Here is a 135,607-nt window from a genome sequence, read left to right as displayed (position 1 = left end):
CTCGGTCCTCTCTGCAGGGCCGCCCCTCGGCCCTGACCCCTCCTGCGGCCCTCCCCCACCCCTAACCTAGGTATGGGTTAAATAAAAAGATTGTTTTTTCCGACTTAATCCAGAGAGTGTGTGCGGGCCCCGCACTGGGTAGGAATGTAGGGCTGGAGGTCAGGGCGAGGTTAAAATGGCCTCGGGATCCCGGGGAGGGGCCAGGAGGGCTGGAGTGGGCTGGGGCCCCCTTGAGATGCTGCCCGGTCCTACCTACCCTGGCAGGCCAGTCTCCAGTGGGGAGGGGGCTGTGGGCACGTGGAACCCGAGGTCGGGGCCCTCACTGCACTCCAGCTTCTCCAGGTCTCCTGACCCTGCCCCCGGGACTTCCCACCAGGCAGACCAGCCATGGTGGGTGAGCCCGGCCGGGCGGGGAGAAGGAGGAGGGAGGGTCCAGGGAAATGGCGACGGCCGGGCTCAGCGGAGGCGGTGGGGGGAGGTATGATCGGTCTCCAGCGCTCACCGCCTGCCGCCCAGGGAAGCGTCTGAGGCTCTTGGCTGGGTTGGGTCAGGGAAAGAGGTGCGGGGCGGAGGGGGCAGGAGAGCTAACGCACGCCCAGGGAAGGCGCTCCTTTCGTCGCCAAGGTGACTGGGTGGGGGGCAGCTGGAGCTGGGGGTCTGAGATCTTCGACCTTGGCTGAGGCCCGGGTCCCTGCAGTTTCAGGAGGACTTTATCAAAATCGCCCCAGGAGCATTTTCCAAATAGTACCTGAGGGCCCCACCCCGGGCCGGTGGATCAGACCCAGTGGGGACAGGGCGGGGCCGGAGGTGCTCACAGCCGGTGGGAAGGAGGAAGTGGCCCGAGGGGCTGGCCAGCATAACAATGCAGGCTCCGGCTGAATGCGGGGCAGCTTCTCGGCGACTAGGGGCTCATTCAGAGACTTAAGTGATCGCTCTGGGCCACAAAGGTAAAAGAGGGAAGGGTGTCCCCACGGGCCCTACGGTCCTTGCCCTCTGGCATCAGCCCCTCCCCCAGCCCTTTCCTGGAGCCGTCTTCCAGGAGACCCCAGTAGGGCCCTCTGCCTGCAGGGACCCCGGGCAGACCAAGGCTGCGCCTATCCTTCAGCCGCGCACTGATGGCAGGGCCTGGGGGCTCCGCGTGAAAATCCCAGATCTTCATTTAAGACACACTGGCCTCTGCTCCACGAGGCTGTTTGTGCCCTGGTCCCTGTGAGTCCGGAAGCCACCAAAAACCTGGGGTGGGCTGATTCGAGCTTGTAAACACCCCTCCCCACCCCCACACGCCCCCGGAAGGCAAGAGCCACGGGCTGGCGGGGTCTGAGCCTTGGGACACATCCCAGCAAATACGCCAATCCCCCAGGGGTGGGGACGACGTCAGCCGACCCTCTGCTCTGGAGAAAGGCTGTTCGGGGGCTTGAAATCCGTGTAAGTCTCCGAGTCTGAGATATTTGGGGGCACCAAGGAGAACCCATCTGCCTTACTGCCCACGTTGCCTGGGGCCCCGGACGCCACATCCCATGGCTTTCTCCTTGGGGCTCTATGTTGCAGTAGTGACTCTGAACACCCCTACCCCGGGCATCGCTAACGTCTTCCGGCCTGGTGAGGGGAGAGAGCGTGTCTCACCCCAACTCCTTGGCTAGCGGCTTTAGTTTTAAACTTCAGCCATTCCTGATGCGTGGAAATTCTCAAATCCCTTCTTCTGGCCCTGCCGTGACTCCCTTTGGCTGTGGCTCTCTCGTGGGCCTGTGGGGCGAGGTGTGTCCCTGTCCTGCTCTGTGACACGTGTGTCTTAAGCCGAGCATCCTGGGTTTGGCTCTGCACCTGTGCGGTGGACACACCCCCGTGGGATGGTGTCCCGGCCGTGAGAACATCTTTCCTTGTGCCAGACCCCAAGTGCAGGGCAGCGACCCAGCAGGGTCTCCTAGGACCAGTCCTCAGGTTAGTGCCCATCTCGTCTCATCAGTGGCCCCTTGGCCAGCAGATTCACCCTTTTTATTTTATTGTGGTAGAATACACATAACATTAAGTTTACCATCTTACCCATTTCAAAAGTGCAGCTCAATGGCATTAGGTACATTCACATCTTTTGTGCAGCTGTCACCACCGTCAGCTCCAGAACTTCATCTTCCCAAACTGAATCATTAAACACTAACTCTGCAGCCCCCTCTCCCAGCTCCTGGCACCCAGCACCTACTTTCTGTCTCTGTGGATTAAACTGCTGTAGGGACCTCATGTAAGTGGGATCAGACGTTATTTGTCTCTCTGTGTCTGGCTTATTTCACCTAGAATAATGTCCACCAGGTTCCTTCCAGTCACAGCATATTGCAGAATTTCCTTCCTTTTTAAGACTGAATGATCTTCCATTGTCTGGATGGACCACAGTTTGCTTCTCCATTGATCTGTTGGTGGACACTTAGGTTGCTTCCATGTTTTAGCTATTGTGAATAATGCTGCCATGAATAGGGGTGTGCAAATATCTCTTCAAGACCCTGCTTTCAGTTCTTTTGGGTTTATATCCAGAAGTGGAGTTAATGGATCACATGGTAGTTCCATCTTCAGTTTTGAGGGGAAACCTCCATGCTGTTTTCCAGCCGCTGCCCCATTGTACATTCCCACCAACAGTGCACAAGTGTTCCAATTTCTCCACATCCTCGTCCACACTTATGTTCTGTTTTGATTTTGTTTTTTATCTCGGCCATCCTAGCGACTGTCACAGCATGTGGAATCATAGCAGTGCTGCAGGTGACCAGCTGATGCTCGCCTGGCCAGCTGCTTGGTGGACCCATCTAGCTGGTATTTCCACCGGCTGTTCCCTGTGTTCGTACCACGTGAATTCAACTGCACGCCCGTTCTGTCCTGCAGTGCACTGAGCCCCGTGAACAGGGTACCTGTGCCCCCACTAGCTCGGATGACCTCCAGCAGTGACCGTGGGTCCTCCGCTCCCTGCCATGGGGCCCTGCCCCCCACAGCTTCAGGGCCCTGGGGCTGGCTTTGCTTTTTCCCTTTACCTCACGTCCTCTTAGTGCTGCCCTGTTGTGTGTGCAGGACCAGCCTTGGGCCCTCATCCTGTCGGCCCCCATAACTCAGGGTGGTAGCCAAGGCTCGTTCCTGGGGCCGGTTTTGTTTCCGTGTGGGCAGCCAGTAGGCTGGAATCCAGCTCCCGCCTCATTCAGCGCCCTCGTCCTTCCACCCAAATTCCATTTCCTCCCAGGCTGGGGCCAGAGAGAATTCGTTTTCACAGCATGTTCATCCGTCAAGGATCAGTGCTGTAGGGACCTAGAAAAGCAGCTATTTCCAATGAGCGATACACTGGTTATAAGGGAACACGTAATGTTAGATGTATTTTCCCCAAAGAGGCATTTAACCCTGTCAGCTTGGGGGCTTCTTTACCCCCGGATAGGGCTACACTCTTTATCTCTAATTAGTTCTGCTACCTGTGCTCCCTCCCACGTCCAGACTGTCCCTAAATTTTTTTTTTTAATACTTGCAGAATGAACTTTATTTATGTATTTACTTATTTACTTACTTATTTATTTATGGCTGTGTTGGGTCTTCGTTTCTGTGCGAGGGCTTTCTCTAGCTGTGGCAAGCGGGGGCCACTCTTCATCGCGGTGCGCGGGCCTCTCACTATAGCGGCCTCTCCTGTTGCGGAGCACAGGCTGCAGACGCGCAGGCTCAGTAATTGTGGCTCACGGGCCCAGTTGCTCCACGTTATGTGGGATCTTCCCAGACCAGGGCTCGAACCCGTGTCCCCTTGGCAGGCAGATTCTCAACCACTGCGCCACCAGGGAAGCCCTGTCCCTAAAAATTTAACTGAAGTAAGTTTCCTGTACAACCTCATGTTTCAGAATTGCCCGGCTTCTTGATTCTTGTTGTTCGTCTTCCAAATTAGTCTCTTCTGTACCTGTTCCTCTAATCACACCATCTATACAACGCTCCACTGTCAGAGAGCTCAGTATTCGGAACAGTCTCAAACCGGGGAGTCTGTGGGGTGCTTGGACTCAGGGGCAGGCTCTGAATCCGCATCATTTTTCAAGTCAGTGCAGATGGGGCCTGAGGATATCGATCTACTGTTTTTGCAAAGAAGAAATCCCTAAGATTTGGTAAATGTACGTTTCTGTGATTTATAGTGAGACAAGCATGGCTCCCTCTAGTATTTCCTCCATGGTTTTTTTTTTTTTTTCTTTTTTTTGCGGTATGCAGGCCTCACTATTGTGGCCTCTCCCGTTGTGGAGCACAGGCTCCAGACGCGCAGGCTCAGCGGCCATGGCTCACGGGCCCAGCCGCTCCACGGCATGTGGGATCTTCCCGGACCGGGGCACGAACCCGTGTCCCCTGCATCGGCAGGCGGACTCTCAACCACTGTGCCACCAGGGAAGCCCTCCTCCATGCTTTTGGTCTGCCTAATTACCCCCTTCTCTTACAGGACATCAACCCTGTCTGTGATTTCTTCCCCACTTTTGTGCCCCCTGGGCAACTGTGCCAACAGGCACAATAGCAATGTTTCCCTCTCATCCTGGTTCTGCTGCTAAACTTATTTGTCTGCCAAAAACCACACTGCTCTGTGTTATGGACTGAATGTGTCCCCAAATTCCTATGTTGAAATCAACCCCCAGTGTGGAGGTGTTGGTGGGGTGGGGGGCGCGGTGGGGGTGTTGGGAGGTGATTATGTCATGAGGGTGGGGCCTCATAGTTGGAATTAGTGCCTTTGTAAGAAATGAAATGAGAGAGCTTGCTTTCGGTCCTGCTCCCTGCCGGGCGAGGCCACAGCAAGCAAGCAGCCAGCATTTGCTGCTGAAGCCCCCAGGCTGTGGTGCTCTGTCACAGCAGCAAGAGCAGACGGGACACCACTGCCAGTCTACACACGTGCATTCCGGGTTCAGTGCTGCGTCTGTTCCAACATGCTGCAATCTGCCCAGCCCTCCTGCCCACGTGCTGGTTGGCCTCTCCCAGAACTGTCCTCACTTACAATCTGCAGTTTTTAAACAGACAACGACTACTCCAGGTGGGGCTTTCCTCCCCCTCACCTGGCCCAGATGCAGGCCCTGCGGCGTCCCCGGCATGGACCCTGTGTGTGACCCGTCCTGGTCCTCTTCCCGGGCCTCACAGTGGGATGCAGCCCCTGCGCAGCCTCCATCAGCGGTCAGTGGGGAGTCTCTGGGGCCCATCTCTGTTGGCCATTTCTCCATGTGAGAGCCACTGTCCTTTCTGGTCCAGTTTCTCTGCCCATCGTGGGTCTAACCCAGTTCCTTTCCCTTCACGACCCCCGTGGGCATCCCCTTCCTGCCTTCATTTTCTGAGTGCTTGGCTCTGATCCGTTCCTTCAAGGGCCCTCCTGGCCTCCGAGAAAGGTCAGATTCCTGGCTGCTGGGTGGCGAGTCTTCCTCTTCACTGCGCCAACTGGGCCATGATTAACCCGCTGCATTTTATGGCTCTGTCTTCCACCAGATGGTTCCCTAACGTTTGTCACCACACCCCAGCGTGGCCCAGCGCCTCCTGCCAGAGGCCTTCCCGGGACCAGAGGATGGCGGAGCCCCCACCTGCCAAGGGAGGCATGATGGGAATCAGCCGGTGCTGGGATCGCTTCTGAGGCAGCTGATCAGGGCAGGGAAGGTGAGGCCTGGCGAGGGGTGGGGGCGGTGAGCAGAGGGGGCTGCAGAGGGGAGGGTGTGAGCAGCGGGGGCTGCAGCCCCCATGCTCTCTACAGCACCAGCCTCAGGGCGGTGGTTTTGAGGACGGGAGGTGAGGGCTGGGGGGTGGGAGGTGCACCCTGCCTCTGCCTGTCCACTCGGCCTGCCCTGCTGCAGCCTCTGAGGGCAGGACGGAGGGGGGCAGGGGGAGGCAAGGTCCAGGGCTGAGGTTCCTTGGGCAGCAGCAGGAAGCTCTCCTACCTGGCCCCCTAGGAAGGAAGGGGCATAGGGGAGGCGCCCACCCGCCCGACAGGGAGACCCAGACAGATGTGATGGGGTCCCATGAGCAGCCCCTTCCCAAACTAGGGGAGGGCGTGTGGAGCTCTACCTCATCACACCTGCAACCTGGGGATCGGATACCACCCACCCACCGGGTGCTCTCCCAGACTACCGTCCAGCTGGGGTAGGGTCATGCCCACCACGTCCCCACACTCACACCTCTGTTCTCGCCACCGGAAGCACAAACTCGCCCTCTGGGCTTCAACGAGGGAGGTTAGGGGAGGGGCGTGGCGACAGGGGAGGGGCCGACCTGCGAGGGAGGGGGAGGGGGGACAGCCGAGGCCCTGGCTCTCTGAGATCCTCGCGAGACCACGGGGCGTTGGAGAGAGGTGGGACAGAGGAGCAGTGATGCGGTCACACAGGACCAGCCTCACCTCTTGGTGGGGGTGGGCGTGGACAAGGGGTCTTGGGAGGGGCGGGGCCTCCCTCGGCGTGGTCGTCCCCGCTGTCGGTGGTGGTGGCCTGGACTAGTCGAGGCCGTGATGGCGAGAACTCGGCGGGTCTAAGGATTTAGGCAACTGAACCCCCAGGACCAGGTGCCAGGACGCAGGGCTAGGGCTGCTGGAAGAGCCCGTTTGCAAGGGGGGAGTTGACTTTGGTCGCGGGTTGGGTCGGGCCGCAGGGCCTCCGCGTGTAGACGGGACTCGAGAACGTTGGGCCGCCGCTCACCGCTCGCCTCCACCGGCCCGCACTACCTGGCGCAGCAGGGACGCGACTCTCCGTGGCGCGCATGCGCGGGATTCGGCGTGAGGCCGGCTGCCTGGAGCCAAGGCCACGCCTCCGCCTAATCACCGGGTCTCCGAAGAAGGCAGCAGCGGGGTTGCAGAGGGGCAGCAAACCCGGGAGGTGGGTCCCAGAGCCAGGAGAGGGGCAGGGCCTAGCACCCCCGGACGCTGCTCCCAAGCCAAGGGAGGAAGCTGAGGCCAGACGTGGGTGACACAGCTGTCACTGGAGCAGCCAGGGTTAGAGGGAGGGGAGACCCCAGGGGACACGAGGCAGCCAGGTCGGGAGAGAGCGGGCCTGTGCCCGCGGCAGTGCTGAAGGAAGAGAGGGCCCACCCCAGGCAGTAGCCGGGAGCTGGCGGGGGACTCGGGGCGGGGGGCCGTCTGACCTGCGGAGGTGAGGTCACCTTAGGACTCAGGAAGGGGAGCTTCAGGTAGGGGCTGGGAAAGTCGAGGTGGCAGGGCCATTAGAGGAGGGTCCCGGATTAGGGAGGGTGTCGCCCAGCAGAACTGGGTGGTGGGCGCGGAGGATGGTGCTCGTGTGGGGACAAAAGACCGAGGGGCCGGCCCTGAAAGATTAGAAAGGAAGAGATGCTAAAACTGGGGTTTAAAAGGCGTGGTACCTGTTAATGCCTGACTTTTCATAAATCACCGCTTTTGAGCACAAAATGCAGTAATTCCCAACAAGTGTTCCCTGTTACCTAGAGGGCGCCTGTCCCGCGCGTTCTGTGCAGCTGCAGCAGTCGTGGGGCGGGGGTTTACTTCTCTTTGCCGCGCTGGGGAGGCACCGCCCCGCCTCCACCCGGAGGGGCTCCGCGTACCCGCCCCCCAGCCCCCCCAGCTTGGCCGCTGTCGCTGGTAGCGGAGCAGACACTGTCGCGGCGGCACTTAGAAGCCTGCCCCCGGGCGTCCTTGGAGCAGCCCTGGGGACGCGCGATTTCCAGGACACCGTGCAGTAATCTCACAAGACACCCCGCGCGACACACGGCGAGTGAGTTAAATCCCCAGCCTCACCCCTCAGGGTCCGGTGACCGAACTGGGCTGGCCCGGGGGCGGGAGGAAGACGCGGGGTCCGCGACCCCGGCTCCTCCCCGGTGTGCCCGGCTCACACCTCACCGACCCCTCCCCAGACGGAGGGGCTCGAGGGCGGGGTTGGGGTGTTAATCCCAAGGCGAAGCCCGTGGGGCCTTTGATGTCCGCGGGGCGGGCTCGGGGGCGGCCTCGATGCCCCACCCAAACTGGCGCCGGCGCCCCCTGGGAGTCCAGGCTGCGGGCTCGACCCGACCGCTCTGAAGCCCTGCGGCGGGCTGGGGGCCGAGTTCGGCCGCCGGGGGCGCCGCGCCGACTCAGAGCCCGCGCTCCGGGGGGCGCAGCTCCCGCCGGCGGGTCCCCGCAGCAGCGCCCTGCGGTCGTCTACAGCGCGCCACGTGTTCGTCTGCCTGGTGACGTGAAGGAGACAGACGCGGTCCGGCCAAGGTTAGAGGAGAGGTCCCGCTGACCCCGCCGCCACCCCACGGAGCACGGGCGCCCCAGAACTCGCCGCCCCCTTCCCCGAGGCCAGCTTGGGGCCAGGGGCACGGACGGGGCCAGTGAGTAGTGAGGCGCTGGCGGCACAGGGGACTCGGACAGGGTGACTGTCCCTAGGCTAGCCCGTGCGGCCTGGGCTTCTCAGTCCGCAGGAACCCTGCGCCCTCCTGGCCACCACGGGGTGGAGCCAGGCAGCAGCACAGCGGAGCCCGAAGCGGTCGGGGACCCACAGCGGAGCACGGTGGCTCGCCTGTCCTTCCTGCTCGGTTCCTCGTGGGAGCCAGACGTGGAGTCGTCCACGTCCTGAGCCAGCAGACCCCCTTTCTTCCTGTCACCCGAATCTGGAGACAGCTCCTGTGGCACCAGAGTGAAACCCAGCAGAGGGTCTGGGCAGGGGCTGGGGGGTGGAGAGAGAGAAGGGCCAGCGGAGCCCGAGGGACCCTCTCTGACCAGCCCCTCCCCACCCTGTCTGGCTAGTTGCCCGCTCACATTCCTACCAAGCAGGACAGCAGGCTGCAGCAGACACCCTGTCCAAGCCCACCCTGTTGCTGGGAGTAGTGATGTGGACCCCTGACCCCCTCGGTGTGCACACCTGTCACCTCTGGCACTGCAGACCCTTGGGGGCAAGTTGGACAGAGGAGATAGCTCGGCACTCCACAGGACAGGCTCCCAGCCGGGGTGCTGGGTGGGAAGGGGCCGTCCTCGCCTTCCGGCAGCCCAGGCCAGCCGGGTGGGGTGGGGGGGAGATGAAAGGCTGTAACAGGTCCTCAGTTACCACCTCTCCCTTCACCGGGGACACAGACCCGCCCCTCCCCCAGACATCTTGAAGCCGGGGGAGGTGTGAATGGCCTCCTTTGTGCCTCTGAATTGAAGGCAATTAGGTGCTACTTATCTGTGGGGGGCATTTGGGTCCTCTTTGCAAACCCACCTCCCACCCACCCCGCTTCTCCTGAGCTTATAAGTGCAGCCCAGCCCTGCCAAGACTGAGGCGGACCCTGTGCTCCTCCTGGCCCTCCTGCGCGGCCGGGGCACCCCGGTCCCAGCCCCCACCATCTGTCCAGAGGCGGATCCTGAGTGTGGCCGCACCACCCAACAAAGCCTCCCTCCTCCGCCTTTCCTGGTGCCTGCGAGCCAGCCTCCAGCTTTGGCTCAGGGGACCGGGTCTCCCAGAGAAGCTGTGCAGGGCCAGCGCACACCGCCAGGCCCGCCAAAGTCTCCCAGGGGAGCCTGTCTGTCCCAGCCCAGGTGTGCAGCAGAGGGGACCACCCCCAGACCGTGGGCAAGGAGGAGGTGAAGTCCTCAGGAGTGTGCGCCAGGGACGCCCACACCTGGTAGGTGTGGGGATTGGGGGGCCTCCCTTCCCAGGCTGGGAAGGGAGCCGGGGAGGTTTCTGGAGCAGGGTCACACATCTGTGTACTCCGGCCACAGGTGGGGCATTCTTTGCAGGGCTGGGGCTTGCGGGTTGTGCCGGACCCCTCCAGCCGGTGAACCCTTCTCGGAAGCAGAAACCACAGTGGCGGTCTTCCCTGCTCAGACCCCTTGGAACTTCTCTTCCCCGCCCCCCCCCCCGCCCTGGAGGGGCTGCCCCCACCCTCTCTGAGCCAGGATGCCCACCTTACACTCGGTACACATGGCCTTCAAGCTCTAAGTCCCTGGGGCCCACTTCTGCAAGAGGGTCACAGGTGAGTGCGTCTCGCAGGTCACGAAACTGCTCATTTCGGAGGGCCCACCATGGCTCCTCCTGCGAAGCCGGGTGCCTTCGTTCGGCATCCGGACTGCGGCCTGTTCGCCGGCCACCTGGAGTCCTGCAGGGCTGCTTAGGGACAGCACGGCCCGGAGCCCACCGTGCTTCTGTCCTTGTGAGCTTCCTGTGGTTTCCAGACTTGACGGAACGCTTTGTCGTTGGCGGAGGGGGCTTTCTTCGTCTGTCTTTTAGTCTTTGTGACTTAATCACTGCTCTTAGGTGTCAAGTCCTACGTGGCCAAAAGTGGGGCTGGTATTATCTGTAAGTTTGCATTTTTTAAAAAGTTTTAATAATGACCATGGACACATCTTCACCTCATGGGGGTTCTTAGTGCTGCCCTATCTCATAATTAGAAATCAGAGAACAGACGTGCAGGAGACAGAGCCTGGGTACACGGGGAGTCCACGGGAGGGCTTCCCCAGACCGCAGGCCTTTGCCGAGGGTGGGCTCCGCCAGCCGCCACTGCACCCCCCGCCCCGTGAGTCAGAGTTCCTTGTCTGCGGGTGAAAGAAACTGGTTTCTGGAAGGGAGCATTGGGCAGCGGTGAGGGGCCGGTGTCAGGATTGCTGTCCACTCTATCGTCCTCTTCGACATCCACGCCTCTGGACCCCCTCCACACTCGAGCTGAAGGCGAGGAGGGGTGTCGCCTTGGCCCAGCGGGAGGCTGGAGGGCGGGCTGCTCTCCTGAGGTCCCGCCGCCGGCACCGTCTGCGGTCACAGCTGGTGGCACCTCCCGGGGTGGGGGGCCCTGTCCCCCCCAGGCAGCACTTTCAGCCACACGGACTGGGTGCCCTCCCGTCCTCCCTCAGGGCTGAGCCAGGAGGCAGAGGGCGCTTGGACTCCCCGTGTGCGCACAGCCTCCACAGCGGAGCAGGTCAGCGCCCTGGTGTGCTCCTTCCGGCACCGCCGCTACCGGGGCCCACTGCTGGCCCGGGAGATGCAGCTCTCCGAAGTGCAGGTGAGGGGGGTGGCCCGTCGTTGCCCTGCTCACCCGGTTTTAGAATCGCCGCGTGAAACACAAACGCCATCTGCAGGACTCGCAGCTGAGCGCGCCCTTCCCCACAGCACTCCGTGCGCACCTGGCGCTCTGACCCCCCCCACCCTCTGCCCTGGGCTGTGTGCGGCCTGCAACTGCTGTGCCCATGGGCATCCTTGCCTGGGCCCCCAGCTCTGGCCCAGCCTCTGGGCTCCTTCTGGGGTCCCTGCCGAGCGGAACCAGCCTCCCTGGCTTCCGCCTGGGCCTCGTGTGGCAGGCAGCCCCCCAGACGCCGGGAGCCCGGTGCACACGCTGAGCCCAGCTTTGCCCTGGGGAGCCTGGCACGTGTGCGCCCTGCCGGAGACCCGGGATGTCTTTTAAGGATGTGTGCTGCCCAGAAGCCCGCAGCTGAGGCCCGTCAGACACTGGGCCTCCGTGCAGAGCTGTGTCTGGCATCTACCTGCAGAGACGCGGTGATCCCCTGTGTGGGCCTGAGACCGGTGGCACCTGGAACCTTCCGGCCTTAGGACTGTGGAGGGTTTACAGTCGAAGGCGTTTCAGAGCCACTTCATACCTGAAAGTTGCCAAAGGGTTGGTCTAGGAAGTGATGGGTCAGCAAACAGTCAAAGGCCAAAGTGGACTGTGTTGCGCCGGGCTCTTACGCCCTCACACACGGGGGTAACGTTACCCTTCGTTGAGGGTAACTTATTCAATAGAAGGTTTCCAGTTAGGGTAAATGAAGTCGAATTCTTATGCTATGTGCTTCCAGACTTTGTGCATGAAAATGGAAACCGGCAGGATTGGGAGGAAGTGAACGTGATTCTCACCTTTTGGCGTTTGAATTCCACGTTAACCACGACCCCAAAGCTGGAAACAGGAAAGGAACTGACGGTGAGCGCATGTGAGCCAGGGGCTGCCCCCTGCGCTGCCCTGCGCCTCCCTTTGCTGAGGAAGGACCCACGCAGCGTCTGGCCTGCGCCCCCCGAGCTGTCCTCTGTCCTCGCCTGCAGGGCTGTGCCCCGCAGCAGGAGAGAGAGGGCCCCTCCCTGCCCGAGGCGCGCCTGGAAGCCGCCTCACCACTGGAGGAAAGAGCCGGGGGTGCAAACTTTCCGGAGGGTTCTGACACGGCACTCAAAGGGTGTCTGCGCCGCATGGGTGACAGTGGGCGAGCCGGGGCGTGGGGGTGATGCCCGGATACCGCAGTGAAGGGCCAGTTCAGAGAGGGCCTGGGTATTCAGTACAGGATCACTTCGTATTCATTACAGGAGTGCTTTGGGGGAGAGTAGGAGGGATTGAGGAAGAGGTAGGTGATCGGGGAAGGGCAGCGGGGCACAGCTGGGTGGGTGAAGGTGCGCCCTGGGGCCTGCCAGGCAGGAAGGCAACGAGGGGCAGATACCCTGAGACCTCCTGCTCGCTGTGGAGGGTGGGTTCCGAGCAGAAAGCCGCCGTGCGAGAAGCAGAAGCCTGGGTGTCGGAGGATAGAGCCGGGCCAGTGTGGGGGCGGCTGCCGAAGGCCGCTTGGAGCCTTTGGGATTTGGCCGAGTTCCGCAGTAGCGCGGTGTGGGCCCTGGTACCGCACTGCGGTTGTGGCTTTCTTTCCAGAGGTGGGCCTTTTACAGCTGTGTGGAGCCGCTTGTTCAGGGTTTCCTGTGGGTCGGGATTCGCTTAAACAGGTACAGGTCCGTGTGGTTTCAGCTGTTCTAACCTTTGGTTCAGAAGAGCCTAAGCCTCTGCCTGGATTCTCTCTCGACCCTAAAATCTTAGCCAGAGTCTAGCTTGTCTCGTTCCTTCCAAGCTACCCAGTGGTTCAGGGGAAGCTGAGCGATCCTCAACGTCTGTGTCCCGTGATGTGTGTGTGTGCGCCTCTGTGTGTGTGTCCCGTGATGTGTGTGTGTCTCTGTGTCTGCGTATGTCCCTGTGTCTGTGTGTCTTTTGCCTGAGTGCTGTCGCCCCCGCTCCCAGGGCTTTGGGTGTCACTTGTCTGCAACCTCCACCCACTTCTGGGCAGCGGTGCCCCCTTACCTGGTGCTCTCTAACCCACGGTTGTCATGACCAGCAGTGACTGGTGGGACCAGGCTTCCCAAGCCCTGCTTCCGTCCTGCTGCTCAGACAGGCGCGTTAGAGCCTCACCCGCTGGCAGGGACTGGGCAGAACAGTCTAAATCCCAGTTTAGGGAAACGGGGACTTTGCAGTGGACACTGGCGGGGGCAGCCGGCCTTGAGCAGGAACCGGGTGGAAACGGGAGAGCCCACGGCTCTGCCAGGTCCACCTCCTCTGGTTTGGGAGCCAGACCTGGTGACAGTCTGCAGGGCCTCATGCCTGAAACTTACATACAGAAGGTGCCAAACCCACACGATAAGGTACATAGAGCGGAACCAGCTGGCGGGGTCCACGGGCTGTCTGTCTTGCTCTAAACTTTTCTGTCTGCGGTTGTCATAGGAGGTGCTGGGCGGGGCTGCTTGGGTGTCGGCCCCTCCCCTTCCTAGGGCCAGGCACATCCCTCCGCCCTCCCCCACCCAGTTCTGAGCCACCCAGTTCTTGACGCCCAGGCAGTGACGCCTGGTTGTGGATCAAGAATGGGTCCTCTCAGCCAGGCCACCCGCACAGGCCCCATAGCAGAGGGGCTTGCAGAACAGACGCGGCACTGCCAAGCCCCCTTAAGGGTGTGGGAGCATCTCCCCCCCATGACCGCACAGATTCTCGGTCCTCCTCCCGCTTCAGTGGCCCCTGGTGGCAGAGGACCTGCCACATCCGAGACCATTGCTGTCCAGGGTTCAGGACCACCCGGGCCGCATGGCGGGGCGGCAGGACCAGCTAGGCCTCTGCAGCTGGAGGGCTCCGTGTTGCCCCCTTCCCAGGCCGGTAAGATCCTCATTCCCAGCTGTGGTGGTGATTGCAAGAGACAAGGGGACAGGTGGAGGCAAACCCCTCCCCAGGGAAGCCATGCTGAGCTTTGTGGGGTAGGATCATTCACCCAGTGCCTCTGTGAGCCCCACCCCACCATTTACGGGGCAGGGGCCCCTGCGACTGGCGGCCTGTAGGGGCGTCACCTGGCTTTTCCGAGGGCTGCCTGGCCCCAGGCTGTTCTCTGTGCTCCCCAGCTGAACCAGAGCTGATACAGGACACACTGGCCTGCTCTGCTCGACCTCCTGGTGGGGACTCCTGGCCCATCTCCCTGCCGAGGGAGCCGCCCACAAGGGACCCCACCCTGCGGCTGGGGCAAGTCAGGGCCCAAGGGGAGGGTATGCGCGGCCAGCTGCAGTGACTCTGAAGGGTTTCCCTCCCTGGGCCCAGGAGCCATACCCTGCAGCTGCTGACAGGAGGATAATGGTAGAGAGCAAGGCAGAGCCACTGGCTGCCTGGATCCAGCCGTGCCTGCAACCCACCTCTCTCCCCATCACAGGAAACAGGTGTCTGGATCCGGCCACTGTTCCTCGTGCACTCAGGGTATTGTATATACCTGCTTCCCTTCGATACTCTCAGTGGTCCAGGGGGAGCCTCACCAGCAGAGCCAGCCCCCAGCCCCCTGGTGACGATGGGCCAGATGGAGAGTGGCACTGTGGGGGCAGGGAGCTCCGTTCGCTGGGCTGATCAGCCGATAAGATAAGCCTGAGCGTCACTGTTGAAGCTCTCAGTTCACTGGGCTCCCTCTGTCCCTTTTCCTGCCGCAGGATGTTAAGGCCAACAGGCTCCAGAGCCAGGGAGTTCCCACCTGGACCAGCGAGCCGGCGCCCCAGGCAGTGCTGGGGGGCAGGCTGTGCACACTCCATCCCTGGGAGCCCTGGCCCGCCCACCTGGTGCCTCCAGGCCCGGGGAGTATCCTGCCCCCGTGACCCTGGTTATCAGAAAGCCCCCCACCCCACTGCCCCCGCCCCAGCTGACGTGTCTGGGAGTCGTTTCATTCCCTCATGTTGACGTATTTTTTTATCAGGTTCCCTCAAGACCACTCATTCTTACTGATGTGCCCCCCTGCCCCCACCAGCATGGACGAGAAGAAACACGACGGAGGGAGCTTTGCTTTCAGCGCTTCAACGGTCAACGCTTTTCCACACTGAACTTTACAGGAAGTCACCTTTATTGACATTTCCGAAGGGAAAATACACTCACACTCGTTACAAGTGTGATGAAGGTGGAGACAGCATCCCTGCGGCAGCCCCTGCTGACGCCCTCCCCCCGCCCCTCTTCTCTGCACATCCGAGCCCCCTGGTCCCAGACCCAGACCCCGCAGTGGTCCCAAACGGGCTGCCCCCGCTCCTGTTCCGGCACCTTCTATAACTTTTCAGGGCAGCCCCAGTGACAGTCACCGTGGAGCAGGGGGCTGCTCAGCCCCTCTCCCACGCGCCTGCAGGGGCAGGGCCTGGACCACGCCGTCCGCAGCTCTAGGGCACGCACAGAAGCGAAGATTACCCGATCTTCTTGTCCTAGGACGGGCGACCCCTCCCTCTCCCTGCCCCCACCGCCCCCCATACATCGTCCTGATGGAGGAGGGCAAGGACCCCCTGGCCCCGTCATCCGGAGCCATCCCCGATCCAGCGTGCAGGACGCGGAAGCAGGTCCAGAGGCAGGTGCGTGGCGGGGAATGGGCTCTGCAGCGCGGCAGGACCTCGGCGCCCCATTTTCCCATGCCCTACACCTCTTTAGGCCAGACCCTCAAAGAAGTATATGCATAGGAAAAAGGAACAGCGAGCAGCGTGGCCGGCACGGACGCGGGTCCAGGAGGGTCCGACCTGGGTCAGGTGAGGCGCGGGGACGAGCTGCGGGCTCGGCTGGGCGGCTGCAGGCGTCCTGTGGGTGCGAGTGAGCGGGATGGGCTGGTGGGCTGAGGCGGAGGCAGGGAGGCCGGCTGGGCCTTACCTGGTCAGCCTCGGGTCCGCCGTCTCTGCGGGCGAGCGGGGCCGGGAGCGAGGAGGAGAGCCGCTTGCTGATTGCGGGCTCTGCCACTGCGGCCGCCGGGCGCCCCTTTATGCGAGGCGGAGACCTTGGCGGGCAGCACCCGGAGCAGCGGCCATCACGTGCGGTCACGGGCTGCTCTGTGCCAAGGACCCCGCCCGCCCCCGCACCTGCGAGATTGGGGCACAAAGACCCGCTCTGAGCAGAGCGCCCAGCCTCGGCATGCGGGCGGTGAGGCCCACGGAGCCGGGGGCTGCTGGCCAGGACCTGGGACCGGGCCAGCCCTGGCCGGCAGCCTCCTCCAGACCTTATCTCCCCACGAGCCTCTGCTTGCGTCACGGCCCAGAACACACAGGGGAGAGAGAGCCTCCAGGGAGGTGGCACCTCTCCCCTCCCCTCCCGGCCTCCCAGCCTCCTGCCCTGGCCACGGAGCCCCAGGACCCCTGCCTCAGGAGGCCGCCTGGGACTGGGGCTGCCCGGAGTCCAGAGGATCTGGTGGGGGAGCTCTGCCTGGCCGCACACCTGCCCGCCGTGTGCTCAGCTCTGCCCCAGGGCCCCAGGCTGTCTGGAAAAGGGCAGGGGCTCTGCAGTCTTGGGGGGACACTGTAGGGACAGGCGAGGGAGCGGCACCCAGGGGACAGCTGATTGAAGATCCAGGGCTTCTCACCCAGAGACACACACGGGTGCGCCACCCCTTTCCCAGGCCCAGGGGCCCCAGGAGGGCAGCTCAGCCTCCCACTGTGTGTGGGCGCGGGCGCAGTCAGTACCTGCGGCGGGGGGCAGCTGGCTCCACACGGGCAAGCGTCCCCACTCTGCTCACGAACATTCCTGACCTGCGGGGAACAGCAGAAGTGGTGGCCTGAGTCTGAAACTGATTGGCCATCACGTCCCCCACCTGTCCCCTGGGTCCCAGGGGCCCCTCCTTTGCAGCACCCAGCCTCTACTCCCCCTCCGCCCCTGGGGTGGTCCGCGCCTCCAGGACCAGGGACAGTCCCCCTCCCTGCCTAAGGGTCCAGACAGGACCCCCCCTGCCCTCACTTTGCCCCAGACCAGCTCTGGTGTGTCTGTGTCTGCATGCATGTGTGGTGTGTGTGTGTCTGCATGCATGTGTGGTGTGTGTGCAGCAGCCCCTCGGGCTCTCAGCCGACCAGTGGAGCCTCGGGACTGTTGCACCAGACCCCAGCTGAGGGGCTCCTGGGTGGCACAGGCAGGCGGAGGGCACAGGTGGGCGTGTGAGGGGAGCCAGGTGGGAGAGCAGCCACCCACGCCCGTGGACGTGCCAGTCCCTCCTGACACATGCCCACCGTGGCCTGGACCCGTCCTGGCCGAGCAGTGTGGCTGAGAATCTGCAGACCCTGGGCTGCGTGGAAGCGGCGGGTACCGCTGCTGGGAGACTGTCCGCAGTCCAGGGCCTCTGGGGGCCATGCAGCCTGCCAGTGGGCGCAGGGTCAGAAGACGCCAGTGAGCAGTTGCTCACGGCTCTCCTGGGCGGGCGGGAGGGGCCGGGCCGACCTCTGGGCTGTATGGGGCCACAAAGTGGGTGTCAGACCCCGACCTCTGCTGGGCAGGGGAGGGGCCCTTGGTAGAGGAAGACCCCCCTCCCCCCCCCCCCCGGCTCCAGGAGCTCAGAGGCCCGATGGGGGCCGTCTGCTGAGTCTCAGGCTGATGGGTGAAGCCCCACCTCGAGTGGTGGCTCTGGGACCATCTGCTCAGGCCCCTGTTCTCTGCAGAACCACTTGGGGTCCTGCTCCCCGACCCCGGGGCCTCCTCCGTCCGGAGCCTCCATCGCCCTTGACCCTCCCCCCTCGAAGCTGCCTCCCTCGGCTCTTGGGAAACACTTGCACCCTTGACCTTGGGCTCCTCAGGTGGGTGGGCGATGGGCCTGCAGGAGAGGAAGTGAGAGGCAGATTGATAGAGACAGAGACAGGGAGTTGGAGGAGGGTTGGGTGCGGGAGGCCCTGCTGCTCTGAAGCACCTCGGAGGCCTTCCCTTGTCTTAATCTTAGGGTCCTGATTATAAAATCAGTGCCTGCTAATTACAAACCATTGTTTGCATCCACAAAGGCAAAGAGAAGCGGGGCGGGGACAGCAGCCTGAGTCTTGTGGCCCCTGCCCAGCGTCTCCGGTGTGTGGACCCCGAGCCGTCTGCCGCTGTGCCGCTGGCCCTGCTCCCGTCACCCCCTTAGGCCCCTACTTCCACTTTCTCTCCGGCAGTGGGGGTAGCTGCCCCTCTACCAGCGGGAGCCTGGGGGGCTCGGGTGGGAGGCCAGCTGGGGTGAGGGGGCTGGACCCACTGTCTGTGTTTCCCCAAGGGTGGCAGGGAGTAGACTGTGTGTCCAGGAGCCCCCCTCAGGCTGCCACGTAGAGCTAGGCACAGGGAGGGGGCGGCTGAGGGGCTGGGCCTGCCTTCCACGGCAGGTTTCAGTCCCATCCAGCCCACCTGGACCCCTGGAGGGCCCAGACCCTTGGGGTCTCAGCCCCTGGAGGGCTTGCTCTGTGGCTTCTGAAGGTGAAGGAGGGGACTCAGGGCCAGCTTCCTGCACGGCCGAGGGCAGGAAGGCCCCAGCCAGAGGGCGCTGAGGCCGGCTCGCTGCCCAGCGGGTGCATCCCAAGTGCTCGCCCTGCCTCAAGGCGCTGTGCGGCCCCTCAGGGCTTTCAGTGGGACCCGAGCCCAGAGCAGGAACCCAGGCCACCGGGCTGCCCCTTCCTGCGCTCTGGCCGCAGACCCGTCCAGGGACCACCCCCCGCCCACGTCAGATTTTTGTAGGAGCCGAGTGGAGCAATGCCTGCCAGGTCCAGCCCCCTCCCTAAGTGGTGAGGACGGTCCCCCCTGGGCAGACACAGCAGCTGGATTCCAGGGCGGCTGGACAAGGGACACAGGGTCCTGCCCCTCACTTCTGCAGCTGCTGGCCCGACCCCACTGCGGGAAGCCTTCCTGTTTGCCCGCTCTGGCGTCCACACAACCCCGGGCGCTGCGTCGTGGTCCCTGTCACCTGGGGCAGGGCCCCCTGCTGGGTCCAGCCAAACCCTGGGTGCAGAGGCACCACAAGCGGCCCCTGGAACACAAAACATGCTGGGCCCGGCCCGCCGTTTGCCCACAAGACAGAAAGTATCCTTGCCGGCCCTGGAGGACGTGCTTGGCATGGAATTGACTGGTGATAAGGGGTGTCCTTCAGGACTGCTCACTCCCTCCCGTTACTCCATTCCTGGGGGGGGGTCCCCACAGCTGTCCGCTAGCTCAAGCCAAAGTTTCCAGCCACCAGGAGGTAGCCTACATTAACCCTTGGTGGGTTCCCAGAGAGGGTGGCCTGTGGAACAGAGAGACCTCGGCCTCTGCCCTGTACCCCAAGCTGTCCTGCACCCCAATCCTGCCCTGTGCCCCAACCTGACCTGCATTCCCTGGGTTATTATCCACTGGCGCTCCCCACCCCAAGGGGCAGGCAAGGCAAGGTCAGCAGCCCCTCCCCAGGGCGCGGCTGAGGCCTGGTGGCAGCTCACACGTGCTGTGCAGGCCGCCTCTCCTGGCCTCAGTTTCCCCACCCATCAAAGGAGGCTCTGAAAATGGCCAACCCGTCCGGAGACAGCAGGTTGAAGCGGTGTCCGCCCTGTGACGTGGCAGTTCCACTCCCCGGTGTCTGTCCACCCAAGAGGGACTGCCCCAGACGGACTGGAACGGCAGTGTCCTCAGACTGGAAACCTCTCCAAGGCCCCTCGAAGAGCAGGGGGTGCAAATCCCGGCGGCCTGAGGTCCTCGTGGTGGAGAACATGTGGTAACATGGGGAGCGTGGCCACAGGGAGAATTACGCGTTGTTGGTCTGAAACTGGACTTTAACTGGGTGCCCTGGATTTTTATTTGCTCAATCTGGTGTCCCTACACCCTGTTTGTGGAGAGGACGTGGGCCTGGAGAGGTGGGGGGACGGGAAACCAGGTCCGGGCCGAGACTCCTGTGGCTTCTGGGGCCTCCTGGGCTCGGGGCTTCTGGCGCCGAGAGCCTGAGCCCGGCCCGGTTGGGAGGGCCGTGCAGCCAGCATGACCGCGGTCAGAGGCCCCAGTGGCCCTGGGCACCTGTGGGAAGCCCCTGTGGGCGCTGGGTCCCCAGGCGGGACCCATGCGTGGGCCAGGCTGGGCCTGGAGGCTCTGAGGAAGGGCCGGGACGGAAGACAAGGAGTTAAGCCTGGACCCGGGCCCCCCCCAGCCTCCTGTCGGGGTTTCAAGGTTGTGTCTGAGCAGCTCCCTTGCTGGGGAGATAATCTCGGCTTCTGGTTATTTTCTCTCCCCTCTCCGGGGCGGATCCGGAACACTTGCCCGGCCATGGGAACTGCCCTCCGCCCTTCAAGGCCGCGGCATAGACGGCCCTTCCCAGGGCACCCTTGGCCTTCCCAGGACCCCCAACCCGAGGGAGGACTGGGGCCGCCTTTTCCAGACTGCTGACCTGACAGCCCCACCCCCGGCCACCGGCCCAGAGCCTGGGCCGCTGGGCTTGTCACACAGGCTCGCACGCACACTCAGCCCTGCCCACCGGCCCTGGGCCTGGACCCCAGGCTTGGCCCAGGTCCCCAGCCCCCGGCCCCCGCACGGTCACTGCTGTCCATGACCCAGGGGCCGAGGGTCTCTTTCTCACGGGGCTGGGCTCCAGGTTTGGGGAGGGACCTGTCACCTTCAGTGGCGGCTGCTGCCCGTGGCAGTCTCCTGGGCCCCCAGCTGGCTGACCCACAGGCAGACAGCGCTCCTCAGGCCAGCTCAGCGTCCCTGACCCAAGGCCCCTCTGGGTCCCCGCAGGTACCGAGGGCCCCTTAGTAGAGGCCTGGGGGTCAGTGAGGGGTGGGGAGCGCTGCGGGTGAGGGCACAGCCTGAGACTGGGCACCTCCTGCTTCCCTCAGCGCTGGCCCCCGCGGCTGAGGAGGAAACCGAGGCCCAGACCAGCGGGGGAGCCTCGCTTCCCAAGGACAAGGGCAGCCTAAGCTGGAACCAACATCCTCTCGGCTCCAGGCGCCTCCCAGGGGCCCCTTCCCACAATCCTGGATGGAGAAGCTGCTGGGCTGGGCCGGGCGGGTGGGAGCCCCCAGCTGAACCGCCCCCGTGGACTCGCTGCCCCTGACCTGGGAGGGGGCTGGGCTGGGGCTGACCTATCCTAGCTGCCAGGCTAAGGGCCACACTTGGGGGGGCGTCCCGAGACCCCCTGCTTCAGGCAGCCGTGGGTCACAGAGGAGCGCCCAGCCCGGAAAGTCAGAGCCAGGGCCACAGGCGGTGGGAATAGAGGGGGAGCCCCGGGGGCTGAGTGTGCACGCACATATGTGTGAGCATGTGTGTGAGGGCCTGTGGGTTTGGGGCTGTGACCTCGCAGTGGTGAAGGGGCTGCGGGGGCCGGCGAGGAATGCTTGGTCTCTCCCGGGGCCTGGCCTGTGAGGCTGGGCTTTCCTCTGGGAGCCCAGAGAGGGCTCAACACCCACCGGCCAGCTGCCCGTGTGTGGCTGCACCCAGCGAGCAGGGTGGGCGGCATGCTGTCATCCGGGGCCAGGGGTCTGGGGGGGGGCGGTGGCAGCCCAGGTGACTGGCAGTAAAGGTGTCCAGACATGCCACACCCCCACCCAGCCCTGCACGGCCCCTGCCCACCCTCCTTGCCCTGTGGGCATGCCCTCTGCCTGGATGGCCGCTCAGCTGACTTGACGGGTGGAGTGGGGGTCACAGAGGGCAGGTACCATTTCATCGCACCATGTGGCCTGTTACACTGCGGGAACAAAGACACCCCCCCCCAGAACACCTGGGGGGCGGCGGTGGGATCAGAGCCCGGGGTCCTCACGCCTCCCCTGGGGTGAGGCCAGGGCTGCTCTGGCCCCTGGACTCCCAACAACCCTCTCCTGGACGGTCCCATTTTCGCTGGTGGGTGAGGCCCAGCAGGGCTGAAGGCCAAGAGACGGACCAGGCCCTCGGCCACCCCGCTGGCTGGTTCTGAGGGAGCTTCTCTCTCTTAACAAGTGTGTCCTTTTCAGGGTTTATGAGGGGATGGATGTCAAGCGTACGTGGGGCGCAGCAGCAGGCCTGTCTCTCTCAGGCGAGCTTGTTAGAGCCATTATTCTCATTTTTTTCCCATTACAGAACAACATGTTGCTATGACTGTCGACAATACAGAAGCGACCATTCTGCCCCCCGGGGGCCATCGCTGTGAATCGTGCGGGTTTCCGCCAGCCTGTTCTCTGGGCATCTTTTTATCACTTTCTACGCGTGAGCCACGTCCCTTCCAGGGCAGCTTCCCCCACCTCCCCCCGCAATCCCGTGGCAGCGGCGGGGCCGCCAGAGGGGCCTGGAGCCCCAGGCCCGTGGGTGCTGAGGGCCTGGTGGCCCTCGGGGCAGCAGCCATTGTCCCAACATGCTCACGCGTCCTTTCCTGCGTCTTCTCCGTGCCTTCATTTCTAATCTCAGTCGATTGCACTCCGCTCTGCTTAATTTACTCCCTGAATTCAATCACAACCTTGAGCTAAACAAACCGTGTTCTGGCTGAACCTCTAAGTCAGTTTTCTGGAAACTCCCCGTCACCGGTTCACTTCTCGTACGTTTTGCGTGTCTAGGGTGTTTTTCCCTGAAAGGTGTTTTCTAGGCGTCACAGCATGTTTAATGCACGCGCAACGTCAGGCCGGCTGCCCTACCTCACAGCTCGGAAACAGCCTGGCGAGCTCGCTCAGCCTTGATGCCCCGGGGGAGCCGAGAGCCCGGGGTTCGGCCCCCACCAACCCCGCGTGATGGCTCCGGGGCCCTTTGGTTGAGCACCCGCCCTCCCGTCTTCTGGAACTCTCTAAACGTGCCGCGTTAGTGATGCCTGCGACGTCGGGCCCACCAGCTCTGCCTCCCAGGCTCCCCCCGGAACCTGACTTCTCAGGGCTTTGCCCCCCAGGGCTGTCAGGTGCCTCCTGCTGCCCGGTTGCCACGGTGGCCCTGCCTGAACAGCGCCAGCCTCCGCCTCTCAGCCTCAGGCCCTCTGCCCTCCCCGCCCCGCAGCCCCAGCACGGAGCCCTGCTCGAGATGCCCTTGTACTGGCTGCTCCTCTGCCTGAGCCGCCAGCCCCTCATTTTCTTCACGCCTTTACTCGGGAGTCAGCTGTGGTGGGCTTCCGTGGCCCCCGCTCCCACACGTCAGGCTCTGTTTTCATCTCCCCACCCGGCTCTATTTCTGGGGGGCGCACCCCGCCCCCACCCCAGGCCTCACATTTCCCTGCTCCATCCCGCTCTCTGGCTCTCGGCCGCTAGCGCGCACAGGAGTCCTTGCAGGACTCGGCGTGTTACCGCTTTTGAAGGAGGGTCGGGAAGGCGCAATTTCTGTCCCGGCCACGCGGAGTCGCCCTCGGGCCAGCCCGGCGCTGCTCCTGGGCAGTGTGGGCGCGGCTGCCCCGGGCACCTCCGCTTTCCCATTTCACAAAGGTTGGGGAAGGCCGGGCTGCCCACTGACCTCGACCCACCCTGGGCGGATAGTGTCACTGCTGGGCCCTCAGGACCTCATTTACACCTCTGTGCCTCCTAAGGTTTTCCCCTTAAAAATGCTTTTTAAATTATGAAGTACTTAACACGTGCAGAAAGCTCTGTCAGACGACGCACCAAGTGCCCAAGCGTCCACCTTGCGCCACGGAGACACTTACCAGGGCTTGGGGTCTGCTTCCTGGGCTGGGGGAGGGCAGCCTGGCCTTGCCTCCCTGCTAACTGCCCGGCAGTCTCTGCGCCGCACAGTTCACAGCCGGAGAAAGCTGGAGTGACCGAACCAGAGAGCTGCCTTGAGTCCACAGCCAGCAACGGTGAGAGCACAACGGCGGCGCCCAAGGGATAGACCAGCGGGCGGCCTTCTCGTGTTCTTCCAGAGAGAGCCCCGCCTCTGCTTCTCCCCCGGGACCCAGGCCTGAGCCAGCTCTGCCTGTGACCCAGCAGGACTCAGATCCACTGCCCGTCACACATCCCCCAGGCCCACCAGCCAGGTCAGGGGCCTCCCTCCAGGGCCCCCGAATCAGGCCCTGCCGATGCGCCCCGAGCCCGACCCTACTTGGGCTGCTCCTCTGCATTCCTGCCCCTGCTGGTGGCCCAGCCCCTTCTGAGCTCTCCCCGCCTCGTGCCCCACGGTGAGTCCCCTGCCTGCTCCCAGCCCCAGCCCTGGGCTTAAGGCTCCTCGAAGCTGGAGTAGGGCGGGGGCTCTGGCTGGGACCCCTGCAGGGGCCACCTGTGGGCTCGTCTGCAGGCCAGCGATCCGGGGCCCACCTCTGGCCCCTGCAGCTCAGCACCTGCTCCCAGGGTCCCTGTCAGGGCAGCCCTGTGCCCTGGGCTATGTTTCCCAAGCTCCACCCTCTGTCTCCAAAGCCCAGCCTCCGGGCCAGCCCCATGGCCACCTCCGCTGGTGAGCGAGCACATGGGCACTCCCTGACACAGGCACATGTGCGATGCCCACTGCAGGCTCCTGCTTCAACAAAGGGCCAGCCAGCCTCCTGCGTGTGCGCGTCTGGGTGTCTGGCCCTGGAACACAGTGGCAGCCCCTTGCTGTACCCTGAGGTGGAGGGAGGCTGCGGGAGCCCGCACCACACCCAGACTCCTGCCCAGCTGGCAAGACACTGTGAGCTCCGGGCTGCGGGAGCTCATCTCCGTCGGCCTGCCAGCTCCTGACACTAGGAATCAGTAGGGGCTGCTTGTGGCCCGGAACCCCGCGGCTGGCAGTCTGGAAGACCCAGCACACGGATCCTGCGGTCCTGGCTCCACAGGCAGGGCTGCTACCCCCACCGCAACGTGCTGCCCCCTGAGGCTGTGTCCAGGGCAGCCCTCAGAGATGGCCCCGTCCAGGCTCTCCCGGAGGCAGGGCCCCTCCCGGAGGGAGCAGGTCCTCGGCCTCAGCTGTGCTTCTAGGGAGCTCAAGCCCTGATTCTCCCCGCAAGGGCCTCGGAGCCCGCCCTCGGAGCGCCACGGCCCTGACCTGGGCCATGGGGCCGCGGCCGCGCAGTCTGACTCAGGGAGGATGCAGGCTGACTCAGAGCTGGAAGCAGCCCTGAAACCCTGACAGAGGTTTTCAGCTCTGACGCCACTTCCTGAAGCCCTGCAGGGGCCTAGGATGTGAGTCAGTGGGCGGGAAGCAGAAGCAAGGCCCTGGGGTGCCCCCCAGCCCCCAGCCTGGATGCCAGGACATGGAAGCCAGCAGGATGCAGCCCCTGTCCCCACCCCCAGCCCCCCCCAGCCACACCCACCCACCGCCCTGAAGTCCCCGTCCAGGGCCAGGGGCCCCACGTGGCCTGGGTGAGGCCCGTCGCACAGGTCCTGGCTCCGCTCTGACCCCCCGGCCTCCAGAGCAGACGTGGCGATTACCACGAGGCTCTGCCGGTCCCCACAGGCTCTCTTCAGGGCACACGACCTCCCAGCGAGCTTTTTCTCCGGGGTCCTCGGGGACTTCAGGTGAGCTGACAAGCAACGCTGCCACCCCCGGGCCCCCACGGCACACAGCACACCGCAGACCCTCCACATTCACAGACACAGTGATGACGGGACAGCTTAGGGCCTCCGGGGAATCGGACCCAAGTCTTCACGTCCAAACCAGTCTCGGGCGCAGGGGAGCCACACCGGCCGGGAGCCCTGAGACGCGCAGCCGGGACGGGTCCAGGCCTCATGCTTGTGGACACACTCGCTCGGGCCCCCGCGGCGCTCTGAGCCTGCTGGACGGTGTGCGGCCACACCCGGAAGCACCTGGTCTGGGGGGATTCCGTGTGGGTTCAAAGTCCGAGTCTGGTGGACGGGGAGCGTGGCCCCTCTGGCCCTGGGAGTCCCTCTGTCACCGGGGCTGGTCTCTTGCACGAGCTCCAATTCGCTGGTCCTTCAGCTTCAGCAGGTGCTCCAGTCTGGCCGCCTTCCTCTGCAGGACCTGCAGGAAAACACACGTCCCTGAGGGACACGTGTCCACCCTCTGGAGCTGGGCAGTTTCAGCCCTGGGCTACAAGGCCACACAGCCAGTGGTCAGACCAAAGGCCCTCGAGTGGGGCACCCTGGACGGAGACGATGTGGGTCCCCGAAATGAGCCTGAGGGACCCAGGGTGATGGAGGGCAGGACACGAGAGGGACGGGCTGGCTTCCCTCCCCCATCCCGTCCAGCCTACTCCTGGGTCCTGCCAGCCACAGGCTGAGACTGGGAGCCTCCCGGCCTATCCGCTCTGCAGCCCCTGCCCGGCCCCGGGCAGGTCCTTGGAGCACGCCTGCTGATGGTGCAGCGCCATGTGCAGGGCTCACTTCTGAAGGGAAACAGCCAAGAAGACGCTCCCGTGAAGACCGACGGTCGCCCCTACTCAGCGCCCCTGCTCAGCGGTCCTGCCTCCAGTGCAGCCGCTGGCCCTGCTGAGCCTCCTTCCAAGGGAGGCCACGGCGCAAGCCTCCCTTGCTGGGAACACAGAGCCCGCCTCTCTCAAGCAGGTGAAAAAGAGAATGTTTCGAAAAGCTCATCTGCCCCCTAGATGCTGTGTCCAAGGACAGATGGCTCCAGCTGGCCGAGGCAGGGCGTCGGCCTCTTAGCAGACAGACCCCTCCGAGGACCCTGGACAGGGTGCACCAGCAGGCCCAGCGTGCCCCCGCCCCATGCGGCCTGGCCACACCTCTCCCCAGTGACAAGCTGTGAAGGCCAGGGGCGTCCCGAGGCAGCATGCCGATTGAGCGTGTCCAGTTCTAATTTCAGTCCACGCGGGAGGCTCCGGCCTGGCACATCCAGGCCCCTCCACGGCCCTCCCCCCACCTGCTTTGTCTTACATCAGTGACAGTCACGGGAAGGGCACTTAACTGTGTCACTATCTTAAGTGGCAGGTGAACTGTTTTCCTCTCTGGGTTTCATAAAATAAAACACAGTTGGCAGCTGAACAACGCGGCGAGGAGTGGCAGCGGGATGTTAGAGGTGCCAAACAGCACCCCCCCGCACAGCCAATAACCCGCCTACAGCTTTACGTTCAGTCCCGCACCCTGGGTCTGCAGCACACACAGCGCAGCGCCGTGGTGCATATCTACTGAAAAACACACACGCCATTCAAACCCATGTTATTCAAGGGCCCACGGAGGCCAGGGCCCCCTGTGTTAGCCCAGGGGCCAGAGCCACGGCCATGGGCGCGAGAGAGCAGCTTCGTCCCTACCATGGCTTCCTCTCTGCTCTCCAACACACGCAAACCACGCGATGACACCACTTTCCTGCTTCCTTAAGAAAACTGAGTGGAGATCCGCGCAGCCCTCGGGAACCGTGCTGTCATCACAATTCCTGACAACCCCTCGGACCCTGAGGCCCGACATGTTCAGCCTGCACAGCCACCCCACCCCCCACTGTCTTGGGCCCAAAGATGCAGCCTGTGCTCCCAGGGTGCTGGGGGAGCACGCAGTGGTCGCTGTGCGGCAGTGAAGGGACCTGAGCACCTCCTGAACCCAGGAATGCTGGAGACCCTTGGTGAGAGAGAGGGGAAGAGGCTGCGCCCCCAGAGCCAGGCTGCGTCCCAGAACCAGGTGTGCACCTTAGGGATGTGCCTCTGCTCCCTGACCTGGCCCCATGGCCCCTGGGCTGCTGTCCAGCACATCCGGTGGCATCGCCTGTGAGTCTGCAGCCCCTGGCTCGTGGGCCCCAGGCTTTGATAACTGGTGAAGCTGGGTGGTCAGTCCGTGGGGATGGGGGCTTCTAGGTATCTTCGGAACGTCCTGTATTTAAATAACCCACCTAAACGTGGGTCCCAGTCAGGGGCCCCGCCTGCCCCCCGCCACCTCGCCGCACACCAGTCCGGGCTGCTTGGGGGCGCCCAGGCCTGTACCTTGACTGCCTCCTGCAGCACGCCCAGCACCTGCTGCTCCTCCTCCAGCAGCTGCTGCAGCCCAGGGTCCAGGAGCTGCCAGGGCTCGCCAGCTGGGCCCCGACTGAAAGGCAAACCCGGGGCCTTCGGCCCGCGGGCCAGCGGAGGTGGGGCTGGGGGCACAGAGGGCTCGAGATGGGGCCCACCCTCTGTGTGCCCAGCAGCCCATCTCCTCTGGAGCCCTCTGACTCCCAAGGGTCTCCGCCCCGGAGGGCGCTGAGGGGCTCGGCAGGCCTGCGAGATAAGCCGACCGCCAGCTCAGGGCCTCCGGCTGGGAGAGGGGCACACAGGGGCGTGGTGGGGTGGTGGGCTCAGCCCACACAGCGCCACGGGGGCACAGTCAGGCCTAACGTGGTGCCCAGGCGCAGCCCTCGGTGCCTCTGAATGGCTTCCCCGTTTGGAGAGGTGACCATTGAACGACGGCCACCCCGCACGGCCAGTGGACAGGGCCCGGGGGTGCCCACTTGTTGGGGGGGGGGCGGTTGGCCATTACCAGCGTGTGCAGAGGCGGTGAGCCCCACCCGTGGTCTGTCACTGTCGCCACTGGAGGCTCCTGGGTCCAAGGGTTTGAACCCTGGCAGAGGGTTCAAACGTTGTGCAGGGAGACCGGCAGGAGGGGCTGACTCTGCTCCTGTCGCCGACAAGAGGCCTGCCTGGGTCTCCCAGTCACAGACAGGGAGCAGGGAGGGGCTCACTGGGGGACGCTGGGCCTGAGCGCTTCTGAAAAGGGAAGCAGACAGGTCAGGCTGGAAGGGGCCGTGGGGACCCAGACTTCACTGCAGCCTGGGCCCCGGGGCCGTGGGGACCCGCGGCTTCATCCCCACCTATTTCCTGGTTTTACTCTCAGCCAGTTCCAAGGCTGTACGACGGCACCCACACGTCCAGCCCTGCCGGGCGGGTCCTCACCCGCCTCCACCTTACCCCTCACTGCACACAAGACTGGCTCGATGGCCCCAGGCGTGGTGGCCACCACCTTGCGGGTCTCCTCCTCCAAGACACAGAAACCCAGCTTGTGGAGGACTTTCCCACAGAGGAAGCAGGGTACAGCCCTCAGAGCAGACCGCCCTGCAGAGCCGGGCGGCAGGGCTGGCTCGCCTCCGTGCAGAGGGCCCGGGACCCACAGAGACCCGTGGCCGTCTCGTTCCCGGCCACCCCATCAGGGGTCACAGGACACATGGTGCCCTGTGCCTTCAGGCCAGGTGAGTCCCAGCCTGGGCCACCACCTCCCCGATAAGTGTCCCAGAGACTCTGCGGAGGACGCATCCTCTTGCCTGAGTCTCCTCTGTTCTGGGCGGAAGTCCTCCTAGCTCACCTCCAAAGTGCTCAGAGCCTGGCCTCTCCCCACGTCCGCCTGCAGCTGCCGTCCTCTCGCCTCTGGGGGTGGGGGCAGCCCACCCCTCCTCCCCCTCCCGCAAAGTCCCCTCTCTCCTCAGAATAAGTCCCCCCCCACAGGCAGTGTGCTCCGAGGACCCTTGGTGACATCCCCTCCCCACTGCAGCCCCACTCTGTTCACTGTCACTGCCTCATGGGTTCTGCCTTGTTGTCCCTCATGTGACTTGTCACAGCTGACACTGGTCCCATCTCTTCATTTATCTGTCTTCCCCACAGACGTACAGCCCCACGAAGGCAGGGGCCCACGTACTGCTGTGTCTGCTGGGCCTGAGCAGAGCCTGTCACCCAGAACTGTTGGCGGGTGGGCGGCTGAGCGAGAGCTGTGGTCACGCAGTCAGAGGGCAAGGCTGGTGCCCCTTAAGCGGGTGTCGAGCTGACCAGTGCTGTCCTCTTGGCGGGGGGCCCCCAGGAGCCCCCGGTTGGACTGGACAGTGTCAGGGAGACCCACAGCAGGGACACAGCCTGAAAAGTTGTCCCAGGGGCTGGGAGGGGCTGTGGGGAGGCTGCCGTCCAGGACGGCCTTGGAGAGTGAGGAGTGGGGCCCCAGCAGAAAAGGCGGGGGCGGAAATCCTGCCGCGAAGCCCCGCCTGTTGAGAATGCTCCAGCTGCCGAGCTTCTGGTTCGCGTTGCAGGTGGGGATATAGTTGTGCAGGTCCACAAGCCGGGGGTGGAAGAGCTTCACAATCTCGGCCAGCATCACTGGGGTGGAGCGGGCAGGGGCGCGAGGTGAGCTAAGAGCCCTTGGATTCCTTAAATCATCAGTCATCCAGGGCCTCCGAGGTGGATGAGGACGGAGAGAAGTTCCGGGGAGCACCCGCACGGTGTGGGCGCCCCAGGGGAGGGGGCTGTGAGAGCCCGTGGTGTCAGAGGAGCTGCTAGGAGGACCCCAGTCTGCTGCATCCTCCCCCAGGGAACGCGGGGTCCGGGGACAGGAAGAATTCCCGTGGCCAGGTTGAACACAGAACTGGCCGCTCGCTTTGCCGCATTCCTCCTCCTTCTGGGGCCATCGAGGCAGCGCCCCTCCCACGTCCTGCCCACTCCTTCCAGAGGTCCCTCACGCCCTGCCCCTGGGGTCGTCTGCATTTTGCAGGGAGTCCGGAGAGCGGGGACCCTTCCGGGGCCGTGGCCCTTGCCTGGCCGTCCCGACTAGCGGCACATCTCCTTCGGGGCTCCTGCTGGCCGGGAGGGATGACCGCTGCGCTCTTCCCCTGAGCAGAGAGCGCCAGGAACCGCCTGACGGGCGGCGGCCCTGCGGCCTGGACAACCGGCGGTCACCCCGGCCCCCGGCCCCGTCGTGGCCGCCGCCCCGCCCTCACCGCCGTCGCTGAAGTCCCGGGTCAGGTGGCGCTTTGCGGCGGCTGAGCGGCAGTGCGTCCAGCCAGGCGTCTCTGAGGCCACGGAGGGCGCCGGGCAGCAGCGGCGGCCGGGGTGGCTCGGCCTGGCGGCGCCCAGCGTGCCGGTGCCCACCGTGGAGCCGGGAGACGGCGGCGGAAGGGCGGGGCCGCTGCCGGGAGACCGGAGCGGGGTCGGAAGGGGAGGGGCGCCGGCCACCTTGGGTGCTGGCGGCCCGCTCCGCGCGGGCGGACCGAGCTGCTTAGTTTAAGCAGAGGAGGGCTTACGATAAAGTCTCAGAAGAAAAGAAGGGGAAAGTTTTATTTTAACAAGCATTGGACTCTTAAATCTTATAAATTCCACATTGTTTCGCATGCAACATTTTCCACCCATCTCCCGTCATTTAGAATTTGATCAATAATTTAATCGTAGAACACAAAAACTTCATTAAAGTTTTCAGCCCTACTGAATGTGCATCTGAGGTTTCCAGAGACCCAGACAAGACACCAGGGGCAGTAGGGAGACACACGTGGGTGAGGAGGCACTGGCCTGGCCCCCGTTCCTGAGGTCAGGACAGCAGCCGAGGGCCCGACCACGGAGTCCTGGGCGGAGAGGGCCTGGGCTGTGACCGTGGGGTGCTGAAGAGTGACCTTAGCCATGAGGAGTTGGCTCTTCCGCTAGGACTTTTCACAGTGGACCCAGCCCTCAGGGAGGGGGACGGAGGGCCTGGGGCCAGGCAGCTGGTCTGTCGGTGCTGGTGGCGAGGTCACATGATCACAGGTAACTGTCCAGACAGGTGCACAGATGCCCCCCAGGGTGCTTTGAGCTCGGGCCCCATCACCTCCTCTGGACGGGGGGTTTCAGAGCAACCTTTGGGGCAACAACTCCCTTGGAAAAGGAAGAAAGAACTGACATTAAAAACCATCTGCTACGAAGAGCACAACTGAATCTAATTTCCATTTACTTTTCTTAAAATTTGGATCCTCAGTTCATCCAACGATATGACTGTGCTCAGAGCTCAGAGCCGAGTGGAGACAGCCTGGGTATTAACAGCTGATGCTTTATCAAGAATAGACTTCTGTACTTAACACTAGTGGAGAAAAAGACACAGTAACAGCTGGAAGAAGCGGCAAGCACTGAAAAGTCCTCTGACAGAGTAGAGGGCGGATGTTACACCCTCTCAGGGCTGTGCCCCAGGCAGCCAGCTGGGCACTGCCCTGTGTGTGAGGGCCTCACCTTAGTGGGTCCAGGCTGGGCCCCTCCGGCCCTGGGCTTGATGGGTGGCATCGGTGGAGTGCAGGTTGGCTTGACGACCTGGAAGGAGGCAGACACAGCTGATAGCCAGCTGGGCCAGGGCGCCAGCTTCCCAGCTCCTTCTAGAAAGTTCCCTGGGTGCTCTGCTCTGCTCCAGACCGGCCTGCATGTTTCTCTTCGCTGAGCTCTCTACAGAAAAGTGTCCCCAACCCCCTCCCCACCCACAGCTGCCACTGCCCCGAATGAAACCCAGATGTGGCAGGCCCCCATTCCTGGGCCCATCGGCTTATCTCACTGCCCTGCCCTCTTCCCTCAACTCCCCCCTCCCCCCTCCCCCAACATGACCCAGGAAAAGCTCTTAAATTGCCAGAGTGGGGGTCTTCGGAAGCTCTAAAGCAAAGGATCCACTACTAGAATTTGCATTTGTTTGCATCTCAGCTTTCCCGGGGCCAGGGCTGGAGTGGAGACGGAAGGCCTCCAGCAGAGGCCCTGCTCAGCCCAGGCAGCTCATTCCAGCGCCAGAGGGACAGGGTGGGCCCAGCACACCGAGAAGGTCCCTGCTGAGCAGAGGGGCAGAAGTCGCCTGCACTTTTCTCCCCCAGCACAATTCCCTGGCTGCCACCAGTTCCGTGGCCAGAAATCTCTCTGCCCACCCCCTTCCCTGTCTGGCCTGTCAAAACCCCTCCTAAGACTTTTTTACGGACTATTTTTGTAACTTCGTTGTAACTCTAAAATTAATTCAAAATAAAAAGCAAAAAGTAGAGGATCTCCGTTAAGCAAATGCCACAGTAATGGCTGTGGTAGGTGAGATCCACCCGCAGAGGCACCGCGGGTCAGTTTAGGAAGTAACCAGCCGGGCGTTGCTCCAAGCACCCCCACGACATTAACCGCTAAGGGAAGACGGGCCCTACTGAGATTCAGAGCCCTGCGGACACCATGCAACCCAGTGATGACTCCACACCGGCGGCGGACAGGCTGCCTCGGGCCCCCCAGGCTCCTGGTGGGCGGACAGAGGAGCCTGGGTCTCCCTGCCTCACAATTCGCCAGAGCAGGTGACCTCCCCGCCTGCCGGGCGGTGCGTGTGCCTGTCCAGAGGTGCGCAGGACCCTCGGCAGTACCCACGGGGCTCCCAGCAAAGAACGGGACCCACCAGGGCCAGACCTCAGGACAGGCGGGAGGGCCTCCCGAGTGAGCCCAAAGGCAGGGGGCTTGCTGGGGCGGCAGTGACTCACATTTGGGAGAGACCCTTCCCAAACCCCTGAAGCCTCAAACCAAAGGGAGCACAACGATGGAGCCCACAGCCCCACACACCCCTGTGCCCCTCCCCCGGGGTCCTCTCACCTGCTTGGCCTTCAGCCCCGGGAGGGGCTTGGTGGGAGGAGCAGGTCTGAGCTGCTGGGAGGGGAGGAGAGGTCAGGACCCCAGTTCCCCTGGGTTCAGTTCATGTCGGCCCCTGAGGGTGCAGTGGCCACCACCCGAGGGTCCCTGGCCCACCAAAGCCAGCCCCAGACCCTCCACCTCCCAGGATCTGCTCTATGCCACCTCGACGGCCCCTCTGCCAGCCCCCCACTCACCTGGCCTGGGACCTGCTGGGTATACACAGGAACTGGGGACGGTGGGCTGGACATAGCGGCTGGAGGCTGCAGGAAGCCGGCCGTGAGCCTGGGTCTCAGGGCAGCCACCTCCAGGGAGCCCTGGCTTCGGAGCTGCCCCCACCCAGATGAGGACCCAAGGTTCCGGCCCCTCCCAGAGTGGGAAGAACACAGGCCCGTGTGTGCACAGGGGGCGCCATCCTGCCCCACCACTGGGCAGGGCCCTGAGTTATGCTCCCTTCCCACAGCCCTGGGGACGCACAGAGGTGCTGCATGGCAGCAAGGGCGTCTGGGCCTCAAAACCGCCCCGAGGTGGACTTTGCAGAGGCCTCGAGCCTCAGATTCAATTCTGTCACCAGCTCCTGCGGGTCCTCAGACCACTCGTCCTAAAGCCTCGTTCTGCCTCTAAATGGCGGGCGTGGTGGCCACTCTAAGCCACTGGGTACTGCATCCTGGCCTGAGCTTTGGGGGTGGCCTGGGGAACCCGTTGGGGATGCCTAGTGCTTACAGCAGGAGGTGGCCACTTAGGGGTCACCGCGGAAGCCGTGGGTTTGGGTGGCTGGCTGGGGTGGGAGGAAGGGCCCGGCTCTGGGGGCCCCCTGGTGGGAGCCGAGGCCCTGCCCTTCACCGGTGTCCTGTGCCCCTCGTGGAACAGGGGGTTGGAGAGCCCCATGGCCGTCTTGGGCGCCACATTCCTGGGGAGAAATAAGATGGGTCAGTGCTTCCTGGCCTCAGGATTCAACCCAGGGACTTGGGGCTCCTGGGCGTGGGAACCCTGGCCTGGCCAGAGGCCCACTCAGCTGCAGCTGCCCGTCGGGGTGCGCCAGTGACAGCTGCGCGCAGAGGGAGAGGCAGCCTCACGTGTCCCCATTGACTCTGGGGTCCAGGTGGGCCCGCAGGAGGTACTTGGAGGCCACTGGGCAAGTGTGTCCTGCTGCGGCCAGCGTGGGGGTCGAGGTCCCCCCAGAGTGGGCACCGGGGACACCCAGAGCCCAGGGCAGACTCAGAGCGCACTGTCCACCGAGGGCGGTGGGGTGCAAGGGGGAGACGGGGTCCTCTCTGAGTTTCCATATCACCAACCTGTCACCATGACCCACACCTGCTCCCGTGTCAGCGAAGGCAGGGGGCCCAGAGCGCGTTCTCCCCCTCCAGCAGTGCGAGCAGGCGACTCGCTCTGTGCACACACGCTGACGCCCTGCAAGCCCAGAGCTCGCTCACCTCCTTCGGACGGGGCGCCAGGCTTTGCGGTAGATGACCACGCCTGCCAGGGTCAGCGCCACAGGCACCAGGAGCGCCACAGGCACCAGCACGCCCACCAGGCGTCTCCGGGACGCTGTGGGGACACAGGAGGCCAGGTGCCACCAGGGCCAGATGTGCCTCGAGGCAGCAGGGGCTGGGAGGGCCCGCGGGCAGCTTAGCGCATGTCCAGGCCAGCCTGGGGCCAAGGAGGGGCCTGAGGAAGGCGCCCCCTCCTTGGCCACGGCAACAGCCCTGAGCCCTGGGCCCCCTGCGAAGGCCAGGGCCACCTGAGGATCCTTGGCCCTGAGAACCGGTACATGACGCCAGCACTCTGGGCTCTCAGGGGACCAGCTGGAGGGCTTGGTGGTGGGCAGCCCCAGGCCCTCAGTGATGTGGGTGCGGCCAGGCCAGGCCCTGTAGGCCTGACCGCTGGGGAGGAAGACACTTGTGGGGGTGGGAGGCCCCGAGGTTCCCGGGCCCAGGACGGGGCTGAGCACCCAGCAAGGAGCTGGTGCTGTCCCTCGTTGCCCCTGCAGCCCTCCCTCTGGGACGGGCCCCCCTTCTCCTGTAGGGCTGAGGTGGGGACTCGGGATCCTGGGGTCCAGATGCCGGGGGCTGCAAGGCCACATCTTCAACATGCCCCTCACGGTTTAGGGGCACACAGCCTCCTTCTCGGCCCCTCCCAGGTGGCCTGAGAAAAGGCAGGACCCGCAGCCAGATCCCCTGGGCTTGCGAAGGTGTGTGAAGGTGCAGGGCGGGGCGGGCCCTGCCTACCTGTGCGCACGGTGGACAGCAGCTCTGCGCAGTAGGGCGGGGCCCAGCCCGGGTGGCAGTGGCACTGGTCCTTGTGGTTGCACACCTGGGGGACGACCAAGGCATCAGGGTCTCCAGACCCCCACCTGCCGCACCGCCCAGTGCCCACTGAGGCGCCGTCTGCTCTGCCCCTACTGACAGAGGACAAGCTAGGGGTCCGGGACTGCCACCACCCAGGTTTCGTCAGTTGTGCTGACGGCAGCAGCCCCTCCCCGGGTGAGGGAGGATGGCTCTGACGGGACGCTGCGGACTTTCTGAGCAAAGCAGGCATCGCCGCAGGACGGGCCGGACAACTTTGGGGCAGGCTGTCCTCCTGAGACGGGGACACGGGAGGGCACTGCCCCAGGCCCCCCGGTTTCAAGCCCTCAGAGCTCTGACCTCCCCAGCGTCATAGCACAGGTTACTAAGAGCTCAGAATAGGACACTTCACATCAGACCGGCCTGGCCCACGTGTCCAGCAGCACTGTGACTAACCTGGGCTTCCGTGTCTACACGGGACGCCCAGATCCCTGTCAGTTCCAGCCTCAGGAGGCCTCAGCAGGCTCCTGGCACAGCCCCAGGGCACCAGCCTCTGCCCTCTGTTTGTCTGGGCTAACCTCAGCACAGCCTGAGCGTCTTTCAAGCCCAAAGGGCTGGTGGCAGGCCATCCCCTGGACCCACGTACCCCATGGTTGCTACACCGGGCAGAGCAGTTTCTGGATCTGTAGACATGGAGGTCCTGGCAGAAGCCTTTCCAGCAAACCTGGAGGGCAGTGGGGGTCTCCGTAGGCAGCCAGTCTAGACCCCTGCTTGAAGCACCCCAGCTCTCCACCATCAACCAGAGCGGACCCAAAACCTGTGTCTGGGCTTTGGAGAGGCAGGCCACAGCCTTCACACCCCCGGTGGCCTCGCCCGCAGCCCATCTACTGGCCGGCCTTGGCCACGGGGAGAGGCACTGCCCGGCCAGCCTTCTGCTGCCACCAGGGCCACAGAGGACTGGTCCCGCCCATCCCCAGAGGGCTTGCAGGACAAATAGTCTTCAAACCCATTAACTGAGAAGGGTCTTCTCCCGCACCCCCCATGCGCCTTCCGAGTTTCTCCCCAGAACAGAGCCCTCCTCCAGCCGCCACCGCCCTGCTCTGGGCCCCAGCAGGTCGCCCTGGGGTCCAGCAGCCCAACCGAGGCGCGTCCGGCCCACCTGCTCCTCGCCACACTTGGTGCCTTCCGGCACTGGCTCGTACGCGCTGCTGCTGTCCTGGACGAGAGCCTGGCAAGCACCCGAGGAGGAGGTGAGGGTGCAGGAACTCCGCTCCGGGGGCTTCTGCCCCCCCTCACAGAACAGAGTGCCACACCTGTTGACCCTGAGGACAGAGGGACGTGCGTGGAGCCAGCTCCGCGGGGACCCCTGCGCGGTGCTCACAACCGTGCTCAGCGCACCAGGAGCTGTGGGTGAGGCCCTGGGTCCACCCGCAGGGGTCCACGGCCCAGCCACAGTGACCCACTCTCCCAAAGGGCAGCATGCTCTGGCCTGGGGGTCCTGCAGGGCCAGGTAGGCCCCCGGAGAGGCTCCTGACTCAGCTCCCGGACTCCTTTGTGCAGAGGACTCTCTTGGTGGAAACATTCCGTGCCCTGGACCCAGGGAAGTCGGGCCACGGGAGGACGCTCACCTGCCAAAGTCCAGGGGGATACTGCCCTTGCAGCCTATGGAGATGCTGTAGCTGTAGCACGTCTCCGTGGCAACCCGAGCGCCTGCGGGGCAGGAGCAGGTCAGCGCTCCGACTCAGGACCAGCAGCCACCCTGGCAGTCCTGAGGGGCCCATGACCAGGGCCCATGCCCGCCTCACCTGGCCCCCACAAGTCCCGGCACCTCTGGGCCACCGTGGGGCAGGCCCCGTTGTAGCAGTAGCCCCCCGGGCAGGGCGTGCCGTTCTCCCAGAAGGCGTCCTCGGGACACATGGGCTGCCGGCCGTCGCAGTACTCCCCGAGGTCACACTGGTCCTTTGCAGGGCGGCACAGCTCTCCGGCCGGCTTCACCTGGTTCAGCAGAGCCGAGCTCACCCAGGGAACAGGAGGCGCCCGAACACCCACGCCTGCTGCTGTGCCCCAGAACCCCAGGCTCACCCTGCACTCGTGGCAGCAGCTGCCGTGGGCACACTCAGCCCCCTTGGCCAGCAGGCAGGTGCTGGCATTGCAGCAGCGGTTCTGACAGTCCTGGGGGCGGGGGCAACAGCGAAGGTCTGAGCGGGCTGCACGCTGGGCTGGCCCCAGGCCCTTCCCTCGGGTGGTCTGGTCACTCCCCGCCACGAGCCCTGCCAGTCGTTTTGGTACCAGAGGACAGGAGGTGTCGCTGTGCGTGCGCAGGGCGCCCGGGGGTCAGGAACGGTCGCCCCAGCCTGTGGATGGGGACCGGCCCCCCATGTGGGCAGCCGGCAGAAAGCAGAGGGTGGTGGCGGGGCCGGCCCTGTACCTGGGGGGCGCCGCAGTCGCACTGCTCCCCACGCTCCAGGAACCGGTTCCCACACACGGGGCCGCCCACCAGCCGGTCGGGGTCCGGGGCGTCTACCAGGCAGGCCGTCTGGGGCTTCTCCACGAACGTCTCCAGGTCAGCCCGGCTGCAGTGGCTGAACTTTCTGGGGAAGGTGGAGCTGCGGGGAGGGGAGTCCCTGTCATCAGAAGGGGGGGGGCAGCCGCCCGTGCCCTGGGACACCCCTGCTGGGCGGGAGGCCCTCGGGTGGGCTGGCTGGGGCCAAGCCTCACCCGATGCTGGCCGCCATCACGCAGCCGCCGCCGTTCCGTGGCACTGCGCAGTAGCAGTCCTGGATGTTCTCGTCGTGGTCCATGCCCAGGTTGTGGCCCATCTCATGGGCCATGGTGCTCGCCACGCCGACGGGGTTCGGGCTGTGGTCCTACAGGAGGGGCCATGCTGGCTGGGGTCACTCTGGTGGCCAGTCCCCCGCCCGCCCCCAGCAGGCTGAGGGGCTCGGCGGTGCCTCCTGCCAGCATCACTTCTTCAAACCTAAAGCGTCAGTGCATCCTTCGGAAGAGGCAGCTGCTCAGGTGTCCGGGGCAGCGTAGGGACCAGCAGGTGGACCTGAGTCCTGAGGCCCCCCCTCGCAGGCCCCAGCTCAAGCTCTGATCCCCACTCCCTTCCCCCCCACCCCCAGTGGCCAGCTCCAGCCTCTGTCCAGCAAACCCAGCTGGATCCCCCGCACCTGGTTCACAGCCCCCGAGCCCTGGGAGCACATGGCGGACACCCTGGCCAGTCCCACGGTGGTCCCTGCGAAGTCGACCCCGCTGGGAAAGAGAGCAGTGTCTGCACGTGGACACTCGGAACCCGCCTCCCCTGGGGGCTCCCTCGTCCTGGCGACAGGTGGCCCTCCGCCCACTCACGTGATGAGCTGCGCGTTGTCGTGCAGGTGCCGCCCCGCCAGGTCTCGCACCCGCCAGGACAGGAAGTTGTTCAGTGTGGTGTCGGCCTGGGTGCTGACGTGAATCTTGTCCCCACCGTTCCACATCTCCAGGCCCACGAGCACCACGCGGAAATTGAGCTCCTGATAAAGCTGCCAGAGGGCAGGGAGCCCCGAGGGTCAGGTTCCAACGGTGAGGCCAGCCAAGGGCCAGAGGTCCCCCCAGCGTTCGCTGCGATGGGACAGGTCACGAGGGCAGAGTCCTAGCCCCCCCATCACCTGGCAGATGGTTCTACTGGCAGCCGGGCGCCCCCCATGGCCAGCCCTCTCCTCCTCTCCAGGTGCCCCAACAGGCCTCTACAACCAGGGTTTCTGTTGGGCTGGGTGTGTGCTGCCGCGGGGTCCCAGCAGCCCCTGCTGAGAGGAAGCCCCCAGAGCAAAGCGGCCCCCACCTTGTCCACGTGGTTGACCACCTCCAGCATCCGCTGGCGCACAGCCTCTCTGCTCCCCAACCGCTGGAACTGGAGGACAGTAGACCCTCAGCTGCAGCCTGTCGGCCCACCTGCACCCACCCCAACCCCCGCCCCCGCCCCCAGCACCTCTGTGCTGTCCGTGACCACGAACAGCTCCACGTAGCGGGTCTCTCGGGGCACTGGCCAGTTCTGAGGAGTAGGGACAAGAAGCCGGTCAACCACCCAGCCACAGCCCGCCTGTCCTCAGCCCGTCTGCACACACGGAGCATCTCCAGGCCCCGGAGCTGGCCCCACAGCGCTGGGGGAGCCTTGGTGGGAGCTGGGGGGGGCTCTGGCGCAGACTAAGGAGCTGGCTCTGCGGCCAGCGCGCAGCCAGGCCCAGGCCCACCCCAGCCACGGGGGCGGCAGGCAGCACCCCCGCTTCGCAGGGCATTCAGGAGTCTGGGGATGCATGGGGCCAAGCGGACGCGGAAGCAGCGGGCAGGGCCTCCCCTCACCCGGGGCCTGAGGGCCGCCGAGACCCGCGGCCCCAGGATGGTCTCCAGGCTGCTGTCGTTGACCCCGCAGGTGCCGGCCTTCTGCTGCAGGTGCTGTGCCTGGTACAGTGCGTGTTGCCCCTCTTCCCCGCCCCCATCCAGGGGCTCGATCAGGTGGATGGTGGAGCCGGCCTGGAAGAAGCCCCTGAGGCAGAGGGAAGCCCATGGCTCTGAGTTAGCGAGGGACCCCAGGGCAGCAGGTGCCCCCGGCCCATCCCTCCCTTCTTGGCCTCAGTTCACTTCGCTGGAGAGTGAGACAGTGCTGGGCCCTGATGTCCTGATGCACCCCGCCTGGTCGGCAGCACCCACCTGAGGCCGGCACAGGTGCTGAGGCTGGCAGCGGATCCCTGGTGCCCCTCCACGTTGCCCTGGTAGAAGCAGTGGTCCTGTGGGAGGAGGGTGTGAGGGCTCCGCCGCCAGTGCCCACGCTCCCCACACCGCCACGGCCAGCCTTGGGGGGGGGTCACTCGGGGGCCACACCTGCCTCAGTAGCCGCTCTGTCACCTGGGAGCCATCGGCGGCCGTGTAGGTCTCCACGTAGCCCGAGCCCACCAGGTCCCTGGAAAAGAGCCCCCGTGATGCTCTGGGCCCCGCCTGCCTGCCCCAGAAGCCACCTTTGGTGTGGAGGAGAGGCTGGGCCAGGGAGCTGTATGCCCAGGACACAGGTGTGTCGGGGGCAGGGATGGGAGCAGGCTGCAGGCTTAGGCCCCTGCTCACCTGTTCTTCCGAAGGTGCAGGGTGAAGGTGTGCCCTCGGGCCCCCAGGACGTAGCTCACACTCTCCGGGTACAGGCCCTGAGCCGGGAGAAAAGGGAGGGGTCCAGAGAGAGGGGCCCTGCCCCAGCCACGCCCACCTCAAACCTGGGGGTGGGTAGCACAGGGCCAGTAGGGGGAGGTGGGGCCTCGGGTCGAACCGGAGGCAGTGGGCAGGTGGGGAGCTCCACCCAGAACCGCCTCGGGTGCCTCAGGCCTTGGTGGTTTCCTCACAAGTCCACACGGGGAGAGGAAGAATGCCCCTTACCGGGAAACAAGGGGAGGGGGGGACACAGCCCCTGACAGGCAGCCTTAGAACCCAGGCAGCAGAGGTGACCCGCCCCTGCGAGGCCCCGCCCCTTCCAGCCCAGGGCCCGACTGGCGGGGCGCCCCCAGCCGCAGCTGACCCCTAGGACACCGTGCGCTGTGCCCGCACCCTGAGGTCAGGACGGGGCTGTCCTCAACACACACTTGGGCACCTGCAGGCGCACACGCTTCAGGTCTCAGGAGTGCCCCCAGGCGCCCCGGGGAGTCCCAGCCCAGCCCCAAATGCCCGAGAGGCGTAAGCTAGTGCCCTGCTGAGCCATCCCCTCCAGTCTTGGAGGAGTCTGACTAATCGCTGGAGTGAAACTGGGGAGTGGCCGCGGCCGGCGGAGCTCCTGAAAGGAAGACAGGGCGGCCCGGCCGGCACCCCCCACCCCGAGGCGGGGCGGCTGTGGCCCTGCCCAAGGGTGGGCAGGATGGAAGAAGAAGGTGAGGCCCGGGGGGGGGGGCGGGGAGGGAGGAAGGCGGCCCCTCACAGCTCGCTGGGCACACGGGGAGCTATCACCCTGCTCACAGACAGAAACGGGCTCTGAGGGGCCAGGGAGGGACCCCCAGGCCAGCCTCCCGCCCAGGCTTACCAAGTGGAAGGGCAGGGCTCGGCGGGTGCGGGGTGCTGGCAGGCGCCGGGGCCTCACCACCTCGTACTGCTCCACGTGGGGCAGGGTGGCCCTGGGGGCAACCTCTGCAGGAGAGGGGGGTCAGCAGGCGCACAGGGCACCCTCCCGCCCTGGGGGTCCCTTCCCAGCCTGCTGTGCGCCGGCACCTCCTCTTGGGGAATCGCCCGACAGCGTGGGGACCGCAGACTCTGAGCCCTGGCTGCCCAGCCCAAGTGGGGTTCTGCGTGAAAGAGGCTGCAGGACCCCTGCCCTGGGTGGGGTCGGGCAGACTTGCGCCTGGCAGTGCACGGAGACCCCACCCAGCGCCTGCCCTTCCAGGAGCCCACCAGGCTGCCTCCCAGACCCTGGGGTGACCCGGATGCCCCCTCCCCCTCAGAACGAGGACACACACAGGCCCTGGGCGGGGGGAGGGGTGGGGGACGCGGGGGGAGGGGTGGAGGGTGCGGCGGGGGGGGCCGGTCTGCCCGTCCAGCGCTTAGAGCTGACATTTTTCATCCCAACTAATCACGTGACCACATCTAACAGGGAACTGGCAGCCCTGTTCCGCAGGGTTCACCCAGCCCAGATCTAGAAGCTGCCCCGTATCCAGCAACAGACAGCAGGGACCCAGCCCAGGCCCAGAGATGGAGACCTACTCCCCAGGTGACTCTTTTCTCCTTCTTTCAAGGTGTTAATGGTTGTGTCTCCATAATGGCTATCTGGCAAACCTCCCGGAGTGAAGGCCGTGCAGAGGGCCTGCCCCGTAAGTGCCCTCCCCCCCGAACCCCAGGAGGCTCTCAGGAGCTAGGGTGGGGGCCAAGGCCAGCAGCACAGTCAGTTCCCCCAGAGGAGAGGCAGGTCCCCATGTGGCAAAACAACCCCCTGGGGTGCCCCCAACCCCTCGGCTCCAGGCCACTGCTCCTCGGTCCTCCCCTCCCTGCCAAGCTGGGGGCTCCCCGTGGAGGTGGGCAATCCTCCCGAAGCCCCGGAATGGGGCCGAAGCAGCCAGGTCCTCCACCCTGTTCTGTCCCAGCCGGTCCCCACCTCCAACGCAGAAAACGCCCAGGTGGCCGTTTCCCCACGCACTTCCCTTTTGAAGTTTCCGTGTGTGCACCGCCCAGGGCCTCCCCACCGACTGGCCACCTGTGCGCCGCCGAATCCCAGAGACCAGCCCAGAGCCCCGCGCAGGGAGCAGGGGGCCAGGCGACCGGACCAGCCAGAGCCAGACGCCCAGCACTCACCCTGTAGCCACAGCGCAAGCAGCAGGAGCCCGAGGCCGCGCATGGTGGGCGGTGCGGGCGGGGTCCGGATCCGAACCCACGGTTCCGGGGGGCTGGGGAGAAGGTGCTCCGTGCTCAGGCTGGCTCTGGTCCTGCCCTTGCCTCTGAGGCTCTTGCCCTCGCGCCCCGCCCTGCCCCAGCGACCAGCCCCCTGCCCGCGGCCAATCAGCCCCTCGGGGCCGGGAAGGGCCGGGCCTGGGCACCTGAGGGCGCGGTCCCGCCCCCACCCCGCCTCCCCGGTCTCCTTCTGGTCCCCTGGGGCTCCTGGACAGTGTCCCGTATCCAGTGTTCAGCACACAGTTTTGTCAACGTGGACTGAATTAAGCAGGGCAGGTGGACAGACTAACCTGGGCCACTCCTGCAATTGCATCCCCCATGCAGGTGAGGAAACAGGCTGGGGCTGCCCGGGGGGCCCCGCCGGGGGTGGGGGTGGGAGCGGAGGCCCTGCTGCGTGTGAGGCGTGCGCAAGCTCCAGCAGCCCTGCTCCCAGGCTCCTGAGGCCTCACTGGGGAGACTGGGCAAGGGGAGCACACAGGTGGGGCCGCTGGCCAGGTGCCGGGCAGCCACCTGGCTCAGGGAGCAGACCCTGCTCTGTGGAGAGGGCGGATGTGGAGGCCCAGTGGACAGCCCTGGGATGCGGTCGCTATGGGCCAAAGTCTGCAGCTGCCTGCCCGCTGCTGCCCCCAGCCCCCAGTTTCTGCCCGCCCTGCCCTGCCCTGCAGGCTGGGACCACTCCACTCTGGCCTGGGGATCCAGGCTTCTTGGAGCTGAGCTGGCCGGTGGCACCCCAGCCTCACTCTGAACGTGCCCCTGGGAAGGCAGGACATCAGAGCGTGTCAAGGCCTCAGGTGAAAGGGTGTGGTGCCCTCAGTGGGTCCAGACCAGAGGTCAAAGTCCAAAGGACCATGATTTCCCCCAAAGTGAACAGCAGAAAAAGGAAAACAAGGCAGGAGGGCTTTGCACACACTTTGGGGTATCTCGGGCGTGGGTGACAGAAGCCCCCAGGGCCACAGTGAGCAAGGGGCACAGGCAGCTTGTGTCCCTGAGCCCATACGTGACCGTGTTTCACACAACGATGCGTGTGAACCACCCCAAATCCTCCTGACGATTTTACTTCTCTTTTTTGATATTGCGTGTTATCTGATAGCAGAAGTTCAAAGGCTACGTGTCCCTATTTGGGCAAAAACCCCAGCTGCTGGGACTACACGCTCTGCTGCCCAGACCTCAACACGGAACTCGGCAGCAGGGGCTCAGCACCGGCACCCCCACCCCACCTACAGGACCGACGTGGGCCCGCAGAGTCCCCTACCCCAGAGAACCCCTCCCCCACCCCACCTACAGGACCAACGTGGGCCCGCAGAGCCCCCTACCCCAGAGAACCCCTCCCCCCCACCTACAGGACCTACGTGGGCCCGCAGAGCCCCCTACCCCAGAGAACCCCTCCCCCCCACCTACAGGACCTACGTGGGCCCGCAGAGCCCCCTACCCCAGAGAACCCCTCCCCCCCACCTACAGGACCAACGTGGGCCCGCAGAGCCCCCCCGCCACAGAGAACCCCTCCCCCACCCCACCTACAGGACCAACGTGGGCCCGCAGAGCACCCCCCGCCACAGAGAACCCCTCCCCCACCCCACCTACAGGACCAACGTGGGCCCGCAGAGCCCCCCCGCCACAGAGAACCCCTCCCCCACCCCACCTACAGGACCAACGTGGGCCCGCAGAGCCCCCCCGCCACAGAGAACCCCTCCCCCACCCCACCTACAGGACCAACGTGGGCCCGCAGAGCCCCCCCGCCACAGAGAACCCCTCCCTCACCCCACCTACAGGACCAACGTGGGCCCGCTGAGCTCCCCCCCGCCACAGAGAACCCCTCCCCAACCCTACCTACAGGATCAATGTGGGCCGCAGAGCCCCCCTATCACAGAGAACCCCTCCCCAACCCCACCTACAGGACCAACGTGGGCCCGCAGAGCCCCCCCGCCACAGAGAACCCCTCCCCAAGCCCACAGGGCGCTCCCCTCCCGCTGTCAACGCCTGCAACCCGGAGGTGTCTCCTTCAGGAAAGCCCAATGCCGAGCCCAGGACAGGGACGCAGGGCTTCTGGGCCTCGGGCCAGGTGGGAGGGCCAGTGGGCGCCTCTGCTCAGAGCCTGTGCTGCAGAACCCCGGACTGTGGCATTTTGGGTGCACCCGCACGCACTGCAGCTTAGAAGAGGAAGCAGTTTGTGGCTTGAGTCCAGGCCCCCAGCTCAGGGTGCCCCCTCCGCAGGGCAACAGCGGGGTTGGGAGCTGCCCGACCCCTGCCCCTAGGGGAACCCCGTCCTTCCTCATCTGCCAGAGCGGGGTGGGGGTGGGTGGGCGGGGAACACCTGGAGCAGGCGGTCCGAACTGAATTTTGAAAACGACCCACGTGGAATTCTGCAGGGAAAGGGTAGGGTGGCTGGGAGGGGGGCAGAGCAGCACAAAGGTATTCACCGCAGGCCACACCTGGGGCTGGCCGTGCCACCCACTGCCCATCGGGAGGGGCCGGACGAGGCTGGGCCTAACAGGACAGAGGCCACAGCCTCAGCCGCCGCCCCAGGCAGCTCTTCCATCCTCAGTGGGCGTGTCGGTGACTCACCCCCCAAGCTGCTCCAGCCTCGGGACAAGGGGCTGTGCTGCCCCCTGCTGCCTGGAGCAACGCCCTGCCTGCCGTGAGGGGTTCCTGCTGACCCCAGGGAGCCCAGCCCCACTTCACAGGGACAGGTGTGGACATCAGGCCCAGACCTCGCCCCCACCTGGCACCTTGGTGACTGTCCTGATGTTGTTCAGAGGCCATGTGTTCTCACTTTGTCTGACTTGAAACCAAAAAACTCTTTAAAGGGACTCTGCTCGCTTCAGGAAAGCGCGCAGACAAGCAGACCCTCTCTGGTCTGAGTGCACGAGCCCCAAGAAACGAGAGGAGCTGAGTGCAGACAATTCAACTTTATGTTTAAACAGGACACACACAGCACAAGCGTTCTGGAAACATGTGGTGAGAAACCTCTGAACTCATCCACCTGAGGCTTCAGCTGGGGCAGGAGCGGCTGGCCTCACTGCGCAGTGACAGCGACCCTGGGCGCTGGAGCTGGGGGCCCCCGCGGGTTGGGCACTGGGGGGGCCGCCTTCTGGCTCCTCTCTGCAGACAGGCGCTCCAGCCGCTCTGTGTAGAAGCCGTTGAAGTCGAGCCTGCAAGGGAAGTGGGCAGGGTCCCTGCAGATGCCTCCGTGGCCACACTGGCGATCCCCTTACCACCCCACGGTGAAGGGCATGGGAGGCACTCAAGTCTCCAGCACACGCGCACTCGGACACACATACAGGACCCAGGCGATACTGAGAATAAAGCTTAAAGACACAGGTGAGGGCTTCCCTGGTGGCACAGTGGTTAAGAATCCGCCTGCCAATGCAGGGGACATGGGTTTGAGCCCTGGCCTGGGAAGATCCCACATGCCGTGGAGCAACTAAGCCCGTGTGCCACAACTACTGAGCCTGTGCTCTAGAGCCCGCGAGCCACAACTACTGAGCCCGTGCACCACAACTACTGAGCCTGCGGTCTAGAGCCCGCGAGCCACAACTACTGAAGCCCGTGTGCCACAACTACTGAAGCCCGCGTGCCTAGAGCCCGTGCTCCACAACAAGAGAAGCCACCGCGATGAGAAGCCCGCGCACCACGATGAAGAGTAGCCCCTGCTCGCCGCAACTAGAAAAAGCCCGCACGCAGCAACGAGGACCCAACGCAGCCACAAAAAAAAAAAAAGACACGGGTGAAGTGAGACAAACGTCTCCAGCCCCTGGACATTGGGGGTCTCCGAACCCCGGAGCCCAGGACGTTGGAATGCCTGTGGGCAGAACAGGGCAGCCCAATGTTTGGCTGAGCCGGAGGCTACCCAACAGGAGGCTTCCCAGGGCAGGGACAGCCCCCTCCTCACCTGAACCCGCCCCCAAAGGGAGCAGGCCCACCACGCCCCCTCTGAGGAGCAGGAAACCGCCAGCCCCAGGTCCGCAGGCCCCACCGACCGGCCCTTGGGCCCCGCGCGCCCGTCCTCGCCGCTGCACGGTCCTCCCCACGGCCCCCCAGATTCCGCGGACTCCTGCTCGCGTCAGCCCTGCACGCTCGCCGCTCCCGGGGTCACGGGAGGTGGACCCCAGGGGGGCACCAACGTGGCCCTCGAGGCGCGACAGGCTGGGCGAGCGCGGCCCTGACCTTCCATGCGTTCCCCGGGGTCTCCTGACCAGCCGCCAGCGGGAAGGCAGCGCCTCCTCACTGCTCACCTGGAGACAGTGCGACGGCCCGCGGCTGGGGCCAAAGGGCCCTTCCAGTGTCCTGGGTCCTGGCTTGGGGCACAGCGGCCAGTGCAGCTGACCCAGGCCTGGCCCTCGGAACACAGAGAAACGGGGAGAGGGCTGATGGGGCGGCCTGACGTATACCAGTCAACACGGGCACGCAGGTGAGCATGCACACGAACACCCGCACACGTGAACGCCCAGAGGCCACTCCTCCAGCAAGCGGCCAGCGGCGGCACACGGAGGCCAAGGGAGCCTCGGCTGAACACACGCGGCCTCAGTCACACCTGCGCCGAGTGGCGGGAGGGCGCGTGCGCCGGTGGGAGGGCATGGCGGGGCAGGGCGCCGGCGGGGGCCGGTGCACCCACCTGGAGATGACGCTGGCCATGCCATGCTCGCAGTCGCTGGTGCTGTAGATGCTCAGCCGGGCCAGGAGGTCGAGCAGGTGGGCTGAGAAATTCTTATCGAACTTACTGATGGTGGCCTCGAAGCTGGAGGCCAGCTGCGGAGCGTCCACGTGCTCGGCCAGGCACTGCAAGACATGGCTGTAGTGACTCGGCCGCCCGCCAGCAGCTCAACCCCCTTCTCTCTTCTTTTTTAAATAGAAAAATGTGTCTCGGCAATTCTTCACGTGAAGAAAGGTAAAACGTCAGGCACTGTGAAAACCCCTGAGATGGCAGGACCTAGAGACGCTCCAGGCAGCCGGCCCTGCGGCCCCACCACACGGAGCCAGGAAGGACGTGAACCTCAGGGTTTCCGCGTGTGGCTCAGATCTTCCAGCTGACACTGTTTTCTCTTGACCGCCGCTCAGCAAGTGGGGGGCCTGGGAGTGCCCGCCCGGGCTCACCCTGCCCCGCCGCACCCCACCCTACAGGACACGGAACCACCTGCCCTTCCGGTTACGGACAGACTTTAATCGCAGTGACCGCAGGCCCCTGCGGGGTATCCCCATGGCTCGGGCTTACCACACACCCCCTGAACGATGCAGCCTCACTGTGGGAAGTCGGGAAGGGAGATTCTCCGCGGCTTGTATTTGGAACAGACATTTAAGAGCCTTTTTGTCAACCAAAGGGAAGACAGGAATGGCGGGCTGTAGCAGCGCTGTGACCCTAATGCTGTGTCCAATCCCAGCGGGACAGAGGAGGGCCTCGGGGACGCCCGCTTGGCCACCCACCCACCTTGCGGGCAAGCTCCTTGCGGGCACGCTCCTCGGCCCGCTCGGCCTCCGTGGGCGGCCCCCGCATCGTGCCGTGCTCCAGTGTCAGGTGGCCCAGCTCGCTATCCAGCTTCATGCTCTGCGTGAACCTCTGGGGGTCGGGGGGAAATGCGCATCAGCCGCGAGCAGCCCCCCCCGAGGGAGCGCAGCCCCGCGGGGCTGGGGCGGTCTGCAGGGCTGGCGCCCGCCGCCCAGAGCCCCGGGGCGCACCTGCATGCAGTTGGTGAACATGACGCACACGGACATGAGCTTGGAGAAGACACGCAGCAGTTCGGGGTTGGTCAGCATGCAGTCCTTCAGGCAGCTGTCCAGGAAGCTGGTGTGGTGCGCCAGCACGTCATCGATGTTGGAGGCCTGGGCGGGAGACACTGTCAGAGCCGCTCTGCTGAGACGGCCGCACCGAGGCCCTGACTGGGCTGCTTTGTACGCTCTGTGTTGTTTCCATGTTTTAAACAATCCTGTGGTCTTTGGGGGGAAAACTTCAAAATATCGCTAAAAGGACACACTGAATGTGCCCCGAAAGGTCCAAGGTTTTCGTTTTTAAAGACAGAAAACAAGGAGGAAACACTGCCCGCTCGCACTTTCTGCTCCTGGAATTGGGTGACATGAACTTTTTGGCTGATGGCCCCCAGGGGCCCTGGGATGGGCCTGGATGGGGCGCTGACCCAGAGCAGAGGCTCCGAAGGAACTGCACACTCTTCTGGCAGCCTGAGCCTGGGCCACGCGGTCCTGCGTGCCCTGCCCTCCACTGCTAACACGGCTCTGGCGGCGTCGGGGGAGCTGTCGGGTCCGTGCCCCACCTCCGCCTCCCTGACCTCTGACCAGGCGTCGTGACCAGCCGGGCTAAACTCACAGATCTCAGGCTCTTCTCCAGGACGTGCCAGGTCGGCTCCAGCACCTCAAACATCATGTAGTACTGGATGTTCTGGACGAAGTTGAGCATCCGCTGCCGCAGGGTGAAAGCGCCTGCGAACCTGCGCCAGGCGAAGGCGTCAGATACACAGGGCGCCCGCGGGCCCCCAGCACTCGCGAAGTGCCGAGCACCCCTGGGCCTGCAGGCGCTCCCAACCCTGGAGGAGCCGGAGGTCCAGGAAGGGCTCTGGCTCAGACACGCCCCACCATCCCACAGTCTAACGGTAGCATGGAACATCAGAGACGTGGAGGCTGCACAGGCCAGCTCCTGGGTCTCCGTTTTCGGGGTGTGGAGAGGAACCACCCTGCTGCACAGGAGCCCCGGAGGACGTACCACTTGGCCGAGTGCAGGGAGTACTGCTTGGCAGTCTTGTTGCTGATCCAGACGTTGCAGAGCTGCCGTTCCACGTGCTTGCAGTAGAACATGTGTCTGAAGAGCATCTGATAGCGGGTCAGGGCTTTCCTGCGAAGAAGGAACAAAGCGGATTCCGACGGACGCCTGGGGGTTGTTGCCGGCACCAGACGTCAAAGGCGAGGCTCACGGGGTGGAGCGTGACCTGAGCAGCCAGTAACCCCCAGTGGCCTAAGCAGGCGCGAGAGCCTGATGCTTACCTGTTAATGATCAGAGACAGGGGCCACTTCACCACGTAGTCGAAGGAGAAGGCCTCCAGGCCGCTCAGCGTGAGTTCGGTGGGGTCAGCGTGGACCATCGCCTTCTCCTGCTTGGTCTCGATGGCGAGGACACGCAGAAGCTGGGTGATGAGGTCGTGAGGCATCAGGTCGATCTGGGGAAAGAGAAACAAAAAAGCATCAGGTCCCAACCCCACCCCGCCCCTACATCACGAAATGGAAAAGCGAGTCCAGGGCCGAGGAATCTCCTCCAGACATGGATTCTAAGTCTGGGAGGCTGGCTTAAAACACCAAACATCTACTGATACACCTTAATTAAAAAACAAAACTGCTTTGAGTCAAAGCAAAAAAGAAGGGTACAGAGAAATTACTTTAGAAGCATCCCTGATGGTATCAAGGAGAAACAAGGGCAAGTGAGAAACCCTGAATCCCGCGAGACTCAGCCCTTCTCCACCACCTGCACAGGCCAGGCGGAGGGAGCACGTGGTGAGGACGGCACAGCGGTTCTGGGCTGGGAATGTGGTCCACACACTGCCTCATTCACACCCTTACACGGTGCCACCTATGTGCCAGAGACGTGGGACAATTCCTGTAAACTGATAAGAAGCTGGGAGGATAGAGAATGACAGAACCACAATGAAAGACAAACAAGGAAGGATGAAGGAATGAACAGGAATCCACAGATGAGAACTCACGTCACCTGCTGCAGAAGTGGACCCTGAATGGCTGTGCTCCCTCCCACCAGGGCCGCGGCCGACTCAGCGGGCAGCCCAGGCCCGGGGACTGAGCATCAGAGATGTCAGTCCAGTGGAGCGCTGGCCGTGTGCTTTGACCCAAGAATCTGACTTCCCGGATCTTATCCTACAAGAACACTCCTATACCTCACAAGAGACCCCAAAACACATGAAGAGCGAGCTGCCAGAACTGAGAAGGGTCTACGATGACAGTGGGAGGCCTGACACCCTGCTGTCAGCAACAGAAACAACCAGGCAGGTCAGAGACTGGACGTGAGCACAGTGAGCTGACTGCCCCCCATGGGACACGGCCCCAAGCAGCTAGTGCACACAGAACACTCCCCAGGACAGACCACATGTGAGGCCACAAAGCAAGACTTAGTAAGGTTAACAACACTGATATCATGCCACGCCCTCTGATTACAACAGGATGAAGTTAGAAATCAGTAAGAGGATAAACTGAGAAAATTCACAAATAGTGAAAATAAAATATGCTCTTAAAAACAAATGGGTCAAGGAAGAATCACAAGAGAAATTCAAAAACATCTTGATACCAAGGGAAATGAAAACACTATAACCAAAACTGATGGGATGCAGTAAAAGCAGAGCTCAGAGAGAAACTCACAGCAGCAGATGCCCACGTTAAAAAAGAACAATCTAGGGCTTCCCTGGTGGCGCAGTGGTTGAGAGTCCGCCTGCCGAGGCAGGGGACACGGGTTCGTGCCCCGGTCTGAGAAGATCCCACATGCTGCGGAGCGGCTGGGCCCGTGAGCCGTGGCCGCTGAGCCTGCGCGTCCGGAGCCTGTGCTCTGCAACGGGAGAGGCCGCAGCAGTGGGAGGCCCGCGCACCGCAAAAAAAAAACAATCTCAAGTCAACAACCTAACTTTACAACTTAAGAAACTAGAAAAACAGAAAACTAAACCCGAAGTCAGCAGAAAGAGGAAGATAATGAAGATTAGAGAAAAAATAAACAAAACACAGAACAGAGAAACAACAGAGAAAACGGATGAAACCAAGTTAGCTCTCTGAAAGATCAGCAAACTTGATAAGCTTTTAGTTATGTTTAACTAAAAAAAAGAGAGAAGACTCATATTACTAAAATCAGAAATGGAAGTGGGGACATTACCGTCAACCTTACAGAAATAAACAGGATTATGAGAACTAATTCCTACACAAATTCCTAAGCACACACAAACTACCAAAACTGACTCAAGAAGAAACAGAAAATTGGAACAGACCTGTAACCGGAGAGGAGATGGAAGAAACAATGAACCTTCACAACAAAGAAAGCTTCACTGGTGAATTCTACCAAACACTCCAGGAAGAGCTGATACCAACCCTCTCGAAACTCTTCCAGAAATCCGGAAGAGGGAACCCTTCCAGATCAGTGTACGAGGCCAGAGATGCTACAGAAGACTAAAGCCAACATCCCTGCCAGAAACGGATGCAGAGTCCCCCAGAGACCCCAACCCCCCAGTTCAGCAGCCCATGGAGAGGCTCACATACCACGACCCCGAGACGTGTCCCTAACAGAGCCAAGGAAAACCCTGTGAGCATTTCAACCAAGGCAGGAAAAGCACTCCTCAAGGGCTGGCTTCTGCTGTTTCTCTCTCCAAGGTCCCTGGGGGGTGCCTGCTCACCTTGAGGTCGTCTTTGAAGGGGTCGGTGTTGGCGGTGCTCATGCGCAGGGCCAGTTCCAGCAGCGCCTCCAGACGGGTGGGCGTGATGTCGTCCACCGGCTTCTTCAGCTCCTCCTCCGTGAGGTCCATGAAGTGAACGAAAAAGTCGCCCTGGTCCATCAGGAAGTAGCGCTTGATGGACCTGCGGGCAGGAGAGGTGAGAGGCCGTGGACACGAGGATGGCCCAGACCCGCAGAGTGCTCCCTACGAGGGGTGATGGGGGGAGCTGGGCGGAGACTGGGAGGAGGTTCCCATGCCCACAGGTGCCCCGAGTCCACAGGTGCCCACGCCAAGAAATACATTTACGGGGGGAGCAGGGGTCAGCTCCAAATGTGCTGAAATGAACAGTGGGGTCACAGCACTGTGCAGGACATGCTGCCAGAAAGGCACTGGGGACCGCAGACAGGTCCCTGGGAGGGCAGGGGGCCAAGGAGGGGGCTGGCGGCCGCAAGGAGGGAGCTGCGCCACCGCAGACGAGGGGACATGGGCACACACGGCCCTCTGTCGGCCCCTGGGGGCGGGCGCACCTCAGGCGGGCCACGAGCTCCTTCTCCTCCGTGAGGAAGTCCAGCAGCACCTTGCTGGCGTAGCTGAAGGCCTTCTCGATCTGCTCCACGTACGCGCGCTCCTTCAGCGTGTAGATGACCTCTTTGGCCACAGGGCAGGTGACGTCACGGCCACACTCTCTGACCACATTCAGATATTTTCCTGGAAAGGGATGGAAACAGTCAGATTACCATGCTTGCTGTATACGTGATAACTCACAGGCCTGAATCCCAGACATCGCAGCCCCAGTGCCGGCCAGAGGCAGGCAAGAGAACCAACCAGTTGAGCACAGTCCCTACCCCCTCGCCCAGAGCAGAGCAGCACAGCTGTCGCCACAAAGGGCTGCAACCTCCTGTGACTTCATACCTGCACTTGCCTCATCAAGGGCACAGGAATAACCTCAGAGAGCCTCACGGGAACCAGACGCTACACCACCTCCCAGCCCCGATCTCAGAACCAAAGTGTGAGGCCCTGGCTGGAGCATGTCTCCAGGTAACTCATCCCACATGTGTCTCTCAGTCACGTTCCTGACCGCAAGGAGATGACTAAAAACCCTGCCAGCCCAGCGGGGCACGTGTCCTTTACTGCTTTTCCTGTGCTAGCCTGTGATACTGAGAAATAAGACACATACTTCTGGTCTTTGTTCTTGGTTCCTGGCACTGAGCTCCTACAACCCTTGGGATTTGGTGGTTCACAAGCCCCTTTCACCCACACCTGAGTTTTACTCGCAAGGTGACTCCTGGCCATCCCTACAGAGCTTCAGGATGGGGGCTGGCGGTCGGAGGAACCAACCACATGATGGGAGAGTGAAACCCTCAGCCCCGTCCTGACATCTGGGGCGGGGGGAGGGGCTGGAGGCTGAGTTAATTCCCAACAGCCCGCGAGCCGATCAGCCGTGCCCTGTCCCAGAACCTGCAGGGAAACCCTGCGGGAAGGGGTTTGGAGAGCTCTGGGCTGGTGAACGTGTCCACCTGCCAGGAGGGTGGTGCCCGGCACACCCCAGCTCCACGGGGACAGACTCTCCCGTGCTCGGGACCCTTCCACACCTGCCCCATGGACCCCCTCATCGGGCTGCTCATCTGCATCCTTTACAACATCCTCTGTAACAGACCAGCGATCTAGTTAAGTCAAGCGTTTTCCTGAGTCTGGGAGCTGTCACAGCAAACATCGAACCTGAGGAGGGGGTGGTGGGAACCCGATTCATGGCCACACTGCATGGAGTGCAGTGGCCTGGGGACCCGACACTTGTGACCGGCGCCTGGTGGGGGCAGCCTCGAGGGACGGAGCCCTGACCCTGTGGGGCCTGCACTGACCATGGCACATAGTGCCAGAACTGAGTTAAAAGGGGGGTCACCCAGCTGGTGTCCACGGGGAGCGGAGAACTGGCTGTTGTGCGGAAACCCGCACACGTGCAGTCAGAAGTGCTGGGAGCAGAAAACAGTCTTCCTTTCAGTGGCCACAGAGCTTTAAGAATCACAAAAGGACGGCAAGTCCAGCTCGGGTGGGGGACAGAGTGAGTCCACCGGGCGCCGCCGGCACTGCGGGCGCCTAACCTGGGCAGGTGGGGACACGAGACAGCCCGCCAGGCCCCGCCCCCACGGTCACCTGTGCTGAGCACCTTGCCCGCCATCTTCTGCAGGAAGGACGGGATCTGCCGCTGCACCACGGTGTAGCGCTGCTCCCAGTACCTGTCGTTGTAGTCCTCCTGGATCTTCTCCTTGCGCAGCTCTCGCTCCTCCACCATGAACTCGCTGAAAGGCATGGGCGCCGGTGACGGGCAGATCTTGCCACACAGGCCGCCGCAAACAACGGGAGTCCACGGGGGCCACGGACAGCCTCGCCGCCCTTCATTCTCAGCCGCGAGTGAAGATACACCCACTGACGCCCATGGGGCGAGGTGCTCATTACCGGGCGCAGAGGGGACTGAGGTCTGCAGAGTTGGACAGGACGCTGACTCCACTTTACTCCACCCGCCCCCCCCATGGGAACCTCGCGTGTTCTTCCATCTCGAACGCAGGCAACAAGACGACACTCCCATCGGGGCCCATGTTCCTGTCACCAGCAGAGCCAGACACCCTGACGCCACCTACGCTTACCGTGGAAGGGCTTCCTTGCCAGGCCCTCATGCTAGATTTTGTCATCTGGGTCGTTAGTAAATTATGTCTAGACAACAGACTCATTTTTTTAATGTTCCGACGTGTACAACAGATACACGTCAGCATAGAACCCTCCGTGAGCTGACGCGCTTCACGTTGTGCGCTGAGTGTGGCGCCAGCTGAGAAGGGCCCGCAGGCCCCCACCTCACCCCGCTGCCTCCGCGGCCCCTACCTGTATGGGTCGTCGATGATGCCCCTGTAGATCCACTTCTCCAGGATCTCGAAGTAGGGCACGCTGGCGGCCGTGGTGAGGTACAGACACAGCTCCTGAGCCTGGCTGTCGCCCGTGTAGCTGAAGCTGCGGTCGTGCAGGAGGCTCAGGGTCGACCCCCCGACACACTCGCCTTTGTCCACCGAGGTGGCTGCCGGGGGAGAGGACGGCGCTCAGTGCTGAGAGGGCCACTGGGCCACCACGGGCTAGAGCCCCTCCTCAGGGGACAGGCCTTCCTTTTGGGATAAACTCCAACTATAAAGCTGTGGTTTTTGGAAGCTCCCGGAGTCTTCCTCCCACAAACTAATAAAACACAAAGCTGCGCGGCTTTCGCCTCACAAAGTAAGAATCGGAGGACGAGTGCCCTGGCCCAGGGTGTCCCTCCCGCCAGGCCCGCGCACCCAGGGAAGCCAGGATGTCCACGGTACGCATGGCCGGCTGGATGTGGAACCAGAGCTTCTGCAGGGACAGGAGGCCCTGCCTCTGCAGCTGCTCCAGCTGCGTGACCAGGATCAGGTACTCTTTTACCAGTGTTCTCATGGCGGCCGCCAAGGCGTGGTTCACCTGCCCGTACTCGAAGGAGGACTTTTCCTCGACGAACCTGCAAGGAAAGCAGCCCAGAGCACCGGGCGGGTGAGAGCTGTGTCTCAGAAGGGATGGTCGGAGCCTCTTCCCCAACCCCAGAGGGCACCGTGGGCAACGCCTCCCTCCCTCTTCCAGGCCCAGGAGTGAGGCTGCAACTGTCCCCGCAAGGGGCTGAGCGCGCTTTGCTGGGTGCCTACCTGGTCACGGTGGAGTAGCTGGAGGCTGCCGGGAGGACCCTGCTCACCAGCTCCCGGATGGACAGGTCCAGGCTGGGGTCCACGAGGAAGGTGCGGCTCTGCCTCCCCGTGAGGGGCTGGGCGGTGACGTACCTGCCGTCCACACCCACCAGCACGTACAGCAGGTCCTCCACGACGGCTGCCTCCTGGGCGGCCAGGGGCAGTGTGCCTGTGGGCACAGACGCCAGCTGGCCTCGCCTCCCCCAGACCCCCCTCCGCCGCCCCTGGGTGACTCCCTCCAGCGCTGGTGGACCTGAAAGCCAAGGCGATCCCTCGGCTTAGCTGATCCCGTCGGGGCACCACAGGCTGAGATTACACAGCCCGGACGGGCCTATTGGAGCCTTAAAGCAAGTAAAACCCTCCACACGGAAATAACCCGCGTGCACTCAAAAGGATGAAGTCGGGAACGACAGAGCTTCTGACACGTGTCGCGCTCGTGACACTCACTACAGCCGGGTGAGCCTGCATCACTCAGGGAGAAAAAGGTTTCCTCTGAAGCTCTAAAACGCTGAAGATTTCTCTCTCACAGTGAGAGATGGTTCCCTTTGACCCCGATGGACTCAGGACAGTCACAGGCCACGGACCAGGGCTGCCCCCCAAATGCCTCACAGCCCCAGCGGCTCTCCACTTCTTGGTTCTCAGCCCAGATGGCCCTCGGCACCCTCCCGACACTGCTAGGCCAGAGGCAGAACCGGGAAAGAGGTGTCCAAGAGAACGCTGGCGCCCTCTGGGCGCCTGTGTCAGCCCCAGGGCACCCAGAACCGGGGCCTGGCAGCTTGGGATGGGGCGCACCACACGCCCACGCTTACAGAAGCCCCGCTGGCCTTGCACATCCGCGGGTGCACACCTGCCGGTGGAAGCAGGATGGGTCTGAGCCAGTGGCCCCCTGTCCAGGCACACGGATCACTCTGGACTCAGAGCCGCCCCTGAACTTCAGGTGGTTTTCCTCCACGGCTCTGGCAGGTCCGACTACGACCTCAGGACCCCTGAGGGAGGCAGGTCCGGCTGCCTGACCCCCAAGTGCAGGGCTGCTGACCTCTGCACTGCTTACCGCCAACCTTGGCATCTCCCTGGCCAAGGCCCGGCTGAGGCTCTCGGGCTGCAGGCCCCGGGGCAGACGCCACCCAGGCCCCAACCCCTCTCCCCGCCAGCGGGTAGAGCAGAGTGTCGCAGGCTGCATTATTGTGAGCCGGACCAAGAGACTATGTACAGGACCTTCGGGAGGCACGGCCAGCTTGAGGCCTAGCTCTGAGGGACACAGTGCAGGGGCTGGGATGGGAGGCCGCACAAGCCGCCAGGGTCTCCGCAACTCACTGGGGTGCAGGGCACAGGCCGGACACGCGAAGCCGGCTCTGGGACCACGGAGACGAGCACTGGGGCCGGGCAGGGCAGGGCTCAGGTCTGTACCCTCGTGTAGGGCCACTGGCCACCAAGGTCAAGTTAAAGAAAACCAAAAATTCAATTCTCAGCCACGCCAGCCATCCAATGCCCACCAGCTGCATGTGGCCGGTATATGCACTGGACGAGACAGAAAGTTCTGTGGGACATGCTGAGACCCCAGCTGTTGGGAATGGACAAATGCCCTCGGGCTGAAAGGGCAGGTGGAGGTGGGGCTGGGGCCAGGCTGGCGCAGCGGGAGGGACGCAAACACCACACAGTGAGCAAGAGACGCTGGGGAAGGTTGGAGCCCGTTGTAGACACGCTCAACACACAGATTCTCCCGGACTTCAGGAGAGCAGCGCCAGGGACAGAGCTGGGGTCACACTGGGGACGCCGGATTTCTTCAAACTGATGTGGTCACCCAGGAAGGGGACATTTGGCGAGACCCAGGAGCACGGCCTGAGGATGCGAGACGAGGTGGGGGGAGGGGTCCCTGGGGGCCGGGGGTCTGTGGCGCAGGACAGCACCTGTGCTGCCCAAACGTCCAGAAAAGCGACTGCGTCCGCAAGACCTGAGCCCGAGGCTCGGGGCCCCATCAGAGGCTGCTGCACGGGAGCTGCACGCGCGGTTAGAAGACGCCCGCGCTCGTGACCTTGGGGACGAGGCCCTGGGTCAGGGCAGGACCCGTGAGGGCGGGAGGTGCCACGCACACGGAGCTGCAGGCCGGCGCGAGGAGGGTCAGCCCGGCTGTGGGTGGGTGGCGGGCAAGTGGGTTGGGGGGGACCTGCCTCAACAGGGACTCAGACGGCAAGACGACTAGGGACGGCTGGTGGGGGGGACACCGCGCGGGTGGTGGGGGTGTCCCACAGGGCCGCTGCACATCACCTGAGGAGGCAGGTCCCTCCTGGGTGAGGCTCTGCCAGGGGGAGGCCAAGGCACCTGAGCATAGACGGGGCCAGGGGGCCATGGAGGCTGCATCAGGGCCTGAGGCACTGGGCCAGGGGGTGACAGAGGGCAGTAGGGTGACAAGAGGCCTGTGGGATGGGCGTCAATCCCGCCTCCGGAGCCCACGGGGTGCGGCTGCAGAAGGGACATGGGCCAGGCTGCCCATCCGTACAGAGTTCTCCCCGGGAATGGTGTCACTCAAGGCAGCCTCGGAGCCACCCCCATGCGAGGCCCGCCCGCCGTGGCTGCTGTGTGCGAGCAGCCACACAGGAAACCTACACGGGAAACCTTGCACGTCCAAACCGTAAGCGCGTCCTGCCCTGGAGAGCCAGCGCCTGGCCGCCTCCGCTCTGGCCGAGCCTCTCCCGAAGGCGCCTCATGCGGGCCTGGAGCCTCCGTGGCTTCTAACTGGTCCAAGCCTGCACGCGCAACACGGAGACGCCACGACCACGGGGAACAGACTCCAAAGTCCTCCAGATTCTGCCGCATGTGCAGCGGAGCCCAAGGCGTCTCATCTGCCTGCCCAGCCAGACCCTGGGAATGTCAGGCCCCAGGCCTGCAGCACCGGGGCCCCCGCCTGCCCTGCTTCTCGCCCTTGGACGTGGCCCCGGGGCCCAAGCTCCTCTGATGGCCACAGAGCGGGCGCGGCCACACTCCCCTCCCCAGGCGGGCTCTGCGGGTGCCTCTCTGTGAGCACCGAGTGTTCCCTGCTGCCCCTGCTTCCCGTGTGCCCCGGGAGCCAGAAGGCAAGACGGTGGTCAAACCCACGTCCCCAGATGCCCCACAGTCCATCTGAATGCGACACACATAGGCCGGTGTGGCCAAGGCCGTGTCACCCGTGTAGCAGAATCTACAGCGGCATGACTCACTGTTGGGAAGGCCGACCCGGTGATCCTGCCGTCCCAGGGCTGCCCGAGCCCCGGGACGCAGGCGCTCCTGAAAGCCGGGCAAGAGCCAGCCCAGACATTGGCACACCACCACCCACTGCTGACCGGGGATGGGAACATGAAGGACGGTGTCCGGCGGGCACTGCTCCTTGCCGCGTGGCCAAGGGCAGCAGAGGGCCCGGGTGATGGCATAACACCGGCCCGCCGTCTCCACAGGGCTCAGCCCTCCCTGCCGCGGCGAGGCCCCTGCGGTCAGAAGTCGGTGCGTCACCTACCGATGGGCACAGCCGCGTCCATGCTCGCGCCTGAGCCCGTCAGGAAGTCCCCGAGCAGCATGGGCCTCTCATACACCCACGCTGGGAAGACAGGGAGGCGCTGGCCCAAGTTTTTTTTGTTCTGCTTGTCTCGAAGCATCTTTCTCGTGAGTTCCAGAGACTGGTGGGGAGGTTTTTAGAAACAGAAAAGAAAGACACGCCTTCAGTACAAACACTTAAAACCGACACATCCGCGGTACGAAAAAGCAGATCCCTGAGCACACGTGTGAACGGAAACACACGTGTCTGAGCCCATCGCAGTGCAAGGGGCCGGGGACAAGGCAGACGGGGCCCAGCCCCTCATCAGGGTCTGGACTGCACGGGGCCCACAGGTAAAGCTGGCGCTCTCGCACGGAGCAGGCCCACTCCCGGGACCTCCGGGCACAGCTCACCGCTTTTCCCGGTGGCACGAGGTCTAGGCCCGAGCTGCCAGGTGAAAGGAAGGCCCAGTGAGAGTTGGCCGGATAAGGGGCGCCCCTACCCGAGCCCCTCGGGGCTGAGGGACAGAGGGAGATGGCCACTCTGGCTCGGGCAGGGAGCCGTGGTCCCCACGGGTGCCCAGCTTTCAGAGCACTGGCAGGGGGCGAGGGGGCGTCGAGGAGGGGGCAGTGGTGGGAGGACCACATGAGGTGGGGACACAGGACATGCCCAACCCACACCGGCCTGCAGCTCAGACCTCAGGAGGCAGCTCTGAGTGGCTCGAGAGCCAGAGGCAAGACCGTGGGAACACAGAAGGACGGCAGGAGACCAGGGCTGGACACAAAGTCAAAGGCAAGAAGAGCGGCAGGTGAGGGAGATAAAGCATCACCTCAAACCAATTGCCCGGCGTCGATGAGGGGAGCCGGGACCTGCACCGGCCAAGCCTACAGAATGGGCGGGCAGCACGAGCTGACCCCCGGTGAGTCAGAACCCCCCGCCCGGGGCCCGGAGCTCGTGTCCCAGAGCCAGGCCCCTGCCGGGCCAGAATCCACACCCAGACGCCTCTGCCACACGGTACCTGCTGCCACGTGGGGCCCGTGGCCACGCTGCCCAGCTGCTTCCTCAGCTCCTCCAGCTCCTGCACGGAGATCCTGGAGGCTGCGGCGGGGGCGCCGGCCACGAGCTCCGCTCTGTCCTTGGCGTTCTGCTGTAAATACTGCAGGGTCTGGAAGCACACGGCCCCGGCGTCACGCGGGCCTCACGCTCGGGCCCTCCGCCGGGCACTGCCGCCCCGCCCCACTGACCCCAGCTGCAGCCTCCACGCGGAGGCCGAGAGCAGGGGCCCCGCTCGTCCTGGAGCGGCAGGCTGCTCTCCCGACGCTGCCCGCCACGAGGCGCCATGCCCCCAGATCACGGCAGGTCGGGATCCCAGACCCTGTTCCCAGTGGCTCAGCCTTTTCTCCACGAGACCGGCCTCCCTTGCTGCTCGAGACCACGCCCCTTTATCTGTCCCGGCGCGGTGGCCACCACGCGCCCGGCCACATGCTTCCCTGCTGAACGGACCCTGGGCCTCGTGATGCGAAAGGAAGCGCCAACCAGCCCTGGATGCCCTGGGCCGGGGCTCCTCAGATGGCACGCACTTCCCTCAGTATCACAGGTAACACAGGCTCAGTTTAGCACAGACAAGAGCACGGCCTGGACAACGAAGGTCAAAGGCCCTCTGCCCCAGAGGCCGCTGCTAGCGCTGTGCTCATCTCCACCACGTTGCTTCCGTTCGGGGGCGCGCACTTCAGTGCTACAGGTGTGAGGCCGGGGCGGTTAACGGGGGGCCGCCAGGCGGGACAGCCGTCCATCATCCCCGCAGACGCAGAGAGGCTCTCCTCCTCACACAGCCACCCCCGAGCCCGGCACCCACCTCCCTGTCCTCTGTGAGCTTCGACAGCAGGTACACCAGGGGGTCAAGGTTCCTCGTGTTCTTAGATTTCAGCTCATCATATTTCTTCAGAAAGTCCTCAGGAGTACGAGAAAATTCTGCTATTTTAACCTCAAAACCACAGACAGAATGATTTAGAGACGATAACTAGGAACTTTAAAAAGCCTTGCAAAAACTAAACCCAAAAGAAGAGTGAAGTTAGGCAGATGGAATAGTCACGTGTCTCTAACCTAAAACGAAGAAAACTCATCAGGATGCTTTGTTAAACTCACCCATATTCTCTTCTGTGGTTTCTTCCACGTTATACTTCCTAAGCCTTAGGTCAGACCATAACCACCTATGTTTTTCCTAATAGTGTATATGCATTCTTTCCATGCACTTAACTCTTTTCCCTCTGGAATCATTATTACACACACGTTCAGGGGCTACGTTTTCTCACTGATTAAAATGCTCCCCTTAAAATAAATTGGACATAACTACGTATCCTAAACTCTCTATTCTGCTCAGTAAGTTTTCTGAATTATCCTTGTGCCATCATTAAGCTGTTAAAATAAATGAAGCCTCATAATGTGTTTTTAAAATAGACTTCTAAATTGTCTTTTACTGAAAACCTATAACTTTGAATTTTACATTATTTGAATTTTTAAAAATCCACTTTGAAGGGATTTCACTGTGGCTAACGCCAGGAGCTTCCTTTTTCACCCATAGGAGAATCTGTGTCACGATGTGAACAGAAATCAGGACCATCTGGGCCTCCCTCCTTATGGGGCACAGGGAGGGCGTGGCTGGGAGTCTGGGTTCCCAGGTCAGGCTGCCAGTCCAACACTCTCCCCGAGCCTTCATTTACTCATCTGTGCAACGGGTGATGGGGAGAAACCAACGGAAGCAGAGCGGAGCAGAGAACGTGGCCCATGAGAAGCATCTGACAGTGTTGTCTGCCAGCGTACCGGCACCGCTGTGGCTGCTCGTCAGAAGGTGAACTTTGTGCCCAGTGCAGCACCGGGGACAGGCACTCACTTTGGCGCTGTGTGCAGACACAGTGGTTGTGACATACGGGGTCCTATTCTTCTGCAGCAGGTCGATGTAGACCTCGGCCCCGTCCCCTCCGTGCACTCGCAGCAGGCTGAGCAGCTCATTGACGTCGTGGTGAATTCGAAATTCACTCATGATTTTGGCTCTGTGTTCTCCTAAAGGTAAGAGGAGAGCCATTTATAAATCAAGAGGCTATAAGTTAAAAAGTTTTAAAGCAATTGAATTGGCCAATGTCAGGTCTTTGAGAAGCCAAATTGTCACAGAGCCCATCCTGGCCTGAAGGTTCCCCATGAAGACACCACCACAGCCTGCTCCGACCAGCATGTGGGGCCCCTTCCTGGGGAGACTCGCCCTCCTCGCCCGCTGCTGGGGTCTGTCATTCTCACTGGGCGCTGTCTCAGTGGGCAGCTCCCATGGGAATCAGTGCTGAGCCCCAGCAGCTCCAGCCAGGTTCCAGGCTCACTCCTCAGCTCGGGGGGGCTGGCACGTGCACACAGAGTGGACGTGGCCCTAAGGCCCGGGCCCCCATTCCTCCTGGGTGACCCCAACCACACGTGGCCCTGGGCCAGCAGGGAGCTGCTCCCCTCAGGTGGCGGACAGCACTTTCTAGTCCCAGCTGTGCAGATACAGTGATCCCAGCCCTCCAGGGACCCCGATCTATACAGGGAGCTCTGCACAGGCCTAAGCCACCGCCCCTCGCGGCTCCCCCTGTGAGGTCCACACCTACAGCTCCAGCTGCCTCCAGCTGTGTGTTCTCTGTGCACTCTGGTAACCAGGATGCTGCCTTTTCTCGCCCAGGCTGGGCTTTGCTAAGACTGCTACACATCTCCTATGTACTTGAGCTGGGTGGGCTTCCCCTTCAGCTCAATCTGCCCTGTCCATCAGATGTTCTAGGGTCTCCCCACTGGATCTCATTTATGGTCAAAACCATAAATGAGATCCCATCAAGAAGACAGTGGTAGCCTGCAAGGGGACCTCTATGCAGATGTCCCCAAAGGGACAGTAGTGGCCTGCAGGGGGACTTCTGTTCTCCCACTGATGACTGGTCCAATTAGCCATTATTATTAAGAGTAAGACAGACAAACATGGGCAATTAGGCATAGATTCAACAAATAAACACGAGCAAACTTTACACGCTTCACATAAACGTTTCAATGCGGCTACGCAGGGTTCATAATTTGGGATCATGAACAACAAAAGACTTGGAAATTACAGGCAAAGTCATTTCTGTATGTGATTTTTCTGAGGAAAGGGTCTTTGAACAGATTCTCAAAGGCTGTGATCCTAAAAAGGTTAGAACGGCTGTGTCAACAGCTCCAGTGAAGACAAGCCATGAGTTAACAGCAGGTGGGGAAGGCTCGACACACACGCCCACAACGTGGATATTAATTTGTACCTCTACATCCAGAGACTCTAATCCTGAGTGATGGAAAACCAGTTCCCCACATACAAATATCACAGTCACCTACGTAAACGTTAAATAGCGGCCAGAGGCAGGGTGTCTCCAAACACGAAAGCAGAACAGTTAAGTGTGAGCTGGTGTGGAACTCGCCAGCATGCACACATTTTACACCAGGAGGCGCTCACGGTGACCACAGTCATGGGCACGGGGCCTGGGCTGCGGGATCCCAGGCAGCCTGAGCCCTGACTTGGTGCTTCCAGGCTGTAGGGCCCTGGACGAGGAGCCTGTCCTCTGTAAGCTTTCTCTGAAAAGGGGCGAGTACTAGACCCTGCCCACGAAGCTGTTGTGGAGATTAAATATAGCACCTAAGGGCCTGCACTGTTGTTATCAGAAAAGCAGAAACAAACTTCGCTATTGCTACACGTGGCCAACCACCTGGAAACACCCGCTGTTACCCGAGAAATGGAAAACTGGAACTGAACCACTGCCAGCATCCTCAACTATCACCTTCTAATTAGTCACAGAGCGGCTGAATGAGGCACTGTGAACTACAAACAGAAAAGACAGCACGGAGCTCTCCCACTGATGGCCTCTTCCATTCCAAGGGCAACTGCTTTTCCCCACATTCTACGAGGTTTCCAAGGACCGCGGGGTGTTCTCTAACAGCTGGACTGAGGACCACGTTGGCCACCTAGGCGGCATGGACACTGCATTTGCCATCTCTCCACCAGTCACAAGTGGGTGGACAGGGCTCTTCAGAAGGATCATTTAAGTAAATGCTTATTTAGAAACTATCTTCGTGAACCTTGACATCTGTGGTAGAAACAAGTGCAGACATTCCACATCACAAGGATTAATACTACAAGGAGCCTGCTGTTCCACGCGGATGTGGGGAACCATTCCTGCAAGATCTGTGGCTCTCACCTGCAGGTAGCACCTCCCCAGCTCAGCTGATCTTTTTAATGCTCCCTTGGGCTTCACCCTACTGGTCGCCACCAACGGGCCCACAGACCCCGGTGATTGAGGGTGAGCTGCCGTGGGGCCGCGGGACCGGCAAAACAAATCGCGAATTTCCCAAAGACCACTCGGGCTCCAGTCTGCGGACTGGTCTGGAGACAAGGATGGTCCAGAGGCCGCGGTAGCCCTTCAGGTGGGAGACAAGGCGGGGGTGTGTGGGAGGGGGGCCGAGGGTGATCGCAACGAGGACGGGAGGGAGGAGGGAGGGAGGGAGCCTCTACAGCCAGGAGCCTGTGCTGCTCGGGGCCGGGAAAGGGACCCGAACCATCGGCTGGACGCGCGAGGCCAGCTCCGCACAGAAGCCGCCCCGGGACTCACCGCAGGGGCGCGCCCGGCCCGAGCCCGCCAAGCCCGTCAAGCCCGCAGGGCAGCCCCGCCGGCGGCGGAAGTGGCGCTCTACGTCACGTCCGGCCCCGCCCCGGCCGGCTGGCGGACGGTGGCCGACAGGCCGTGGCGCCGCCGGCGCTCAGGGCGATGCAGCTGCCACCCGCGCTGCACGCACGCCTGGCGGGGGCACCCGGGTCGGCCGAGCCTCTACCCGTGGAGCGGGACCCCGCGGCCAGGACCGCGCCCTTCCGCTTCGCGCCGCGCCCGGTGCGCTTCCCACGGGAGCACGACTTCTTTGAGGTGCGTGACCCGAGGAAGGAGAGAGCGGTTGTGGGTGGGGGCGGAGCCGGCGCCCTGGGGGCAGGGCTTGGATGGGGCGGGGGAAATGCTTGGGGCGGGGCCTGGGTGGGCCGGGCCTGGGTGGGGCGGGGGCAGACTCCCGGTGGGCGGGGCTGAGGCTCTGGGTGGGGCCGGGGTCCTAGGGGCGGGGCCCGGGGTGGAGCCGGGTCAGAACCCAGGACGCTGTCTCCCGCAGGAAGGGGACGTGCAGCGGCACCTCTACCTCCAGGATGTGCTCACGCAGGTGGGCGGGGCGCCCGAGAGGCCCAGGTTAGTGCTGTGGCCCAGCAAGGGGCCCTTCTTGCCCTCTCCGGGCCCCTCCCTCTGCCCGCCCCGCCCCTGGTGCCCGCCCCGCTACTCTGCCTGTACCACCACGGAAGCCTGTGTGTCTGGCCTCACCACCGCCTAGCTTGTCTGTAAAAATGTAATTGTTGTGAAAGTAGGATTTGGGCTTGCAAGAGAAAATCCGAAGCTTTATCAGTCCACTTAAAGGGGAGTGGTGACAGGGAGCCCGACGTTCTGTCCGCTGTGGAATGGCATCCCCACCAGGCGTTCCTCTGCCAGGGTACCCGAGTTCACGTGTCAGGTGGCCGGCTGCTGCCAGGTGTTCGACGCCCTGGAGGATTACGAGCACCACTACCACACTCTGCACAGAAACGTCTGCTCCTTCTGCAAGCGGGCCTTCCCTTCTGGACACCTGCTGGACACCCACATCTTGGAGTGGCACGACTCCCTCTTCCAGATTCTGGCCGAGCGGCAGGACATGGTGGGTGACGGCTCGCCCGCTGAGGCCAAGGGCAGGCATCACGGGGGCTCGTCCCTGAGCCGTGTGCCTCGTGGTGCCAGAGCCTGGGGTCAGAGCGCGGTGAGATGGGCAGCCCTGGGGTCAGGGTGGGGTGATGCTGTTTCCATTTCAGTATCAGTGCCTGGTGGAGGGCTGCACAGAGAAGTTCAGAACCAGCAGAGACCGGAAGGAGCACCTGGTGATGCGTCATCTCTACCCTGCGGACTTCCGCTTCGATAAACCAAGGAAAAGCAGAGGGTGCGTGGCGGTGCGCCGCGGAGCCGCCTCCCGAGCCTAGAAAGCCTTTGCGTGCATAGACTTTGAGGGTGCAGATGCCCTCGTTCAGCATCCCTGCCGCTAACGTTACATTTAGCTGCAGGTTACAGAAGCCCTGACAAATCGGGAGTCCTTAACCGAGAGGGGTTAAGCAGATGGGGTGGTTCTGTGTGTGGCCCCGCCGGCTGCAGGGAGGACGGGAAGGGGAGAGCCTGCCTTCCCCGGGCCTGTGCTGGGAGTGGCTGGGGTACCATCTTGGGGTCTGCCGGGCGTGCACGAACACCACCACGCCCCTCTACATTCACGTTTCATCTCCACCCCGCTCATCACCTCCCTTCCATCCTCATGTGGGCCTTGGGGAATTTGTCCCAGGCCGTGAGCCCCTCACCTCACGTGGGGCCGTCGGTTTTTCCCTTTTCCCGTCAGTATGTGTTTACAAACTTGACGGCACAGCCACGTGTTACATGTGACTGTTCAGAATGCACTGTGGGAAGTACCTCTGGGAGTAGCCCGTAAGTGCGTGTTACGTTACTTTGCCTTTTCATTAACTGATTTCCTCAGGTGAAGCTTCATCACCATCTAAAAGTTGCATTGATTGAAGTCGTTTCAGACTAAGTTGTTGTCCCCAGACAGAACTTTACTTTTGACAGTAGAATAATCTGGAGAACTGACTTCAATATGGGAGATTTTTATAAGGTCTTGAGTATAAGGTAGCTCCTTCCTTTCCAAGGAATCGTTTGAAGGAGAAAAACCCTACGATGCTGGATTGAGACACTGGTGTTAAGAAGGAGACGCTCAGTTTTGTATGGTTGCTTTTAGTAAATTTCTCAGTAATTGTAATGGAGAGACGTTTGGTACCGTTGGTAGTCATTTACCGTGTGACACCATAAAAATACTATTTTTAAAAGACGGAGTGTGACCATCATCCCTAAATTCATAGAATATGGCTTACGTCATATGAACATTCACTTCTCCACATTCTGGTAGCCTGAAAATTACTCTCTGATAAAACAGTCATAAAATAGCTTTGCGAATTCAGTCCTGGGGGAAGCGGGGGCTGCAGGCACTGACACCCGGGAGCGTCCTCACCACCTGTCTTCCCCAGCCCAGTCATGCCCGGTGCCGCTGAGCAGGTGTTGGCAGAAGCCCTGGGGGATGACGGGGTGCCGTCGGAAGGCGACGCCATGGAAGTCTGCTCTGAACACGTGGAGCCCCCACCAGCACCCGCGGGAGAGAGGCGGGCCTACAGCCACAGGTCAGTACCCGGGCACCTTTCTGAAGCAGGTTCTGAATCTGTGCTTCTCCTGGAGAATTCTGGGTTTGACTCTGGGCCGGCCCAGTTCCCGCTGAGAGAAACCGCCCCTGGGTTGGAGCGTTGGCTTCAGCGGGAGGTGAAAGCCAACCATCCTGCTGCCCTCGGACGACCTGGGGCCCCAGCAGCACAGGACTGCAAAGCACTGGCCCCTTTGACCACGGCCTAAGCTGGGATGGAGAGACCCAGGGTGTAATTGCTCGAGTTACAACCTACGAGGCTGTGTTTCTAGTGTTAACTGTGCTTTTGTAGGGGATAAAGTTGATTTCAAATCTAATTTGGGGGTAAATGTTGGAGAAATGGAAGAAATCGCCCATAAATTCAAACCGACAGGGAGATGAACTCGTGTCCTTCAGCTGCCCTCGCACAGTTGCCCAGAATTTGGCCTGAGAGTGAGTCCCAGGTGCCACCTGGAGGGCGGGTCACAGGGAGCCTGAGCTGGAGCCCGGACACATTCTCCGGGGTGGGTGGTTGGCAGTAGGTGGTCGGCGGCAGGTAGTCAGTGGCGGGGAGCGTCTCCCACCGGAAGCAGGTTTGGAGCAGCTGGCCTGCTGCAGCCGGGGAGGGGAGAGTCCGGGTGAGAGCCAGCGGACACCCTGCACGGTTCACGGGGGAAGAGGGAGTGTCCAGAGCAAGAATCAGACCCCCGCGAGCCCACGAGACTGCCAGCATGAATTGGGTTGTTTGTGAGCAAAAGCGTAGCAGTTTAGCGTGAAGGTGTCTTTCATTTCAGGATACCATCTACCATCTGTTTTGGTCAAGGTGCCTCACGAGGATTTAAAAGGGCCAAGAAGAGAAATAAGCACCAGTAACGGCGGTTCCTCTGCGGCCCTGTGGCGGTGTTGCCGGGCTTTTCCTCCCCGCCACGGGGGCCCCAGAACCCTGGCCCGTGCCACCCTCCATGTCGCGGGCCTGTGACCGACTGAACGAGGCCGGTGGCTATGTGGGAAGCTGTGGGGGAGCCGCGGATTCCGGGAAGGGCCCCTCGTGCGGTGACTGGGGTGTGGGGAGCAGCCCCCGCCCCCCAACGTCCTTGTGAAACACGTGGAGTAAATGGTTATCGTCAACGGTCTCTGGTCGACGTTCTGTTTTGGGGGGAGGGAGACAGCAGCAGTTACTGGTGAGGACTTTGTTTCCAGCGGCCGCTTCTCAGAGGGGGTGACTGGCTTGCGCAGCTCATCAGGGCTTCAAGGGAGACGCCTGTGGTCCTCGCTCCCGCGCTTGGCAAGGTGAGCAGAAGCCTCGGGTGGGGCTGGGGAGCTGGGAGGGACCCGGGCCGGGGAGGGCGGAGCGCAGACCTAGGCCGGCAGCTGGCTTAGCTCCGATTTGATGACATCAGGGCCCCCCGGGCTGGACCTGGGGAGTGGGGACGCACCAGCCAGCTGCCCCCCTGCGGTGCCCGGTGCTGCCGTGCCCGCCCGAGGCCCCGCTCGGCCCATCTCGCCCGGCTGCTCCCACTCTGGGCTCCAGTCTGGTGGCGGCAGCGGTTGCCGGCCTGCGACCGCCCCCGCCAAGCCCTGCGCACAGCTCTGCAGACACGGGTCGGGGCTGGTGGGTGTCAGTTTGAAGTTGTTCTTTGGAAGATTACTTGTCTCCTCTTTGTCTGTTGTGGTTCCACTAAGATGTCAGGGGAAGGTACTCATCGCCCTACTGCTCATTGTTGAATGTTTTGAATCTGGATTTTATCTTTTCAAATATTGTCTTTACTCCAATCTCTGTCCCTTCTCCTTCTAAAACCCCAACCAAATGTACGTCAGACGCCCTCCGTCTTCTAACAGCCCTTCCGTATTTCCCGTTCCTTATCTGTCTTTGCTACATTCTGGATAATTTCTTAAGATCCACTTTTCAGTTCACTAATTTTCTGATCAGCTGTATCAAATGTGCTGTTGAACTCATTCAGTGTTTAATTTCCATAGTTACAATTTTCAATTCTTTAAGTTCTATGTTGTTTTTCTAATTTGCTGGACTTTATAACTTTTGTTTATCACGTTTTCAACTCATTCTTTTCTTTTTTAACATGTTAAACTTATTGTACGTTCTCTGATTGCTAATATCAATGTTTGAAGACTCTGTGGGTCTGATTTTTCTGTCAGTTTTTTCTGTTGACTCACTCATGGTGCCTTGTTTCCTGATGAATTCTGTGATTTTTGGCTGTGAGTTTGTATTTCTTGGAATTTTACCTCTGGAGTTTCTCTAACATGTCTGGGTTCTTCCTGAAAAAATTAGTATTTGCTTCTGTCATGTGACTGGGGAGCTATGATCTAGGACCACTTTAACTTTAAAATAAATTATTAGGAAAAAAAGAGGGACTTCCCTAGTGGTCCAGTGGTAAAGAATCCGCCTTCCAATGCAGGGGATGTGGGTTCAATCCCTGGTCGGGGAACTAGGATCCCACATGCTGCGGGGCAACTAAGCCCACATGCCACAACTACTGAGCTTGTGCACCACAAACTACGGAGCCCACACGCCCTGGAGCCCATGTGCCTTAAGTAGAGAGGAAAAATAACCCCCACACTACAACCAGAGAAAAGCCTGCGCATCACAACGAAGAGCCTCTGCACCTCAACGGAAAGGTCCCACGTGCCTCAGTGAAGACCCCAAATGCCGCAGCTAAGACCCGACACAGCCAAAAAATAAAATAAAATTTAAAATCAAAAAATGGGCTTCCCTGGTGGCACAGTGGTTAAGAATCTGCCTGCCAATGCAGGGGACACGGGTTCAAGCCCTGGCCTGGGAAGATCCCACATGCCACGGTGCAGCTAAGCCCATGCGCCACAACTACTGAGGCTGCGCTCTAGAGCCCGGGAGCCACAGCTACTGAGCCCGTGTGCCACAACTACTGAAGCCCACATGCCTAGAGCCCGTGCTCCGCAACAAGAGAAGCCACCGCAATGAGAAGCCCGCGCACCGCAACACACAGTAGCCCCCACTCGCTGCAACTAGAGGAAACCCACGCACAACAATGAAGACCCAATGCAGCCAAAAATAAGTAAATAAAATAAATTTATAAAAATAAAAAATTATTAGGTATGAGTTTTCATCCCCAGTTCACTTTTCTGCAAATGCCTTTTCTGTGTTGCCTTGACACAACCTTAGCCAAAGCAGAACATCTGAGTAACAGAAACAGACCCCTCATTTCACTTATAGCCAGAGAAGTAGAAATAAATATACACAGACCCGGCTTCCCTGGTGGCGCAGTGGTTGAGAGTCCGTCTGCCGATGCAGGGGACACAGGTTCGTGTCCCGGTCCGGGAAGATCCCACATGCCGCGGAGCGGCTGGGCCCGTGAGCCATGGCCGCTGAGCCTGCGCGTCCGGAGCCTGTGCTCCGCAACAGGAGAGGCCACAACAGTGAGACGCCCGCGTACCGCAAAAAAAAAAAAAAAAAAAAATGCACAGACCCTTTCTTACACGTGCAGTTGACAAAAGCCCAAAGGTTTGACGGCACAGCCTGTTGCAGGGGGTGGGGGACACGCAGCTTACGCTCTCACACGTTGTAAGTGGGGTGCTGAACGCTGCAGCCACCTACGAAGTGGAGTTTACCAATGCCTAACAAGATCACTTCTGCAGTTACCCTTTGACCTAGCAGTCCTACTTCTGGGGATATATCCTGAACTCACATTGGCAAAAATTCAAAATACCCTAAAGGTATTTCACTATTCAGTGAAATTTTTAATAGCCAATTACTGAGAACAGCTCAAATGTCCCAAGTACCAAATGATCTGAGTAGTGTTGAGAACTGAAAATTTTTGGCTTGGGAAAAAGAAGATACAGGTTTAGGATCACTGAAGTTAATTAAAACCCCATAGTCCTGAATTTGAATTAGAAGTATTGCTATAAACCCATAATGTACATACCATATTTATTAAATCAATAACTTTACTGAAAGCCTGGACTAGTTTTTTGAAATCAAGGAAGTTACTGAGGAATGCCAAGCTGGGAGTCACGAGCCACCTCAAGAAGGTCCTGCTGGCCAAGAACAGGACCGCTTGAGTGGCTCCGAGAACAAGAACTACAATTGAAGGAAGTGCATGAAATACACTTAAATCCATGAGCTCATAGCATTCTTTAAAAATAAAACCTCATTGACTACGTTGGGAGGATGTCAGTAATTGACATCTTCTGAAAACTGGTAAATCAAGGGGAAGTCAAGGACTTCTCCTACCTTTCCTGAAAGAACTACACCTGTGGGTAACGAGGTGTTGATGTCAGCGTCCGCAGACATGACAAAAAGGGTGAACCAGACACTGGCTGTTTCCTGATAGACGTTCACCACACAACCTATTACATAGTCTTGCCAAAAGATCAAGGCAGAGCCTGAGGTAAGGGGTTGCATGGAGGTGGTTTATTTTGAGAGATGATCCTAAGGGACAGGAGTGGGGGGCTGGGAGGGTGAAACAAGGGAAGAGGGAAAGCCCACCCTAGGGGGGCGTTATTGGAGTGGTCCCCACTGTGGGCAATTGAGGCTCCGTCCCACTGGAGACCCGAGAGCAGAGGATTTGTCCACCGGCGTCCCCACGGGCATGAACTCACTCCCTCACGCTTCCAAGTCTGCGGTGTGAAGGGTCAGTGTGGTCAGAGAAGCCGCAGGGCGGGGAGCCTCGGAGCGGCCGGTGGGAGATGCTGTCGGCAGGCCCAGGCATCTCGGGAGGAGTTGTTGCTCATTTCTCAGGTAGCCTGAGAGATGTGAGGCGGGCACAGAGGCACCGGGGCCCTGGTCAAGCTTCCAGACACAGAACACGTGAACCACACCCAGGACGCAGGGAGCAAGACCCAGACACCAAATCCCTAAGACACACAGCAGTCAACGGCAGTGTGTGGACCTTAGTGAGATCCAGGTTCAAATAAACTGAAAAAACCAAACCAAGACTACCTGCGGGGTAACTTACATGAAGGCAGTGTGAGGCGCTCCACAACCCATTCCCAGTGAAACTGGTGAGAACTATAACAGCAAAAACAAAAAGACAACAATACCTACAACCTCTGGGAATGGTCCTGCAGGCAAGCAGCAAATAGAGAAGCATCCATCCAAGAAAATCTATGAAAATTTGGTAAGAAAGGAGAGTGGGGTATCTGACCCAAGACCACTCCCTCCTCCCCACTCAGCTCGGGGACGCAGGGACCCTGCGCCAGAGGCTGCAGTTGAGAACAGAAGACTTCCTGTCCCCCCGGCTCCGCGTGGAAGGGCTTCCTTCCCTGAGCTGCAGGCCTAGGTGTTCGTACCTGCCCAGTGCCTGCTGCTGAGGCAAGTGTGGGTGAGGCTGGTTGAGAGCAGGGCCTCCCTCCTGCCCAGCCCAGCTCTTGGAGTGGAGGCTCTACCTTGGCACCACTGAGGGTGCTGAGGCCCTGGGCACCTTCCCTGGCTGTGGGGCAGTGGTTCTCACCAGGAGAGGCGGCTGAGAGGACACCAGGCTAGTGCCCCTCCCGTGGAGCTCCTGGAGCAGGGGCGTCACACAGAAGTCTGCCCTTGTCCTCACCCCAGTTCCAGAGCCATGGCTCAGAGATTGGGGGGATGGGGGGGGTGATGAGCAAGTCGGGAAAACAGATCTCTCCTAATTTCTTCCCAAAGGAGCTGACTCTGTTTGCAACAGACTGTGGAGAAGTTGAAGCCCAAGTTCTCAGGAACAGTGAGGTGGTGGGGGGCACTCAGGAGGAGTGTCGAGTACAGGCTAAGTTGGAAGCTGGTTCACAGGAGGGAAACAAGTGATAAGAAAACTGGGGTGGAAACAAACAGGAAAGGCCCGACTTGGAAAAGACTGTGTCAGAGACCTTGACTGGATTACTTTGTAGAGGAATTTATGCCCACGGGCTTGTTGAAAACTGTAGAGCAATCATCAGGCAATTACTGGAGTTTAACAGCTGGGTGTGGTCCCAGGTGACTGTGCATGTACCCAGAGGCGCATCTCCCTCAGGACATCAGAGGCTTAACACTCGGTGTGGGCGTGGGGCAGCAGATACTCTTCACGGAAATAACCCAGCCGGTCTCAAAAACAATGCACAAGCAAATAATAATAAGCCCCAGAGGAGAGGGACCAGTACCCAGAGTTGCTACAACATACTATCTATAATGTCCAATCTCCAACAAAAAATTATGAGGCATGCAAAGAAACAGGAATGTATAACCCTTATATCTGCAAAAGCAAAGCAACAGAGACTGCCTGTGAGCATTACAGGATGTCAGATCTACCAGAAAAGACTCCAAGGTAGCCATTATAAGCATGTTATAAACATGTTCACAGGACTAAAGGAAACTATGATTAAAGAATGAAAAGAAGGGTCGATGACAATGTCTCATCTAATAGAGACTATCGATAAAGAGATAGAAATTATTCTTTTAAAGAGAACAAAATGGAAATTCTGGAGTTGAAAAGTACAAACACTGAAAAATTCTAAAAACTCACTAGAGGAACCCAACAGTAGAGCTGAACTAGCAGAAGAAAGAATAATGAGCTTGAAGTTTGATTGAGATTATGTAAGCCAAAAAACATCGAGAAAAAATAATGAAGAGAGCCTCAGTGAAACTTGAGATACCATTAAGAACACCAACATGCATGTGATGGGAGTACCAGGGGGAGAAGACAGAGAAAAGAGCAAAAAAACTTGAAGAAATAATGGCTGAAAGCTTCCCAAATTTATTGAAAAACAAATAACCTATACATCCAGGAATCTCAATGAATTCCAAGTAGGATAAATGCAAAGGGAGTCCAGAGACAATAAAAGTAGCAGCTGACTTCTCATCAGAAATAACAAACGCCAGAAAGAAGTGAGATAACATATTCAAAGTGCTCTTATGCTATTAAAAAACTGTCAAGGGGACTTCCCTGGCAGTTCTGTGGTTAAGACTCCACACTTCCAATGCAGGGAGCATGGGTCACCCCTGGTGGGGGAACTAAGGTCCCACGTGCCTTGAGGCGCAGCCAAAAAAAAAAAATTGTCAATAATCCTACATCCAGTAATCAGAATGAAATTGGAGGCATCACCACGTACCATACAGATATAAAAAAGACTATGAAGCAATATTATGAAACAATTGTATCCCAACAAATTAGATAACTTAGATGAAATGGGCACATTTCTAGAAAGACACAGAGTCATAAAACTGACTCGAGAAGAAACAGACAATCTGAATAGACCTATAACAGCTGAAAACATTAAATTAGTTAAAACACACACACACACACACACACGCACATACACATACACACACACACAAAACTACCCCTAAAGAAAAGTTTAGGACCAGATAGGTTCACGAGTTCTACCAAATAGTTAAAGAAGAATTAATACAAAATTTTCAAAAACTTCCTAAAAACAGAAGAGGAGGGAACACTTTCCAACTCCTTTTATAGTCCAGGATTAGTATGTTACCAGAACCAAAGACATCACAAGGAGGGCATAGTCCAATATCTCTTGTGACTATGATGCAAAAATCCTCAACAAACTTTAAAAAACCAAATCCAGCAACATATAAAAAGAATTATACACCATGGGACTTCCCTGGTGGTGCAGTGGTTAAGACTCCATGCTCCCAATGCGGGAGCCCAGGTTCGATCCCTGGTCAGGGAACTAGATCCCACATGCCGCAACTAAGAGTTCACATGCCACAACTAAGGAGCCCACTTGCCGAAACTAAGAAGCCTGTGAGCCGCAACTAAGAGGAGCCCACCTGCTGCAACTAAGACCCGGTGCAACCAAATAAATAAATAAATATTAAAAAAAGAAAAGAATTATACACCATGACTAAGTGGGATTTATCCCAGGAATGCTAGGTTGGTTTAACATCAGAAAAACATTTAGTGTAATACATCATATCAATAGAATAAAAAACAGGGCTTCCCTGGTGGCACAGTGGTTGGGGGTCTGCCTGCCGATGCGGGGGGCACGGGTTCGTGCCCCGGTCCGGGAGGATCCCACGTGCCGCGGAGCGGCTGCGTCCGTTAGCCGTGGCTGCTGAGCCTACGCGTCCGGAGCCTGTGCTCCGCGGCGGGAGAGGCCACGGCAGTGAGAGGCCCGCGTACCGCAAAAACAAAAACCACACGATCATCTCAATTGATGCAGAAAAGTCATTTGACAAAATCCAACTAAGGATAAAAGAGAACTTCTTTAATCTGATAATGGCATCTACGGTAACCCCACAGCTCACATCATACTCAATGGTGAAAGACTGGATGCTTTCAGGAACAAGGCAAGGATACCTGTCTGGTCACTTCTATCCAACATTGTACTGGAGGTTCTGGCCAGAGCAATTAGGCAAAAAAGAAAAAGAAAAGAATGAAAGAAAGGAAAGAAAGAAAGAAAGGAAGAGCATCCAGATTGTAAAGGAAGAAGTAAAACTAGCTCTATTCACAGATGACATGATGTTGTATGTAGACAATCCTAAGGAGCTCACTGAAAAATGATGAGAACGGATAAAAGAACTCAGCAGGGTGGCAGGATAGAAGATCAGTGTACAAAATCAGTTATCTCTCTATACCCTTGCAATGAACAATCCAAAAATACACTTAAGAAAACAATTCCAACTGCAATAGTATCAAAAAGAATAAAATGCTTAGGAATAAATTTAACCAAAAAAATGCAAAACTTATACCCTGAAAGCTACAGAACATTGTTCAAAGAAATTAAAGAGGATCTAAATAATTGGAAAAACATCTCACGCTCGTGACTGGAAGACTTAACATTGTTAAAATGTCAATATTTCCCGAAACAGTCCCTAATCTACAGATTCGATGCAAAATCTCTGTCAGAATCCCAGTGGACGTCTTTGTGGAAACTGACAACCTAATTCTAATATGGAACTGCAAGGAACCCAGAAGAGCCAAAACATTCTTGAAAGAAGAACAAAAGAAGGTTTCAAAACTTACTACAAAGCAACAGTAGTCAAGACACTGTGGTACTGGCAGGAGGATAGATATATTGACCAATGGAATAGAACTGAGGGCCCAGAAATAAACCCATACCCCTATGGTCGAGTGATATTTGACAGCACACGAAGACCATCCAATGGGGAGAGAGTAGTCTTTTCAACAAATGGTGTGGGATAACTGGATAACCACGCGGGGAAGAATCAAGTTGGACCCTTACCTCACAAAATATTCAAAAATTATCTCAAAATGCATCAAAGACCTAAATGTACGAGACGAAACTATAAAACACTTCGGAAAAAAGCACAGAGTGAATCTTAATGATCTTGAATTTGGCAAAGGGTTCTTAGGTATGACACCAAAAGCATGAGTGACAAAATTGAAAATAGATAAATTGTATTTCATCAAAATTAAAATAGTTTGTGCTTCAAATGACACAATCAAGAAAGTGGAAAGACAACCCACATAATGGAAGAAAATATTTGCAAATCCTGTATCTGATGAGGATTTAATATCCTGAATGTATAAAGAACTCCTACAACTCAACACAAAAGACAACCCAGCTAAAAAATGGGCAAAGGACTTAAATAGATGTGTTTCTCTGAAGAAGATACATAAATAGCCAATGAGCACATGAGAAGACAGTCAGTATCTCTAGCCATCGGGGAAACACAGATTAAAGCCTGAGACTTCACACCCACTAGGCTGGCTGGAATCAAAATACCAGATAATAGCAAGTGTTGGAAAGAATATGGAGAAATCGAACTTTCCACTATAATTTACCACATTAACAGATTGAATGGGGGAATCAACTGATCATCTCAATATATGCAGCAAAAGCATTTGATAAAGTACAACACTCACTGATGATAAAACGTCCTATTAACTAGTTGCAGAAGGAAATGTAGGTCACCTGGAAAAGGTATTTTGAAATCCCCCCTGCACATATCATGCTTATGGTGAAATGTTAAAAGTATTTCCTTTAAAAAGCAAGAATAAGACAAAATGCCCCTTCTGGAAACTTCTAGCCACACTCACACTGCAGGCTCTAGCCAGCCCAGTAAGACAGGAGAAAGAGGTAAGAGATGGGTACCGCTGTGCTTCGTCTCAGTTCCATTTAACAGAAAACCCGAACAATTGCTCACACGGGTAGGAACGCAATCCTCTCTGGCCCCTGAGGCCTCCCCCGCCTCCTGCAGGGTCCAGGGCGCTGCCTCTGGGCCTCTGAGCGCAGCACTCACCACCCCAAGTTGTGGAAACGGGCTCGCCGAGGGTAGGGGTGAGCACATGGTTCCTCGTTCTGCAGATTTTCAAAGTCAACCTGGAAGAACGGTAACACCCCTTGGATGCGCACAGGACAATGCAGCTGTTTGGTGTGGTTTTTAAAAACACGTGCTTCTTAACATGCTGAGACATTTCCTGCCCACATTTTACTGCCTCTGAAATTTAGCATCTTATCATCATGGCCATGTGGGTTAATTTGCTATATGGGTATTTTCCTTAATGGTCTAATCAATGGAAACACAGCGTAATGTATGGAATATCAGAAATAGCAAGAACTGTGTATGTTTAGCTAATGAGGCAACACTTTTTTAAAAGTCAAATGAAAGTGCCAGAGCTTTAGGCCATCTGGATAGCATCATGCGTTATCACACCAGGGAAACACGGTGAAGCACAGTGATTCAGAAATACTTCCTGAGGGCGTGCACAGATTTGGGACCAGCGAGGCCAGCAGAGAACCCTGCCCTTTGCCTGCCCCGGCTGTGTCCATGAAGCACGGCATCTCTGGCGATGCAGAAATGGCATTTTTCTTAACATGCCAATCATGGCAAGGTCTTTACAGTCTGTTGGGAGGAAGTACTGCCTAAGTAGTGTTTTCTTGTTATGAAATGTTTTAAACGCACAAAAGCAAATGTAAAATCACACGTCTGGGCTTCCCTGGTGGCGCAGTGGTTAAGAATCCGCCTGCCAATGCAGGGGACACGGGTTCGAGCCCTGGTCCGGGAAGATCCCACATGCCGCGGAGCAACTAAGCCCGTGCGCCACAACTACTGAGCCTGTGCTCTAGAGCCCGCAAGCCACAACTACTGAGCCCGCGAGCCACAACTACTGAAGCCTGCGCGCCTAGAGCCCGTGCTCCACAACAAGAGAAGCCACCGCAATAAGAAGCCTGCGCACTGCAACGAAGAGTAGCCCCTGCTCGCCACAACTAGAGAAAGCCACGCGCAGCAACGAGGACCCAATGCAGCCAAAAATAATAAATAAATAAATACTGGATGCCAGGAAGGGACCCTGGTCCCCACCCAGGAACCAGAGGCGACCCTGACGTGGGAGCCTCAGGGCAGTCTTCCTGAGACCCTGAGACCCAGGCATGCTGGGTGGGTCACTGTTTAGCGTCCTCCCTAGTCCCATCTTCCCCACTCTGGCACTACGGGGGTCACCGCAGTCCACAACTTTGCATAACTTGGCCCACTCCTTGTCCCCAGATCAGGTGGCCCCTGCACCTCCAGAGAGGCGTGCTCTGCCCTGAACTGCTCTCCTGTCCCCCTGTCCAGGTGGTCTCCCAAGGGCAGGGCTGCTGTCTCCAAATCCAGCAGCCGGGCATGAGGCAGGTGACTGGGAACCAGCGGGGCTGGGGGGGAAGCCGGACTCTGGAGCTCGGACCCCTCCGTGCAGGGTCCTGATGGGTGAGTCCTCCCGCGTTGGCTCCGGCCAGCTGGGCAGCCTCAAGGCCTTGGAGACACAGTGGCTGAGGAGATGGCCGGCAGTGTCCCCTGGCCCCAGGACCTGGCCCAGGGCATTCAGGGGCCCGAGTTGTCCATGAGACGGTGGACAGGCAGTAGAAGTCCACAGTGCTCTGCCCTGGGCGGGAGCCTGGTCTAAAACAATGGGAAAGTCTTGGTCTTGATAAGTTTGCTTCAGCCTTTCCCAGCAAGGGCACCCAGCTGGTGGGCTCTGGGCCTCCACAGAGCCTCGCTCACCCTCCAGTGGTCTGGGTGCCAAGCCCTGAGTCAGACAAAGGATGGTCGAGCTGCTCCGTGGGGTCCTGAGAGGAGAGGCTCCCTGGGGAGGTGTCTTGGTCAGAACCGGTCATGCAGACCCGTAGCAAATTGATGCAGCCGATCCCTCTGCCAGCCCCGGGCTGCCCAGCGCTCTGGGGTGTGGAGAAGAGGATCAAAGTATTGACGGGCCTTAAAAAGCCGCAGATGTGGTCCCGCAGGTGCCTGGGCACACAGAAGGCGGGTGGTCGCTCTCAGGGCCCCTGGGCCCCTCGTCCAGCTCCCTTGGTGCAGCGGCCCCCACCTGCCTTCTCTGGCACTTTCCAGACCACGGACGGGTCTGGCCCCTCGCAAATCGTGACTGGAGCTGGGTTCTGAGCTTAAGCAGCACAGGTTCAGGACTCGCTGGCCCACACCCCAGGAGGGACTGGACGCATCTGGCCTCCTCCCCCTTCCCATCACCAGGCCTTCATTCTTAGCAGCTGCACTTCAAGAACTGCGTTAGTTTCTCTTTCAAATTCATCCTGAGTTTGCATTTTTCCAGGAAACCGAGGGAGAATGATCGCTACGACATGTAAATTAATGCAGTATTATCCTTGCTTCCCGTGGAGCGGCACCTCCGCTGCCTGCCCAGTAAAAGTCAGTGCTTCGCCTTCGCAGGCGGCAGGACCCCAGCCCTGCAGTCATTACAGGGAGAGACGGGCCTGGAATTGGCCTCTCGTGTGGTCACTGCGTGTCCCTACGCCCACGCGGCAGAGGCGGTCTGCCGCCCAGGTGCCCCCTCCGGCCCGGCGGGTGAGGGAGGGGAGGTGAGCTAACCCCAAGATCGCCCGCCACGGCCCCAGCCCTGAGTCGGAGCATTGGGGGCGGCAGGGCAGACGCTCGGACAGGCGAGAGGGTCGGACCGTCCTCTTGCTTGGCGCCTGGGCGCCCGGTTCCTAAGTTATGTCAGCATGTTGTCAAGAGGCAGCAGAAGGATGCGCAGCAGGTCCCCGGCCACCGGCCACCCTGGCGAGTCGGCAGGACGCAGCTGGCCGCTGGCGCCGCCGGTCCCGCTGCGGGCGCGCGGCCATTCCTTCTCTTTCCGCCGGACAACGCCGACCGCTGTCCCGCTCCAGCTCCGTCCCCGCGGAAGCCAAGCGACCGCGCCAGCCCGCGGTGCGGTCCGCGCTCCACGAGTCCGAGGTTCCGAGGCCGCCGGGCCCACGCGTGGATGCCCCGCGCACACTCACCGCACGCACCCTCACGCACATGATCCCACAGAGACAGCACTTCGCCTCAGGCTCCCGGACGTTCTCTAGTAAAATACATAAATACATAAATGAACGCGGGAAAAATTCCTAAAATAAGCGTGAAAGTCTCCACTCGCACACAACGCTGAGAAACCTAGTTAGCGAAAGTAGTTGGTAAGTTTCTCTTTAGCAATTCCGGCACCAAACTGTTCCTGTCGTTTCTTTGTTCCGAATCAGTTTCCTGCCGCTGCAGCCAGAAACAATCTACTAAGTTCTTCCGAGCCGCCGCGGTTACCGAGACAGGTCCACAGAGGAAACCTCAGAATACTTTATTGGCTGCTTTGTATACATTGGAAAGTCCTATTTTGTCCATTTCGAGGACAATATAAAACTATGTTCACTGTCTTTCAGGAAAGTTTGCACTAACATAACTTTATAAAAACATTTTTTTAAAATAACCGTAAGATACCCACAGATAGTCTTGCGGCATCCAGTTTAACACAGTATTAACAACAACAAAAACAAAAACCTGAAAAACGAGACAAGAAGAGAACTCCGAGACGCCCGCTGCGCACCAGGAGCAAGGAACCGGCCGGGGCGCCGCTCGCCCGCGGGGACCCGTCTCCGGACCTGGGAAGGGGTGGCCCCGGTGGCGGAAGACAACACCCCGCCCCCTACACCCCCTGCGCGCGTGCCCTTCCTCCCCAGCGGGCCCCCAGGGCCCACGGCCTTGCAGCCCTAGGACAGGTAATACATGCCGTAGGCGGCCACGGGCGCGGCGAGGAGTCCCGGCACCTGCGGCAGGGAGCCCGCCGCGCTGCCGTACACGGCCGGGGAGCCGTGAAGGTGGACGCCCAGCGGGAAGGGCAGGGCGAACGAGGGCAGCAGCGGCTTGGCCGCCAGCTTCAGCTTCTCCAGCTCGGCCTCCTGCAGTCGCTTGGCCTTGGCCCGGCGGTTCTGAAACCAGATCTTGACCTGCGTCTCGGAGAGGCTCAGGCTGCTGGAGAACTCGGCGCGCTCCGCGATGGACAGGTACTGCTTCTGGCGGAACTTGCCCTCCAGCGCCAGCAGCTGCGCGGTGGTGAAGGGCGTCCGCGGCTTGCGGTTGTTCTTGTGTTTCCTGAGGGTGCAGGGTGGAGGGCTGGGGGCGCCTAGGGGGAAAGAGAGCACAAAGCGGACGCTCAAACGCCAGCAGTGCGCGCCAAGGACGGTTCCGGATGCGTGTCCCGGCCGAGACCGCGGACCTCAGTTGAGACAAGATACCCCCAAACCTCCGGGGTAATAGAAGCGAGGCACCGGGGAGACGGCGCGCGGAGGGGGGGCCGTTGTGGACTCGGGTTCTGCTCCCCAGATCGGTGGCCTTGCGTCCCTCGGGAGGAGGGGAACTCTGCCCACTTGGAAAAGCGAAAAACTTGGGCGGGAAGCGCAGAGGCCAAGCAGAAGTCAACCATCGCGGGGAGTGACGGCAGCAAAAGGGGTGCTCGGCCAGAGAGACTCCGAGACAAGAAGCCCCGGGTCTTGGGTTGCGGGCTCCGCCCCAGGGTAGAGCAGAAGCCTGTTTGGCGTGGGGCCGGGGAGCCGCCGTGGGGTTCGCGCGCGCGCGGGAGTGGTCGCGTGGGCTCGCGTGGGCTGGTTTCTTTCTCTGCGCCCGGGCCGGCGCGTTAGTGGCTGGTTACTTTCCAAAGTTACGAGAGACAGCGTCCTTCCCGCCCTAGTCCTCCGAGCCCGGGCCGGGCGGGCTCCTCTCGCAGCCCAGAACCGTGCGACAGGGCACTTACGTGGGGAGGACAAGGGGGCGGCCGCCGGGACCCAGGCCCGGGGTTCCGCGGCGCCCCGCGGCCTCTCCTCCCGGGGCTCCGCGGGCTCCGCGCCCAGCCAGTGCTCTGCCTGCAGCAGCGACTTGACGCTGAAGGGCAACGGGCCGGACCCCGCACGGTCCCTGCTGCACGTCCTGAGCCCAACAGGGTTCATGCCGAGCGACGCCGGGGCCATGCGCTGGCCGGCGGGCGTGGGGCTGGCGGGGCTCAGCAGGCGCGACGTGGGGCCAGCGCGCCGCGACACTGCCGGGGGCTCCACTGCGCCCCCGCCCTCAGAGCCCTATAAAAAGGCGGCGCCCCTTTCATGCCCAGCTCTCCAATCGCCGCTGTCGCTGCCGCGTGGACCCAGGCGTCCATTGGTTTCGCTGACCCGGGAGGGCGGGACGGCCGACTGGGACTCTAGCGCCCCAGCCCCGGCCTGCCTGGCGCACCCCTGTGGACTTCCCAGAGCCTGGCTGTCCTCTCCCGGAGCGCTGCGGCCCGGCTGGGAGGTGGCTGGTACACCCGGGGAGCACGAGGCGCTGGCCCCAGCCTCCCCACGCGCAGGAGCCCACAGTGGGCGCGACCTGGTTGAGCCGCGGTCCGGGCACAGGTCGGGACCGCGCGCGGATCCTGAGACGCGGAGAGCTCGGCGCCGTCAGAGAGGCGGCGCCGGCGCCTCCCGTAGTGTTGTCCCTCTGTCGCTCGCCGGCTGCTCTTCCCGCTGCGCCCAGTCCGGAGCCTGAGCCTTCGGCGCGTGCCTGCTGTGGCCCAGGCGTTCCCTCCGAACCCTGGGGGCTGCTTTTGACTGAACCTGCGCCCGGACCGAGGACCCTGCTTCTGTCGCCTTGTAGTCGGGCCTCAGGTGCCCTGACCCTGAATGGCTTTTTAGGCACCCGTAGCTGCCGAACGCTCTCCGTGGCGTCCCACGGCCTGGCTCCAGGAACGGCCGGCGGGGCACGTCGAAGGTCCCCGGGCAGGGCCCGGAGCCGCGGAGAAGGCCGAGGGGCCGACCTCTCATCCACCTGCGACGCAGGGCTTGGGGCACAGGCAGGGCGCCTCGGGCCGCTGGGGCGCGAGGTCAGTCGCTGGGTGTTGGATTCACCGTCAGCCTCTCCCGCTCCTCACTTGCTTGGCCGAATCGTCCGGAGTCGCGGGACCTGGGACCTGGGAAAAGCCCCGCGGCGCGGGCCTCCGACTGACCCGGCCAGACGGGGCCGGGCTGTCAACGGGGACCCCGCGGATCAGGCGGAGAGGGATCCCCGACACGGCTCGTAGAAGGTGGAGCCAAGGCCCGACAGAGATTTACGCTTCACTCGGATTATTTTTCCAAAACTGAACCAATCTTTGGTTTAAAAACCTTCTGGGGTGCTGCAGACGAGGCACCGCTCTGTAGCCTCTCGCGGAACGAAAGAAACCCCGACTGTGTTTTAGAATAAATCATGAGATTATTTTGCAGGTAACACCTTTATGTCCGATTAATATCCCAGAACACGGAAACAGCAACCTAAATCCGTACATGTTTATTTTTGAAAAACCAAAGTGTTTTTTTTTTTTTTTTTTTTTTTTTTTTTTTTTTGCGGTACTCAGGCCTCTCACTGTTGTGGCCTCTGCCGTTGCGGAGCACAGGCTCCGGACGCGCAGGCTCAGCGGCCATGGCTCACGGGCCCAGCCGCTCCGCGGCATGTGGGATCTTCTTGGACCGGGACACGAACCCACGTCCCCTACATCGGCAGGCGGACTCTCAACCACTGCGCCACCAGGGAAACCCTCAAAGTTGTTTAATGAAATCTAGCTTTGGGTGACACTTTATCCAGTTCAGCTAGAAAAATTCAATTAGAAAGTTTCTCTCCATGCAAACTTAGAAGCATGACTGAAAGGGGCCCTCAGACCCCTCCAGGCCAGGCCTGCATCTGTGGCTAGATCAGTTCTTTCTGCATTCCAAGATGGATTGCCCCTTTCTAATGTAATAAAGATGTTCTGAGTTGATTGAAGATAATTGTACCATTAGAGCACTTTCTTTGAAGGCCTCTCTCCTGATAGCTTATCTTTAGCAGGCCACTCACAGGAGCGTTTGAAAAAGAATTTTAATGAGGATGACAGCCAGCTGCCTCCGCCTGCCCCATGTCCACTCAGGACACTCCGGAGGTGGCCTCTGGGTGGATGACGTGGGGGCCTGGCTGCGGCCTGGCTAGCCTGGGGGTGGGATGGGGCCATGGGGCCAGGCGCAGGGGCCGACCTTCAGGACCGGCTCCCTGAGGGTGTTGGACTGGTGTCTCTAGTTCCCAGCAAGGCTGGGCCAGTGCTGACCAGGCCCCTGACTGGCACTGGCTCCAGCAGGGGCATAGAGGAAGGAGGGAGGGAGGATGTGGGGCTGGGGGAGAGCCCCTGGGCTTGGATATCAAAACCCAGACCCCAACACTGAGCACAACCAGGCCTCCAGCACAGTGTCAGCTCCAGCCCCGCTGGGCCCTGGGATGGGAGATGGGGCAGGGGATGGTGGCGGTGAGAAGGAAGGGATCCCACTTCTGTCAACGTGGGGGCTTTGGGTGCAGAACCCTGGACCCCGTGTGTAGGGGAGCCTGGGCACCGTCTCTGGCCACCAGGAGGGATGAAGACACCTGCAGGGACCCGGCTTCCCAGCGGCCCAGGAGCAGGCCAGCCAGGCATGTTGTGTGGACAGGAGCACCCTTCCCATCCCAGGTGAGCCCCTGAAATGACGGCAAAGCCCCAAAGAATGCCCCACTCCATCCACCCTGGGGCAGACACTGTCCCCCCAGTTCGAGTGGCATTGTCCCTGCACTTTGCTCTGAGCTGTGTGGGGACAGGAGGTCAAGCGAAGGCCCAGACACTTTCATTTCCTGTGTTTCTCTGCCTCCTTTTGGTGCTGAATTCATGGGGAATGAACACATCCTTAGCTTCCAGAAATGAGTGACGAGTACAGTTCCTGTGCCTCTTTTTGGTGCTGAATTCATGGGGAATGAACACATCCTTAGCTTCCAGAAATGAGTGACGAGTACAGACACGGGGGGATTGGAAGCCCTGAGGGGCCTCCTCAGTGGAGTCAGTGTAGCGAGATGATTCTTGAGAATGGATTTTGTTTTGTGGGATTTACCCGGGCAAGTTTGGTACTGGGCAGGACTCAAACAGAAGTGCTCTCCCTCCTCTTAAAACCTGGTGGAGGGGAGGGTTTGATGCTGCGGAGGAGAGGTCACGTAGAGCTCACGCCAGACGGTGCCGCAGGATTGAAGGTGATACCACGTTAGTGACTGAAGAAAGCGATGGTCCCCTTTTGTATGGGGATGGTGGGCATCCCGTCCTGGATGCCGTTTACAGGGCGGTAGCACAGTTTGCACACCAGGGACCATGACGGGCCCATCTCCTGGGTCTTGCTCCAGGGCAGGACCACCCACTCCTCAGGGCCCCTTCCAAAGGGCCGCACTTCCCAGACAGTGTAATCTCCAGGGGAACCATGTTAGAAACCATCGACTTATGCCTCATCCTCTATGTCATTGCTGTCATTGCTGAGGCCCCAGAGGGCCTCCTATTCATCCTGAAAGGCTGGGGCCACTCCCCTCCTCAAAGGCATCTGTGTTGGAGCCTTTGAAATTTTCCTTCTCAACTTATTGGAAAATTGCTCCAAACACAAGTGGTACTTTACCCATGACTCTGGCCAGAGGGGGACTAGGTGACATGAGCTCCAGCAGCTAGTGGGTGTGCTAAAAGAGAGGCAGGTGGGACGTGAGGTCCCCCAGGTGGGACGTGAGGTGCTCCAGGTGGGACGTGAGGTCCCCCAGGTGGGACGTGAGGTCTACCTCCCCAGGTGGATGCTTTGGCGTCGCTCAGGAGAGGACCTGCTCCCAGTCAGATGAGGCCCATGAGATGGGGAAGGCTCAGATGAAAGTGGGAGCTGAGGAGAGAAGGCCCTGGGACTCATCCTGCGACCCCATCACTTCATAGTGTCTCCCCACATCTTTTTTTTGGCCGTACCTCGCAGCATGTGGGATCTTATTTCCCTGACAAGGGATTGAACCCGTGCCACCTGCAGTGGAAGTGTGGAGTCTTAACCACTGGACAGCCAGGGAAGTCCCTCCCCACATCACTGCTTTTCTCCTGTTCACCTCTATCTTCTCTGCCAATTTACTTTCACATTTACTCTTTACATCCAGGGCTTTGAAACTTTGCCAAACCTCCTGATGGGGGAAATCAGAGGAGAAGCCCGTCTTTACTGAGTGACCTCTCTGTCCAGAGCAATAGGTGCACGTAGTTCTGTCCGGTACAGAATGACCCACCCGCCCAGGATGTCTGCAGCCTAGTCCCTGGGACCTGGCAATGTGTACGTGGCAAAGGCAGGATTGAGATTGTTCATCAACTGCCCTTGGGATGGACCATCCTGGCGCATCCAGGTAGACCCAATCTAATCACCGGGGTCCTCGAGGGCCCAGAGACATGGCAGCGTGGGAAGGAATGAGCTAGCCATAGCTGGCTTTGGTGGGCGGCCTCTAAGGCCTGGGGTCCCCCAGAGCCTCCAGCAGGACCAGCCCAGGCCGCTGACACGTGATTTGGCCCAGGGAGACCCACTTGGGCTTCTGGCCCCAGAACTGTGCAGCAGTAAATCTGGGCTGTGTACAGTCAGTTGTTGCGGCAACAGTAGGGAGCTGGTCTCCCCTCTGAGGCACCTCTTATCACCCCAGCTTTGGTGGGAGAGGAAATAGGCTCAGAGAGGCAGACGACTTGGCAGTGGGGGTCAGGCAGGTGGACCCAGCCCTGAGTGACTCTCAAGTCCGTGCTCTGCCTAGGGTGGTGGGCCTAGCGCTCTCCATGGGTCAGAGGCAGCAGGGAGCCAGGGCTCCATGGCGCCTGGGACCTTTGCTCTGGCACCAGCTCTCCCAGAGCCCAGGCCCTCCGGCGCATCCTAAAGCCTCCTTGCTGCCTCCCTCGCTCTGCCTGCCCAGCCCATCTCCAAGCCCCCAGGTGGGATGTGCTCAAGTCGCCTCTGCTGGCAGAGCTGAGAGTCAGACTGCCTGTGTGCGGTGGGGGTGTCGCTCTCTCCTGGGGGAACTGGCCGTTGGGCATCTGACTGCAGAGAACAGGCAGAGCTGGGGGCCTCGGTGGGCACAGGACAGCAGTGGGCCAGTGAAGCCACCGTGTGCAGAAACAGTGGGGCCCTAAGGAAGGGCTCACCGTGCAGCCCCAGGTGCGGGCCCGAGTGTAGGACAGCTGGAAGAATCCATGAAGCTCCGCAGAGATGATGCTATTTTGGAATTATTGAGTTGTAAATATTTGTTTTATTTTGAGGGTTAACAACTTTTCTTTGGAGATGCTTGAAAAACAGGCGGGGGATGGGGGGAGAAACGACACCATGCAGGAGAAGACGGGAATGAGTGTAGGATGGTTTTAGAAACAGGAGGAACCAAGCAGCCACTCCAAGCTTCACGCCCCTCAGCTACAAGGCCCCAGACGGGACAGTAATTAGACCCAGGGCTTCTGGCCTCTGCTCTAGGGCAGGCTGGACAGGGTAGGACCATGGCTCGGAAGTGAACTAAGAAGCCCACAAGAGTCCCCTGGTGCCAGCTCTTTGGGCAGCCTGAGGCTTACCAATGCCCCTGATATCTAGCAACCAGCTCTCAGATTCATTGCCTTTATTGTTTCCTGGTTTCTATTTCATTGATTTCTACTGTGATCTTCATTGTTTCCTTTCTTCTACTTAGTTTGGGTTGTCTTTGGTCTACTTTTTCAGGTTTCTTAATGTAGAAGCTGTCATTGATTTTTTTAAACCTTTCTTCTTTTCTAATATAGCCCTCAGTGCTATGAATTTTCCTCTAAGTACTGCTTTGGTGCATCCTGCAATTTTGATATGTTTTCAATCTTAGTTCAAAATAATAATTCCCTTTTGATTTCTTCTTTGACCCAGGGTCACTCAGCGTGTTACTGAGTTTCCAAGTATTTCAGGATTTTTTAGGGATGTTTCTGTATTGGTTTTCATTTTACATTCGTTTGCTAGAACACACTTTGACATGTGTCCTTTTATATTTATTGAGACTTGTGTTACAGCCCCAAATATGGTCTATCTTGGTCAATATTTTCTGTTGTCCCTGAAAAGAATATGAATTCTTCTGTTGCTGGGTGGGGTGGTCAGTAAATATCAATTGAGTCAATTGGTTGATAAGCACCTACCGACTGTACTTATTGTTTGGTACTGTAGGGTTATAGGCTCATTTTCTGCCTACTTGTTTGGTCAATTATAGAGAAAGGGATATCGAAAACTTCAATGGTAATTGTGAGTTTGTCTATTTCTCTTTGTGATTCTATCAGTTTTCACCTATTTTGAAGCTGTCTTGTTAGGTCCACAAATGTTTAAGATTGTTACATGCCTTTGACAAATTGATGCTTTTATCAATTTGAAATGATCTTCATTTCTGTAATTTCTTGGCTCTAAAGTCAACTTTGTCTAATGTTAGCGTGGAGACTCCAGGTTTATTTTGACTAGTGTTAGCATGTTTTTCACTTTTCCATGCTTTTACTTTCAACATAGTTGTGTATTTATCTTTAAAGAGTGCTTTGTGTAGGCTCTGTGCATGTGGGTCTGGCTCTTTTATCCACACTGACAGCCTCTGACTCTTAATTTGATATTTAGACCAATTACATTTGGTGTACTTATTGATAGGTTAGGTTTATTTTTAATTTTTTTTATAGCTTAATTACATTTTTGTGGGGGGGGCTGTTTTGGGTCTTCATTGCTGCATGCGGGCTTTTCTCTAGTTGTGGCGAGCACGGGATACTCTTTGTTGTGGTGCGTGGGCTTCTCATCACGGTAGCTTCTCCTGTTGCGGAGCATGGGTTCTAGGCACATGGGCTTCAGTAGCTGCAGCACATAGGCTCAGTAGTTGTGGCTCGCGGGCTCTAGAGCGCGGGCTCAGTAGCTGTGGCACGCAGGGTTAGTTGGTCCACGGCATGTGGGATCTTCCCAGACTAAGGATTGAACGCATGTCCCCTGCATTGTCAGGCGTATTCTTAACCACTGCACCACCAGGGAAGTCCTGGTAGGTTAGGTTTAAATCTATTATCTTACTAATTATTTTATAACTTCCCATCTGTTCTTTGTTCTGTTTCTTTTTTTGATCAATTGAATATTTTAAAAAGTATTCCAGCATATCTCCTTTGTTGCCTTATTAGCTATAACTTTTTTTTTTTTTTGCGGTACACAGGCCTCTCACTGTTGTGGCCTCTCCTGTTGCGGAGCACAGGCTCCGGATGCGCAGGCCCAGCGGCCACGGCTCACGGGCCCAGCCGCTCCGCGGCATGTGGTATCTTCCCGGACTGGGGCACGAACCCGTGTCCCCTGCATCGGCAGGTGGACTCTCAACCACTGTGCCACCAGGGAAGCCCTAGCTATAACTTTTATTATTATTATTATTTTTTTTGCTACTCTAGGGTTGACAGTATACATCTTCAGTTTACCGCAACGTACCTCTAGTGATATCATCCTGCTTTGTGTACAGTATAAGAACTTTACAGTAGTGTCTGGTATCTCCATTTCTCCCTTCTGACTCTTATGCTATAGTTGTCATACGTTTTACCACTACGTGTTATAAGCCTCACACTACATTCTGATTAAATGGTCAGTTACCTTTTAAGGAGATTTAAATAATAAGAAAAAGCCTTTTCTATTCCTCCATGTAGTTACTGTTATTGGTGCTCTTCATTTTTTTGGTACATTCATATTTCCATCTGGTATCACTTTCCTACTGTGTAAGGACTTTTAAAAATATTTCTTATAGTGCAACTATAAGTTAGCAGGTTTTAGTATTTGAAGACATTGCTCCACTGTCTTCTCATGTGCACTGTTCCCAACGAGAGCTCTGCTATCGTCCTCATCTTTGCTCCTGTGCACACAAGATGTCTTCTCTCTCTGAAAGAAGACATTGCCTTTATCATTGGTTTTGAGCAATTTGGCTATAACGGGCCTTGATGTAATTTTATGTTTGTTTTGATTGGTGTGTCATGTTTTTGGTACAAGGATTTATTACAAACATCTCCGCTTCGCAGAGTCACTGGAGGTCATGGGAAACTCCACCCTGGGGTGCGTGCGCTGAGTTCCTTGGGTGGGACCGCATCTGGCTCTCACCTGCACCACTCAGAGGCCAGCCAGGCACATGCTCCCTCCCACCTGTGCGCAGGCGGAGGGTCCATCCTGGGGGGTCAAGCATCGTGGGCAGCCTTGTACAGGCCTTGACTTGGGAGGAGGGAAGGGGAAGCTGGAACAGAGAGAGACATTGGGGGCAGAGGCCAGGGCCACAGCGCTCAGAGGAGGGGCTCCAGGACCCATGGGGCCTGAGAGGCCATGGGACTCATGGGGGAGGCGCCCCAGGGTTCAGAGCAGTGAAACCGCAGTGGGTCTGCAACTGCTTCTCCTGGGAGTTAAACGGCCCACCCAGAGTCTCTGGGGGGAGAACCCTTTGTCAGGACCCTCTGACCGAGGAGGGGCTGGTGGAAAGGCAAAGGCCCCTGAGCAGCTGGAGGCCCTGTGTGGCTCGAGTGCAGGGAGTAAGGGGAAAGTGGGCGCTGGGACGAGAGGGCAGGTTCTGGGGCTGGGGTGTGGCTGGGGTCAGGGCCCTACTCGGGAAGCATGGAGGGACGGGCACCCTGGGGCCCATGTCGTCTCTGTGTCACCTGCCCGCCTACTGCGAGGACTCTGGGAAGTCCACGGAAAAGTTCATGTGGCACCTGGGCCGAGGGATGGTGACAGCCTGGAACCCCCAAGGCAGCCCCCACCCCTGGGAAGGGGAGGGAAGCAAACGGCGAGCCCTGCCGGTTCGAGGCCTCACTACTTTTCTTGGTGCTGCAGGAAGAACTGGCTCGGGGCCCCTCCCCTCCGTACCCTGCTCTCCCGGGTGACAGGTGGTCCCGGGTCTGGGTGGGGATGGAGTGATGCGGGTGGGTGGGGGGCTGCCCAGGCCCACCCTAGGCAGCCTTTTGGTCTTCCCGCCATGAGCCATCCCACTGTGGAAGGGGCCTCTCACGAGCCGTGGGCACTGTGGACAGAAGTGCTGGTGAGGGGCGCCAGCTCGTAGCATGGGTGGGGAAGGCCGCCAACCCGAACCCCATCCTAGGGAGAGACAGAGGGATCCTCCTGGGCCCGGCCCCACCCCCGGGAAGTTAGAGAGGGTCCTGTTCAGCTGGGCCACGTGCTCCCCTCCCAAAGGCCTTCTCCCTGCCCGGCCCTGAACGCCTGGCCAGGCCCCTTTAATCACGGCCTGGCACCGTCCAGCCAGGCTGGGCTCTCCCCAGGCGGAAGAGTGTTCAAAGGGCCTGAGTAAACAGGTGGGGCATTTGGGGGACAACGGGCGGCTTGGTCTCCAGTCTCCAGGCGGCAGGGACCTGTGGAATCCTCCGGCTGCCGCGCTCTGCTCTGTGCAGCCGGCGTGCTTTGTGCCATAGCCACCGCGGGTTAATGAGCTGGAAAACACAGTTGCACCTCCCCGGCTGTGAAAATCGCTTCAGGGGCGGCGGAGTCAACTTACTGCTGGGAGAACCCAGAACTGATTTCCTTTGTCAGGAGGGCCCAGTGCATCCCGGCAGAGGCCACGGGCCGGGTCTGGGCCTCCTCCCGAGAAGACCCCAAGCAGCCCAGGCCTCAGAGGGGCTCTGAATACAGCTGGGGACCCCAGGAATGAGAAGGCTTGAAAAACAAAACAGCAGACGCCTTTCTCCTGTCTCCCCCAATTTCCAGAGCCCTCCCCTGCTTTTGGACTGAGTACCAGACCCCTCCCCACAGCGGGCGCCACGCCAGGAGGACGATGCTGGGGGCTTGGGACTGGGCTCCGGACACCACCCCACCCCCACTCCTTCCAGAGGAGGTCAGCAGGGCCAGCCCTGCCCGAGAGGCCCCCCGTGATCACTCTCGACGTTGCCTGTCTCTTGGCCAGCTCTGCATTCACGGCTGAACGTCCAGGCACAGCGGGCATGTCGGGGGGCACTGCAGGGAAGATCTGAATCATCTCTGAGATGCAGGGTCACGAACGTGTAACCGATTTCTGAGCCTCTGCCGAGAGCGCCCGACGTTTTGTGACGTTTTCTCCCATCTTTCAGGCTGACCCAGTGTTCAGCTTTAGATCTTTATGAAGTTGTTGAAGGCCAGCTTCTGTGGACGCCTTGAAAGACCATGTTCTGGAACGCAGTCTATCCTCATGACGCGGGTGGGGCTGCAGGCCTCAGGGGGCCGGGCTGAGCCCTGGTGGGTGGCGGGCTGTGCTCAGGGGTACCCCTCCCTCTGCTGCAGGGCGACCAGACGCTGGGCCACGCCACAGACGGGCCACCAAGAGCAGTCGACTCGGATCTTCACGCGGGTCGAGGACCTGTGGGTCATTTTCTACTTGGGCCTGGAATTCAGAGCCAAGACCCTGATTCCGTGGTTTCCAGAAGCCCAGAGAAGCTGGAAGTGGTTTGAGGAAGGCCTGCAAATCCCGGGGGGAGGGGCTGTCTCAGGACAGTGAGGGGTGTTGAGGGGCGCCGGTGTCAGCAGGGTGGGCCTGTGTAGTGAGACACGTGGACCAGAGTGCAATCCCTCAAAATGGGGAGAAAAGAAACCCCTCAGCCCGGGACTGAGACGTCTCCTGCTCGTACATGGGCTTCCAAAACCAGGTGGTTCCAAGACAAGAGCAGCCCTAACTTGGGCACGTTTCCTTTCCTTAGAGGGTTTCTGTTTCCTTCTCCCTCCATAGCAAGGGAAGTTCTCCTTTGTCCCCAGTAATGAGCGATAGCAGTGTTGTCACATGCGGCAAGAAGCCTGGAGTTGGGGACGGGGCCTGGGGGCCCTGCTCAGAGCTGCCCACCCACCCACCTGCCTGCCGAGCCCCTTGCACTTGGGCTAGGTGGAATGTTCTAGCTGCCAAGGCCTGTGGGCGTGAGTTGGAGACAGTGCCCACATCTCAGACCCCTACCCATCCTGAGCTCCACCCTGCAGGCCCCGTGCTGCGCCGTCACCGGTCACCCCACGCTCCTGGCACTCGGAGCTGACCCATGGCAGAGGACAAGGGGCGTGTACTGAGTGCCAGTTACAGGTGGGCCTTGCAGGGGGTGGGAAGGGGGGGTCGGGGAGGTGAAGGGGCGCTGGGAGTCGCATGCCCGGTTCTAGTCTTGGCTCTGCTGAAGGGCCGTGCCACTGACCTGGTGTCTTAACCTCTCTGGGCCTCAGTTTCCTGTTCGGTCTCCCCCACATATGCTGAAGCAGACTTACAAAGAATTCCCTCAGTCATGGTCATCAAAGCCCCTACCCACTGCCCTTATAGCCCCTCTGGTCAGCCAGGCACAGAGGCACTGGGGAAGGGCAGGTCACCAGCAACAGAGGGCAGCAGGTCCTTCGGAAGAAGCAGGGGCTACTGAGTTCTGCTGCTCAGGGGAGGGAAGGGGGGCCGTCCTGTCCTGGGCCCTCAGGGCTGATGGGGCCCGCTCCAGATGCCCGGGGCCTTGAGGTGGGAGGGTGCCCCTGGCTGTCCACTGAAGTGGGGGTCCTGACAAAATGCCCTCCGCCCTCCCCAACCCCCGTGCAGCAGGGACCACTCCCAACCAGGATGGGTGGGCCGCTCATCCTCTGAGCCTCCGCGGGAGGCTTCTGGGGTTGTAATCCCACCTAATCCTGCTTCAGATCCCTGCGGGCAGAAGGAAGGCCACACACAGTGGCCTCGGCAGATCCTGGTCCTGGGGACAGGCTGGGGGAGTGGCCCCCTCCGGCCCTGAGACCCTCCCCTCGGGTTCTGGGTCCAGGACCTGCGTGCACAGGTGAGAAGCTGAAAGGCGGAGGTGCCGGCCTCGCCTGCCTCTCTGTGGCCTCCCCTCGGCCTGGGCGAGGCCACGCACAGAAGGCAGAGGCAACTAGCCCGGTCCAGGTCCAGGGCCAAAGTAAACCAGAGCCGGGGCCTCCCCAGCACCTTGGATGGGAGCTACTGGGGACCTTTAAGGGTGCTCTGGCGTTTTTGTTCGCACTGAACGTGGACCCTGGCTCGGGAAGTACATGCCTTGGCAAGTCTTCTCTGAGCTGATGGCCTCCATTCCTGAAAATGGCCAAGTTGGAGGCCAACTTGTGGTGAGGACCAAAGGGGCCAGCCCCAGAAAGGGCATCCCCCCAGCATGCCCCCCACTGCCCCAGCTGTGCCCGCTCAAGGGGAAGGGGGGCCTCAGACCACTTGGGCCCTGTCCACCCTCCAGTGGCCACTGGGCAGCGCCTGGACCTCTCCAGGGAGACGGAGGGAATAAGGGGCAGCGAAGGGCCGGGAGGTCACACAGGGCACTCTTAATGCGTCCTCCTACAGCCACGATGCCACATGACACAGGAGAGGGACGATTAGGTGGCCTGGTCAAGGAAACCCAGAGTGAGATCTGAGAGGAGACTCAGGCCAGGAGCGCCGTGGGGACAGAGGCGAGGCCGAGAGCCCGCACTGCGGGAGAGGGAACGAGGACCCTGGGTCATCAAACCTGTGGTGGGGACTCCGGGTTTGGTTCTCAACATGGTGGTAGGGGGCAGGGGCAGGCATGAAGCTTCAGAGGCTCAGGTCAGAGGGGCCACAGCAGCTCTCTATTCCCGCCTGACAGATTCCTCCAGCAGAGTGGGTGGGCAGGCAATGAGGGCCTGACGGGAGCCAGTGGAATTCCTCCTCTTGATCAGAGAGGGCTGGCAGTGTGAACTGTGTGCATTTGCGGAGGATTCATGGCCCGAGGCTTGTTATGTTTGAAAACAGCCTATAGAGGGTAAATAACAATCGCGTATCTAATTTAATCCTGCTCTGAAAGCTCATGTAAGACTGAGCAGCTGAGTGAACCCTTGGGCAGTGGGTCTGACTGCCGGGCTCTGGAGGACTGCGGCTGTCGAGGCCCTGGGCTTCAGTCAGGGGGGAATGAGGGTCGGGCACACCGTGGTGCTCCCAGACTCCAGATGGGACAGATGACAGGCTCACTGCGGGGGAAGCTCACTCTACTGCCAGGCTGGCATGAAGGGCAGCACCTTCCCTGGGATGGCGCAGGCCCCAGGCCCCAGGCCGCCATCCTGGTCTCAGACCCCGACTCACACGTGTGACCTGCACGCAACTTGTGCCTGGCTGTCGCGGGGCCTGTGTGTCGGGCCAGCCGAGGACGGGGCCTTAACCGGAACTAGCACCTGGATGGTTCTTTACTCCCTTGGTTGCGAAGCCCGAGCGCGGTTCCCATCCTGTGTGCGCCTATTAAGCTGTCACCCCTCAGCCCTGCACTGGACCTTCTCTGGGGCACGTGTGAAATCCTGGAGGCGCTCGCCCAGCCCAGAGCCGGCAGCAAGGAGCCCAGGTCGCCGGGGAGCCGTGCAGGGCTGAGGGCTCCCTGTGCTCTGAGGGGTGGGGAGACTTGCTGGGGGTCTGGAGCAGCAGCAGGACCCTCAGCCGGGGCTCAGAAGGGGCTGAGGCAAAGCTGCGGGATGTCCCAGGCCTGAAGGCTCGTAGGGCCCAGGCCCTCGCTGCCATGCGACCCTCAGTCACCCAAGACGAGCATGCCCTCCTCACCCTGCCAGGTCAGGGCTGGGCAGCCTGTGCGCACCCATGACCCAAGGAAGGATAATGCTTCCCAGGTTCTTGGCGGTGAGGTGGGCTGAGCCCCAGTAAGCAGGCAGCCACGCCTTCTGCACCACCACGTCCGCAGGACCCTGAAGAGCGCCCACCAGACCAGGAGGGGCAGAGCCTGGCTCAGGCAGCCCGCCGAGGCTGGCTCCCAGGTCCCTGGGTGTGGAGCTTGTGCTCCTGCCCGAGGCGCTCTCCGGTATCCCCAGTGAGGGCGCTGTGGCGAGGAGCATTTTCACCACCCTGCCTCTCCCCAGAGGGCCCCCCACAGCAGTCCTGCTTCTCCTGCACCAGACGGGGGCTGGAGGGACCCAGCGCTGAGCTGTCGTCAGACAGAGGAGGTCCTCGAAGGTCCTGCGCCTGAGTCTGTCAGCTTGCCGGAGGAGGAGGCAGTGACCCGGGGCCCCTCTCGGATCCCCAGGTTGCAGACCAGCGGGAATTCTTCCCTTTGGCCTCTGGGGTTGGCTGCTCGTCCCTGGTTCCTGCAGTGGCCAAGGAAAACCAGGCTCCCTGACTCAGGGATGCTGTGGCCACGAGGGCACCCCCGCCTCAAATTCTCCTTCCTGACTCCGGAACAGGCAGTTCTGGCTTCGGCAAACACCGGGGTGGTGAGCCCAGGGCAGGCACCGGGCAGGGGACTGGTCGGTGGCAGGTTTCCAAAGGGAGGGCTGGAACCACGACCCCTGGCTTCCCGGCAGAAGCGCCCAGGAGTCGGGGCCGGAGAAGCGCCGGAGGGGCCGGGTCGGACCAGCCACACTCGAGTGCGCGCCGCCCTCAGGAACAGTCGGCCTCGCGGCCCGCGGCCCCTTTGTCATGCACATGAGGGTGCCGAGGCTGAGTAAGGGTCCCCATCAACACGGAGTCACCGATGAAGAGCACTTTGTTTCCCAGTCTGCGGGCTTGGCACATGCCTGCTGTCTCCCAGTGGCCTCCCATTCAAAGGGCCCAGTCCGCCATTCTTTGTCCCCCTAGGTGCCCGGCCGACAGCCCCCGGCAGCTGCTGCGCTTTCAAAGGCGCTATAGAGCGTCTCTGCAGGTGAGCCCTCCTGCCAGGGGCTCCCGTCAAAGGCTCTTTGAGACGTCACCGCGGAGCGGGCTCGGGGCGGGTCGCGCTCGCAGCGCCCGCACAAAGGCCGCGCCACTTAGCGCGCCCCGCCCGTGCGCTTCCGTGGGGAGGCCGGGCAGTCCCGGGTGGAGGGCGCCGGGCCCCCAGTCCTCCGGCGCTCTCCCCCTTCCCCGCCCCCTTCCCAGACTCCCCGTTTTCCCGCTGGCCTCCCCTCCACGCTCTGTGCCCCCTCCCCATCTCGCCGCCCAGCCTCTCGGGGCTCCATCCTCCCCGCCTCCGGCCTCTCTTCCCCCCTCCCCGCCTCCCCCTACCCGGCTTCCCGCCGCCAGCCCGGGGTAATTGCTCCTTTGAAGCCCCCGCCGGCGTCGCGGCGCCCTGAGCGCTCCCACCCCGCGCGCGGAGCTGCCGTCCGGCCGCTAGGTTTCAGCTTCTTTTCATCCTTTCCTTTTCAACTTTATTAAAACCAGCGGGGCGGCCGGCGCGTGGGGGCGGGGCCGTGGCCGCGGGGGGCGGGGCCTACGCTCTCGGGGGTGGGGTGGGGGAACCCCGCCCCGCCTCTCGGGGCCAGCGCGTCGGGGCGGGGCCCAGCTTGCTTCTGCCGGGCCTTGCGTGGCCAGCCGTCCTGGGGCCCCAAGGTGACCAGGGACTCTCCCAGGACTCTGGTCCTCCTGGTTGTTTTGCTTTTAGTGTTGTTTGAAAGAATGAGACGGGGAAGGAGAGAAAATTCGGAGAATTTTGGGCACAGTGCCGCCAAGCCCCCCCACCCCAATCGTCCTGCATGGGACCTCAGGCCTCAGAGACTGTGCTGGGCCTACCTGGAGCGGGTGGGTGCGAAGGATCCCATCGGTCCTGCCCCTGGGAGCTCGAGCTGGGAGGCGGTGTCCTTGGGGTTCAGCCCCTGTTCCCCCCAGCCCCAGCTCTGCCCTCAGGGGTGAGGGCCTGGCCAGCAGACATGGGGGGTGGGGACTTGGAGGGGGGCGCCTGTTGTTTGTGCGCGTTCCTGGGAAGTCTGTGCTCCGCCTAGAACAGATCAGCTCTTCATGCAGGGGCGCAGAACGTGTGGTGTAATATCACTGCATTTATTCACTCATCCGTTCACTGAACAAACACCAGCGGGGCTTCTGCCGGGTGTGGCCGGGCCCTGGAATGCAGCCCTGGGAGGGACCGACTCGTCCTTGGCCCTTGGGAAGCAGGAAGTGACTCTGGAGAAGACCCCTTTGGGGCCCTGACCCCAGCGTAGGCCACGCCCCCAGCTCCAGGCCACGCCCCCAGGTCGCGCCCCGCCTCCCCCCAGCCCCAGACTGCATACGGGTTTTCAGGCCTTGGGGTGTGGGATTGGGAGTTAGTTCCCGGGGGCTCTTGGAGGTCGGGCGCCACTGTCGCGGGACTGGACACCTCCGGGCCCGGGTCGAGGCCTGAGTGGGCGGTTCAGAAGGCAGGTGAAGCCCAGCGGCCACTTGTCTGAAGTGCATCCCCTGAGCTTCCCGCATCAGACAAAACATGGCACTGGTTTGTTGGTAAACTGCAAAGTGTGATGTTTCTACAAACCGTTTATTTGGGGGGTAGTTTTAGATACACAGGATATTGCAAAGGTGTTTTAGAGGGTTCCCTGGATTCCCCTACACCCCACACCTGCGAAGGTTGCATGTAAAGATAAATGTATTTGTTCATACTCTGGAAGTTTGGCTTCCCTGCAGGGAGGAGATGGGTCAAGATGGGAGGTGACCCTGAGGGGTCCCGCTGCCCTGAGGCCTCAGGGAGCAAGGGTCCTGCTTGTCACAGGAGCCGGCTGGTGGCTCAAGGTAGGGGAGGGGTGGGAACTGCCGCCGGCAGAGATGGCTGCAGGCCTGGTCTGGCTGTCCCTGGAGGCTCCCAGGTGTGGGGCAGGACTTAACAGGTGTGGCTGCGAGAAGAGGATGGTAGGGTCAGACTCAGGCCTCAGCCTAGTGAGGCCCCATCCTCACCTGCCACCTTGCTCCCCTTCCCCTGGGCAGGGCGACCACAGAGAGGCACAGGGGATGCTGTCCTTGCTGGCCAGGTCCCTTGCCCAGGAGCACATCCAGGCTGTGTGGCCCTGCGGGGGGTGGCCAGGGGATGGCCACCTGTTGTCAGCTCAGAGAATGAGGGTGCCCCCAGGCCAGCCAGAATCCCTGCCTGCCTCGCCCCTGCCCACTTTCCTGCTCTCCTCCCTGCAGCCTCTGAGCCCCGGGCCAAGCTACCCCTGCTCCTTCCTCCCAGAGCTGGGCAGGGGGCGGGGGGCTTCTGAGGTGCCCTGCAGGGTGGAGCCCTCTCCCCGGGCCTGGCGCCTGCCATGGTGCCCACACACAAGCCTCGGTCCCCTCCTGCAGGAGCGCCATCTCCCACCTCCCGTCTGCCCCGGGCCTTGCTACTTCTTCTCCCTCTCCTTCAGCCGAGCGTCACAGGACACCGTTTCAGGTCACTGGGAGGCCTCTTGGGCATGGCTTCCCCGCCACACACCACGCAGCCTCGTGCACACAGAGAAACACACGCACAGATACATATAGAGCCCCCCGCACACCTGCAGCTCCCAGAGCCCAGGGACCCTGCAGTGCAGGGTAGGAGCTCTCAGCCTGATGGCCCCCATACAGGACTCCCAGGAGGTGCCTCTCAGGATGTGGCCCTTGGGTCGCGTGGCAGCCTCTACCTTGTGAGGGGTCCCAGGCACCGGACCAGGAGGGGCTTCTTCTAAATCTGGGACCATGAATGCAGAGACATTATCTGGCCACAGGCCTCCGTGGCTGAACCTCAGGCTGACCAGATGAAGGCGCGGGACAGCCGTGGCCAGACCGAGTGCCGACCGTCCCCCTTGCCCCCCACGGGTGCTTGCCCCCCTCAGCTGGGACGGTGTTTCTCAGGTTCCCGGCTCCCCCACCTCCGTGGCAGCACCCCTGGGAAGCAGGACCACCTCTGCCTCACATGCCAGGCCCACACCCAGAAGCAGGGGCTCTCCTGTCCCCTACAGCCCTCACAATACCTCCTGGGCCCTGTCATGGGCACGGCCTGCCCCATGTCCCCTTCCCAGCGAGGCCTCCCCGGACCACCAGCCCTGGTGGCCACACCCGTCCTTCCCAGCCCGTAAGACCACTAGTGGTATGATGCCTCTCCTTTTCCCCACCGCCCTACCACAGGGGACATTCCTGTGCTCAGCGGGAGTCCTGTACATGGATCTGGAAAGTGCTCCGTGAACATCTGTTGGTGAACGAATTTGTTGAATTTGTTGTAGGCCGAGGGCGCCCAGAGCAGGCTGGGCTTGGGGTGCGGGCTCCCCGTCCAGACCCCTGGGAAGCCACGGGGTAGAGGATGCAGGTGCCCGTCCCCAGGGACACCCCCGCCCCAGCCTCTCTTGGAGGTGGTGGCTGCCCGGGCACTGCCTCCTGTTGGGGGAGAGAAACGTTCCTCTACCCTTCTCGGTTCTTCTGGCTGGTCTAATAATCAAATAGGCATAAGGCAGATAAACAGGAGAAAAACAAACAAATCTGATTTTGTACGTGCGAGGCTCCATGTGGACCTAAGTCTGTGATCAAAACAGACTGTTTATATATCTTTTTAGACAAAGAATCAATTCTTTGTGAAGATTTGACACAACAAAGGGAGTTTTGCTTGGGGTGGCAAATGAATGAAGGAGTAACAAAGTTTGATTATGCAGCAACTTGGCCTTGAGTTCCCTGCCTCCGGCCCAGAGGATGCCCTCCATCCCCCTGCCTGTGGGGATGCTTCTCGTGGGAGTTTGTCTCCTGCTTTCGGGGAGACAAAGGCGAGTCAGAATGTCCTTTGCGTACTGACCGTGTCTCAAGTAGCTTTAATTCAAAGTAGTCAATGTGCCACCTTGGCGTAGTTTGGGGCGCCCCTCCGAGCCCCTTCACACCCCGTGCCCCTGCTCCGAGCCCCTTCACACCCCGTGCCCCTCCCAGCCCCTTCACACCCCGTGCCCCTGCTCCGAGCCCCTTCACACCCCGTGCCCCTGCTCCGAGCCCCTTCACACCCCGTGCCCCTGCTCCGAGCCCCTTCACACCCCGTGCCCCTGCTCCCAGCCCCTTCACACCCCGTGCCCCTGCTCCGAGCCCCTTCACACCCCGTGCCCCTGCTCCGAGCCCCTTCACACCCCGTGCCCCTGCTCCGAGCCCCTTCACACCCAGTGCCCCTGCTCCGAGCCCCTTCACACCCCGTGCCCCTCCCAGCCCCTTCACACCCCGTGCCCCTGCTCCGATCCCCTTCACACCCCGTGCCCCTCCCAGCCCCTTCACACCCCGTGCCCCTGCTCCGAGCCCCTTCACACCCCGTGCCCCTCCCAGCCCCTTCACACCCCGTGCCCCTCCCAGCCCCTTCACACCCCGTGCCCCTGCTCCGAGCCCCTTCACACCCCGTGCCCCTGCTCCGAGCCCCTTCACACCCCGTGCCCCTCCCAGCCCCTTCACACCCCGTGCCCCTCCCAGCCCCTTCACACCCCGTGCCCCTGCTCCGAGCCCCTTCACACCCCGTGCCCCTCCCAGCCCCTTCACACCCCGTGCCCCTGCTCCGAGCCCCTTCACACCCCGTGCCCCTCCGAGCCCCTTCACACCCCGTGCCCCTGCTCCGAGCCCCTTCACACCCCGTGCCCCTGCTCCGAGCCCCTTCACACCCCGTGCCCCTGCTCCGAGCCCCTTCACACCCCGTGCCCCTCCCAGCCCCTTCACACCCCGTGCCCCTCCGAGCCCCTTCACACCCCGTGCCCCTGCTCCGAGCCCCTTCACACCCCGTGCCCCTGCTCCGAGCCCCTTCACACCCCGTGCCCCTCCGAGCCCCTTCACACCCCGTGCCCCTGCTCCGAGCCCCTTCACACCCCGTGCCCCTCCCAGCCCCTTCACACCCCGTGCCCCTGCTCCGAGCCCCTTCACACCCCGTGCCCCTGCTCCGAGCCCCTTCACACCCCGTGCCCCTCCCAGCCCCTTCACACCCCGTGCCCCTGCTCCGAGCCCCTTCACACCCCGTGCCCCTGCTCCAAGCCCCTTCACACCCCGTGCCCCTGCTCCGAGCCCCTTCACACCCCGTGCCCCTCCCAGCCCCTTCACACCCCGTGCCCCTCCCAGCCCCTTCACACCCCGTGCCCCTGCTCCGAGCCCCTTCACACCCCGTGCCCCTCCGAGCCCCTTCACACCCCGTGCCCCTGCTCCGAGCCCCTTCACACCCCGTGCCCCTCCCAGCCCCTTCACACCCCGTGCCCCTGCTCCGAGCCCCTTCACACCCCGTGCCCCTCCGAGCCCCTTCACACCCCGTGCCCCTGCTCCGAGCCCCTTCACACCCCGTGCCCCTCCCAGCCCCTTCACACCCCGTGCCCCTGCTCCGAGCCCCTTCACACCCCGTGCCCCTGCTCCGAGCCCCTTCACACCCCGTGCCCCTGCTCCGAGCCCCTTCACACCCCGTGCCCCTGCTCCGAGCCCCTTCACACCCCGTGCCCCTGCTCCGAGCCCCTTCACACCCCGTGCCCCTGCTCCGAGCCCCTTCACACCCCGTGCCCCTCCCAGCCCCTTCACACCCCGTGCCCCTCCGAGCCCCTTCACACCCCGCGCCCCTCCCAGCCCCTTCACACCCCGTGCCCCTCCGAGCCCCTTCACACCCCGTGCCCCTCCCAGCCCGCTGTGGTGGCCACTGGGCTGGTGGGCGGTTGACAGCTGTCTCCGTGGGTGCTCATGGGTACGGTGGGGGGCCAACCCCTCCACCCCTCTTCTGTCCTCCCTCGGGGGCCACGTGGCAGCTGCCTGGCCACCCCGGCGGCTTCTCACCATATGCTCCTGACGCTGACGGCCGCCGGCCCCACCCCATGAGGCCCTTCCTTCCATGGAGTCTCCCCTCCCCCAGGTTAGGGCCGGGCAGCAGTGGGGTGGGGGGGGCTTTGTGACCAGGCCTGGCCTGCTCCCACCAGGCCCAGGGTCTGGAGTGCAGCAGACCATCACTGAGGCCTCCTGACCTCAGACGGGGAGGGCTCAGGGGCTCCTGGGGTCCTGGGTCAGGTCGCTCCCCCACTGGGGGCTCTGCTGGCAGTGGCCCCTGGAAGGGCTGGTCTGGGGGCTCTGTGGTGCCTTGCCCAGGCCCTGAGACCTTCCCTGCTCAGAGACTGGACATGCTATTTTAGGGGAGCCTCCCAGGCTCCAGAGCGTGCTGGGAGGGGCTGAAGGTGCAGTGATGCCTGTCTAGCAGAGCCTGCCTGGGGGTGGGGGCATCACCCAACGCCTGGTGGTCACTCCAGTGCTACCAGATGTCCCTGTAGACGCAGCCTCAACCGGCCCACGTGGACAACCCTGTAATGTCCACGTTCGCTCAAGTGAGAGTCAATTTACTGCACATCTATTTAAAATATCTGTGGCAATAGCCTGTTACATTAATAACGTTACAAAGGCCACGAGGCTTACAATGCTGAGTGCCTACAGCACAGCGTGGCTGGACTCTCGGAGTCCACCCCAGGCTTGGGGTCAGCCCTGTCTGTGCACAGACGCGCCCCTGCAAATCCTGCCCCCGTCGGAAGGCCACACACCCTGCTGCCGGGGGCAGGTCCTCCGGCTCTGGGCTGTCCAGGGGCCACCGCGCTCAGTCCCTTTCTTGCCGGGACGGCGGGCACGCAGCTGGGGGGTCTCAGTCTTGCTGCAGGTCAGGAGTTGGGGGTCTCGCCCCCTTCTGGGGACACTGACCTGTGGGGACATGGCCGGCCAGCTGAGTCAGAGTGGGGATAGGGCCCAGCTTCCCCAGAGTTCAGAGTTGCCCCAACCTTTACAGTGAGGTACATGGTGGGGGTCAGACCAGACATGGGCTGGGGTGCCAGGCAGTGGCCTGGTGTGGTGGAACGCTGCAGGGTGGTTGAGGAGTTGAGGAGGCTGTCCCTGGGGGTGCTGTCCCTGGGGGTGCTGTCCCTGAGGGGGTGCTGTCCCTGGGGAGTACTGTCCCTGGGGAGGGCTGTCCCTGGTGGGGGGCTGTCCCTGGGGAGTGCTGTCCCTGAGGGGGTGGCTGTCCCTGGGGAGTGCTGTCCCTGGGGGTGTTGTCCCTGGGGGGGGGGCTGTCTCTGGGGGCTGTTGTCCCTGGGGGGAGTGTTGTCCCTGAGGGAGGCTGTCCCTGAGGGGGTGCTGTCCCTGAGGGGTGTTGTCCCTGGGGGGTGCTGTCCCTGGGGGGGGTCTGTTCCTGGGGAGGCTGTCCCTGAGGGGGGCTGTCCCTGTGGGGGGGCTGTCCCTGGGGGTGCTGTCCCTGTGGGGGGCTGTCCTTGAGGGCGTGCTGTCCCTGGGGGGTGTTGTCCCTGGGGGGGTCTGTCCCTGGGGGGGCTGTCCCTGAGGGGGGCTGTCCTGAGGGGGGCTGTTCCTGGAGGGGACTGTCCCTGGGGGGGGCGCTGTCCCTGAGGGGTTCTGTCCCGGGGAAGGCGGTGCTGCCTCAGGCTGAGTTCAGCTGCGTAGAAAGTGGATGTGTCCCCTGTGGGTGGCGTTGGGGAAGGGCAGGTCCACCACAGGGCAGTGGACACTGGGCCTCACAATCTGTCTGCAGTGGACACCTCCGTGTAACTGCTCTGCCCAAGAGGAGCTGCGGCCCCCAGCAGCTCGGTCCAGACAGGGCTACCGGGTCCTTAGCCCTTTGTCTTTGGCTTTTCTAAAATCGCATTCAGACTCCACTTGACCTGTGGTGTTCCTGCCCGGTCACCCGCCCGAGGTGCCAAAGGACCTCAGCACACCGCCTTGGTAGAAAGCTGACACCATGAGAAGTGGCCACTGGCTGCCCAATAGGAAATGCTAGATGGGTGAGGGGTTAGGCCAGCGTCCTGCTGTGGCCTTGAAAACAGAGAAGAAGTGAGTCCCTGGCTGCCCGCCTGCCCGCAGCAAGGGCTCTCAGGGTCTGGAACGTGGGAGTAGGGCTCCTCCTGTGGGGGCACGTGCCCCCCTGCAGCCTGCTGTGCGCAGTTGGGGGCCTTCCCTGCCTCTGGGGTCTGGGAGGGGCCCGGCCTGCGCTCCAGGCACAGCTCAGCAGGAAGCCGGGCCCCCAGCACCATCTCCGACCCTGGTCAGGGGCCCCTCTCCACCTGCCCTCGCCTGGCGTGGGCTTCGCAGGGCCCAGGGCTCTCCTGCCATCCTACCTCAAGGACTTTGAAGCCCAGAACCCCTTCTGGGGTCGTGGGGCAGGCCCTGGCCGGGGGCGGTCCCTGAGCCTGGAGCTGCACCTGGGGCTGGGCGTGGTCCAGGTGTGGGCACAGCTGACCCGTGGCAGAGGGGCCCGTCATGTGTGGAGTGACATGGGTGGAGCTCGGTTCTCCCTCCCTCCCTCCCTCCCTCCCTTCCCCAATACGTCTGCTGCCTGGCAGCCCGGACACAGAGATGCCCGCCGTGTCCACCTCATGGAGCCCTGCCAGGCAGGACCAGTGAGTCCAGACGCAGCGCCTGTGCTGGGGGCTGCTGGGGAGGGGTGCGAGTCCGTGGGGGCCTGACTCAGAGGTGCCACCTGAGGTCTGGAAGCAAAGAGGGAAGGCGTGACTGGCAGAGGGGACGGAGGCTTGGTGTGGCCGGAGCGCTAGGACTGAGGGGCTTGGAGGGTAAGGGGCCAAGGGAGCTCGGGGACAGCAGATCTGGGGACCCCGTAGGCCAGCAGGCCCCACTCCCCCCAGGCAGTACCCGTGGCTCTCCAGACACCGTTCAGAGGCTCAGACAGCAGCGGGCCGAGGTCATCCAGTCCAGCCTTGATGCGAGGGAAGAGGCGGGCAGCCCTCCCGCGTCCCAGGAGAGCAAAGACCAGCCTCAGGGGGTGTGGTCAAGCAGGGCGCGAGGACAGGATAGAGCAGGAGTGGGGATGGGGGTGTCAGCTCACTCCCTGTTTTTCCACATCAAGGGCTTGGGGTAACAGCAGAAAACGAACCCAGCCCAGTTGAGGCGGGAGCCCTCTGGGCTCTGCTCTAAGGAAACACGCCAAGCCCCACAGGCACCAGCGCACTGGGCTCCGGCAGGAAGCAGCGCCTCCCTGCATGGTCAGCATCTTTTTGTCACAGCCGTGGTCACGTGGAACTGCCGCTGGGGCCGTCCAAGGGAGTCCAGAGCTTGCAGGCCCCGTTCCTGTGTTCTGAGTGCTCTGGTTACCAGTGAGCTTCCTTTAACTCTATCTTGCCCATATGCCATCTTGGTTTTTTAAATGGAGATATAATACACATACCACAAAGTCTTCCATTTTAAAGTATACACTTTAGTGGTTTTCATTGTATTCACAAAGTTATGCAGCCATTACAATGATCTAATTCTGGAACAGTGGTTAAGAATCTGCCTGCCGGGGCTTCCCTGGTGGCGCAGTGGTTAAGAATCCGCCTGCCAATGCAGGGGACACAGGTTTGAGCCCTGGTCTGGGAAAATCCCACATGCCGCAGAGCAACTAAGCCCATGTACCACAACTACTGAGCCTGCGTTCTACAGCCCGCGAGCCACAACTACTGAGCCCGTGTGCCACAACTACTGAAGCCCACGCACCCAGAGCCCGTGCTCTGCGACAAGAGAAGCCACAGCAATGAGAAGCCCACGCACCACAACGAAAAGTAACCGCCGCTCGCCACAACTAGAGAAAGCCTGCCGTCCCACCTCGAGGCCTTTGAAGCCCAGAACCCCTTCTGGGGTCGTGGGGCAGGCCCTGGCCAGGGGCGATCCCTGAGCCTGGAGCTGCACCTGGGGGTGGGCGTGGTCCAGGTGTGGACACAGCTGACCCATGGCAGAGGGGCCCGTCATGTGTGGAGTGACATGGGTGGAGCTCGGTTCTCCCTCCCTCCCTCCCTCTCTTCCCAAATACGTCTGCTGCCTGGCAGCCTGGACACAGAGATGCCTGCCGTGTCCACGAAGACTCAATGCACCCAAAAACAAATAAATAAAATAAATCAATTAAAAGAAATAGAAATAATTAAAAAAAAAAAAAGAAATTCAGGCAAGGCTGCACTGGGGCCCCTGCTGCAGCAGGGGGCAGTGAGAACAAACAACAGGCTCCCTTGCTTGCTTGCTCCCTGGCGGGGGCGGGGAAGAGAGGGGGCGAGCTCCCTCCTTATATGGGGTGAGGGTAGGGGCGTGTCCAGGGGTGGGGCCGGAGGTGTGGCTTAGGTGGTTTGCCCACCCCTAGGTGGTGGTGTGTGCAGGGGGCACGTGCAGTACTCAGCTTTTGCTCCAGGCTCTTCAAAAGTGGCAGTTGGGTTTTTTGGTTTCTCTGTATCTTTTGTCCAGAATTTGTCCCAACTGCCATGCACGCAGTTCTTTTTAGTCCCACACAGTTTTTTTGTATTTTGTTGCTCCAGGAGATGTGTGTCCAGGTGCAAGCACTGCTGCAGCACTGCTGCAAACGGTCCCAGGTCCCAGCTTGTCTCACCTGCAGCCCTGGGCCTTGCTGAGAAGCAGTCCACAGCTGGGCACTGGGCCTGACCACCTGCCCGGCTGGGAGAGGCTGTGGCCCCAAAGGGATGGCACAGGGGTCAGGGCACACAAAGCTGGTGGCCCTGGGAGTCCTCTTGGGAGGCCCAGAGCCAGGCCTGGCTGGGAGGGCAAGAGGCCCTGAACGGCCTGCCCCTGTGCCGCCTGGAAGGAGGCCTTCCAGCCAGCTGAGCAGTGCTTGCTAATGCCCTGCAGCAAGAAAGCGCCAGAGGCGGGGCCCCAGAGGCGGGGAGGGGCAGAGAGTGGGGTGCCCTCCCTCTGGGTGAGAGCGGGCCGGCAAGCAGGTGCAGCTGTCGGGGGCGGGGGGGGGCTGACTTGGACAGGGTGGGCACATGTTCCCCCCCACCCGCCGTGTCCCACCAGCCCCCACCCAGCCCTGGACCCTCGCCTTCATTCAGAGCAGATGGGCCCCCTGGGCCACTTCCTTTCTCTTCCTCTGAAGCGCCTTCTGCTCTTCTCAGGGAAAAAGAGCCCGAGGCGGCCGCCCAGGCCTAAGTCCAGCCAACCAGTAAGCCCAGCGGGCAGCTCTGGGTCCTGGAGGCCTTTTCTCCTGTGACCGAGCCTGGTGCCGGTTTCGGCCGTGAGTACACGATGAATTTTGCCTTACTTCCACTCCAGGCACCTCCCAGGCCTGTGGGTTTCCTCCCTCCCTGGAACCTTCCGCTGCACTGTTGGGGAGGGGGTCTTCTCTCCAAGGCCATTAGCAGTTGGACGTGTCTCCAGTGGGACATGGGCCCTGAGACCCACATGCAGCTGTTTTTTAAAAGAAAACAAAATTTGTATTCGTGGCACTGAAGCTATTGAGAGGCAGGTTTTCAACGAACACAGTTAAAAATGAGCCACGGAGGTGGGGGCACCTGAGCTGGGGAGAGCCTGGGGACCCCGGGAGCTCCAGCCCCACCCCTTGCATCATGGGGCCCAGAGGTGTTGCCCCTCCTGGGCCCCTGAGGGAACCCACCAAAGGCCGGAGGCAAAGCGGGCGCTGGGGGAGCACAGAGTCCCACCAGGAAGCTCCTGAGGACCACCGGACACTTCCTGGGTGGCCACGGGAGGCCTGTCGGGCTGGGGGCGCTGTGAGTGGGCTGAGGGCGCTGGGCTTAGGATGCTGCTGTGAGTTCCAGGCGAGCCCCCCGGATTCCAGAGCCTGTCCCAGGTGGACGAGGGCGCCAGGGACAAGCGGCCTGGCTCCCAAACCCTGGGGCCGCCACAGGGTGACCTCGCTGTTACAGGCCTTAACTGTCGCGTGGATGTTTCTTTTCAGGTTACACCGTACTCTGACCATGCTCCCCACCCAGCCCCAAACTGGAAGTCGGAGGTCAGTGACCTGCCAAGCAGAGTTAAGACAAGGGGGGGGGGCGGCGGTCAGCTTCCGGCCCCGCTCTGCTCACCCCGTCCCCACTCCCCAACCCTCACTCTATCCTTCACCCCTACCCCCACCCCCGTGGACCTGGTGAGTGTGAAAGCCGGACAGAGATGTGGGAGGTTTGGGGAGGTGGGGAGGTATACAGGGGTGGGGGGCTGGAGGAAGCTGGGGTTCCCTCGTGCTTCAACCCAGAGCCTGGTGGGGCTGTGCAGCCAGGAGGGCTCTGGTTGGCGGATTGACCCACGCAGACCCCGGGGCTTGGGTGCCCCCAAAGCTGTGGGTGTTGGGGCATCAGGGGGCTCCCACACAACCTTTCCTGGAGGACTGCCCCGGCCAATGACACTGCCCCCGCCCCGGGCGCCTGGGAGTTCTGCCCCGGGGACCCCACCCTCTGCACAGGTAACGGAGCGGCTGAGTCCCCACCGCTGCCCTCTCCTTCTGGCCTGCTAGCCAGCTGACGAGGAAACTGACCCCTCCCCGCCTTGGGTGCAGGTGCCTCAGGTGGCCTGTCCCCCTTGCTCTGGAAGAGTCCACCTGAGTCGGCGGACGGAGCAGGACCCCCAGGAAGGGACGAGTAGTGAAAGTCGTTTTCATCCTTCGAAAGGTGGCGACGCTGGAAACGTAGGTCCCTTGAGATCCCATAGTCCAGGCACAGAGTCGAGTCAGCCGCAGTTACAGCACCTGCAGGATTTGGCCTTCAAAAGGCAGAGCCCTCTTTCCAGGCCTCCGGGATCACAGTACCGGTTCTGTTCCAAACCAGAGGGGACAAGTCTGGCCACCGCAGCTGACGGGCGCTGGGCTACTTCATCAGTTCTGGGTTTGGCGGTTTTATGGGAATAAAAGAGTGAGTACCACACTGATTTAACGTGTTTCTTCGTCAGGTATGAGGTTGAATAGCTATTTTTTAAGTGATCACATGGGCCTGATGGGAGCCTTTGAGGGCCACCTTCCCCAGGTGGGAGGGAATCATCAAGGGGCAGGGCCCCAAGTGACAGCAATGGCCACTCCCCGGGTTACTTAGCAGAACTGCTAAGGGGCCAGGTGGGCTTCCGGAAGCCACAGGTGGGTGCGGCTGCCCCCTCCCCTGGGCCCCAGGGGCCGGGGAAGTTACTGGAGGAGAGTGTGGCTGTTTGCGGAGGGTCACCCAGCAGCTGGGATCTTCCCTTGGAGGAGCAGTCAGCCCCAGGGCACCGAGGGTGCACTCCCAGCCCTGAACCCCTCCAGGCCTGCCCCTCTGAAACCGGTCACCCCAGCCCTTCATGTCGCTGCTTCCAGCCGGAGGGGCTGACCCAGCCCCGGGAAAGCACGGGGCTCCGCCAGGGCGCCCTGGTCACCTGGCACCACCATCAGACGGATTTCGAGAGCACCCTGGCCATCCTGCCTCCCCGCCGTCCGGGGTCCAGCCCATGCCTTTTCCCAGCGCCTCAACCCCTCCTTCCTCAACCTGCTTCCTTCTTTCATTTTCTCGCTGTTTGTTAGTTTTAGCAGAGATGCCTTCAGAAAGTGTTGGCTGAAGACTTCCTTCTGTCTGGGGGAGCATCCCCGACTGCCCCCAGGCCTCCTCGGAGGACTGGGGTGAGGAAGTGGGCAGCGTGAGTGCAATATTCAGACCGCTGGTGCCCAGGACAGCACAGCAGTGGCCTCCGCCTCCTGGACGCCTGGACGCTATGGAAGGAGCGCCCTTCCCCGCTTGGAAGTGCAGGTGAGAGGATCCGGGGGGCGGGCGGGGGACACGACCCTGAGCGCCAGGCTCTCCCACCGTGTCCCTCAGAGCCTCCTGCCCTGACGCTCAGCTGCCACCTCCAGGAGGGGACGGCTGCGGCACAAGGGCTTGCTAGCCAGGAAGGTGTGGTGTCTTCCTGCCGCAGGGCAGGCGGTGTCAGGGGTCCCTGTGGAAGGGGAGAGTGGGGAGACAGTTTCCCGGAGCTGCTGGCTAGACCGCACAGGCCTTGCAGGGCTGGCCTAGCCCTCGTGACCCCACCCTGCCCACCCAAGTGGGGAGGGGTCTCAGCTGGGGGCCCCCGGCTGCAGGGAGGTCACAACCCACCTCGCGCCTGCGGGTTTGCAGGGCTCCAGCGGGAGGGCCGCTTGCTGGGGTCACCATGGCTGGCCGTGGGCACGTGAGAAAGCTCCCACGATTGAGCCTTGGGGAGGTGGTGCTCTTAGAGACAAGCAGACAGACCCAAGTAAAGGCAGTTCAAGCTCAGCCCTCCGCTCACTGAATTGGAGCAGCGGCATCTCGATGGGAGGGTGTGTGCAGAGCAGAGGAGGTCTAGTGCCCTGGACAGCGTGGCTGCCCTTCCTGGGCATGCTGTGGGGTGGGACCCGGCCCGGTCCACTCAGCTGCACCGCACCACACCACAGGAGGTGCTTACACAACACACGGTCACGTCCCACCGCTCCAGAGGCTGGAGGCCCCGCAGACCAGGGGCTGCGTGGTGTGGTTCCCTGAGGCCCGCTTGCTGGCTCCTGGACACTGGGTCCTCACGTGGGCTGGGGGAGCTCTCTGGGGTCTTTTTTATAAGGACACTGACCCCATCATGGGGGTTCCACCTGGTGACCTCGTCACTTCCCAAAGGCCCCGCCTCCTTAGACCATCACCTTGGGGGTTAGGATCTCAACACAAGAAGTCTGGGGGGGACACAGACATTCAACCTCCCAGGACCACTGACACATGAGCCACAGGTGACTAGAAGGTGTGGCCACTGTAAGCCCCAACCCTTTTGGAGCTAGATGTCCTGTGGACGTCACCGGAGACCCCCGGGTGGGCACAGCAGAGGCTGGTTGCCCAGGGCGCGCTGGAGTGGGGTCCAGGTCACTGGGGTTTGGCAGGCCGGGCAGTAGGAGGCTTCCTAGTGGAAAGGGGGCTCAGGCTGCCCCCCGGGAGGCTGGGTCCTGGAGGTTAGTTAGGGGAGCGTTGTGACTCTCTCTGGTGGGTCCCGAGTTGGAAGGGGGAAGAGTGACAGTCGTTGGCCGCGTCCTGGTGGGTTTGGGTGGTTTGCGGCTTCCGGGGCTGGTAGCAGCTGGTCGTGACTGCGGCTCCACCTCTATAGATGGTTGGCCGTAGTCCATCTGCACAGTCAGCCTGTCTGTCTTCATCTCTTTCAGCCTAAGGGCAGTTTTCTCCACAGGGACCAGAGGCAGATTCAGGGCAGCGCCTGTGGGTTCCAGTCCCAGGGAGGAAGGCGTGGCCCTGGCCATACCCCCACTGAGGCCAAGCGAGAAGTCCCACCTGTTTGTGAGTTACAGCGGTGTGGACGCCACGTGGACCCACGGGCTCTTCAGTCCCTCGGAGGCGGACCACGCGGGGCTGAGGGTCTGCCTGCACGAGCGGGACTTCACACCGGGCAGGAACGCGCTGGAGAACGTGGCAGATTGCATCCAGCAGAGCCGGGGCTTCGTGCAAAGCCGGCGGTGGCTGCTGGAGGCCGACTGTCCCTCTTGGGCCCCTGCCTGGAGGGGAAGCCGGTCATCCCGGTCCTACTGAGGGCCTGCCGTGTCCCGCTGCACGTCGGCCTGACCTACCTGGAGGCTGCAGACAGCCGCTTCTACCCGAAGGTGGCGCAGCTCCAGTGCCTCCCCAGCCACTGTGTGGCGCGCCCCGGCCCTGCGCTCGGCCCCCACCCTCTACAGCGGGGAGACCCTGCTGACCCTGGACTGCGTCAACAGGGGCAACCTGCCCTCGTGGAAGGTGGGCACCTTCAGCACCCTGGGTGCTGGAGGACCCCGAGGTGTACAAGCGTGCCGTGGGCATCGTGAACGGTGCTCCGTCGCCCGGGTCCTGCCTGCGGTACTGGGGCTGCAGGATCACACTTGGCATCGTCCTGACTCTTCTCTCCTTGGCATCACTGTTCCTCCCCTTGCTTTTAGGGCTCAGGGAACACCACCCAGCTCAGCGGTTCCTCCTGATCACCGCCAATGCATTTTCCGGCCCCTTCCTCATGGTCTTAAGTGCTAACACCCTGTGCTGGTTCCGAAAGTTTTCTAAGAGGAAGATGCGGGAGCTGGTCAGCCGAGCTGGGGAGGCCAGCCTGCTGCTGGCGCCGCATTCGGCGCTGATGGGCGAGGAGACCAGAAACAGACTCTGCTTTGTGTATGCGCTGCTTGGGGACTGCAGGCGGGCCCTCCTGGGTGCCCCCGAGGGCGAGGCCCTGTTGCAGGAGGCCCCACTGCAGTTCTCGTCCGGTTACACCTGCTGCCTGGCCCACGCATGCCGCCCCCACCGCGAGGATGCCGCGGGGGCCCCGGGCCACGTGGAGCTGGGCCTGTGCTTCTGCCAGTTCATCTCTCTGTAGCTGAAGAGAGTCGGGGGGCTCGGGGTTAAACCCGTGTGACGGCTGGAGGGCAGGGGCCGGGCCTCTTGCTGCATGTCCAGTCACCCCTGGGCGGGCCCTGCGGACGGGGCTGCGCTGAGCCCTGGCTGGTGTGCACAGGCCTCTCCCCTTGGTTCCCTGTGCTGAGCGTGGCGGCCTCAGGCCCCTGCGTCCTGCCAGGCCAGAGCAGGACTGACTGCAGACCAGGTGCCCTTTCTGCTCGTGGCCTCCCCTCCGGCTCCGCCCCAGCTCCTGAACTGCAGACCTGGTGGCTTCTCCTTCCCCTTCGGGCGGAGGGCGTGCCTGGGGCTGCAGCGACGCCCCCTGGAGCAGGTGGGGTCCATCCACCAGCGCTGCCCCTGAAAGCTGGCTCCGCTTCTGCTGACACTGTTCATCCCCAAGAGAGCAGCCTTGGAGCGCGAACTGGTTCTGGGTGCGGGGATAGCCGGGCCACCTGAGAGTCCTGGCTGAGCGGTGTGGCTCCCATCGCTCTGTGCCCCCAGGGGAGCAGGACTCTGGCCGGTGTCCCCAGAGGTCCCTACGCACCAGGGCAGGACGTTGGAGGTGCACAGTGGCCCTGGGGCTCTGTCCTGGGCCTCAGTTTACCGATCTGTAGATGAGCAGCTGGCAGAAGTTCCTGGCCCTCCTCGGGGAGCCCCCGGCCCGCGGCCAGGTGCTGTGCTGGCGAGAGCTTAGCTAAGCCCCTGTGTGGTATAGTGGCCCCGCAGACACTTCATTTGGCCGGCAGCCTTGCAGTCAGCAAGTGCAGGCCGCGGACAGCAGCCCCAGAGTCACAGGCCGGTGCAGCCTCCTGAGGGGCCTTCCCAGCAGCCCAGTGAGCCACAGCGCCCTCCCTCCCTGGCCTGCCTTCCCCTGGGGCCCCTGAGATGAGACCCCCAGGGTGGACCGAAACCCCACTCTTGTGGTTTGAATTGACCAATCCGGCCCAGCCCAGGGGCCCCAAAGCACTGCCCCCGTGGGCCCCGATGCAAGCTCGCGCTGCCTGCCTGCCTGACCTCCCCTGCGAGTAATAAACTCGCCTGTTTCATTGGCTCTTGTGGTCTGTTGTTGAACCCGGCTCACCATCCAGCACCCTGTGCTCCGCTTAACAAGGGTTAATTGAACGAAATCATAACACGAGTGTCTTGCTGGAGGCTGGCACAGAGGCTGTACTGGTCGCCTCCGCCCTGGGGCCAGGATCGCACAGAGAGGCTCCCCCTCCAGAGGAGACTGACCTGCAGAGTGAGAGACAGAGAAGAGGAGGCTCTGGGTAGGGGGCAGCGTGAGCAAAGGCGCCAGGCAGGCCCCGGACCTCGGGGGCCCCAGAGACGGGCCCTGACACAGCCTCTCCATGCCCGTGGGGCCGGGCCCCCTGCAAATTTAAGGGTTGGGGGCTGATGGGGAAGCAGCATGGCCAGGACGTGGTGACGGGCACAGCCAAAGGGGGAAGTGTCCTGTGAGCCCCAAAGCCTGCTGGGTGGCTTGGGCGCCGGAACGTTTTAGGGCACAGTGCTTAGCAGCAAGAGCCACCCGAGGGTCCCAGCACCTGGCCTCTGAGATGCCCAAGGAAGGGCACCATCTGGGTCTCACATGGAGAAGGAGCCTCGGAACAGTGGGGGCTCCTGCTGCCTTCCAGCGGCCCCCCCTCCCAGACCCCACTGGGTCCTCCATCCCCAGCAGAGTCTCAGCATGGGTCCACCCACCCCTGCTCCAGGCCAAAACTGCCTCTCGGACCGCACAGGTGGTACCACAGTTACAGAGAGGCCGACCCCAGGCCACACTGGCCACGCCTGTCCAGGCCGAGGGTCCACTCAGTGCCCAGAATGCATCTGTGCCAGAGAGCACAGGAGCCCTGGGCACAGAGCTGGGCACTGGTCAGCCTTTAGGGATCAGACTCCTGGGGGCAGCACAGGGAGCCCTGGGAGGCAGTGCCTGGGTCCGGGGGCAGAGGCCTACCTGTGTGCACGCACTCACATGTATCCGCACATGCCCACACGTATGCACACGTACCCACATGTAACCTGCCCACGCCCACATGTAGGCCCACACACACCCACATGTATCAGCACGCGCCCACACGTATGCACACACCCACACGTATCCACACGCACACACACATCCACACACATGCACACGCACGGCCCCTTGGCTCGGGCACACCGCTGATGACGTTGGCATTCCTGCCCAGTAGCACCGAGCCGTGCAGCCGAGAGATGGGGAGAGGGACAAAAAGAAGGGCAGTCTGTCACTTCAAAAGGCTGGACTTTGGTCATGAAATAGCACATTTGTGCAACGAGAAAGGGGAGGCGTTTAAACGAGCCTTTCTACGGGGCCGTTATCTGTAGCGTAGGCTGTGGGAAACCCACGGCTCTTTTGCACTGTGCCCGCGGCAGGCAGGCCCTGCCTCAGACAGCCCTGCTCCAGTGCTCGGGGCCCGGCCACCCCCAGCACGGCACAGGTCCCCCCGCTGGGGCCGGGCAGCTCCAGGCAGTGGCGGCGCTAGACCTGGAGAAGTGGTCCCCCCAGAGTGCCCGCCGGGGACCAGGGTCTGGGGCGCCCCAGGCTGGCCAGCCCCCAGCACCCACTCCAGGGCCGTGGGACCCAGGCCTGCCGCTCCAGAATGCCAGGACGCCTGCCCACCTCCCCGCAGCCTGGACTCAGGGCTGCCCAGGGTCACACTGCTTGCTCTGACCCCTCAGCCTTGCCACCCGCTCCAGTGGTCGGTGGTTGGGAGGCACCCAGGGCTTTCACGGCGGGGGCAGGAGGAGAGGCCCCTGAGTGCGCAACCTCCGCTGTCTGCCCCAGGACAGAACCCCAACTCACCACCCCGGACAGCTGAGGATGCAGGTGCAGGCTCCGTGGACCTGGGAGCTCCACGCCCTGTAGACGCCCCAGGAAGCTCCTCTGCTGGGTCCTGGACTGGTTCTCAGTGGGGTGGCCTCAGGCAGGCTGGGGCCTGTGAACCCCAGGGAGGGGCTGAGGCTCTAACCAGTGCTGGGAGCCCCTCACAAGGCTGCTGGTCACCAGGTGCTCCGGCAGCTGTCCGAGGCCGACCCTGCATCCTGGCGCGCCACCCGCTGGTAGCCACCCCACGGGGCCTCTGCAGCAGCCCCCATTTCAGCCCCGCAGTTTCCCATGAGACAGGAGAGGAAGGCCTCCAGGATGAGGCTGCCACACCCTGGTGACCCCCGTCCCAGCTCAGGCCTGGATTCAGCAGGGGTGACCTGAAGCTCTGAATGGACTGTCCCCAGGGCCCCATACGACCCTCCAGGGCCTTTTAGGACCCCCCAACATCCCCAGGACTTCCTAGGCCCCTCCACTGACCCTCCACCTGGCTGGGCTCTGCCCTGCGGGTCAGGTGAGCCTTACCATGGACGGTGGGGCTGGGCCAGAGCTGCCCTCTCCAGGATCCTCCCCCAAGGCGACAGGGTGGGGGTGCAGCGCCCAGGTCAGCAGAGGGCTGTCCTGTACCTGCGCTGGGCTTCCTGAGCACTGGGTCGAGGCCATGAGCCAGGCGCTCTCCCCAGAGGTCCTCCCTAGAGGGGAGACGTGGGCGGAGCCAGGGGGCACCAGGCCCAGCTGGGACGGAGTGTGAGGGCAGGTCCCAACCGCCTTGCTGAGAAGCATCTCCAGAGGTCTTGGGGTCCAGTGTAGTTGAGAGTCTCTTTGGCCAAGGAGACGGCGGAGCTGCGTGTTGCTGTAAGGGGCCCACGCAGGTGACGGGGTTGCCATGAAGGTGGCAGCAGTGGGGTGAGGGGTCCCTCAGCAGGATGCCCTTGGTGGGGCGGGTTGCAGAAGGCACCCTGGGAGCGGGTTGATGTTGGCGCTGCCCAGCGGAGCCTGGGTGACCCCAGGGGCACAGAGAGCCTTGTTCCGGAGCGAGGGAACCCACATTCGTGAGAGCGGCCCTGTCCCAGCAACCCCACAGGCGCCAGCTTGCCTGGGTCCCCATTTTACAGACGAGGAAACTGAGTTTTCAGGGGTCTGGTCCCAAGAGACTGCGCAGCCCCCCGTGGTAGGACCGCGGCTGACTCTCTTCTCTGGCCTAGGTCCCCCGCCCTCCGATTCCCAGCTCCTAGGTGAATGGCAGGAACCCTGAGGCGGGGTGTCCCATCTGGGGACACAGCCACAGCCAGGCGGGTGGAGGCCGCTTCTGAGGGGAGTCCACTCAAAACACAAGCCAGGAGTCCCCATCCCAGTCCAACACCCCAGGACAGCCGCTACCTCTGCGGGCCTCCGCCCACCGCCCCAGCTGGGGAAGGGTCTTCACCCCAGAAGAACATGTGTGTGCATGCGTGTGTGGGGAGGGGGCTGCATCACCAGACACCTGGGAGGGGGGTGGTGGGAGTATGGGTGCACGCGTGTGTTGGCATGTGTGTGTGTGCCTGTGTACACGTGACTGTGTACCCTCAGGCTCCGCATACGAGGATTCAACCAATTGCCAATCAGAAATATTAAAAAAAAAAATTCCAGAACTTTCCAAAGAGCAAAAGTTGAATTTGCCAAGCCAGAAACTTTTTACACAGCATTTACATGGTATTAGGTATTCTAAGTAATCTAGAGATGATTTATCGTACACGGGAGGATGTACGTAGGTTATGTGCAAATATTACACCATTTTATATAAGGGACTCGAGCACCCCTGGATTTTGGTATCCACAGACTTGGATATCTGTGGGGTGTCCTGGAACCAATCCCCGTGGTACCGAGGCACGACCGTATGTGTGCACGTGTGTGCACCTGTGTGCAGAGGGAACCCTGGAAGGGTCACCACATCGCAGGCCGCAGGGCGGGGGAAAGAGTCTTTGCTCGCCTGTTCTACTGCAGGGTCTGCACTGTGGGTCACGCTGCGGGGCCGGGGCTACCGCAGGGGGCCGGGCAGGCCACCCAGAGCCGAGCCCCAGCCCACACCCTGACACTGGCCAGAAGCCACGGCCCTCTTGGCCTGGGTCCGTCCCAGGAGCCTGTCCTGGTGCGGCGAGGTGGTCCGCGGGACCCCGCACACGGCGCGGGGAGGGTGCAGCCCTGCTCCTACTGCCCGTCTAGGCTTAGGTTCGCCCAGAAGTGGTACCAGCAGCATCAGTTCCTGCTGTTCGCTACTGAAAACCAGGGGAAGTCTTAAGAGGATGCGGCACAGGCAACTCGTTTTAATTTGAAATGGCTTAAATTTCATCTCAGCAATCCTGGGTTTTAGTTCCAGGAGGTGAGAGAATTTCAGTTTAAGATCTGACTCCGACCTCGCGGTGTCAGGCGGGTGGGGTCCGCGCTGTTAGATGCTCAGAGGGCTCCTGGGGTATGAGAGCCATAGGGAATCTAATTAATGAAGTTGTCACTTCTGGGAAATGTCTTTAACAGTTTAGAGAGATTAAATGTATAAATTAATGGCGTATTAATTAAAGAATAAGTGAAGACATATACAAAGGTTACTAGGTTAATAAATGCTTTTAAATTGAGCTTTAAAGCTTGAGAAAAGCTGGGCAACGGGGGACAGAATTCGGGCCCTCGCCCGAACGGGGTTGGGGGTCAGGAAAAAGGCCGGAGAGCCGAGGATGCTCAGGAGAAGCGCGAGATCCAGGTGGAGATGAATCTTTACTCAGAGAAAAGCGACAGAGCTAGAGGCTCACGGGGCGGGGGGCGTCAGCGAGGGGGCCTGGGAGCAGGGGCACGACCACGGCGACCACAGCGACCACAGAGCGGCGAGCGTCGGGCGAGGGCGGTCACAGGTGCCGGCGTGGGACGCTGCGAAGACAGAGAGGAGGAGGGGTGAGGCCGGGCAAGTTGGGGCGGGCGCACGACCACACCGCCCACCTGCGTGCGAAGAAATGAGGCTGAACTCCGCCCTCCCGCCTCCAGTTCGCCTGATCCCGCCCCCCCACTGACCCCGCCCCCCCACTCCTGTCCCCGACCCCCGCGCCTTGCCCACGCCCCCCATCCCCCATCCTGCCCTGCCCACGCCCTCGTGCCTGCTCCCTGCCCGAGACCCTCACGCGGTCACAGGGGTCGCCAGGGCGGACAGCACCCCTGAATGAGCCTCCGGCCGACCGGGCCGGCGCCCTGCCCCTCCCGGGGGTGGTGGGGCGGATAGGGAGGAGGGTCCCACCTACCCGGACGGGCTGCGACCCGGAGGCCAGAGGCCATCACTGGGGGGCCGGGGGCGGCGCGCTCCCCTCCACCTTCTGCGCCGCCTCCTTCTCTCCTGGCGCCGAGGCCTCCCCCGAGGGCTTCCCCGAGGGCTTCCCCGAGGGCTTCCTCGAGGGCTCGGTGACCGCCGCCATGGCCGCGCGGGCGGGCGCCTTGTGCGCCTTGGGCGCCTCCTTGAAGGCGTGGTAGCTCGCGGACAACCACGGGGTCTCCGTGCCGTGCTTGCGGCCCACTGGGTAGGCCCCGATGGCCGCCAGGAGGCTGCGGTGGTGCTCAGGGTCCAGCTCGGTGTAGTACATCTCCAGGGTCAGCGGGGTGCAGATCTTGTGCTGCGGAAGGGGGCCGGTCAGGGGCGGGGTGGGGGGAGGTGCGGCGGCCGCGCCCCTGGGCTCGGGTGCGCAAAACGGGGTCCATTTTTTCTCAGTGGCATCAGCCGCGATGCGGGAGCCACGTCCGTGGGCCGCCCGCGGGCGGGCGGTCACCTCTGCTTTTGAGCAGCTCGGTCATACTGTAGACAGTGCCCCTACATACACTGATTTCTGCCGTAATTTCAAGCCATCAGCCGTAGGCCTGCAATTCAGACCTGGAGGCTCCGCAGAGAGCCAGCCCTTCTCCGAACGCACCGGTGGCCGGTGGCCATGGCCTCCTCCTGAGTGAAGGGGAGGGGGCTCGGCGAGTGCCCCGCGGCCCGCCCCCACCCCGCGGGCCCCCGAGGGAATCCCAGTGAGTGAGGGCCGTTAGCAGCCCGGTGCACCCTTGGAAGTACAGTGGGGGCTCGTGGCCTCTGTGGGGGGAGCGCTCCCCTCTCGGAAATCACGGGGAAAGGGGGACGATTTATCTACTGAAAACTTAGAGTCTTGAAAAAATACACTGAAAATGGTAAAAGTCACCATAAGCAAAGCTGAGAGAAAAGAAACAAGGATGGGGGAACACTTTCCAAGCATACAGAAAACGTCAACATCCTGTGACATAGAAACACACCACATACAAGTGAGGGAGGCTTCCCTCCACCTGGACCTCCTTCCTTATGCTTTACTTTTTAAATTACAAGAAGAGAAAACCTCTCGCTAAAACACCTTTTCTTTTAATTTTTCTAAAGATAGGACTTGAATATACCTGGAAGGTGACGGGGCTTGAGGGCCTTTGCAGGTCACGTTCCCATAGAGCTGGGAACACCCCAGACCAACCCTCCTGGGGGTAGCTTGGGGGAGAGGAGGGGAGGCACCCCGTCCTTCCACAGGACACCCCCCTGGGACCCTCCCTGGCACTCTGCCTGCAGGGCGCGACTGCCCTTCCCAGCCCCGGTGCCCTGTCCACCGGCCTTACCCGAAGCAGGAAGCCGTCGGGGCAGCTGAACTGGTCATACCAGATGGCCTTATACATGATCAGGAGGCAGCCCATGAGCGCCATGGTGAAGGCGATCATCCGCCCTGTGGGCATCTGGGGGGTGGGCAGGTGCGGAGAGGAGAGGTGGGGTGGTGAGGCTGTGCAGGGCCCGGGCCGCAAACCTCAGGGCCGGCGCCCATCGCGCACACAGCCCAGGGCTCACCGGCCTCTCAGAAAGGATGGGGAAAGGGGAAAGGGGCAGAGTTACTACTGAGAAATGAAAGGCTTTAGAAATGGTACCCTAAAAGTTATAAAAAAGCCACCATTAGTAAGCTGAAGAGCTAGAAAAGGAAAGGAAAACACATTTGCCAGAGACACAGCAGGAAAAGTGAGTCTCCATCGTCTACGGGAAATCCGCGAGTCACCGAGGAAGAGACAAACGACCCCCTTGGGAAAGGGTGCAGGGCGCAAGCAGGCACTGCGCCTCCTGCCAGGGCTCCTCCGAGGGCGGCGGCCGCCCGCACCCCATGTTACAGCAGCAGGGGGGCCAGCAGAGCCTGCTGCCCAGGCCCGACCCCTACCTCTGATGGGGTGATTCCCTGTCCAGCTCTACTGAGAGCAGGGCCCCGACCAAGGGCCCCCAGCCCACCCAGTCCAGAGCCCGGGTTCCCACACCTTGCAGCTGCCTCTCCACCTCCCCTGCCCTGACTCCCCATGGAATTGGCGGGGAGGGTTGGGTTACCCTGCTACGTGCATCCTCTGGGTGGCCGCCGCCCAGCTTCTGGGCCTCTAGGTCGGAGAACTTTGTCGGCGGGTCCCCGGAGGACAGCTGGTATTCCGTCTGTGTCTTAATGACAACCTGTGGGAAGAAATGATGCAGGAGGACCCTGAACTAGGGGGGCTGGGAGGGAAAGGGGGCAGGGGGCAGCTGCCCGCAGTGGTGTGGGTGCTAGTGGCAGGGCTCTAGTGGCTACCAGCTGACACCAAGGGAGGGGGACACTGGAAGTCGGCCAGGGCCGTGGCAGCCCAGGGCCTGGCCAGATGATGGAAAGAGCCCCTACGTCTGCTGGCTGCCTTCGGCTCTGAGGACGCTAGCTGCCCCTGCCAGAAGCTTCCTCTTCCAGGGTACCACAGCTTGGTCCCCTCCTCCAGGAAGCCCACCACTGAGCCTTCCCTTTGGGAACCAGGTCCAGAACGGTAGCAGGCATGGTCGAAGCCCACACAGATCGCTGGAGAAATGCCCTCGGCTCATGGGAGCAATGCTGGGACGTGCCCCCTGCCCTCGCCAATGGCTGACGGGGGCCTCAGGCTGGGACAACTCTGCGTGCCATTCACTCTCCAGAGCTCCGGTGGGGTCAGGGAGAGCTGTGCCTGAGCTGAGCTCTGCTTCTTACAGGTCCCTTCTGAGAGCTCCCCCTCCACCCACCCCTTGCCCAAGGACCTCATCTCAGGCTGCAATCCAAGAAGGAGCGCGCCCAGCAGAGGACGGGGGAGTTTTTGCTGCTGAGCCCCTGCTGGACCGCAGGCAAGCTGGGCGCTGTCTGTGAGAGCATGTGAATCCTCACCACCACCTGTGGCCAGTTTACCCTGGTTTGCAGATGAGGAAAGGGCAGTTCTGGGTGGCGGGGGGAGCCGATCGGGGCACACAGCAGGCTCAGCCTGGCCCTTCCTCCACTTGCTCAGCTGCCCCTTAGAGGAGGCCACACCTAAAGCCACCTTGCTAACGCCCGTGTGTTTCCAGGGCAGGATGACACAGGCCTCCACGCTGGCCCAGGCCCCTCACCTGGTCGGAGAACGCAGGCTGTAGCTGGCTGACATCCAGGGGACTGATCAGAGGGACGCTGTCCATGGTAGCCCCGTCCCCGGAGCCTGTCTTCCTCGAGAAGCTGCAGTTCAGCTTCACCATGGTGGATGGCAGTCCTCGTCCTGTCCAGAGGCAGACACAGGGTCACTGGCCACATAACAGATGTCCACACCAGCTGGCTCTGGAGTGAGAGGGCCCCAGGCTGGCCCTTATGCTCCTCACGCCAGAGGTGGGTTGGGCCATGGGTGGCCAGGCCAACCTCCCCAGGACAAACCGGGTGAGTCCAGCCGCAGGATTCTAGTCCCTTCCTGCCCCCTGGACTCCCTTTGGCCCCCACAGCCGTGCAGGCGAGAGTGCCTCTGACTGGTGACTGCCTGGCAGAGTCTTCCACTGGCCCACCTGCTCCAGGAGATATTCTAAGGGCAGCAACCAACAGAAAACAATCCCAGATAGAAGCCTGGAGAGTAGGGTGGCCAGTACGGTACGCCAGGTTAAATCTGAATTTCAGATAAGCAACGGATGCTTTTGCTTTGTATGATATATCCATGTAATATGCAATACAGGAACATATTTATACTAAAAAGTATTGTCTATCTGAAATTCAAATTTAACTGGGTGTCCTATGTTTTATCTGGCAACCCTACTGGAGATGCAGGAAGTAACAAAGAGCTACAGAAAGAGGATGCTGGTGAATGAATCCAAGAGCTAACTGCACAGAGCGTGGCAGTAATGGTGTACATGGACTGGACCATCTGGGGAGCTGGAACGCCCTGACAAGAACAGGAGTGGGGGGCAGGCAGGAGGTGGGAGGGACCTGCATGGCTTGGAGGAGCACAAAGCTTCCTGGGGGAGGTCAAGATGGTTTCACTTCTAGGCTGACTGATAAGAGAAAAGGAACACAGCAAATGACTTGAAACTGAAAAAACAGAAACACAAAATATACTCAGTCAATCAAAAGGAGAAAGAAATGGTCCCATGTCCACTAAGAAATTAAATCTCTTGTTAAAATCTGCCAACAAAGAACTCCAGGCCCAGGCAGCATCACCCCTGGATTCTACCAATCATTTAAGGAGGAAATCATGCAAATTTCATACAAAACTCATCCAGAGGGAAGAACACGGGAGCACACCCCAGCTTGTGAAGCCAGCACGACCTCTATCTCAGAACTCGGCAAGGACAACGAGACAGAAGACCTCGCAGGCCATGCTACCCACCAACACCAGTGCCAAGGCCCCAGATAAAATGCAAGCATGTGGAATCCAGCAAGATATTAAAAGGCTGGGTGTATTCTGGAAATTTCACATCTGAAAGCAATCATTATTTTCACCATATGAACAGAATAAAGAAGAAAAATGATCTCATCAATTTCAATAGTAGCTGAAAAAGTATCTGGTAAGGTTCAACATTTGTTTACTATTTTAAAAAATCTGTTGGAATTCCCTGGTGGTCCAGTGGTTAGGACTTCATGCTTTCACTGTCGAGGGCCCAGTTCAGTCCCTGGTCTGGGAACTAAGATCCCACAAGCTGCGCGGCACAGCCAAAAAAAAAAAAAAGAAAGGGAGATACAAGGCCCTTTATTATCAGTTCTACAAATGATGGTGATTTATAGAGGTCCTAGCCAAGCCATATGGCAGGAGAAAGGAATAAGAGGTACAAAGCCTGGATGAGATTAGGTAAGACTCTCATTATTCACAGAGAAAGCATCTTCTGTGTGTAGAAAATCTGAAAGAATCTGCGTATAAATTATACGGGTTGGAAAGTGAGTTCAGCAGAGTTGATGGGCTTAAGGTATTCAGAAATCAGTTCTGTTTCTGTGTATCAGTGACAAAAAATTAAAACATAATTTGTTGAAAGATTCCACTTAAACAGTATCAGAGATATCGAATGCTCAGGAGCAGGTCTAACAAGAGATTAGAAGGACCTCCCTGTGGAAAACCAGAAGAAACCTCTGTCAAGACACTATTGACTGGGACTTCCCAGGTGGTCCCGTGGGTAAGACTCCACGCTCCCAATGCAGGGGGCCCAGGTTCGATCCCTGGTTAGGGAACTAGATCCTGCATGCCTGCCACAAATAAGAAGCCTGCATGCCACAACTAAGACCCTGTGCAGCCTAAATAAATTTTTAAAAAAAAAAGACATTATTATTATTAATTTATTTTTTGCGGTACGCGGGCCTCTCACTGTTGTGGCCTCTCCCGTTGCGGAGCACAGGCTCCGGATGCGCAGGCTCAGCGGCCATGGCTCATGGGCCCAGCCGCTCCGCGGCATGTGGGATCTACCCAGACCGGGGCACAAACCCGCGTCCCCTGCATCGGCAGGTGGACTCTCAACCACTGCGCCACCAGGGAAGCCCCTAAAAAAGACATTATTGACTGAGACCAAATAACTCCTAAATTCCTTAAATAAATGGGGAGATATATGGTCATGGACTTTGGAAGTTACCATGTTTAAAAACATCATTTCCCCTCAAAGTGTAGCTATAGAGTCAATAAATCCCAATCAAAATTCCAAGGTGAAATTTTTAAAAAATATATCAATAGTTATGTATTTTTAAAATAAATTTATTTAATTTATTTTTGGCTGTGTTGGGTCTTCGTTGCTGTGCGTGGGCTTTCTCTAGTTGCAGCGAGCGGGGGCTACTCTCATTGCAGTGCATGGGCTTCCCGTTGCGGTGGCTTCTCTTGTTGTGGAGTACAGGCTCTAGGCACGCGGGCTTCAGTAGTTGTGGCGCATGGACTCAGTAGTTGTGGCACATGGGCTTAGTTGCTCCGTGGCATGTGTGATCTTCCCAGACCAGGGCTCGAACCCGTGTCCCCTGAATTGGCAGGCGGATTCCCAACCACTGCGCTACCAGGGAAGTCCTTTTTGTGTGAATTTGATAAGCTTTGTAATTTTATATGGAAGGCAGAGGGACAAGGATACTCATAACATCTTGGAAAAGACCGAGGGGGGCACTTGTCTGCCAGGCGTCTAGCTTGTCACATAGCCGTGTGGTATCACTGCGTGATGTACAAAGACCCATGTGACACACCCTATACACACGGACCACGGAGATGTCACTGCAAACCTTGGGGATGGCCACCCAACGTCCACATGGCAAACAGTGGACCCAATCCCCACCTCACACCCCACACAAAAATCTACTCCCGGTGGATAAGCCAAGATAGAAAAGCGTCGTGGAGATAATACAGGAGAATATTTTCCTGGTCTCAGGGAGGGGAAGAGTTTTTCAGTATCACAAATAAGCGCTACCACAAAAAATATTGATAAAAGAACTACATTAAAATTAACAGCTTCTTATAACAAACGTATGGTTACCAAAGGGGATAGCAGGGGTAGGCGGAGATAAATTAGGAGTTTGGGATTAACATATACACACTATTATATATAAAATAGGTAAACAACAAGAGCCTACTGTGTACCACAGGGAACTATAATCAGTATCTTGTACTAACCTATAATGGAAAAGAATCCAAAAAGGAATAGCTATATATGTATAACTGAATCACTTTGCTGTACACCTGAAACTAACACAACACTGTAAATTAACTACAGTTCAATTAAAAAATTAAGAGCTTCTGCCCATCAAAACATAGCCTTCAAAGAATGGAAACAGAAACCAAGACTGGGAGAAAATATTTGCAACCTGCAAATGAGAAAGGACTTGTTGTGGGTTCAACAACAAGACGAGCCCAAGCCCTAACCTGGGCACCTGTGAACGTGATCTTATTTGGGAATAGGGTCTCTGCAGATCTAATCAAGTTAAGATGAGCTCATACTGGATTAGGGTGGACCCTGATCCAATGACTGGTGTCCTTATAAGAAGGGAGAAATTTGGACACAGACACACACAGGAAGGAAGCCATGTTGAAGATGGAGGTGGATACTAGAGGGAGGTGGCCACAAGCCAAGGGACTCCTGGGGCCCCCGAAGCTGGAAGAGGAAGGAAGGAGCCTCCCCTGGAGCCTCAGGGGAGCTCGGCCCTTGCAACACCTTGATGTCCCGCCTCTTGCCTCCAGAGCTGCGCAAGAACGAACGTCTGCTGTCTGGGGCCACCCAGCTATGGTGGAAGCCAAGATGCGTCAGGCATCTACCGTATAAACAGAGCGTCTCGAGCTGGCCAAGAAAGACAGGCAGATCACCCAAGAGAAAAATGGACAGAAGAGGATTTCCAATGGCCATGAATACTGAAATGCTGCTCACTCCATTATCCTTGAAGAGACAAATTGCGGGGGTGGTGGTGGGGGAGCGGGGCGGGGGGAAGCCGAACACCGGGACAGGGAGAGCAGGAACACAGGCCGCCACAGGGTGGGGTGGGGCCGCTTTATCTAGGGTGTTGAACCTGTGACGGCCTCACTCACTCCTGGCCAGACACCCCGCAGGAAGGCAGGTGTGCACCCACGTGCACAGCAGCACTGCCCACAGACGCGCGCACCACGGGGCATCTCCACAGTGGAACAAGCACATGAATAGAGGCGTTTCTGCGAGGTCGTCAGAGCAGGGAAGGGAAGGGACCACGCTACCTGCAAGAACAGCCCTGAATCACAAAGCCAGCGTCGGCCAGAAGAAGCCAGGCACACATGAAGGGTCGAGAATAAAGAAACACAACAGCCTTGTTTAGCACCCCATCCCGCGCTCAGGAGCTCGGAGGTGCGGCCAGTGCTCCTGCGTCTGCAGAGTCCCCGGTGGTGCCCTTGGGGGAGGGGAGCGGCTTCGGGGCGGGGCGGGCGTTTCCGGTCTTCTCTTGGATGCTGGACGCCTGGGGTTCACTTATGACGAATCATTAGGCTGCACGTTTGCTTCGTGTCCTCTTCTGAGTTCGTTATATTTCACAACAAAAAAGGTTAAAAACAAACAAAACCAAACGACAGCGGGCAGGTAGCAGAGGCACAGCCAGGCCACGCCCTCTCCCAGGACTGAACAGCCTTTTGACAACTGTGCCCTGGCTGTCCCCTTCCTAACGAGGACCTCGGGCTGAGCTTTCCGCCCTGGCCTCCGAATGTGGCCCCTCCCTCGCCACTGCCTGCATCCACCCTGCAACCCCCAAACTTCTGTCCTGAGCGACCCTCCTGGGCATCAGCTCCACCACCGCAGGTGCCTGCCAGGCCCTCACTCAAACCCTAGCAGCCAGGCCCTGCTGTCGGTGCCGGTGCGGGCAGGCCAGGTGGGAACGCAGAGGGGGAGCCCCTGCCAGCGGCAGAGTCAGACAGACCTGCAGGACGTGTGGGAGGCACTGGGCAGGGACGCTCGGGGCGGTCACTGTGGGGAGGGCAGGAAGCCCCCGGCCCAGGCTGGGAGAGGGGCCGCCGCATCGTGGACTCACTCCCCAGGCGCCCGCGGAGGAGGCTTCTCTTAGGGTCTTGAGCCGGCGCCCTTCCCCGGATGTGCGCGCCTTGCCCGGGCCGTACAGACCGGCAAAGCGTCCCCACTCCCCACCCACCCCAGGCTGAGGCGGTGTGCTCTTCCTGAGGTGGGTCGAGGCCTGGCCGGGCCTCGGCCTGTGGATGACGTCCGGGCACCTGGGCACCTGCCCCAGGCGGGCGGGACATCTGTCCTTCTTCGCTCGTACCGCGCGTATATGACGTCCACGCTCCACGAGGCAGAGACGGACAAGGAGCCATCAACATATAAATAAAAGAAGGTCGGGCGATCCGTGCGAAGAAGGAAATAGAGATGAAAACCGCCGAAAGGGGGCCGCGGAGGAGGGCGGGGGGGAACGACCGGGCACTGCAGGGGAGGGCTGTGCGAGGTGGGGACAGCAAGCGCCCCGGCCTTTAGGGGAGCTTGGCGAGGGGCTGGGGAGGGTGCCCTCTAGGGGGAGGGGGCTGGGGGCCTTCACGCAGCAGACGCCCCGCGACTCTCAAACCCAACCTGCGGTTTACAGACAGGAGCCGGGAGGGGCAGAGGGGGCACAGCCCCCACCCCCGCAAACCTGTCAATCTCAGCTTGGTGGCCACGCCCCCTGGAAGGCGGAAGGCCGAGGTCTCCCCCTCCTCTCCCTCAGGAGGCCCCTATCCATACGAGCTCCGCCTCTGGGTTCCCTTTAAGCCAAACGTAAGCTCCAACTCCTCTGCCTCTGCATGACGTCCACGTTACATCATCTTGGGTTTCCATGGCAACAGAGACAGGCAGGCAATGACACGTCTTCTTGAAGAAAAGACTTGGGGGCCCAACGGACCCTCTGCGTCTGACTCTAGGCGCCTTGTTCCAGGCAGAATGCTGGGGTAGGGGCTGGGCTGCATCTGGGAAGCACCCCCCCCCCCGCAAAATTCCTTTCCCTGCCTGAGTCATGCAGACCCTCTGGGCAGGCTGGCTGGGCTCATTCACACGACAGACACTTAGCTCCGTGGAATGGGAGGGGTCTTCCCTACTCCTCCCACCGGCCCCCTCCCTCCACGCTGCGCTGTAATTGTGCCTTCGACAGCGGATCAGCTGCTCCCCGCTCGCCGTAGGCTGCTGGGCTGGGATGTGGGGCGGTGTACGTCTCCTCTACGAGGCTTGGGGAGGGGGCACAGGTTGAGCAGTGAGGTTGTGCTGAGGCTGCGATGGGTGGCTGGACGGGAGGGCACGGACCCTCAGCCGAAAGCCCTCAGGAAGCTTGGCTGCAGGTCACGTCACAGACTCGCTTTCACACATACGCCACCCCGGGATGCTGCGTCACTCGGAGGTATGCACCGGCGCCTGCATGTGCGGGCGGGCACGAGCGTCCTGTGTGCATTGGGCGTGCGTGTGACAACGGAGCGCGGGGGGCCTGCGCGCTCTGCCGAACCCGCAAGGCCCCCGCCCCCGCGCCGCCCCTTCCAGGCCCAGCCACAACGCCCACCCAGGTGCGCTCCCACCCGTTGCCCTGCAGGCCGATGGTGGGTTTGACTGCCGGTTCAAGGGCAGGTGGACTGCAGGCGCCAGCCCAGCCCTGAGAGGCCCAGGCGAGCGGGGCAGGTGGGGGGAGGTGCAGGTCTGCCCCCGGCTTCAGCGTCCCAAGTACCAGCCACCTGTGGCTCCGCACCGAGCGCCCGCGGCAGGCGGTTCTGGACAAACGCCCTCTCTCCGCTTCTTGGCCACGTCCCGCCTGCCACGCAGCCTCCCTCACCTCCGCCACCACCGTGCCGTTGCCGGCAGCGCTTCGTGATCTGGTCCGTCGGAAGCCCCTTCTGCCTCCCCCACCCCCTCAGGTAGAGCTGAACCTCAGGTAGAGCTGGAACTGGCACCCCTTCTCCACCTCGGGACGCCCATCTCCCACTGGCTCTCTCAGACCTGCAGAGGTGGAGCTGGCTCGCGGGGAGGGGGCTGCAGTCTCCATGGGACAGGGGGAGCTGATGTCCAGCAGTCCTACCCCCACCCGAGCTGCCCCGCTCTACCGCGGACGGGAATCTGGGAGGCACGTCGGGTCTGCGCAAGGCTGGACACCCACGGCCCTTCTGGAACATCCAGGCAGGGACTCTTCCCGCGGAGGCCCCGGATCCTCGGGGGGGCCTGAGGACAACCTCCTGCGCTTGGGCCGACCCCTGCCCGGCCGGCTGCCAACGGGTCAGCCGCAGTTCCTCCCCCCCCCCCCCGCCACTCTCTCACCCCTGCACACGCCCCTCGCACATCCGTGCACACACACCAGTATACCTGCGACCCCCGCACACCCAACACTCGTGAGCACACTCGGCCCCCCACCCGCCCCCCAGCTCCGCTCCACAAGGACAAATGTGCAAATGGCTCACAGGCGGCTCCAACGGGCAGCTGCAGCAGGATGCAGTCGCAGGACAAGGATGCGGAGGAAGGATGCGGTTCCAGACGCTTCTCAGCTGGGGCGCGGCGGGGGAGGGGCCGAGCCCCAGACCGAGGCTGCCGTTGTTGCCAGGGAGATGCAGGCTGGAGGAGGCGAGCAGTGCTTCTGCCGCCGCCGCCCCGCCTCCCACGCGTGCCCGTAGGAGCTGCGCCGCCCCCTCCCACGCGTGCCCGTAGGAGCTGTGACGCCCCCCCAACCTGTCACTGGCTTAGACACGCACACCGCATCCACCCACGGCACACATCTCACACACACACCATTCACACGCTGCACACACATATACAGACACCTCACACACTCACACCACCGCACTGCAGGGGGGGCGGGGAGGGGACAGACACCCTGGCCAGCATCCTACCCTGGGGATGTCCAGGCTCCCAGGCACCACTTTGTCGGGCGCGCAGTCTTGCCCCCTTTGGTCCGCTTGGTTCAGGCACAGCTGGGTTGGGCCCCCACCCGCCCAGAGGGCCTCCTCCTCACGGCTCGGCGTCCAAAGCCCCGACTGTCCGCTTTCGGAGGGCAAGCCTGTGGCTCCTGGTAGCCGCTGTGGCCCAGAGCCTGCACAGCGCCAGGCATAGAGCAGCCGCCGCGCAGGCGCGTTGTCCGAGTGAGCAGGTGAGCGGGGGCCGTGGTCTCAGGACCCCGGGGCTCAGCCCAGCAGGGTCGGGGCTCCACACCTGGGCTCACAGCTGGCCGAGGAGCGATGGCGCGGCTGTGTCATGCCTTTTTGCTGTTGACTAGTGCCCCGTGTTGCGGATGTGTCCCGTCTTGTCTATTCAGTCGCCAGGCTCTGGACTGTTCGTCCCGGGTGTGTCTACTGTTGACAGCGTTGCCGCCAGCGTTCTTGGACTAGTGTTTGTGTGGACACAGGGCTTTCATTTCTCTTGGGCAGGTACTTAGGAGTGGAATTGCTGGGTCGTATGGTAGTTTACATGTAGTTTTTAAAGAAAATGTTTTAACTTTTTTCCGAAGTGGCTGCAGCATTTCATATTCCCATCAGCGGCGCAGAGGGGCTTGGCTTCACCCCCACCCCGGACGCGTGTTACCATCTCTCCTGTTTGCTGCAGCCGTCTGTATTCGCTCGCGAGGGCTGCCGTAACTAAGTACCACAGACCGGGTGGCTTAAACAACAGGAATTATTTCCTTATGATTCTGGAGGTTGGAAGTCAGACATCAAGGTGTCGTCAGGGTTGGTTTCCTCTGGGCCTCTCTCCTTGCCTTATAGAGGCCCGCTTCTCCCTGTGTCTTCAGATGGCCTTTCCTCTGCGTGTATCTGTGTCCTAATCTCCTTTTCCTTTTTTTTTTTAAGCCTTTAAAAAATAAATAAATAATTAATTATTGGCTGCATTGGGTCTTTGTTGCTGCGCGCGGGCTTTCTCTAGTTGCAGCGAGCGGGGGCTACTCTTCGCTGCGGAGCATGGGCTCTAGGCACGTGGGCTTCAGTAGTTGTGGCTCGCGGGCTCTAGAGCGCAGGCTCAGTAGTTGTGGAGCACAGGGTTAGCTGCTCCGCGGCATGTGGCATCTTCCCGGACCAGGGCTCGAAGCCATGTCCCCTGCATTGGCAGGCGGATTCTTAACCACTGCGCCACCAGGGAAGTCCCTAACCTCCTTTTCTTATAAGGACACTAGTCAGAATGGATTAAGGCCACCCATATGACTTCATTTTAACTTAATTATCTCTTTAAAGACCATATTTCCACATACTGTCACAGGCTGAGGTCCTGAGGGTTAGGGCTTCTACGTATGAATTTTGGGAGGAAACAATTCTGCTCATAACGCTGACCTCGTACCCACTAGTAGGATGAGTGATATCTCACCGTGGTTTGAATCTGCATCCCTAATAACTAATGATGCTAATGTCAACAAAAAATAATCAGTGGTCCATCTAAGGAAGAAATAGAGAATTTTATTCAAGGCAACCTGAGGATTATAACTCAGAAAACTCTGAGGACTGTTCAGCTTGCTAGAAGTTGAAGGCACAGCTCTATACATTTTCAAGACAAAGCATTGTTCATCGAAATGACCCTGACATTTTATGTAAAGTTCACCGAAAATACACACTCCAGCTCTACACGTATGAATCGAGTGCAGGTCACCATGACCGTAACAGTACTAGGAAAAGAAGGAAGGAGGGAAAAAAAAAATGATCTTTTTGGTGAGGCAGAGATTCTTGCTCTTGAGGAGGGCCCAGGGCGGAGAGTATGGTCTGCTTAAATTTTCTTGTCTTATCTTAAAAACATACATTTTATTCCATCATTAACTATACATCTCTTCGTGGGTTTCTTAGCCACCTGTATATCTTTGGTGAAATGTTTGTTTAAATGTTCTGAACATTTTTCAATTGGGTTGTTTGTCTTGTTGTTACTGAGTTTTAAAAACTCTTCATATATTCTGGATACAAGTCCTTCAGCAGGTAGAAGATTTGCAGTCTCCCCCAGTCTGTGACTTGTCTTTTCACTTTCTTGATAGTCTCCTTTGAAGTGCAAAAGCTTGTAGTTTTGATAAAGTCCAAGGAATCAATTTTCTCTTTTATGTGTCGTGCTTTTGGTGTTGTGTTAAGAACTGACCCAAGGCCATGAATATTTTCTCATTTTTTCTTCCAGTGGTTTTGTAATTTTAACTTTTACATTTAAGCCTATGATGCATTTTGAGGTAGCTTGTGTGTACGATCAAGTTATAGGTCTAAGTTATTATTATTTTTTGCATGTGGATATCCGGTTGTCTCAGCACCTTTTGTTAAAATCACTAATCTTTTCATGTTAAGTTGTCTTGACATCTTTGTCAACAACCAGCTGTCCATACATATGTGGGTTCATTTCTGGACGCTTAATTCTGTTTCACTGATGTGTGTCTCAATCCTTATGCCTACAGTATGTCTTTTGCCACTGGGGCTTTGTAGCGTTTTGAAGTGGCGGAGTGTATCTGTTCTAATTTTGTCCTTTTAGAAATTGTTTTGGCTCTTCTGAGTCCTTCCATTTTCATATAAACTTTAGGATCAACTTGTCTATTTCTACAGAGTTCTAGAAATTTGATAGGAATTGCATCGAATCTATAGATTAATTCTGGGAGAATCACCATCTTGACGAAGACTTGAGTCTTCTAATCCATGAAGAAAGAATATCTCTCCATTTATTTAGATCTGGATTTTCCTCAGCTCAAGTCTTGTGCTTCTTTTGTTAAATTTATTCCCAAGTATTCTATTACTTTCAGTGCTACTATGAATGAAAAATTCTCCCTAATTTCATTTCAAATTGTTCATTTCTAGTATATAAAAACAATTGATTTTTGTATATTGATCTTATATCCTGAGATCTTACTAAACTATTTCTAAGTATGGGATCATATCATCTGTAAATAAAGACAGCTATTTTTCCATTCCAATTCAAGCATGATCTTTTCTTTGTCCCGCCTTGTTGTGCAGGCTGGACTCTACAGCACAATGTCGAACAGCAGGGTGAGCGTGGACGGTGACGTCTCCTCCCCATCTGAAGGTGAGAGTTGGTGGTCTTTCACTACTGAATATGATCACCACTGTAACTTTTTCTGTACATGCCCTTTTACCGGGTTTAGAAAGTTCCCTTCTACTTCTACTTTTTTGAAAGTATTTTTTTTTAAATCATCAATGAGTATTGGCTTCCTGAAAAAGAATTTCAGATTCTTTTTGTGTCTATTAAAATGATCATTTCTTTGTCTTTCATGTTATCTATATAGTATAGTACATTAATTAACTTTTTGAATATTAAACCAACATTGAATTCCTGGGATAAATTCTTTTTTATGTGTTGCTGGATTTCACTGGTATTTTTTTAAATCTCATAATAGCTTTTTATTATGATTTTTAAAAATCAATTTGTTTATTTAATTTATTTATTTTTGGCCGCGCTGGGTCTTCCTTGCTGCGTGGGTGCTTTCTCTAGTTGCAGTGAGCGGGGGCTACTCTTCGTTGCGGTGCGTGGGCTTCTCATTGCGGTGGCTTCTCTTGTTGTGGAGCACAGGCTCCAGGCACGCGGGCCTCCGTAACTGTGGCCCACGGGCTCCAGAGCGCAGGCTCAGTAGTTGTGGCACACGGGCCCAGCTGCTCCGCGGCATGTGGGATCTTCCCGGACCGGGGCACGAACCTGTGTCCCCTGCATTGGCAGGCAGACTCCCAACCACTGCGCCACCAGGGAAGCCCTCGCTGGTATTTTTTATTAAGGATTTTTGTGTCAATGTCCAGGAGGAATGTTGGTGTGTATATAGCTTTCTTTCCCCTGTAATGTCTTTGTCTACCTTTGGACGCAGGAGGTGCTCTCACCTCCTCTACAGGCTGTGAAAGGTTATTTTTGCTGTTATTCCTTCTCAAGCATTGTCTGCAGGCCTCTGGTGTTTCTGACAAGAAGTCAGCTTTAATCGTGTTGCTGGTTCTCTGCACAGAAGGAGTAGTTTTTCTCTTGCTACTTTCAAGATTTCCTCTTTGTCTTTGGGTTTTAAAGTTTAACTGTGGGCTTCCCTGGTGGCACAGTGGTTAAGAATCTGCCTGCCAATGCAGGGGACGTGGTTTCGAGCCCTGGTCTGGAAAGATCCCACATGCCACGGAGCAACTAAACCCATGCGCCACAACTACTGAGCCCGTGCTCTAGAGCCCTCGAGCCACAACTACTGAGCCCACGTGCCACAACTACTGAAGCCCGCGTGCCTAGAGCCTGTGCTCAGCAACAAAGAGAAGCCACCGCAATGAGAAGCTCGCGCACAGCATCGGAGAGTAGCCCCCGCTGGCCGCAACTAGAGAAAGTCGGCACGCAGCAACGAAGACCCAACGCAGCCAAAAATAAATAAATAAAATTAATTAATTAAAAAAAAATTTAGCTGTGATACATCTTTGTTTTTATCCTATTTGGGGCTCATTGAGCTTATTGGGTTCGTAGATAAATGCTTTTCATCAAATTTGGAATGGTTTTTGCCATTAGTTATTGAAACATTTTTTCTGTCCCTCTCTCCCCTCTGCTTGTGGGACTCCGTGTGTGTGTGTGTGTGTGTGGTGTGTGCCTGTGTGCGTGCATGTGTGTGTTGCTGTCTCACAGGCTCTGGGCCACCAGGGAAGTCCTTGGGATGCTTTTCATTGTTCTTTTTTTTCTCTTCCTTCAGGTTGGATAATTTCTATTTATGTCTTTAAGTGTTGATCTAACTTAAAGGTATATACTTAAATATGTCTTTTATTAAGCCCTCTAGTAAATTTTTTATTTTAGTTATTGTTTTTCAATTCC

At 60.4% G+C, this 135,607-nt stretch overlaps 5 protein-coding genes and 1 long non-coding RNA gene across 12 annotated transcripts; 2 read left to right on the top strand and 4 right to left on the bottom strand.

Annotated features, from left to right (window-relative positions):
- Positions 1-6,772: 6,772 nt before the first annotated feature.
- On the top strand, positions 6,773-10,758 carry LOC132593655 (uncharacterized). The gene is made up of 3 exons (XR_009559405.1): positions 6,773-7,682; positions 8,111-9,549; positions 9,665-10,758. It is a non-coding gene; the product is annotated as an uncharacterized lncRNA (long non-coding RNA).
- Positions 10,759-30,894: 20,136 nt separating this feature from the next.
- On the bottom strand, positions 30,895-42,619 carry ADAM8 (ADAM metallopeptidase domain 8). Its single transcript, XM_070043938.1, has 20 exons — positions 42,577-42,619; positions 40,381-40,457; positions 40,144-40,222; positions 39,973-40,049; positions 39,606-39,795; positions 39,254-39,306; positions 39,107-39,175; positions 38,638-38,807; positions 38,460-38,541; positions 38,005-38,153; positions 37,715-37,892; positions 37,369-37,458; positions 37,092-37,281; positions 36,940-36,996; positions 36,446-36,621; positions 35,230-35,314; positions 34,435-34,549; positions 33,725-33,911; positions 33,199-33,330; positions 30,895-31,258 (listed from the first exon to the last, which is right to left on the bottom strand). Exons 1-20 carry the CDS (start codon positions 42,617-42,619, stop codon positions 31,208-31,210), a joined length of 2,250 nt encoding a protein of 749 aa, XP_069900039.1. The 3' UTR covers positions 30,895-31,207.
- Positions 42,620-45,568: 2,949 nt separating this feature from the next.
- Positions 45,569-65,109, bottom strand: TUBGCP2 (tubulin gamma complex component 2). 3 transcript variants are annotated; one of them, XM_030832156.3, is made up of 19 exons: positions 64,970-65,005; positions 64,559-64,778; positions 62,218-62,387; positions 61,183-61,311; positions 60,346-60,492; positions 59,310-59,469; positions 55,784-55,991; positions 55,403-55,602; positions 54,963-55,152; positions 54,240-54,385; positions 52,616-52,796; positions 52,050-52,230; positions 49,657-49,829; positions 49,379-49,507; positions 48,986-49,106; positions 48,343-48,486; positions 48,095-48,223; positions 47,285-47,448; positions 45,569-45,821 (listed from the first exon to the last, which is right to left on the bottom strand). In XM_030832156.3, the coding sequence occupies exons 3-19, from the start codon at positions 62,365-62,367 to the stop codon at positions 45,686-45,688; spliced, it is 2,688 nt and encodes an 895-aa protein (XP_030688016.1). In that variant the 5' UTR covers positions 62,368-62,387; positions 64,559-64,778; positions 64,970-65,005; the 3' UTR covers positions 45,569-45,685. The 3 variants fall into 3 exon arrangements, with proteins under 3 accessions (XP_030688016.1, XP_030688018.1, XP_030688015.1); XM_030832158.2 differs by lacking the exon at positions 64,559-64,778 and having other exon boundaries at positions 61,183-61,278; positions 64,970-65,109; XM_030832155.3 differs by lacking the exon at positions 64,559-64,778 and having other exon boundaries at positions 64,970-65,104.
- ZNF511 (zinc finger protein 511) lies at positions 65,077-70,870 on the top strand. Of its 3 annotated transcripts, XR_009559418.2 has the most exons (8): positions 65,077-65,278; positions 65,514-65,587; positions 65,882-66,083; positions 66,235-66,359; positions 67,483-67,632; positions 68,023-68,081; positions 68,423-68,918; positions 70,043-70,864. XR_009559418.2 is itself a non-coding variant. In XM_030832167.3 (7 exons), the coding sequence occupies exons 1-7, from the start codon at positions 65,126-65,128 to the stop codon at positions 68,605-68,607; spliced, it is 948 nt and encodes a 315-aa protein (XP_030688027.2). In that variant the 5' UTR covers positions 65,077-65,125; the 3' UTR covers positions 68,608-70,870. The 3 variants fall into 3 exon arrangements, 2 of the variants coding, with proteins under 2 accessions (XP_030688027.2, XP_030688029.1); XM_030832167.3 differs by having other exon boundaries at positions 68,423-70,870; XM_030832169.3 differs by lacking the exon at positions 68,023-68,081 and having other exon boundaries at positions 68,423-70,866.
- Positions 70,871-81,518: 10,648 nt separating this feature from the next.
- On the bottom strand, positions 81,519-92,945 carry LOC115839876 (homeobox protein MSX-3). The gene is made up of 5 exons (XM_030832171.2): positions 92,842-92,945; positions 83,705-83,798; positions 83,452-83,601; positions 82,559-82,877; positions 81,519-81,931 (listed from the first exon to the last, which is right to left on the bottom strand). Exons 1-5 carry the CDS (start codon positions 92,943-92,945, stop codon positions 81,519-81,521), a joined length of 1,080 nt encoding a protein of 359 aa, XP_030688031.2.
- Positions 92,946-117,792: 24,847 nt separating this feature from the next.
- On the bottom strand, positions 117,793-130,490 carry CALY (calcyon neuron specific vesicular protein). 3 transcript variants are annotated; one of them, XM_030832172.2, is made up of 6 exons: positions 130,297-130,481; positions 122,567-122,709; positions 121,526-121,642; positions 120,784-120,897; positions 119,421-119,786; positions 117,793-119,055 (listed from the first exon to the last, which is right to left on the bottom strand). In XM_030832172.2, the coding sequence occupies exons 2-5, from the start codon at positions 122,687-122,689 to the stop codon at positions 119,454-119,456; spliced, it is 687 nt and encodes a 228-aa protein (XP_030688032.1). In that variant the 5' UTR covers positions 122,690-122,709; positions 130,297-130,481; the 3' UTR covers positions 117,793-119,055; positions 119,421-119,453. The 3 variants fall into 3 exon arrangements, with proteins under 3 accessions (XP_030688032.1, XP_060142711.1, XP_030688033.1); XM_060286728.1 differs by lacking the exon at positions 130,297-130,481 and adding an exon at positions 127,111-127,984; XM_030832173.2 differs by lacking the exon at positions 120,784-120,897 and having other exon boundaries at positions 130,297-130,490.
- Between the last annotated feature and the right edge of the window lie 5,117 nt (positions 130,491-135,607).

The sequence above is a fragment of the Globicephala melas genome, chromosome 16 (assembly GCF_963455315.2).
Source record: "Globicephala melas chromosome 16, mGloMel1.2, whole genome shotgun sequence".
Classification (NCBI taxonomy): domain Eukaryota; kingdom Metazoa; phylum Chordata; class Mammalia; order Artiodactyla; family Delphinidae; genus Globicephala; species Globicephala melas.
This window is presented reverse-complemented; position numbering and strand designations above follow the sequence as displayed.

What these genes read in the sequence shown, in the direction of transcription:
- ADAM8 (XM_070043938.1), bottom strand. Translation starts at nt 42,619, where the DNA reads ATGCGCGGCCTCGGGCTCCTGCTGCTTGCGCTGTGGCTACAGG. An exon ending in GCTCGGGGGCTGTGAACCAG is followed by an intron (nt 38,154 to 38,459) that starts GTGCGGGGGATC and finishes CCCCTCCTGTAG; the next exon opens with GACCACAGCCCGAACCCCGT. An exon ending in CATCTCCATAGGCTGCAAGG is followed by an intron (nt 36,622 to 36,939) that starts GCAGTATCCCCC and finishes TCCACGCACGTC; the next exon opens with CCTCTGTCCTCAGGGTCAAC.
- LOC115839876 (XM_030832171.2), bottom strand. Translation starts at nt 92,945, where the DNA reads ATGACCCACAGGTCCTCGACCCGCGTGAAGATCCGAGTCGACTGCTCT. An exon ending in CGGACGATTCGGCCAAGCAA is followed by an intron (nt 83,602 to 83,704) that starts GTGAGGAGCGGG and finishes CCTGCGTCGCAG; the next exon opens with GTGGATGAGAGGTCGGCCCC. An exon ending in CGCCCCCTTGTCCTCCCCAC is followed by an intron (nt 81,932 to 82,558) that starts GTAAGTGCCCTG and finishes CTTTCCCCCTAG; the next exon opens with GCGCCCCCAGCCCTCCACCC.
- CALY (XM_030832172.2), bottom strand. Translation starts at nt 122,689, where the DNA reads ATGGTGAAGCTGAACTGCAGCTTCTCGAGGAAGACAGGCTCCGGGGAC. An exon ending in CAGAGGATGCACGTAGCAGG is followed by an intron (nt 120,898 to 121,525) that starts GTAACCCAACCC and finishes CCCACCCCCCAG; the next exon opens with ATGCCCACAGGGCGGATGAT. An exon ending in CCGACGGCTTCCTGCTTCGG is followed by an intron (nt 119,787 to 120,783) that starts GTAAGGCCGGTG and finishes CCCCTTCCGCAG; the next exon opens with CACAAGATCTGCACCCCGCT.
- TUBGCP2 (XM_030832155.3), bottom strand. Translation starts at nt 62,367, where the DNA reads ATGAGTGAATTTCGAATTCACCACGACGTCAATGAGCTGCTCAGCCTG. An exon ending in AGCTACTCCACCGTGACCAG is followed by an intron (nt 55,603 to 55,783) that starts GTAGGCACCCAG and finishes CTTTCCTTGCAG; the next exon opens with GTTCGTCGAGGAAAAGTCCT. An exon ending in GAGCTCGTGGCCCGCCTGAG is followed by an intron (nt 52,231 to 52,615) that starts GTGCGCCCGCCC and finishes TCCTGCCCGCAG; the next exon opens with GTCCATCAAGCGCTACTTCC.
- ZNF511 (XM_030832167.3), top strand. Translation starts at nt 65,126, where the DNA reads ATGCAGCTGCCACCCGCGCTGCACGCACGCCTGGCGGGGGCACCCGGG. An exon ending in TGGCCGAGCGGCAGGACATG is followed by an intron (nt 66,084 to 66,234) that starts GTGGGTGACGGC and finishes TTTCCATTTCAG; the next exon opens with TATCAGTGCCTGGTGGAGGG. An exon ending in AAACCAAGGAAAAGCAGAGG is followed by an intron (nt 66,360 to 67,482) that starts GTGCGTGGCGGT and finishes TGTCTTCCCCAG; the next exon opens with CCCAGTCATGCCCGGTGCCG.